We start from the raw sequence: 144,179 nt of genomic DNA, 5'->3' as shown, positions 1-144,179 counted from the left end.
TTAGATTAATAATAACCCCCTTAATATTCAAATAACAATTACATTTTTACATGTACATTCAATAACAAAAGTCCATTTATAGATTCAGTCTTTGGGGCAGCTTCCTGACCCTTTTGGGATAGCGCCTTTCCAGAGGTTCTTGTTCTTGGTGCAGAGGCGATTCTGACCCCTCTTCATCGGGTAGTTCATCGGGTTCCACTGCTACTGGGTCTGAAGTAGATGCTACCGGTATGTCAGGTTCATCCCCAGGTACTCGAGACATGGGGTTGATGCGTTCCTGTGACGCTGAAATCTGATCGACGTGGCGTCTCACAATGTTCTCCCCAACATCCACTGTGTACATTAATGGCCCCTGCCTTGTACATATCATTCCGGGTTGCCACTTCTCTGTTCGATAGTCATGGGCCAAGACTGGTTGCCCTACATTGAAGCTCCTTGTCGGCTTCTCATTGATGTGCTGGAATTGTTTGTCCTCAACATTTCTTCGCACATTTGGTCTGAGCAAGTCCAGACGAGATCTCAACCTTCGGTTAAAGAACACCATGGCCGGGGTCTGGTTGGTAACTGCATGTGTCGCGTTTCGGTAGGCTAATAAGAAATTGTCCATCTTATGCTGTAGTGGAATTTCCTCGTCGCACATGGCCTTTATCGCCTTCTTAAAGGTTTGTACGAACCTCTCAGCCAATCCATTGGTGGCTGGACGATATGGGGCGGATGTGTAATGCCTTACCCCATTCCTTTTCATGAATTTTTGGAACTCGTCGGACACAAACTGTAGTCCATTATCAGAGCAGATCTGCTCTGGCAAACCGTTTCTGGCAAATATGGTCCGTAGGACTGCAATTGTTTTCTCTGTAGTGGTTGAAGACATCTTTATCACCTCAGGCCACTTTGAATGAGCATCCACTGATATTAAGAACATTGAGTCCATGAATGGACCAGCAAAATCAATGTGCACCTGTTGCCATGGAGAGGAGGGCCACTCCCATGGGTGTAGAGGGGCATGTGGTGGTGCATTTTGGACCTTCTGGCATCCTAAGCAGCTCTTAGTTAGGTCTTTCATTTGTTGATCGATTCCCGGCCACCACACATAAGCCCTAGCAAGGCTTTTCATTTTCACTCCCCCCAGATGACCTTCATGTAGCTCATTTAGCACTCTCTCCCTTAACTTGGGTGGAATCACCACTCTGGATCCACACATCACTGTCCCCTGGCATACTGACAGCTGTTCTCTTCTGGATGAGAATGCTGGCAACAGTGAGTTGCCATGTATTGGCCATCCCCTCACCGTCAATTCATATACCCGTGACAGCGTCGGATCATTGCGGGTCTCCTTCTCTATATCCGCGTTTGTTACTGGCAATCGTTCAATTATCGACGAATAAAATATCTCGATAGGGTCCACTGCTGGTGCTTCCTCCACAGTAGGCAGTGGCGGGCGCGATAGCCCATCAGCGTTCCCATGCTGTTTCGTGCCTTTATATTCTATTTCATATTGATTCGCCCCTAGAAACAGGGACCATCTTTGTAACCGCTGTGCAGTCATTACTGGCACGCCCTTCTTAGGATTAAAGATGGAAACAAGTGGTTGGTGGTCAGTCAGCAAGGTGAACTTCTGCCCATGCAGATAGTGGTTGAATTTTTTTACTCCCCATACTAGGCTGAGGGCCTCCCTGTCAATCTGGGCGTAGTTGCGCTCGGCTGAGTTTAGTGACCGAGACGCAAAGGCTACTGGCCTCTCGAACCCGTCTGGGAATTTGTGCGACAGCACCGCTCCAATGCCGTAGGGTGATGCATCACATGCCAAACGAATTGGTAGTGCTGGGTTGAAATGGGCCAACACCTCTTTTGATGTGATCAATTCTTTACACTTCTGGAAAGCTCGTCTACGTTCGTCATCCCACTTCCATGGTACCCCTGTTTGCAGTAGGGTGTTCAGCAGGTGTAATACCGTAGACAAATTTGGTAAGAACTTGTGGTAATAGTTTACCAGCCCGAGGAACGACCTCAGTTGTGACACATTTTCCGGTGCTGGAGCCTTGACTACTGCCTCAATCTTGTCAAGGGACTTATGTAACCCCTCTTCATCGATGACGTGGCCGCAATACGAGATCTGTTTCTGCAAAAACTCACACTTGTGGTGATTAGCTCATAGCCCATACTCCTTTAATCTGGTGGGCACCTTCTCCAAGTTAGCGAGGTGATCACCGTCATTTTCGCCCGTGACCAAGATGTCGTCCAAATAACACTGGGTCCCTGGAATCCCTTGCAGGACCTGATCCATCGCCCTTTGCCAGATAGCCGGAGCCGAGGCTACTCCAAACACCAGCCGGTTGTATTGATAGAGACCTTTTTGAGTGTTGATCGTAAGGTAATGTTTCGAAGCTTCTTCTACCTCCATTTGCAAGTACGCCTGGGCTAGATCAATTTTGGTGAAGCGTTTACCACCAGATAGCGAGGCGAAAATATCCTCAACACATGGAAGCGGATATTGCACCGTGTGAAGGACTGGGTTCACTGTCACCTTAAAATCCCCACAGATGCGGACCTTCTTTGGTTCCCCAGGCATATTACTCAATGACCTCTTCATTACAGGAATGATGGGTGTAGCCCACTCGCTCCAGTCCACTTTGGACAGTACTCCTGAACGTTCCAACCCTTCCAGCTCTGCTTCAACAGCTGGTCTGATCGCATAAGGCACTGGTCTGGCCTTCAGAAACTTTGGGCTTGCATTTTCCTCTATTTTAGTTGTTGCTGTTATTCCTTTTAGTGTTCCTAGTCCCTCCTGGAACACTTCTTTTGCGTCAGTTAGCATTTTTGACAGTCGTCCAGGTGTGACGTCGTCATCCTTTTTGGCCTCCACCTTCAGTGCCTGTATGGAATGCCAATCTAATTGTATCTTCCGGATCCATTCACGTCCTAGCAGTGGTGGTCCTCCATTTGGCAATACATATATATCCATTTTAGGTATTTCCTGGCCTTTATATGTCACTTTCACCCTTATTTTTCCTTTGGGGTAGACTTTTTGCCCCATATACGTCTTCAAGACAATCTCTGTAGCTTTCAAAATTCTTGTTTACCGGCTTCTCTGGGGTTATTAGATTTCGCAGTAACCCATAAGTTTTTGCACCCATGGAATTTAACAGAACCAGTGCTTTATTAGCATCTGGCACTTCATTCGCCCTGCAGTACACCTCAATACGTTCCACCTATGTCGCCCAATCTTCGACTTCATTGTCGAACGTAGAGATACTGCCACTCTTCGGCATCCTTGGTTGTACGTTAACTATCACCAATGGCGCCTCCCGCGCTTCCCCTTCTTCTCCGCTAGCACAAAATGGCGTCTCCCGCGCTCTTCCTTCTTATCCGTGGCTCAATGGCGTCCCCCGCACTCTCCCTGCTTCTCCGCGGCTCAATGGCGTCTCCCACACTCTCCCTGCTTCTCCGCGGCTCAATGGCGCCTCCCGCGCTCTTCCTTCTTCTCCGCGGCTCAATGGCGTCTCCCCTTGCTTCGTCCCGTGGACCCTGATCAGCCCGTGACCCCTGGCTGTGCTCTGCGCGTTCTTCTTTTGATATTTTTCGATGCCGCTCAGTCTAGAACCCGGCTGTTTCTTACCCTCTCTCTCTCCGGTTGCTTTATTTTTCCTCGACGCCGCTCGGTGTTCAAACCCCGGCTGCGCCCTGCGCTCTTCACCCTCTGTCTTACCCCATCGACGCTGCTCGGCTCTCTCTCCGCCGTCGGTCGGCTCCAGCCGCTGCTGCTCGGGAAGGGTCTGCGCTGGACCTGTCATCAGTCTCTTACTGCTCGTTGTGGCTGGGGAACCAAGCCCGGCTCTCCACAGCCTCCCCAGCGAAGTTGGATCTCTGCCTGACTGCTGGGCGGTTGCTCGTGGTCGACGCCCATGTTCCTGGCCTCGACTATTTTTTTTTCTTTTATGTTGCAGGTAGATTCAAATCGACACTCGTCGCCACTGTTAGATCCGTGGTTCAGTGGATAAATAATCACATGGATGCTGTACATTAACAAATAACATGTCTTTACTGGGGGAGGGTAATCTCTAGACTGGGGTACAGAGGCATGCGCAAAGCTTATATACCGGTGTGGTCGCTGCCGGTACTACAGTATACAGGAGCTGTAAAAAGTAGCTCTGACTTAAAGGCACATACACTACAAGAAAGGTACAAAGGCAGGTTTGTGGTGAGGGTGGGGGGGTGGGGGGAAGAAAGATTTGAATGCAATACCATCAGCAGCTTGTAAGTGAGAAGAGATTGTGGGGTGAGGCAGAAGTAGGATGTGTAAAAGAGGATTAGGTATGAGCATACTGTTGTCTTCAATGGTTTCAGCCTCACTGATCATCACAGTCTCAGTTGCGGCCCCTCCAATAATATCCAGCACAGTCTCCTCCAGTTGGGTCAGTATATGTAGCCGTGCCTGTCCCCCGCCAGTTAGCTGTTGCTATCTCCTGTTATGTGCACCTTGGCCAGCAAGAGAACAGGGACGCGTGTCAGTTAGCGTGGTGCAATGTGTTTGGATGATTTGCCTGTCATGGATGAATAGCTCGCAGTGCGTGTGAGGTGTGAGATGTGGGTGTGAAGCTTGCAGCAGTGGTCAGTGTGTGAGGGTGAGGTGAAGCTATGAAAGTGATGTATCAGTCGTGATTGATAGAGATTGTTGGTAGGTGAGTGATGGGGGTGTGGTGCACTGAGCAGTGTGTGAGGCTAGTGGTGCAGTTGGTGGGAGATGGCATTTGAAGATTCATTCACTGGCTTTGACCACTCGTGTGAGGTCATTAAACTTCTCTTGGCACTGGATCCAGTTCCTCAGGGAAAGATTGGTGGCAGTGACAGCTTCAGCTATCTGCTCCCACTGCCTTCTGACTGAGTTTGGAGGGCCTCCTGGCCCCGTGTGGGTAGAGGACCTGTGTTCTCCATTCAAGCCCCCACACTAAGACCTCCAGTGCTACGCCTAAGAACCTAGGTGACCTTTCTCTGCCCTGTTGAGCCATAACAACAAGTACAATGAGGTGCTGAATCCAGAATGCACCTCCCCTTTAAGAAGTGCAGACTGCGTTTAAAACTGAAGGTTAGCTTTAAAAAGAGCTAACCTCCCAAGAACTTGGCCCCCTGCTGAACACTCAGTCACGCAACATCGCTCTCATCGCTGGGCAACATGCATCAATTATGTTAATTAGCAGGCAGCACGAATGCCTGCACAGCCTTCAACGGGATTGCGCATCACGATCCCCGTGCCTGTTTTCGGGCCTACTTCAATTATTAGCTCTAGGAGTCTATTGGCATCTATAATTAAATATCTAAAAGGACTTGTATTTGTTATGCAGCATCCAGCATAACAAGTTTCACGATCCAAGATATTGGGCCAGATTTTGTTGTGTCAGGGCACCTAACGGTGTCTGCTGTTAGTTAGACTTGCCCTTGCATGTTTAGGTTTTTACATTTTTTGCGTGGCAAGTTGTTGAAAATGCGAGCTGATTACAGCGCACCGAGGGAAACCGGACATCTGGGACCTGAGTGAACAGGGGAAGCAACTCTATATCTCCTTAACCATTCCGATTGAAGGATAGTGAAATTAGCAACGCAAGGACTGAGAAGGAAGTGTATATTAGAGTGGATTAATTCAATGTCAGATCGGGTACAGAAAGAGAAATAAAGGGAGGGAAGAAATAATTGATTACGAGAGAGAGAGAGAAAAAGACAGAAAGGAAAAGTTTAAAAAAATTCAAATTTGACATTTAAAAAATCTCCAACAGCAATTAAAACGTGAAGGAATGAGACTCCACACTTGTAAAAGTAAATTTTCAGTGCCAGAGAGGTTGACTGGCAGTAATTAACAGTTATCACGTCGTTAAAAAGGTACTTTGACTGAAATGGACAAGACTTACCTTTCTGTAGTGAGTTTAGTTAGTTTTTGTGAAGCTAATGGTGGAGCGGCGCATCTCCGACTGTGACTTTTAGATTTCCGTGTTTAACCGCGCAGCTGCCCTCACCTGAAGTTGCTGTAGCATTTGAGCTTAAATAACATAGAACACCATTAGCCTCACCGTTATTTTGACAGCAAATTATGTCCAATTATCATATCCTACAAGATTTTTAAAAGGAATATATTGAATTGAGTGTTGCATTCTGATACAGAGCACTGAAGATATACACAAAAAAATGGGACTGAAAAATAACATTAGGACAAAATCCTAAAGACATGCTTGTTTTTCAGTGACTGAATGCCGTGTCACATGGTATGCTAGATTAAATAAGGTTTGATTATTCGAGTCATTAAAATGACCCCAATTTAAATACAAAGTGAACAGCCAAGAGGAAACCATAGTATTCTGTAACAAATATAGTCCACAACAAAATACAGATAAAATGATCATTTATATAAATTTGCAGTTTAAATCAGGGTCTAGCAGGTTCAACTACTTAGAAAGTGTTGTTTTCCCATCCATGGTTATATTTAGCAGCCTGATGAATCCTTGACAGAACCAACAGCTGTGCAGCACAATGTGCTCTCTGCACTGTCGGCTTAGGTATTTAATCATCAACCAGCACTAGTCAAAACTTGTCTATTAGGAAAAAAGGTGCTTTCATTTGGTGTGTTGATTAATAGGTTGCTGTGTAAGCTCAGAGTAAAGTTCCAAAATAGAACTGGGATTATCAGAAAATGTTAGTAGCAGAAATCCAAAAGGCAACCTAACATGCAGTGGACATAATTGGCTGCTCTCAAATCTTATTCAGAGCATTTCGTTCAAAATGCTGCAAATTATATAATTCCGAGTTTAATGTAGCACATTGCCATTTGACAAGCAGCACAATAGAGAAATATATTATTGATATTTCAAACTTAAATTGCTATATACTTTGATCACTGACTGTATGAAGCTAATTAAAATATAAAAGATAAACTATTGCATTGACAGCTGAATTTATTTTATCATTTTAATTATGTAACTCAAATTAATCAACAGGCAGGGGCAGTAATCAAATCAAAGGATTTATTTTAGCATAAAGGACACAGCAGAAGATTTCCTTTGATCACTATGTGTTGATTTTTGTCTTCCTGTGTAAATCAGTTCTAATTTGGTTTGAACTTCTTTAACACCCACCGGAATCTCAAGTGCTGATAGCATTCAATTTTCTGGTCTAACCATATTTGCATAATTATTCACAACTCCTGGCGCAAACTCGGATGGGTCTAGAGCTGACACCAAAGGGGTGGGGATAATTAAAGGGACATGTCATAAGGAGGAGGACAAAAAATTAGAAAGCTTCTGGAAAGTATTAAAACACATCCCAACCTATCAGCAACCTTTGCCAAAGCTGAGAGGGCACTGGATTTAGAAGTGACAGGCCAAGATGAAGAGAAAGGGATCCCTTGGGGCCAGTATGAGTTTGCAGACAAGTAACATTGTAGCCTAGCAGCTGTCCTCTTCGAAGTCGAGATAGTGCTGCATTAGATGCTTGTAAAAAGGGTTTTTCCTCTGTGTCTCTACACAGCACCATCTCACAGGTCAGCACTGCAGCATGTCTGCAAGAAAGGGCAGACACATTTCAGTCAGAGTTGACCATTACTGTTCCTGCATGTTGCAGCGCTTTGCCACATGGTAGCTGAAGGAGCCCTTGCAACAGATGGCAGAGCACAGCATCGGCCTATCTACTGAGCCAGGCCCTGAAAAGGCAGATTAGCATACTAATTTCCGGGTAGGATTGCCAGAGCCCACAGAGACGGTTAGTGGCATCTTTGCAAGTGCGGCCTAACAGGCAACACTGGCTGATGATCACCCTGAAATACCTTCCTTCATGCAGTACCATCTAACGCATGGCATACTGTGATTGAATTAAATATTCAATTAAATATCAATAATAACTTTCACAAGGGAATTGGATAAATACTTGAAGTGGAAAAATTTGCAGGGCTATGGGGAAAGATCAGGGGTGTGGGGCTAATTGGATAGCTCTTTCAAAGAGCTGGCACAGGCACAATGGGATGAATGGCCTCCTTCTGTGTTGTATCAGTCTATGGGGGAAAAATTTGGTTGCTTTGCGCCTCCCGTTAGCGCCCTAAGAGGATGCTAACGGGGCGCAAAGCAACTAGCGCCCGGGCGTGGTGCTACCAATGCCTCCTGTAAAATTCAGCGGGAGGTTAGCAGTGGCAGTAACCGGTAGCGCCCTGCGGCGCTGTGCCGCCGGCGACAACATCATTGCAGTGCGCAGCATCCCGCTCGCGTCCCGCCGCGATCTTCGGGAGCGCTCCCTGACTTACCGCCGGACGCTATGTCCGACAGGGTCAGGGGGGCCTACCTGTGGCCGGGAAGGCGCTATTTAAAGGCGAGGTGCGGGGCGGCCATTTTTGTTGCTGGCCACTTGCCAGCACCTGCCTCCGCTCCCGTCCCCGGCTCCTTACCCGTCTCCCCCACGGAGTGCCGGCTGTGCTCCATGAGCTCGGCACTTCTCTTGAGTGCTGGGCTCTTTTGCCAGCAGTCCCGATCCCCGGGGGCCTAGCTGGGCCCCGGGTCGCGCTGCGCAAGGCCCCTCCCCTTTAAGAAGGGGAGGAAGGCCTGCAATACCGCGGCACGATGTGCAATATTCCCTCACAGCACCCCAAGAGGGAGGTGGGGCGTTACCACTCAATTTCCGTCGGAGGGGTGCTAATTTTTCTGGGGCGCTAAAAGTAGGCACTACTCAATTTTTAGCCCTATGATTATATCTGGGGAATTTTAACCTGGAGGGGCGAGTGGGTTTTCTCAATCACATCAGGATGGGTGGTGCTATGGCTGCCTTAGATTGGACCTCGGATCAGGACCAATATGACCAGCACCAGCAGCAGCAGCCTGCTCTTGAGAGACCTGTAGCTGGACAGCAGAGATGGGAGCAGCAGAGGGGTGCAGCTCACAGGAGGCATTACCCGCAACACAAGGTCTAAAAGCAGAGGCTGAGTTTCCTTAACATGTCTGAACAACAGTGTATCAGGAGGCTCAGGTTGTCAGGTGGTGGTAGACATCTACAGCCTGCTAGGAGAAGACCTGCTGATGCTGGACCTGGTGGTCATGTGTTACCAGTCAAAGTCACCACTGCCCTCAACTTTTTTGCCTCCGGATCCTTCCAGGGCTCTGCCAGAGACATTTACAGGACTCCCAGTCGGCAGTCAACAAATGCATAAGACAGGTGGCTAATGAATTGTTTGCCAGAGCTGGCAATTATGTGAACTTTGCCTGTGATGATGCCAGTCAGAATGAGCGGGCGCCACAGAGGTGTGAGAACAGGCCGGCAGCAGGCCAGGAGATTTTTCTGGGGACTGGAGACTGGAGAAGCACGTCTGCTTACCTTTTTGAAGAGGCTTCCAATGGTCCGTTTAAGGATCACCAGATAGGCCTCTCAATGCCTCGACAAATGGGACCGATATGCGCTGTACATGCATTACCCATTTCTCATTGACAGTTGCAATTGGTGTCCTACTACAGATGTAGCTAGGTCATTGAAAACTAATAACGGTGATATTGTCAATGAAAATAAGGAAATGGCAGACATGTTGAATAGTTACTTTGTGCTGGATTTTGTCAATGGGAAGCTTTTGGAGGCAGGACTGCTGCTTGCCGGCTTTCAATCCCGCCTCCATCAGCTTCTGGCCAACCAGTGGGATTTTCCCCTGATTGACCTTGTTAAGCCCACCCAGCGGGCTCAGCAGGCCAATTCAGGGGAAGTCACTGACAGAGCACGTCAACGTATGACGTGCCATCTGTCAAGATTTCTTGAAAGAAGAATTGTCAGTGTTTGACAGCTCTGTGAAGCTGTCAAACACTGACATTCTGTGTAGTTTGATGAGTCCTTGCAGAAATCACCTGGCTGTTGGTTCGGAGGATCCAGCAGCCAGTCTGTGAAATCTACAATGGAGATGTTGGGACTCCGGCTCCACAGCAGTTGAAGGCTGTAGGCAGAAACAAAGGTAAGTGAACATTTTCTAACACTTTACACTCACCTTACATACTTATCACTCCACACTTACACCCATCACTCACCTCAACATTGCACTTTCAGACCCCTCCGACCCCCGCAGACCTCCTATTCATCTCTTACACCCTGGCGGGGTTCCCCAAGGTCGGGAAGCCTGCACTTTGGATGGAAAAATGGGGCTAATCCTATTTTCTGCCTGTTAACTACCTGTTAACAGGCAGTTAATAGAATTGAAACCCTTTTCCGCCTCGAGGAGACGGGATCTGGGGCAGGATGGCTTCCCACCTCCTGGCAAGAGGGCACGGAGGCGGGTTGGGGGCGGGTTTGCCAGCCGCCCCCAAATTCTGCAACTTTACCAGCAGTCCCACCTCCATACCCGCCTCCTCGGGGCTGGCAAAATCCAGCCCTTTATGTAAGTATTGACAGTAGAGAAAGAGATCAGCATGCTGGAAATCCCAAGGAAACTAATATTGAATCAAGAACAGGGACTCAACAAAATTAACATAAGCAAAATAACAGTAATGTAAAAAATAATGGCACTAAAGAGTGTCAAATCCCCAGGGCCACATGGTTTCCATCCCAAAGTTTTAAGGGAAGTAGGTGAGCACATTGCAGATGCCCTAACTATAATCTTCCAAAGTTCTCTCGATTCAGGAACCGTTTCTTTAGATTGGAAAATTGCACGTCACTCCGCTATTTAAGAATGGTGAGAGCGGGAAACCAGGGAACTATAGACCAGTTAGCCTAACATCTGTTGTTGGGAAATTGCTAGAATCTATAATTAAGGATAGGGTAACTGAACACCTTACATTTTCAGTTGATCAGAGAGAGCCACATGGATTTGTAAAAGGTACGAACCTGATTGAATTTTTTGAAGAGATGACTAAGGTAGGGGACAGGGAATGTCTATGGATGTTATTTATATGGACTTCCAGAAGGCATTTAATAAAGTCCTTCATAAGAGACTGTTAACTAAAGTTAAAGCCCATAGAATTGAAGGCAAACTATTGACCTGGTTAGGAAACTGGCTGAGCGGCAGGAGACAGAGAGTAGGGATAATGGGTAGGTACTCAAATTGGCAGAGTGTGACTAGTGGTGTCCCACAGGGATCTGTGTTGGGGCCTCAACTATTCACTGTATTTATTAATGACGTAGATGATGGGATAGAAAACCACCTATCCAAATTTGCTGATGACACAAAGATAGGCGGCATTGTAAGCAGTGTAGATGGAAGCATAAAATTGCAAAGAGATATTGATAGATTTAGTGAATAGGCAAAACTGTGGCTAATGGATTTCAATGTAGGCAAATGTGAGGTCATCCACTTTGGACCTAAAATGGATAGAACAGGGTACTTTCTCAATGGTGAGACAATGGAGGTCCAAAGAGACTTGGGGGTTCAGGTACATAGATCATTAAAATATCATGAACAGGTACAGAAAATAATCAAAAAGGCTAATGGGATGCTGGCCTTTATATCTAGAGGACTAGAATACAAGGAGATAGATGTCATGCTTCACTTATACAAAGCCCTGGTTAGACCACACCTGGAGTACTGTGAGCAGTTCTGGGCACCACACCTTAGGAAGGAGATATTGGCCTTGGAGGGAGTGCAGTGTAGGTTTACCAGAATGATACCCGGACTTCAAGGGTTAAGTTACGAGGAGAGATTACACAAATTAGGGTTGTATTCCCTAGAATTTAGAAGGTTAAGGGGTGATCTGATCGAAGTTTTCAAGATATTAAGGGGAACAGATAGGGTAGATAGAAACTATTTCTGCTGGCTGGGGAGTCTAGGACTAGGGGGCATAGTCTAAAAATTAGAGCCAGACCTTTCAGGAGTGAAACTAAGAAACACTTCTACACACAAAAGATGGTAGAAGTTTGGAACTCTCTTCCCCAAATGACAATGGATGCTAGATCAATTGTTAATTTTAAATCTTGGATTGATAGATTTTTGTTAACCAAAGGGATATGGGGCAAAGGCGGGTATATGGAGTTAGGTCACAGATCAGCCATGATCTCACTGAATGGTGGAACAGGCTTGAGGGGCTAAATGGCCTACTCCTGTTCCTATGTAGAACTCTGATTTGCAGAACTAAACAGCTCCCCACCTGGTTTGGGCAAGCGTACTGGGTGCCCATTTAAAGACATATGTGAAAGTTGATTCTGGTGAGCAAATGGGTGTCAAGCTCTCCACTAGACATTCAACTGCTGGCCGCTCATTTTTCAGGCAAGAACAGGCATTTGAAAGTTGCTCCAGTGATACAACCCAATTTGTAAATGTTTCTGTAGTCCAAAGCGACAAAAGCCATACACAAGATGCCTCTCCTATCCATAAAATAAGGAAAACAAACTTACATAAAAGAAAATGGGAAACAAGTATTTGCCAGCGGAACTGTTACATAGACCTCCAGCAAATTAATGCCTCAAATGTAAACCTCCTAAGACTATTAGGATAGCAGATACTTAATCAGTAGCTAAATAAAATTAGCACCCAATACAATTTTATTTTTACGAAACTAGTTCCAGCTACCAATTCCAGGAGCCAATAAATAAAACTATGAAGGGACATAATTCTTGTCTTTCCTAATTTTAGTGAAAATGTGTACCGAGTAAAATGTCTCCAAAATTTTTTGCCATGTTATTGCCAACATGGCATTGCACATGAACAGAATGGACAAAAGCAAATGACACACTCTGTACATATGCTATTTTTGTTGAAGAGTGGGAGGCCAGTTGAATCATTCACATTGGGACAACATTTGCATTTTTAAAAATATTTCTGAGATGAGCCAATTTCGAACAATTCAGTTTGCAAATTTTAATCAGAACTAACTGCATCTCACAGCTGTGCAAAGCAAAATATGAGACTTATAGCCCACTGTTACTTTACTAAAGAAACTATTTAGCATCATTCATACTGCAGTTCCTGATCTGGGCAAGATCCCTGATCATGCTGTTATTGCAGCAGCAGAGGCTGAATGTGGACTGACAATGTCAGCATCTGGTGAATGAGTCAAACTTGGATTTTATTCAACCCAGGACCTAAATGCAGAATGTGAGGTAGAACTGATTCAAATACTGAAGTTAGCATGGACACACATTGCATCAAAACAGATTATTGCTTTTTTACATGCTATGCCATAAAAAATATAGACAATCAGCATAACTCCTTCCACTGAATAAAACATAGCAAAGATACAACAGTAGGAATCAAATACTGTTTACAATTGAAAATGATAATCTTGTTGGGAATATTCCTTGTTAAAAATATAGCATTTTACAAGAAATGGATACTCAATCCTGGGTCTACACCTTGTGAGCCCACACAATGCTTCACGCTGGATTTCTGCCTATATCCTGGGCTCTGCTCAAACCTAGATTGCAGATTAGCTCAAATTATAACCAAAATACTCCTGCCTTCCAGTCCTGCAGGAGGACAGAGATCCGGCTTGCTCTGAAATCAGAATCAAAAAGGCATTATTGAAGAGAAATATTTGTTGTATATTACTGAAATCAATTTCAGCTGAAATCACAAAACAGAAAAAGCTGGAAATAACTGAACAGGTCAGGTAGCATCTGTGGAGAAACAGAAGTCAAAACAGTTGATGATTCAGGGCTAAGACCTTTCCTCAGGACTAGAAGATATTACAGATGAACAGCATTTAACAGACGTAGGTTAACCTGTGCCTTACTTTTAAGCAGTGTAATTACTTAATAGTTGTGCTAATCCTACAACAGACCTTACTTGGACAAACCTGATCACATGACATTGGCATAAATGTTATGTTCGCCACAACACAAACAGTTCATTTTTGATAAACTACAGACCCTCCAATTTCTGGTTCTGTTTGTACAATAGATGTGAGTTTATTGAAAAGTTAGCACTTTTATGTGCCAATGCATATGATTGAATCCAGACCTTTTACCTGTGAGCTGAGTTGGGTGCAGTGGCGGGGATGGGGTGGGTGGCCCTCAGGAACCTCTCGGCAGTGCGCTGTCCACTTTGCCTTTAACTGAATTAGATCAATTGAGTTAGGCCTGCGGGTTCCCCGGCCAATTCAATGAAGCGAGTCTGATGATGTCATCAATGACGTGCCTTGAGCTCAGATATTTAAAGGGGCCTTCCACACATCACACTTGAAGGTTGTTGAAGGAGCATCACAGGTCTTTGGGAAAGATTTTCACTCTGAGGCTTGAGGGAACATGCAGTCCCAATGGCAGAAGGCAGCGCCCAGATTCTCCGACTCCTCCCGGGAAGTCCTGCTCCAGGGAATTCGAGCACGCAAGGACTTCCTGTTCCCTGGTATCTGGCGCAAGAGACCATGCATTGAGATCAAGAGGGCATGGTTGGAGATCGCCCAGGAGGTCAGCAGCAGGGGTGTTGTCAATTGCTCCTGGATACAATGCTGTAAAAGATTTAATGATCTCATGAGGTCAGGAAAGGTGAGTACAATGCCACATTCAACAACATCTTGATGTGCGTGTCACCCCAACCCCATCACTCTGCCTTCCCAAGCCTACTCCTGCACATCACTCCTCACACCAACCTACCTTGCAAGGTGCACCCATTCCTCACTGTCTATGCACCTACTCACAACCCCATCTGACTAACTACCACTGACACTCACCCTCATCCTAATGCAATCATAGGAAGTAACTCCACAGAAGGAGGCCATTTGGTAATGACATGCCACTCCCTCATAGTCACCCTCTATAGATGTAGCCCATCCATTCCTTACACTCATTCCATCACTCTCATTCACAATTCTCTTCTTTCCCTCCTTGCAGGAGAAGAGAGCGCAGAACATCCGGGAGAGGCAAAGAACCGGAGGTGGCCTCCAATTTACAGCACATTGACTCCAGCAGAGGAGGAGGCGTTACAAATAAGTCGAGTTGCAGAGCTGCTGGCGGTGCGAGGCGGAGAGAGAGGAACCTCCCAGAAACCTGGTGACAGAATTAAATATCATACAGCCACATGGCATACAATAGTCACTCAGGGTAACTTGATGTCAGGAGCCAGTGAAATATCATGATATGTATAATGGTAGCGTTACACATTCTTATCATAAGACTTCTAATTCATTTCTTTACTCTCCCACAGATCCATCAAGTGCCCCGCAGCCACCACCACCCCCCCCGCCCCGTCCCCCACCTGCCCCGTCCCCCACCTGCCACTGTCTAGCCGGAGGAGGAAGATGACTCCTCAGAGAAAGCTCCATTCTCTGAGGGTGCACCGTCACCAGACCCATGTGCACCCAGCACCAGCGCAGATATGCACACTTCGGTGGGTCCAGCGAGACATAGAGTAGTGTTGTCACCTGGTGTCTCACACATCACAAGTGAGCAAGAGCAGATGGTGGAGACAGGGACAGCAGTGGAGAGTCCTCGCCAGATGGCGCAGGACTCTCCCAGCTCTGCTCAGCTGGATGCAGATGCTGAGCCTCGGGGGCCGTCGACAAAGAGGAGCTGCAACAAATGCGCGAGGCTCTGGCAGCTTTTCCAGCCGCGATGTGTGTGATTGTCCAGAGAATGGAGGAGTCCATCTCCAACATGAGCAGCACCATATCGCAGGCAATGGTGACAATGTGCTCTTCCCTGGAAAGAATGGCCACCTGCATGGAGCAGCTAATGCGCCAGTCGAATGAGAACATGCTTGCTGTGAACAACAGATTGCAGAATCTCATTGACCTCATCTCGAGGAGGGATACCAACATAGACTTGGGCATTCATCGCCCCACTGATGTACAGCAAGGTGCTCGCTAGCTCCTTGCTAGCAGGGAAGTGCAGGTGCCCCATGAGAGGGACATGGAATTGGGGCCTCTACTCAAAGCGCTCCCACTTCTTCCCCGTTGCCTCCCCCTCAGTCAGAACCCCGCATGCTGCCTCGGATCCCGATGGCATAGTTGCAGGACGAGCAGTCTTTGGCGGGGCCCTCACAGACCCTAAAACCCAGAGGACATCCACCAAAAGTGTCTAAACAGTCACAGCAGGAAAATGAGCAGACTGCCTCGACCTCTGCTGAAGCCATAGGGGTTGCACTTCATAGAAGCACTTGCAAAAGAAAAATGACACAATCATAGATGAACAAGGGTATGCACATGGGTGTTTGCCAATGTTAGTGTTAAATTTCAGTTCTATTTATGATGCACATGAATTTATTTCTTTGCACTACTTTCCCATCTTGTCCATTTTTGCCTGCTACCTGGGAAGTGGTTTTGTCATTTGGAGTGAATGGTGAGACATTACTTAACCTTGAGAAATGGGTGTTTGGTTGACAGGAATGGTTTGCTCATTTTGGGACTGCTTTGTGGTGTTGGTGCGGTTGTGGTTGTGGTAGTGGGGGTGGGGGGGGTGTGGGGGTGGGGGTGGGGAGGAATTGGTACAGCATCTGGGAGCCATATGGGTGCACTGGTGCAACAAGTAAATTGGGCCATTATGAGGCCATCCGGGGCCTCCCAGGCAGCAATGTGGCCACTGCTGGTGCCATCTCCACCTTAGCTTCCTCTTCCTCCTTCTCCTCCTCTGAAGAGGTTGTGCACTCTGCGCCTTGCTCCTCATGCAGCTCCAATCCTCGCTGCTGTGCTATGTTGTGCAGCGCGCAGCATACGACGATAATTATCAAGACCCTGGCTGGTGTGTATGAAAGGCTCCTCCAGATCAGCCAAGGCATCTGAAGTGCATCTTCAACATGCCGATTGCTTGCTCTATGACACATCTGGTGGACTTGTGTTTATATCGCTCCTTGGCCTCATTGCTTGGCCTCCTCAAGGGCGTCATGAGCCACATGTTCAGTGGATAGTCCTTGTCTCCAAGCAGCCAGCTGGTAAGTCTGTTTGGAGGTGCGAAGAGCTGTGGGAGGGTGGACTGCCGCAGGACGAAAGAGTCATGGCAGCTCCCAGGGAAATTTACGCACACATGCACGATGATCTTTTTATGGTTGCAGACGAGCTGCACATTGAGGGAGTAGAAGCCCTTACGGTTCACGAACACTCCTGGGTGATCTGGGGGTGCCTTGATGACCACATGTATACAGTCGATGACGCCCTGTACCTGTGGAAAGCCAGCAAGAGCCGCAAAGCTGAGTGCCCGCTCCGTAACACTGGCTTCATCAGTGGCAAAGTGCATATAAGTGGCTGACTTGTGAAACTTGGCATTGGTCACCTGGGTGATGCAATTGTGGGTGGCCGACTGCGAGATCCTGCAAATGTCTCCTGCAGATCCCTGGAAGGAGCCTGAAGCAAAAAAGTTGAGGTCGGTGGTGACTTGGACAGCCACTGGTAAGGCATGTCCACCAGGTCCTTTGTGAAGCAGATCTTCTTCCAGCAAGCTACAAATGCCTGCGATGACCTGAAGTGATAGCCTGAGCCTCTTGGAGCACTGCTGCTCAGTCATGTTGAGGAAGCTCATCCTCTGTCTATATACCCTGTGTTGGGGGTTTCGCCTCCGGCGTGGTGCACCCCTGTGCTGATCCCCTCTCTCCCGTGGAGCATCAGGTCGGTGAGGAGAAGGCTGCTCATGTTGTTACTGCTGCTGCTGGTGTGGCTGGTGTTGTTGGTGCTGGGATTCATCTTGGTCTGAATCTGAGGTCAAGGTGAAACAGCATAAGCGACACCCGTGCTGATCTGATAGATGGCAGGTAAAGTGAAGATCAGAGACACAATCCTCCAATGTAGTGAGTGACTTAAAATATGGTGAGAGTGGCTTCTGAGATTGCAGAAATCACCTGCAAACTCCTGAAAGCAAAATCTCTGCAAAAATGGTGTCAGCAAGAGCCTTTCCCTTAAGCAAGGAAACAGGTGTAAGCTGTGTGTATTTATGTGCTTTTTCTCGCTGTCACTTAATGAATTAGCACAATGGCCACTGAGCTCCCGCCTTCCCTTCACAGGCGAGCTTACTGAGGTCCGTGATTGCCGTGTGCAACCAGTTAAAGTTGAAACCTTACGTTAAAAAGGCTGTTAAGGGCCTGTCAACGAGCCGTTAACTACCTCAATGAGGTTGCCCGCTTCTCCCAAGCAGGTCCATGTCGTGCTTCTAAACGCACCCAAGTTAAAGCCGGAATGACGGCGGGTTCCCGACGTGCTGTCAATTTCAGCGCTTTTAACCACCGACCCACTCGCTCAGCAATGTGAAAATTCCAGCCCATGTTACACAGTTGCCATCAGTGTATCCAACCTCTGACCTTTAAGCTAAGTTCTTCCTTACAATAGGCAGCAAGGCTCTAGGAAAGGGAGGGGACAGGAAGACAGCAGAGGACACGAAACCACACCAACCTGCAGAATGAGCTTCAAGTGCAGAACATAGATCTAGATCCAAGCATAACATTTAGAGGCGCTTTGTAATTTAGGATAATTAAATCCGACGGTATAAAGCCGCAGAACTAATAGTACAAGAGATACATTTTTAACCCAGGTCTTTTAGCAATCTGTTATTACTACAAGCCTACCAGCTAATTTTGCGACACTAGAACTACAAGAGGGTCTTAGTGTGATATATTATTTGTTTCCAGAGACTGCTCAGTTACACAGTCAGTCATTGTGTTGTCACCAAGCCTGCTTTGGTCTGCAACATAAATCACTTGTTCCCCCCAAAATCTAACTGAAATAAAATACAATTGTGACAGAAAAATAGAATACACATGATTCAATTTTTACACCTGTGTTCATTTGTATCAAAAAGTTGAGCATCCTTTAATGACACCAGCCAGTGACACTTTAACTTTGAGGCCTTATTTATGATTTAACTGTAAGTTTGCACTTGCTTTTAATATGCAATTACAGGATATATTCCAAAGTCATCTTTAGATCTTAGACTGGCCTGTATTGAAAACAGGAAGCTTGGATCTAGCTGGTTTAAATGCCTGACAGGATTTTTTTTTAACCAACTCCTGAAGCAATAGAAACTAATTAGAAGCATTGGACTGGTAATTCAATATTGTTTGACCACCTGAATACAATATGGTCAGCCCTCAGTACAAATGCACTTAAGATCACATTCAATTAGGGTGCTCCTGATCCTAATTGAATGTGACTGCCACAAGACTGCAGCATAAACAAGACACAGGAAATCTTTGGCTCTCAACTTTAGCAGCCATGTTTATAATAATTGAGCCTCTAAATGCAAAATTTAGTATTCATGGTCTCAATGCACTTCTCACAGCTTGTCAATTTTCAGTAAGTGCTCCAGTTGAGTAATAATTAGAAAAACATTTTTTTTGTAGTCAGAGAACATGATGGAAATGTTTCACTCTGATACCAATTAAGTATACCCAATTGCTCCACCCTCCTAAGCATATGATGCCTCGCAGTAAGATCAGTATTGGGTAAAGGTCTGAACAATTATTTGACTGTCCTGTCTCAACATGTAAATACAGTTTGAATAAGATGAATAGAAATTCTGTCCGCAAAGTTCAGCGCTGTAGTGCCCGTTGTCTTGGGTGCTAAGAGTGCCGCTCAAGTTCCAAAATGGTGTCCACGGTGCGTGCACTTCTGGTGTGATGTCATCTTGGTGAGGGTGCTAGTGTGCGCATGCGCTGGGTGTGTCCGCCGGAAGTATGCAGAGTAGGCAAATCGTGACGCCAGTGCTGCCATTTTAGAGCTCAATGCTCCAGCTAACGCCCTCTCTTAAACTCGCACAGTTGAACAGCATTCAGCAGCAGGAAGAGCCCCCCACCAGCGCTATTTAAAGGGATCATCACCTACTTACAGGTTAGTTGCTGATTGATTTCTACTGGCTGTTGCTGCAATTGTACAAGTGTTTGGTGTTTTCTAGAGTATTTACAGTTGTTAAAGTCTACAGGGAGTGGTGTGGGAAGTGCTGATGGACTTTGTCCTGATTTCAAGGCTTCTGCAGAAACCAGTTGCTACCAAACATGGGTACAATAATAGGAATTCCTCTTGGAATACAGCATGACCAGGAGGAGGAGGAGGAGGAGGAGATGGAGATGATGGAGATGACGGAGATGACTCAGCCTCCCCAGCTCTTTCGGGTAGAGAATTACACAGATTTATGACCCTCAGACAAGAAATTCCTCCTCATCTCCGTTTTAAATGGGCGACCCCTTATTCTGAAACTATACCCCCTAGTTCTAGATTTCCCCAATAGGGGAAACATCTGTAGTGTATGTACCCGTCTACCTTTAAGGAAACTATTGTATGTAACCGTTCACCTTTAAGAGAACTACTTTAGGTGTGGCACTACTTGTTTGGCTTCTGTATACTGTAATACTGACAGTGACCACACCAGTATATAAGCGTTGTGGTAGGATTCCTTGGGCAGATTCGCCCTGACCTTCGAATAGTAAAGTCCTGTTTGTTTGTTACTCCTGAAGTCTGTCGTTATTAACTGCACAACCCACAGACTTTACAGTGGCGACGAGTCCGATCGTACCCTGCGGCAAGACTACCAAAGCAACTAAAGAGCGTCGAAGAGAGGCAACCGCCCTCGTCGTTCTGCTGGGAGAAAACACGAGGCTGCAGCAATAGAAAGGAGGAAGACTTTAGCAACAAAAGCTTCCATCAGCAACAGGCACTGACTGTCCCTTCTGCCACGGTGCGGAGTGAGCCGATCAGCAGGAAGCAAGGCGGCCACGGAGACTGTGAGTAAGGGAAAGTGTAAAGAATATCCGGAGGATAAGGGCTGTGCACTCGACCACGGTCGAGGGGGAAAGGAGCCGGACGGAAAGTCGGGTCCAACGGCGTCGTGAGACAGCCAGACCGCGATCGGCGGGAAAGCCGGGCAGCGACCGAAACCACGAAGCGCTGAGACCGGGAGCGTAGGCGCGGGAAGAGAGAAACTCAGCCACAGCCGGGGAGGGAAGCACCGGACTGCGAGAGGGCTGGGAGGCGAATGGGAACTGAGCGTGCGGGAGAAACAGAGCCGACCAAGGGAGACTGCGCGAGAGCCAGTCCAGCGGCTGAACTGTTCTCCGCCAACGGGAGTACCCAGCGCCGGTAGAGCCGAGCGGGCGGGAGAGAGAGAGACAGAGCCGAGCAAGGGGAGAGAGACTGCGCGAGAGCCAGTCCAGCGGCTGAACTGTTCTCCGTCAACGGGGTGTACCCAGAGCCGGTAGAGCCGTGCGAGCGGGAGAGAGAGACAGAGCCGAGTAAGGGGAACTGTGCGAGAGCCAGCCCAGCGGCTGAACCTGTCCGCTGTGGGGAAAGCGTACCCCTCCCACCAGGGAAGAAACGCGGGAAGCCGCCATTAGGCGGAGAAGACGACAGACGCGGGAAACCGCCATTGAAGGGGCGGGGAGAGAAGGAAAGAGCGGGAAAAGCCGCCATCTTAGAAAAAAAATAATAATAATTTAAAGAAATACTTGTGTTGTTCCCAAGGAAAGGAAGATGCCTGAGCGTGGGGACATCAACGATTTTAATTCTGAGATAGAAGACTGGACCACGTACATGGAACGTATTGAGATACATTGTAAGGCTAATAAAATAGCAAAGGATGAAAAAGCTTTAACCTTACTTAACATAATGGGTGCGAAAACATTCGGGTTGTTGAAGCATCTTCTCTCACCAGCTAAACCGGCGGATCAGACTTTCGATGATATTGTAGCAGTGCTGAAGGATCACTTGAACCCCGCACCGTTGATGTTGGCTGAACGATTCAAATTCTATGCAAGAACGCAACGGAAAGACGAAAGCAACGCGGAATACTTGGTCGAACTGCGTAGGCTAGCGAAACACTGCCAGTTCGGAGGGAATCTGACAGAGGCACTGCGAGACAAGTTCGTATGCGGATTGTCCAAGGAAGGGACGCAAAAGTGACTACTCGAAGAGAACGATCTTCCACTGGATAAGGCTGTCCTTATCGCAGCATCAAACGAAGCCGCAGCGAAAGGAACTGCGGAAATGCAGCTAAAGACAGCGGCACTCAGGGTACAACAAATTACTTCGGGTACAACGAAATGCTATCGTTGTGGGAAGACAACACACGACCAGAACCAATGCTGGTTTAAAAAACAAGAATGTAGGAAATGTGGCAAGCTCGGTCACATGGCTAAGGTATGCCGGTCAGGAACGACGTACAACAATAATGAGTCACCACAAAAATGGTGCAGAAAGGTACAAGAGGTGACTAGGAAGAGTCTGAAGGAACAGAAGTCGGACTCACACTCCAACTGCAAAGGACTGGACAGTCTAAGAATTCACAATGTGAGTAATGAAGCTGACCGACAGACTATCTGGATCACGCTACAGATTGCCAAAGTCCAAGTAAAAATGGAAGTGGACACCGGATCGGCGTTGACGGTCATGAATAAGCATGACTATAAAAAGTTATTCAAGCATATTCCACTACGGGATACGGAACTAGTACTGCAGACATACACGGGGCACAAAGTATTCCCCATCGGAAAGATAGAAGTCAAGGTGAGATACAAGGCGAAAGATCACCACCGGTTGGACCTGTATGTGTTGCCTGAGGGAGGTCCACCACTTCTGGGATGGGAGTGGATCCGAAAAATAAAGATGGACTGGCATTCACTAAACACCATGACGGTGGATTCCGGAAAAGAGGATGTCAAACCTGAACGGTTGTCCAGAATATTGGATGAAGCTAAAGAGGTATTCCAGCAAGGACTGGGAACACTGCGAGGAATTAAAGCAAAGGTTAAGATTGCAGTACATGCAAGCCCAAAGTTTTTTAAGGCCAGATCGGTACCTTACGCAATACGACCAGCTGTGGAGGCAGAACTGGAAGAACTTGAACGATCAGGGGTCCTGTCAAAAGTGGACTGGAGTGAGTGGGCCACGCCCATTGTTCCCGTCATGAAGTCCTCACCAAGTAATAAGCCAGGGGGACCGGGGAAGGTCCGTATCTGCAGAGATTTCAAGATCACAGTGAATCCGGTGCTTCACACGGTACAATACCCGCTTCCGCGGATTGAAGATATCTTTGCTTCGTTGGCTGGAGGGAATCACTTCACCAAGATAGACCTGGCTCAGGCATATTTACAGATGGAGGTCGAGGAAGAGTCACGCCAGTACCTCACCATCAACACACACAGAGGCTTGTATCGCTATAATAGACTGGTCTTTGGGGTAGCTTCGGCGCCAGCAATTTGGCAGAGGGCCATGGAGCAGGTATTACAAGGAATTCCAAGCACGCAGTGCTACTTAGATGATATTCTGATCACGGGAAAAGACGAGGAAGAACACCTCACAAATTTGAAACTGGTACTCACCAGGTTGAAGGAGTATGGCCTTCGGGTTAATCGCAAGAAGTGTGAGTTCTTCCAAAAACGGATCTCATACTGCGGTCATGTCATTGACCGAGAGGGACTGCACAAGTCACCTGAAAAGATAGAAGCGGTCGTGAAGGCCCCCGCTCCAGGGAACGTATCACAGTTAAGATCATTCTTGGGGTTGATTAATTACTATCACAAGTTTCTGCCAAATTTATCCACGGTGCTGCATCCGCTGAATGCTCTGTTGCGGAAAGATAAACCATGAAAGTGGAGTGAGGAATGCAGAAAGGCTTTTCGCAGAAGCAAGGAGTTGATTACCTCTGAAGAAGTGTTGGCTCATTTCAACCCAACGTTACCCCTTCGTCTAGCTTGTGATGCTTCCCCGTACGGAATTGGAGCAATACTGTCGCACAGGCTACCAAATGGCTCGGAAAGGCCAGTGGCATTCGCGTCCCGATCGTTGACCCCCGCAGAGTGAAATTATGCTCAAATAGATAGGGAGGCCCTCAGTCTGGTGTGGGGCGTGAAGAAATTCAATCATTACCTGCAATGTAAGAAGTTCACATTACTGACGGACCACCAGCCGTTGGTGTCCATATTCAACCCAAACAAGGCCGTTTCCACCATGACAGCACAAAGGTTACAAAGGTGGTCCGTGTTACTTGGGGCACACCAATATGACATCGAATACAAAAGGTCCAAACAGCATGGAAATGCTGATGGGTTATCGCGCTTGCCATTACCGATGGTAGAAGAAGCGAGTACAGTGGACCCAGTAGAGATGTTCCACTCATCCATAGTGGAGTGTTTACCGATAACAAACTCAATGATTGAGAATGAGACAAGGAATGACCCGACTCTTTCACGAGTCTATGATTTAACGGTGGAGGGATGGCCAGCACAGAGCGAACCAACACTGCAAGCATTTTCACAGAGGAAAGAACAACTGTCAGTGTGTCGAGGAACCCTGATGTGTGGATCTAGAGTGGTGATTCCACCCAAACTCCAAAAGAAGGTGCTAAAGGAGCTGCACGAAGGACATCTGGGTGGAGTGAAGATGAAGAACCTAGCAAGAGCGTTTGTGTGGTGGCCAGGCATTGATGGAGACATCGAAGAGATCACTAAGAACTGCCTAGGATGTCAGAGGGTTCAGAACGCGCCACCACAGGCTCCTCTGCATCCATGGGAGTGGCCCTCATCTCCTTGGCAAAGAGTACACATCGACTTTGCTGGTCCATTTATGGACTCGATGTTTCTAATAGCGGTGGATGCCCACTCCAAGTGGCCGGAAGTAATTAAGATGACCACCACCACCACGGAAAAAACCATCACAGTGTTAAGGACTATGTTTGCTAGGAATGGCCTGCCGGAACAGATCTGTTCTGATAATGGACCGCAATTTGTGTCCGAAGAATTCAAGAAATTCTTAAAGAGCAATGGGGTTAAGCACTACACGTCAGCCCCATACCACCCCGCCTCCAATGGATTGGCTGAAAGGTTTGTCCAGACCTTCAAGAAGGCCATAAAGGCCATGGGTAATGAAGACATAAATCTACAACATAAGGTGGATAGCTTTTTGTTGGCCTACCGGAATGCAACACATGCGGTCACAAATCAAACTCCCGCCACGATGTTTTTTAATAGACGCCTAAGATGCCGGCTGGATTTACTCAAACCAAACGTCAGAAGGGACGTAGAGAACCGGCAATTCCAAGGCATGAATGAAAGGGCTACTAGATCTTTCCAGATCGGTCAACGAGTTTTGGCCCGGGACTACCGTACCGAGAAATGGCAGCCTGGAACTATTGGAAAAAGGCTAGGGCCGTTGATGTATACGGTGGACATTGGGGGCAATATAATAAGGCGCCATGTGGACCAGATCATAGGGTCCACCACAAATGGGCAACCGACTTCACCACCTTACCCGGGTAATGTTGAAACTGAGATACCCAGAACACCTACTTCCGATCTGGTAATACTGGAATCAGATGAACCTGACACTGTTTTTCAAGCCGAATCGACTTTGCCAGAAGCACATACTAGCCCGCCGGGAATGACGACACCACTGCGGCGTTATCCGGACAGAATCCGGAAACCTCCAGAAAGACTGAATCTATGAACTGTCTTACATAAGCTGTATATATGTTATAATGTATGTTTACTAAGGAATCAGTATGTTGTAAGCTAAAAAGGGAGGATTGTAGTGTATGTACCCGTCTACCTTTAAGGAAACTATTGTATGTAACCGTTCACCTTTAAGAGAACTACTTTAGGTGTGGCACTACTTGTTTGGCTTCTGTATACTGTAATACTGACAGTGACCACACCAGTATATAAGCGTTGTGGTAGGATTCCTTGGGCAGATTCGCCCTGACCTTCGAATAGTAAAGTCCTGTTTGTTTGTTACTCCTGAAGTCTGTGTCGTTATTAACTGCACAACCCACAGACTTTACAACATCCTCTCAGCATCTACCCTGTCGAGCCCCCTCAGAATCTTATATGTTTCCGTAAGATCACCTCTCATTCTTCTAAACCCCAATGAGTATAGGCCCAACCTGCTCAACCTATCCTCATAAGACAACCCCTTCATCTCAGGAATCAAGCTAGTGAACCTTCTCTGAACTGCCTCCAATGCAAGTATACCCTTCCTTAAATGAGACCAAAACTGTACGCAGTACTCCAGGTGTAGTCTCACCAATGCCCCGTACAGTTGTAGTAAAACTTCCCTACTTTTATACGCCATCCCCCTTGCAATAAAGGCCAATATTCCATTTGACTTCCTAATTACTTGCTGTGCCTGTATGCTAACTTTTTGTGTTTCATGTACGAGGACACCCAGATCCCTCTATACCGCAGCATTCTGTAGTCTCTCTCCATTTCAATAATAATTTGCTTTTTTATTCTTCCTGCCAAAGCGGATAACCTCACATTTTCTCACATTATACTCCATCTGCCAAATCTTTGTCCACTCACTTAACTTATCTATATCCCTTTGCAGACTCAAGGGCTCAATTTTGCCAGTGTGGGCGGGCTGGGGCATGTCAGGTGGCATTCGTGTCAGGATCCTGACTTCGAAGTGAAGTAGGGAAAAAGTGCAATTTTCCCCTAATTGGGCAATTGATTTCCAGCGTGTGGAAACTCCTGGCCCAGTGAGTCTTTTCATACAGAAAGTCGGCTCTGATGATGTCATCAATGCTGCTGGATTTAAGGCCTGCATGCAGCCTTGCTTTTCTGGAGACTGGAAACTTTATGGTGATTGTAGTAAGAACTTCATTGATTGACTATGTCCACCAGTAGGCCAAAGTGTGCTCCACGCTTCGATGAGCCCTCTCTCAAAGCTCTGGTGGAGGGAGCAAGATCGAATAAGGAGGTGCTCTTCCCTTCCTCAGGGAGAAAAAAGCTACCCCAGCAGACTAAAGCTGTGTGGCTGCAAGTTGCCCAGGAGGTCAAGTCCATATCGATGAGCCGCAGAACCTGGCTGCAATGCAGGAAGAGGTTTCATGACTTTCTCTGCACAGGAAAAGTGAGTATGACTTTCCCATCACCCTCAATCTGATCCCCATTGCCTCTCCTCACCAGCACTCTGCTTTGCTAACCTCTTCCTCCACATCTCACTTGACACTTACATCCCTGCACCCTTACCCATTGCTCTCTCTCTATGGTCACATTCACTTAACTATTCGACCATGCAGCCCTCACACTCTCTATCACTGTGATGCAACAACAAAAGCAACTTACAACACACAGGGAGGGGCCTTTGTCTCCTTCTAAGCATCTGCTATGCATTCTCTACACTCACTCCTTCATTCTCACTGAAACTCCACTTGTGTCCCTCATTGTAGGAAAAGAGAGCCCACAATAAGAGGGAAAGAGCCATGACAGGAGGAGGGCCACCCTCAGTAGTCCAGCTCACCACCTCGGAGGAGGCGGCCCTGGAAATTGCCGGGATCGAGGACGATTCCCAAGTGGGGGACGGACAACTGGGCGCATCACAGCAAGCTGGTGACAGAATAGTTTGGCATCTCTCTCATTGACATTGCATGAGTCGCTGATAATGATTCTGATGCTCTAACAGGTTGACTTATGATCATCTGCACTATTCAATGTGCAGGTAACCTTGACCTCACATCTCTAACTCGTTCCTTTACTCCCCCACAGGACCATCGAAAGCCCTCTGTCCCCACTGTCCAGGAGGAACAGCCTGAGCTTCCAGACTCCTCAAAGGAAGCTGCAACCTCTGAGGGCGCAGCATCAGCAGAATTCAGCGCACCCAGCACCAGCGCAGACTCTCACACCTCGGTGGGACCTTCGCGAGATAGAGTAGTGTTGGCACCTGGTGTATCACAGCTCACAAGTGAGCATCAGCAGATGGTGGAGACAGGGACAGCAGTGGAGAGTCCTCATCGGAGGGTGCAGGACTCTGCCAGCTCGGCTCAGCTGCATGTCGACCCTGTGCCTCCGGGTCCATCCAGAAGGAGAGCGGTGCTGGAACTCCAGGAACAGGTGCAGGAGTCTCTGGCAGGTTTTGTCTCCAGAGTCGCTGCGAGTGTGGAGCAAATGGAGGAGTCCATCGCAAACATGAGCAGAGCCTTTGTGGAGGCATTGGTGCACGAACGCATCACTGCGGAAAGGATGGCTACCTCCATGGAAAGGATGGCTACCTCCATGGTAAGGCTGGCTACCGTAGAGGAGAGTATGTCTACGGTAGAGGAGAGGATGGCTATGGCCATGGAGGAGCTTAGTCGCCAGGGTCTTGAAAACATGGTCATTGTTCAGAATAAAATGACATCTCTTGAGGAGCGATGGTCAGCTATTGAGCATACAAACCAGACCTTCACGGAAGTCCTCTGGAGTAGGACATCCAGAGCAGAAATGGGTCCTCATGGCCCCCCTGAAGTGCAGCAAGGTGCTGTCAAGCCACTTGCTAGTTCTGAAGTGGAGCTGACCCATGAGGGAGATGTTGGTGGCAGACAACAAGGAAGTGGGGGCTCCTCTCCAAGCGCTCACACGACCATGCCACTGCAAAGCCCTCGGTCAGAGCTCCAGCAGAGTCCTCACCCAGCTGAGATGGGCGTCTCAGCCCCTGCACAGCCGCAGGAGCAGCAGACTGTTGCCGAGCCCTCACAGGTTCACAACCCCAGAGGACGCCCGCCAAAGGCATCGAGACAGGAGCAGCAAGAAAGTGAGCAAGGGGCCTCCACATCTGCTGAAGCCACAGGGGAAGCACCACGTAGGAGCAGGCGTAAGAGGAAGATAAAGCACAAGTAGTCACAAGGGTAGTCACTTAGGTGCTGTGATGTATTGTATTTGGACCAGCCATCCTTGTCATGGTATCATAAACAGATTTGATGGCAAACTGTTGAGGTTGTGGCCTGTGTCATTTCGCAAATGGAACTTTCACATTGAGGGCTTAGGGCGACTTGCAATTTTCAGTATGGTTGTCAGAGTGATAGGAATCCACAGGTTCTTGTCCATTGTCGATGCTCTGGTAAGAAGGTGCGAGACAAAATTGTTTGATTGTGCAGGCTAAGCAAATCTGGCCAACATGAGTGCGACCCTTGCATCCCAGGCAGCAATGTGGTCACGCGTTGGCACCTTCTGGCCTGTGCACCTTCAGGTGGGTGAGCAGCAGCTTGGCGCTCCTGTTGTTGCTCCTGCTGTTGGTGCTGCTGGTTGTTCAGGGATCTGCTGCTGCGGCTGGTCTTCGTCCGAATGTGATGTCCAGAAGGAAAGGAAATAAATGGTTCCCATGCTTCTGCTATATACCTCAGTTGAGGAAGCACTCAGTCAAGGTGGGGAGAGGAGTTTCCCAGGAGGTCACACTGGAGATGGGTCTCAGGCTCCAAACTTCCACAACAATGAGTAGGCCGCTAAAAGTTTCCCCAGACCTGAGACAACAAAGTTCTGCCACCTGCAAATGATGGTTGCTGAAAACTCCTTTGTAATGGTGGAGCTGCAGCTGTTACTAAGCAATCCACTTGTGAGGCCGCCAGGACTAACTGGCATGTTCCAGAGGAGACGTGCAGGATGGGGGAAATGTCTAAAAATCAGAAAAGCCTCTCAAAATGGGATTATAGAGGAAATTAAGATGTGCGGGTTAGGTTGATTGGCCATGATAAAAATTGACCCTTAGTGTTAGGGGGGATTAAATACGTGGGGTTACGGGGTTACGGGGATAGGGCTTGGGTGGGATGGTTGTCGGTGTAGGGACCGGGTGCTAGGGTTTGGATGATCAGCCATGATTTTGTTGAATGGCGGAGCAGGCTCGAAGGGCCGAATGGCCTACTCCTGCTCCTATCTTCTATGTTTCTATGTTTCTATCCTGCCTCTTGGAGGCAGAATGGAAACATTGTTGGAAACCCCAATTCTGGGAAAATTGCTCGGAGGCGGGATCGGGCCCGCACGCCATTTTTTGCAATTTTACCACCTCACATGCCTCCAATCCTGCCTCCTCGTGCCTGGCAAAATCGAGCCCCTTGTGTCCTCCTCACAACTTACTTTCCCACCTATCTTTGTATCGTCAGCAAATTTGGCTACATTACACTCGGTCCCTTCATCCAAGTCATAAATATAGATTGTAAATAGTTGAGGTCCCAGCACTGATCCCTGTGGCACCCCACTAGTTACAGTTTGCCAACCTGAAAATGATCGATTTATTCCGACTCTGTTTTCTGCTAGTTAGCCAATCCTCTATCCAATCTAATATATTATCCCCAACGCCGTGAGCTCTTATCTTGTGCAGTAACCTTTTATGTGGCACCTTATCGAATGCTTTCTGGAAATCCAAATACACTACATCTACTTTATCCACCCTGCTCGTTACATCCTCGAAGAACGCTAGTAAATTTGTCAAACACTGTCAATGCTCTGTATCCTGGCAGCAGTCATGATGCCTTCGTTCTGCAACATTCCACTGTGCCATCTGCATTTGAGCCACCATGAAAAACCAAAGGGTGGCTACTAGGCGACAAGAGCTATTGTTGATCATATGGCTCATAATTCCAGTGTGCAACCCACACACATGTGGGCAACATGCATACAACAAAAGCCATGCTGTCACGCAAAATGTCATAGAGCACACCATTGACGTGCTGAAACAATGCTTCTGCTTCCTCTGGAGGAGCTCTGCAGTGCTCGGCAGAGCACGTGTCAAGATTCGTGGTGGTCTGCATGCTCACCATCATGAGAGCATAGCCCTTGCCACCAACTGTATGGCGAGCAGCTCAGGAGGAGAAGGAGGAGAAACAGGAGGTAGGAGGCAAACTAGACAGCCCCTTTCTGGCCGAGCTGTCCATGAGTGATTCACCTGATCGCGATACCAGTAAAGGCAATCCCAATTCCACATTCACCAACAGTCCCCCACCCTACCTTCCCTCTGTTAGTGACCATTACAACAATTAAAAAATAAATGCCAAGACAAAATAAACATTCCAAATCAAATTTATAAATCAAAACATGCCATATTGCATACAAACATAAACTAATCACCCTTGTGCATTCCCTTAATGCCTGTCTTCCGTGTGCCTTTTTCTGCCCTAGTGCGCCTACACAGTGCTACCCCAATGCGCCTATGCAGTGCTACCCCAATGCGCCTACGCAGTGCTACCCCAATGCGCCTACACAGTGCTACCCCAGTGCGCCTACGCAGTGCTACCCCAGTGCGCCTACGCAGTGCTACCCCAATGCGCCTACGCAGTGCTACCCCAATGGCTGCAGTATGGCTGGTGGAAGGCTACTGACTTTCAGTGGGTGAAACTGCAGGTGGCCTTGGGGGACGACCTCGAACAGCTCCAGGCCTAGAAGGCATGGCTTCGAACTGCAACAACTCGGCATGGGGCAGCAGCAGTCTGGGCTGGCTGGCTGACAGGCAACAGCAAGGGCAGTGGAGGAGTGGCAGTAGTGGGAGGACAAGTGCTGTCATCCTGAGAGAGAGGTTCTTGCTCCATGGAGCCACTGTCACTCCCCCGGGGCGGCGCCTCAGCAATCCTAGTAATATGTTGGAGAACAGATTGCTGGACTACTGTGACTCCCTGCAAGTCTCATTGAACACTGGTATCCGCAGCCATGATGGCAGCAGTGTGAGCTGCCACTGCAGCACCCAGATGTGTGCTGCAATGGAAGTTGCAACATCGGCCATCAGACACTGCATCATGGTTGGGTCCACATCAGTGTACCCTGTAATTTTTTTTTTGGGTGCTGGCCCATTCACGGATTCACGCATGCGCAAACTTTAACATGGGAAAAGCTGGTCCCAGGCTGCATGGGGCTGGCAGAGAGCTGTGCAACCGCATGGCTGGTCCACATGTGTGTGAACTGAGTTGGCCACCACTTCCACGCTGGAAAGGATGGGCTCCAAGCTATGCGCAAAGCCCTGTGTCGAGATGGTGCTGGACTCCTCCATTCTCCTTGACATTGTACACAGCCTTTCTTGCAGGCCTGCCAATGCACCAAGCATGTGATGCATTGAGCAGTGTGTGAGGCTAGTGGTGCAGTTGGTGGGATATGACATTTCAAGGTGAAGTCACTGACTAAGACCGCTCGTGTGAGGTCATTGAACTTTTTGCAGCATTGCATCCAGGTCCTCAGGGCTTGACTTCTGGCATTGACCGCCACGGCTATCTGCTCCCACTGCCTTCCCAGAGTTTGTCTGTAGCGCCTCCTGTGGATAGAGGACCTCTCTCCTCCTCTCCACCTCCTCCACCAATGCCTCCAGTGCAGCATCAGAGAACGCCCTGTCCCCGTTACGCCATAATTCACTCTTCTTCCTGCTCAGACTCGCTTTCACAAACAGTTCCAGCACCTGCTCCAGCCAGAATGCACCTCCCCTTTAAGAGGTGTAGGCTAGCTTTAAGTAGTGCTAGCCTTGCACAAATTTGGGCTCCCTGCTGAGGCGTGCAGCCACTCAACAGCACGGTTAGTGCTGGCTGCATGCAGCAATTGTGTAATCATGTAATCATGAAGTTGGCGTGTTGTCTGCATTGAAAGCAACAGGCACAGGTTAATCGTGCATCGCGATCCCCGCACCTGTTTTCGGGGGCTATCCAATTTAGCCCCCTCTATCTTCTTTATCCCATTTACATTAATTACCACCTTCTTGTTATCATGTTTATTCAAATATATTCTAATTAGTGTACATTAAATTGAAGCTGATTGGCATCAGTGATTTAGGTAAATCACCATGCCATTTGTGGTTCAAGATGCTTCTCTGCCCCAACCATATGGTCAAGTCACAGAAATGCTTCTTTGCCATCCTAAATGTATTCCTCTTCATCTCCTCAAATGTTATTCATCACTTTCTCCATGGTTTCCTGTAACACATTTGTCAACTGAAAGGTCTCATTTGTAGTGTTAGACTGTGACATTGGTCTGCTGCCTAGCATGCTGCTCCCGCCTGGCAACTGCTGCTGCTGCCCGCTGGGTTAAAATCTCCCGGGTCTCAGGCTGTGGAGATCCAAACAGTTTGCTGTCCGATTTAGCCCCTGCCCACATGACTCCCGCCTTCAGTTAAAATTGGCCCCTTATACATTCCCGTCTGAACAGACGTTAATTAGTTCAACTACACCAATGCTATTGTCTTTCAAAGGCCCATTTGCCAACATGTTGCTTCGTTTCTGAAAATTTACAATAAAACATATAAACAAATTTTTAAGTATTAAACTAACAAACTTTCTGAATCAGTGCATTACTGAGAGAAGAGGTTTCCAGCACTTCACTCTCAAGTCTGTACCATTGATTTCCTATGAGCACAGTTCAACCCAATGCTTTGTTTTCTTGTTAGTTCTGGTGGATTTCATAGAAACATAGAAGATAGGAGCAGGAGTAGGCCATTCGGCCCCTCGAACCTGCTCCGCCATTCAATGCGATCATGGCTGATCATCCAAATTCAGTACCCGGTCCCTGCTTTCTCCCCATATCCCTTGATCCCTTTAGCCTTAAGAAATATATCTAACTCCTTCTTGAATATATTTAATGAATTGGCCTCTACTGCCTTCTGTGGTAGAGAATTCCACAGGTTCACCACTCTCTGGGTGAAGAAATTCCTCCTCATTTCTGTCCTAAATGGCCTACCCCTTATCCTTAGACTGTGACCCCTGGTTCTGGACTCCCCGACCATCGGGAACATCCTTCCTGCATCAGTCTGTCCAGTCCTGTCAGAATTTTATAAGTTTCAATGAGATCCCCTCTCATTCTTCTAAACTCTGGCAAGTACAAGCCCAATCGACCCAATCTCTCCTCATACATCATTCCTGCCATCCCAGGTATCAGTCTGGTGAATCTTCGCTGTACTCCCTCCATGGCAAGAACATCCTTCCTCAGATAAGGTGACCAAAACTGCACACAATACTCAAGATGTGGTCTCACCAAGGCCCTGTACAACTGCAGCAAGACATCCTTGTTCCTGTACTCAAACCCTCTCGCTACGAAGGCCAACATACCATTTGCCTTCTTAACCGCCTGCTGCACCTGCATGCTTACCTTCAGCGACTGGTGCACAAGGACACCCAGGTCTCGTTGCACTTCCTCTTCTCCCAATCTATTGCCATTCAGATAATAATCTGCCTTCCTGCTTTTGCCACCAAAGTGGATAACCTCACATTTATCCACGTTATATTGCAAGCAGGATCATTGCTGACTGTTAGCTGAATTTCATTATTTGATTGGTTTTCACTGTGGTTAATCTGTTGTATTGGTATTTTCTTGTTTGTTTCAAGTGTTCCTTTATCTGGTTCAGTTTGAATCCTGCTGGTTGTCTGTTTGGTCTTGGTGACAATCGTTATTATTTTCTGTCTTTACCAAGTCTGATTAAGGTGTTATTTCTCATTAAATGACACCTTGTGTAGACCATGTGTGTCCTCTGGGATTCTGCAGACAGATTCCATTGTCACTTAGAATTTGGGGTGAATCACGTGCCGTGTGGTCTTAACATTTCTTCTGCTTGTACTTCTGCACTAGCTTCGTCCTAATGGTTTCAGAAGCATTTGAGTGAAGCAAGCTTTTGTTCATGGGCAAATTTGACCTCAGCCTGCAATTCATGGCAATTCCATGGAAGATTTATCTCACTCGAACAGTCTGCTCCTGTAAATCAGAAGATGCTTGTAAAAATCCTGACTGCTAAGTTTTGCTTTCTTGATTTTTGATTATCTGCACTAATCCTTCCACAAAGTGAGGGCTGGAAGTAGTTTGTCTGAACTCCTAATGCTGTTCAAATGTTGTGACTTCTGAGCTATGGACTATTATCTGAATAGACTTCACCGGGTACGGTAACAAGTGGTTATGTTACTGGGCTAGTAATCCAGTGACCTGGACTAATGATCCAGAGACGTGAGTTCAAATCCCATGACCATCAAATTATCGGATTGTCATAAAAACCGCTCTGGTTCACTAATATCCTTTAGGGAAGGAAATCAGCCGTCCTTATCTGGTCTGGCCTATATGTGACTCCAGACCCACAGCAATGTGGTTGACTCTTAACTGCCCTCTGAAATGGCCTAGCAAGCCACTCAGTTGTAACAAACCGCTACGAAACACAATAATAAAAATAAAACTGGACGGACCACCCGGCATCGACCTAGGCACCGGCTTCGGACACAACAACGGCACACCCAGCCCAGTCGACCCTGCAAAGTCCTCCTCACTAAGATCTAGGGACTTGTGTCAAAATTGGGAGAGCTGCCCCATAGATGAGTCAAGCAACAGCCTGACATCGGCATACTCACAGAATCATACCTTTCAGCCAATGTCCCAGACTCTTCCATCACCGGCAGGACAGACCCAGCAGAGGTGGCGGCACAGTGGTATACAGTCGGGAAGGAGTGGCCCTGGGAGTCCTCAACATTGACTCCGGACCCCATGACGTCTCATGGTTTCAGGTCAAGCATGGGCAAGGAAACCTCCTGCTGATTACCACCTACTGCTCTCCCTCAGCTGATGAATCAATACTCCTCCATGTTGAACACCACTTGGAAGAAGCACTGAGGGTAACAAGGACACAGAATGTACTCTGGGTGGGGGACTTCAATGTCCATCACCAAGAGTGGCTCATTAACACCACTACTGACCTAGCTGGCCAAGTCTTGAAGTACATAGCTGCCAGACTGTGCCTGCGGCAGGTGGTGAGAGAACCAACACGAGGGAAAAACCTACTTGACCTCGTCCTCACCAATCTATCTGTCACAGATGCATCTGCCCATGACAGCATTGGTAGCAGTGACCACCGCACAGTCCTTGTGGAGATGAAATCCTGTCTTCACACTGAGGACACCCTCCATCGTGTTGTGTGGCACTACCACCATGCTAAATGGAATAGATGCAGAACAGATCCAGCAGCTCAAAACTGGGCATTCTTAAGGCGCTGTGGGCCTTCAGCAGCAGCAGAATTGTATTCCACCACAATCTGTAACCTCATGGCCCGGCATATCCCTCACTCTTCCATTACCATCAAGCCAGGGGGCCAATCCTGGTTCAATGAGGAGTGCAGAAGACCATGCCAGGAGCAGCACTAAAAATGAGGTGGCAACCTGGGGAAGCTGCAACACAGGACTACATGCATGCTAAACAGTGAAAGCAGCACGCTATAGACAGAGCTAAGCGATCCCACAATCAACAGATCAGATCAAAGCTCTGCAGTCCTGCTACATCCAGTCGTGGGTGGTGGACCATTAAACAACTAATGGGAGGAGGAGGCCCCATGAATATCCCTGTCTTCAATGATGGCAAAGCCCAGCACGTGAGTGCAAAACACAAGGCTGAAGCATTTGCAACCATCTTCTGCCAGAAGTGCCAATTGGATGATCCATATCTGCCTCCTCCTGAGGTCCCCACCATCAGAGGCCAGTCTTCAGCCAATTTGATTCACTCCACGTGATATCAAGAAATGGCTGAACGCACTGGATACAGCAAATGATATGGGCCCCGACAACATCCTGGCTGTAGTGCTGAAGACTTGTGCTCCAGAACTAGCTGCGCCTCTAGCCAAGCTGTTCCAGTACAACACTGACATCTACCTAAGGATGTAGAAAACTCCCTTCCCATGCCCTAAACACAAAAAGCAAGACAAATCTTCCTTTTTCCTCAACCGAGGATTTCTCTCTACCATGGCTGACATGGCCCTCAATCGTGTTTGTTCCATTTCCCGCACTTCTGCTTGCACCCCTTCCCCTCCCTCTCAGAACCACGATAGGGTTCCCTTTGACCTCACCTTTCACCCCACCAGCCTCCACATTCAACGGATCATCCTTCGCTATTTCCGCCACCTTCAGCGTGATCCCACCACCAAACACATCTTCCCCTCCCCTCCCCTTTCAGCATTCCGAAGGGACTGCTCCTTCCGCGACACCCTGGTCCACTCAATCGCCCCCAACAACCCCTCCCCTTCCCACGGGACTTTCCCGTGCAGGCGCAGGAGATGCAACAACTGCCCTTTTACCTCCTCCCTTCCCACTGTCCAGGGCCCCAAACACTCCTGCCAGGTGAAACACGATTTACTTGTACTTCTTGCAATAATTTATTTATATAACGCCTATTACATGGTAAAACGACCCAAGGCGCTTCACAGGTGCGCTATCAAACAAAATTTGACACCGAGCCACAAAAGGAGATATTAGGGCAGATGAGAGTTAGGTTTTAAGGAACATCTTAAGGATGGAAAGAGAAGTAGAGAGGCAAAGAGTTTTAAGGAGGGAATTTCAGAGCTTAGGACCTTGGCAGCTGAATGCATGGCCACCAATGGTGGAGCGATTAAAATCGGGGATGCTCAAGAGGCCAAAATTAGAGGAGCGCAGATATCTCAGAGGTTGGTGGGGCTGAGCTGGCACAGGCACGATGGATCGAATGGCCTCCCTCTGCGCTGTATCATTCTATGATTCTATAAGTTCATGTGAGCCACCAATGCATACTTTAACGTTCAGTGCTTTATGAGCATAATTTAGTCACATGCTTTCAAACCTACAATTGGTTATCCTTCCATGGGAATGATCACAAACTCTACTTTATGTACTTTATATTTCTGCTTCACTGTTGCCTTGCATTGACCTTCCACTGGTATGCTAACTCTAGGATATTCCATTAACTTAACTTTGGCAAGAACCACTTTACTTTTTGTGTTCAGACTTTTAAAGATCATTTCAGGGAGGAGGTTTACTTCTTCTCCTGAATTTAGTTTGAAGTTAACTACAGTGTTATTGACATCTACATCCAGCGTCTATTTATCTCCTACACCATCCACAATCATATCTAAAAACAAGTTCTCAATGTAATAATTTCACTCTCAGTTGTGTCAATTCTTAATTTCTGACTCTGGCAAAGTGCTCAATATTACTGTCATCGTGACAATTTACCTATAAACAGAACATGACCTAGGCTGTGTCACCTTTATCCTGGAATCATTGGGGGGAAAATTCGTTAGCGACCATTTTGGGTTGCTAACATCACCTGGGCGCTAAATAAAGTGCCCAGCAAAAAATAGCACCGATGATCGCTAACTTCAGTTTAAGCGCCCCAAGAAGGAGGTGGAACGCTAATTCAAGTGCTCCACTTCCTTCTTAGAGTGCTAACCCCGAATACCGGGGCGGTGTGTTCTGCAGCGCTACGCACTGGGCCACGTAGCACAGCCACGTGGAAGGGCTCTTCCCCTCATTAAAGGGAAGGGCCCAAGCCCACAACTCTGCGGGGCTCTACTTAGACCACCGGGGAGCGGGGTGCTATGCCAGCAGCCCGGCACTCAAGAGGAGTGCTGAGCTGCCAGATCGCGGCACAGACCCCGCGTTCAAAGACGCAACGGGCTGCGACAAGTCGGCCGCTTTTTTTCCCCACCCGCCACCTCCCCTTTAATTAGCGCCCCACGAGCCCCCTGACGCTCTGTTCCTGCCCCCTGAATCGGTCGCAGTCATCGCTTGGCGCAGATTCAGGGGGCGCGAACCATTTTTGCAGGCAGGGCGAAAACGGGGCGCTGTGCACAGTGATGGCATCGCCTGCGCAGCGGAGCAGGCCGCTACCGGTTACCACCGTTGCTAAACTCCCGCTGGATTTAGCGGGAGTCGTTAGTGGTGCCGTGCCCAGGCGAAAAGTCATTTGCAAATGCACCGAATTTCTAGCCCATAGAATCATAGAATGGTTACAGCACAGAAGAAGACCGTTCGGCCTGTCGAGCCCGTGCCAGCTGTCTGCAAGAGCACTTCAGCTAGTCCCACTCGCCCGAGCTTTCCCCATAGCCCTGCAAATTTTTTTCCTTCCGGTACTTATCCAATTCCCTTTTAAAAGCTGTGATTGAGTCTGCCTCCACCATCCTTTCAGGCATTGTATTCCAGATCCTTGCTGAGTAAAAAAGTTTTTCCTCATGTAACCTTTGGTTGTTCTGCCAATCACCTTAAATCTGTATCCTTTGGTTCTCGACCCTTCTGCCAATGAGCTTGTTGAGTAAATTTAAACTGGGTCAGTTTGGATCAAATGATAATTATAGACAATACATAAAGTGTATTGATAGATTATATTCTGTAAACAATTTATCAGATTTGTATTTATCCTAAATAAAATTGAAGTAGTCCTGAAAAGAAGGACCTTTGCCCCTGTTGGAGAGGAAGGGGAGTGCACTACAGAGATTAAAAGAGGCCTATTTTCCCAGGCTGCCTACCTGTTCCATATGCCAGTGCTTTTTCAGGTTCAAAAAGCAGGAAGGAGAAGGTTTCTGTTTTGTGGGAACCTGACAGTAGGTGTGGAAAGTATATGAAGAGAGAATAAATGAGGATTGTGATTAGCAGAGAGAAAATAGAAAGTGGTGTGGAAACTCATGAAAATAAGTGACCAAACTTGTCGAATCTTGATTTTAAAATGTAACATATTTTGGTACAGCTCACACTGAAAAATATCTGCGACTGTATGTATTTAACTGTGTTGATGATTCATTTCATTCATTTTGATCATAAATCATTTCTCCAATGTTCACAGCTGTGCAAATGATTTACAAAGACAAGGAAGTGGGAATGAGGAAAAGAGAGAGAAGGGAGGGTGAGACAGAAGAAAAGAGATGGTGGGAGGAGGAGAGGGTTGATGGGACAGGGAGAAAAAGAATAGTTTGTCGTGCCAATGGATCCAATTGAGATTTTCCTTGCTTGTTTCCCCACCTTCAAATACTTCAGCAGAGCTGTAATCTGAAAAAAGACTTGCATTTATATAGCGCCTTTCATGACTGATGTAAGAAAAAGGAGTCTCACACATCAAGTAACTTTAAAGTAAGCTTTAAGCAACTTATAAACACACTATATACAAGAGAGGTCTTCACCATGCCTCTGGTAGAAGCCTCTTACAATACTGAATAGTTCAGTATTTATACCAGTCCAACAGGAAGTGACGTGTGACAGGAAGTGATGTATGTACCAAGTTCATAGTTCATAGTTCACAGTTCACAGTTCACAGTAAGTGATGACATAACTTCCCGGAAGTTATTATTATTATCACATTCTTCCCTCCTGCAGGATTAGAAGGCTGTGGTCTTCCTTTTGTTCCGCAGCCGCCGAACGAGGAAGAGTCGCACCCGTTTGGGTTCCCGTCGTAGAGGGTCGCTGGTCCGCTTACATGAGGTTGGCCATTGGTCAGAGTCTGTGTGGCCTGGATTACCCTGTGCAGGGTCGGGGAGATCATGGCTTCGTGTGCGAGCCCCAATAGGTTCAAAGTCGGTCTGCCTCTGTTCAGAGGGAGGTGCAGAGCTGGTCTGTGGCGGATCAGTACTTTCATGCGCGGTACTGGGAGGGTCGCAACTTTGAGTACGGGGTTCTACTGGCACCAAGCTAGTTGGTGTCCGATCAGGATCCTGGAGAGGGGTACCCGATAGGTCCCAAGAGTTTCCTGGTGAAATGCCATCACCCGATGTCCCACTAGGTCCTGGTGGGCAGGGAGCCAGATCCCTTAATGATACGGTAGATTCTCGGCCGTCGGAATATCGTATGTTGGCATAGGTGGGGTTGGCATCGGTTAGTTCGACCTCGTCTACGAGAGGGTCATTTTTAGACGTCCGAACGTATCTTCAGAGTAATACAGGTCCAGGAGTAGTTAGCCATGACGGGAGTGATGTCCCATGAGATGAGCGACGCTGGAATCCAAAGAACCGCTCATGAGGTGTAGTATTTGTGGCTGTAGAAAGCAGGGACCATATAGAGTGCAATGCATCCGGAAGCACTGCTTCCCATTGCTGGTCTGGTAGGCCCCGAGATCTTAAAGCGAGACGTACGGAATTCCAGATGATACCATTATACCTCTCTACCTGCCCATTTCCGATGGGATGGTATGGTGTTGTTTTGCTTGTAGCAATTCCCCGTTCTGAGAGGTAGTCCTTGAGTTCCCTTGACATAAAGGATGGACCCCGATCTGAGTGAATATAAGCCGGCATGCCACAGAGAGAAAATACCTGCTCAAGACAGCAGATTACTGTGGACGCCAGCATATTGGAGCAGGGGAAGGCAAACAGAAAACGTGAATATTCATCAATCATGGTGAGCAAATAAGTGTTCCGAGTTGAAGAGGGCACTGGGCCCTTAAAATCGATGCTAAGTCGTTGCATCGGTTGGGTTGCATGTATGAGTATACCATCTGAGGGGCGGAAGAACTGAGGTTTTAATTCCGCACAAAGCCGGCATTCTGAGCATATTTTCTTTACATCTCCAGTAGAAAAAGGGAGGTTCCGTGATCGTACGAAATGTAGCATGCTCATAACGCCAGGATGACACAATCCATTGTGGACATCCATGAGAGTAGAGGACGACATAGTGGAGCAGAATGCCCGTGTGAGGGTGTCCGGGGCCACATTCTCCTTGCCAGGCCGATAGTGAATGGTATAACCAAAAGAGGCCAGTTCCATCCTCCAAAGTTGTATTTTATTATTCTTAATTTTGGTTCGTTTTCGATTATCGAGCATGAAGGCGACTGATCGTTGGTCCGTGATTAATGTAATGTGCTGGCGAGCTAGAAAATGGTTCCACTTCCGTACTGCCTCTATGATGGCTGTGGCTTCCTTCTCAACCGGAGGATAATGTAGCTCGGCACCTTGTAAGGTCCTGGACATAAATGCTACAGGACGACCTTCCTGATTCAGAGTAGCTGAGATCGCCACCTCCGAGGCATCACATTCGACTATGAAAGGGAGATTCTCATCGATGGAGTGAAGAGCCGCTTTCTCCAACTGTTTTTTGAGAAGGTTAAAGGCTGCAACAGCTGCTGTTCCCAATGGAAATGATCTAGCATGCAGCAAGGGTTGGATTTTGTCCGAAAAATGAGGAATCCATTTAGCGTAGTATGCAAACAGACTGAGAGCCCGACGTAAAGAAGTCGGATTCTTAGGTGATGGGAGCTCTTGGATCGGGCGAAGTCTTTCTGGGTCTGGCTTAATGATACCATTGCCTACGCAGTAGCCAAGGATGTTGATGGTCGGTTGCGACTCAACAGATTTGGATTCATTCAAGGTTAAGTTACGGCGATGGAGGGCATCCTGAAATTTTTGGAGGTTGGCGTCGTGTTCCTGTTGATCATGACCTGCAATAGTAATGTTATCAAGATAGGGAAAAGCATCCCTTAGATTTTTCTGTTTAACCAGGCCATCCATTGCCCGTTGGAAGACAGCCACTCCATTAGTAACCCCGAATGGGAGGCGACGAAATTGGTACAGCCGTCCATTAGCCTCAAAGGCCGTGTACTGCTTATCTGAGACCTTCAAGGGTACCTGATGATAGGCACTTTTTAAGTCGTAAGTTGAGAACACTTTGTATTCGGCCAGTTTATTAACCATATCATCAATGCGTGGCAATGGGTAGGCGTCCAAGTTGGTATATTGATTGATGGTTTGCGAATAATCAATGCATAGTCATTGTTTGTGAGGTTTTAGAGGGTTCTTGACAATGACAACTTGAGCCCGCCAGGGCGATGAACATGGTTCGATGATATCCTCTGCTAGAAGTCGAGAGATTTCAGCCTCAATAAAAGATTGGTCTTCCTGATTAAAGCGCCGCGATTTCGTTATTATTGGTTTGCATCGAGGCGGAATACTGGCAAATAATGAGAGTTCATCCAGTGAAGCTGCTGATAATGCACAAAACGGTAATTTAGACGGTATATTAGAAATAGTAAGACCAGGTTTGGATCCGCCGAACTCAATAGTGAGTTTCTTATGCTGTTTCTGGAAATCCAGCCCTAAGAGGAGATCACTACATAAGTCCTTGAGTACCGAAAGTCGGGTGGAGGGATACATGCGACCATTAAGTGTCATATCAACAATACAAAAGCCGGAGATTCTGGTATTAAGTGATGACTGAGCCATCGCAATTGCCTGGTCCGATGGGAAGACATGTAGTTTCAACTTCGCAACAATCTGTTCCTTAATGAAACTATCAGTACTTCCTGAGTCAATTAAGGCATCTAAGGTATGCCCTTTAATTGAAACTTTTGTAGCTGCATGAGACAGGTTCTGTGGGCAAGCAGCTGTAATTGGTGTCGTTGCACAGAGAGTGGCTAAAACTCTCGGTGTGCTTCTTCGGGAGAGAGCTCGAGAGGAAGCTTGATAGATCCTAGCTGGAGCATCTTGATAGGCCCTAATTGGGGCAGTTCGGTAGGCCTTAGCTGGATTGGCCCTCATAGAGGCCCTTGATAGGCAAACTTTAGCAAAGTGTCCTTTTTTTTTGCAATAACTGCAGATTGCATTGTGAGCAGGGCAGGTTTTCCTAGGGTGAAAAGCATCTCCACAAAAGAAGCATTCCTTCCTAGATTGCCAAGAGGCTGCTAAAGTGGGGTCATCCTCCTCTTCTTCATCAGAATTATCAGAATTAGATTCCCCCATGATAGGGTTCACCTGAGACCGCTTGAATTGTCCGGTTGCAGTTACAGCAGCAGATCGAGATCTGGGCAGCTGATAGAGGTCTGCATTTCTCTTTGCCAAATCCAGAGAACAAGCTAGGTCAAAAGCTTTTTGTAGCTCAAGTGTTTTACTTTCTAGTAGACGCTGGCGTATAAATGGAGAGGCAATCCCGCAGATGAAAGCATCACGAATCATTTCTTCGCGGTACAGCTCAGCTGAGGCTGCCTGAAAGTTACAATCTATGCTGAGCCTGCGAAGTTCTTGAAGGAATTCGTTAATCGATTCCCCTGGCCCTTGTCGGGCTGTGGCCAGTAGATGTCTAGCATAGACCTCATTTGGAGTCTTGGCATACAGTTTCTTAAGTGCCCGAATCACCTCATCATAATTATCCCATTCATCAACATATTCAAACACTTTTGGGGTCACATAGTTGATTAGTATCCTCAGTCTAGTAGGAGCATCCGCTTTACATTCATCCAGAAAATTCTCAAAAGTACGATACCAATGCTTCCATACCCTGCCAGCTGCTGGTGTGTTCGGGTCCAAGTCCAGACGAATAGGTCTAAGGATTCTCTCCATGATGGGTGGTTCCCTGGATCCTTAACTCCGAGTTTGTCCGAAGGTCTAGTATTTGTGAGTGTAAATATTAAGTTGCTTAAATTGATGTAAGAAAAAGGAGTCTCACACATCAAGTAACTTTAAAGTAAGCTTTAAGCAACTTATAAACACACTATATACAAGAGAGGTCTTCACCATGCCTCTGGTAGAAGCCTCTTACAATACTGAATAGTTCAGTATTTATACCAGTCCAACAGGAAGTGACATATGACAGGAAGTGATGTATGTACCAAGTTCATAGTTCATAGTTCACAGTTCACAGTTCACAGGAAGTGATGACATAACTTCCCGGAAGTTATTATTATTATCACAGTGACCACCGGACATCTCAAAGCGCTTTACAGCCAATGAAGTACTTTTTGAAGTGTAGTCACTGTTGTAATGTAGGAAATCTGATGTAGAACAGGTGCCATTCTTGGAGTCAGTGGCAGCGCTTGGCTTGAATCCTGGACCAGAGCTGGTGACTTGTGAATTCCAAATGGATGGGCTAACACTTACAAGCCTCATATATTATTAATACACATACTATTTAATTTTCTCCAAAATGTTTCATTAGAATTACCATTGTTGCAAAGTGAAGGGAAGTGCAGAAGCAGCAATTGTAGCATTGGAGCAGCCAGGGGTTATTTTTGTCATCGTTAGGGCAATAAGGATTAGTGCAAATGTAAACTCCGCGCTTTCATAAATTCTGCATAAAAGCTTGGGGCCCAAAAGGAACCCTAAAAATTTTTTTAAAACTTACCTGCCTGGGCCTCATCTGCCCCACGATCCAGTCTCGGCAGGTTTGGCCTGACAGGAAAGCTGTCACTGTTCCCCCGCTAAGGCCTCCAGCTAAATTAGCAGATAGGGCCCCGATGACATTGTGGTGTACCGATCACAGAACGGACACAATCCGCTTTCCGGTCCGTAGACTATAAATCAGGCGTCATGCCTTTAAGAAGGATCACACCTTTAAGAAACTCGATCTGCAACATAGTTAAGCCCAGAGCGGGGGAGGAGTCGAAGCTGTGCACTGAGGAAAGACAGTTGTACTTTGTGTAGTCTCTGACTCCATTTTGTGTTCAGCATGCAGCCTCAACAATTAAACCTTTTCTGTTGAACCTCTCCGAGTTCAGTATTTTTTGCTAGGAGTATGTAGACTCCTACATTGGTGACCCCGACGCTCAGGACGACTCCTAAGCGTAACCATGGCTGACACAAACGCAGTTTCTGTGAAGCTGCCGGAGTTCTGGGAGAACCTGGCCACCGCCTGGTTCCTTCAAGCCGAATCGCAATTCTGACTCCGCAGCATCACCGCCGACACAACGATGTACGACTACCTCCTCGCCTCCCTGGGCAGCTCCACAATCACGAAAGTCTGGACAACACTACAAAACCCTCCGGAGGAAGGCAAGTATGCACATCTCAAGGCCGCGCTCATTAAAAAAATTCACAGCCTCCCAATTCGTGCGCAACTGCCACCTCCTCGACCTCCCGGGCCTCAGTGACTCCACGCCGTCAAACTTGCTCTCACACATGCTTGCTCTGACTGACAAGAAACCGCCCGGCTCCCTCTTCCGCACGCTCTTTATCCGCCAACTACCTCCCAGCATCCGCCCGGCGATCGTGGCGTCCAGCCTCACGGACCTCGAGGCCCTGGCCAACGAAGCCAATAAGCTCCTGTCTGCCAGCGCCAACCACGCCGTCACCCCCGACCTGGCCTCCGCAGCGTCGGCGCGCGCTCCACCCTCTATCGCGCAGCCACACAGCTCGGCCACGAGGCCCCCCAGGCCCCCACGTCCCCCATGCCCTCCGACCCAGGGCTACTGCTATTTCCATACCCGGTTCGGCGCATGGGCACGCCGCTGCAGCCATCCCTGCACGTTTCCAACCGCCCCCACACCTGCCTACACGATGGCCGTGGGGCAAGCAGGCGCGCTGCTGTACGTTACGGACAGCACCTCCGGACGCCATTTCCTATGCGACACGGGCGCGCAGCGCAGCATCATCCCCACGTCCACCCTCAAGATCCAGCGAGGCGGCCGCAGCCCTGCACATGGCTGCCGCCAACGGCACCAACATCCGGACGTACGGCACCCGCACCGTTACCATCGACCTCGCAGGCCGCCGCTACCACTGGGAGTTTATCACCGCCAAGGTGCTCTCCCCGCTCCTCGGTGCGGATTTCCTGTGCGCCCATGGCCTGTTGGTCGACATGCCTCGGCGCCGCCTCGCGGACATGAACACCATGTCACCTGTCCCGGGCACCATGGCCTCCCCCCAACCCGCCGAACTGGCGTGGCAGTGCCGCGCCCGCTCAACGGACGACTACTCAGCACTCCTGGCTGAGATCCCAGCCCTCACCAACCCGACCTTCTCCGTGAAGGTTGCTAAGCACGGGGTAGAACACTTCATCCCCACCACAGGTCCACCGGTGTATGCCCACGCCCGCAGGCTGGACCCGTCCAAGCTGGAGATCGCGTGGGCCGAGTTCGCCACAATGGAACTGTAGTGTATGTACCTTGAAGAAGGAACTATATTCTGCAGCCCCTGTATACTGCAGTACCAGTAGTGACCACCCCTGTATATAAGCCTGTGTAGTAACTTTGTATAGTAATTCCAGTTTTGTCTCCATTCAGTAAACACCTGTTATAACCAACTTCTGCAGTCAGTGTCTCAATTACACACGGACATTACATTGGCGACGAACAAATCTGAACTTACCTACAGTTCTGCACCACCTCACGGGGATCCATCCCTGAAGCGAAGTTATTAGAGGTCGAAGCCAGAAGGAAGAAATCCCAAAAAAAAAACAAACAGAAGAAACGGACGTCGACCGTGGGCAACCGCCCTCTGATTCATCGGATTCGAAGATTTGCAGGAGAGGCTGTCGAGAGCTGGGCTTGGTTATCCAGTCTATGGTGTTCCAGCTATGGGTTGGTGGCAGGTAGTACACTGATCCTTCCTGGGCTGTGGCGGGCTAGAGCTCGATCGGGTGGCTTTTCAACGGGGCCGAGCAGCGTTGTCGGGAAGAGGAGAGAGAGAGAGAGGGTGGAGCACACAGGGCGTGGCCGGTGCTACGAAGCCGGGCAGCGTACAGACCCGAGATGAGGGAGGGAAGTGTCCCATAGGGTCTGCTCTGAGGACGGGAACAGTAATTAAAATAAAAGAAAAAGAAACTAGAAGCGCAGAAAGCCGCGAGGAGCTGCAGTTTGCCACGGGGACCACGGAGAGCGGCGTTAGCAGCAGCGTGGGGAGAAGTGCGCGAAGACCATAGGGCGTCGCCATCAAGGCATAAAAACACCAGCAACAGCGCTGGCAGCAGCGGAAAAGGCAGAAAGCACGGGATGCGCCATCTTAATCCAGCGGGGAAGAAGGCAAAGCACAGGAGGCGTCATTTTGTTCAATCGGGGAAGAAGGCAAAGTGCGGGAGGCGCCATCTTAGATCTCCAAGATGCTGAAGACTGGCAATATCACTGCCTTCGATACTGCAATAGAAGACTGGACCACGTATGTGGAAAGAGTCGAAGTATATTGCAAGGCAAATGAAGTAGCTGATGAGAAAAAAGCATCGGTACTAGTAAACTTAATGGGCGCAAGAACGTACGGCCTATTGCGGAACCTGATCACTCCAGTCAAACCGATGGCGAAGAGTTTTAACAAAATTGTTGATATCCTACAGGAACACCTAAATCCTACACCGCTGCTGATAGCAGAAAGATTTAAATTCCACAAGAGAAATCAGCATAAAGATGAGAGCAATGCTGATTAGGTTACGGAACTACGCAAGCTATCAAAGCACTGCCAGTTCGGAGCAGGACTGGGAGATACCCTACGGGAAAAATTTGTCTGTGGACTCCTGAGTGAAGGAACCCAGAAGAGGTTACTCTCAGAGAAAGAGCTGACGCTAGATGAGGGTTTCAGCGTGGCAGTATCGTACGAAGCAGCAGCAAGGGGAGCTGCGGAAATACAGCAAAAGCCACAGGAATACGGCACCCATGAAATGACACGGGGATTTGAAAAATGTTATCGCTGTGGCAGAACAACCCATGACCAGAAGGACTGCTGGTCCAAGGACAAAACATGCAGGCAATGTGGAAAGATGGGACACATTGCACGAGTTTGCAGGTCCGGGAAGAAGACTAACGACAACAAAAAGACTACTAAGGAACAGTGCAGGAAAGTACAAAAGATGACGGACAGTAGTTCCAAAGACCAGAAGAGCGATAGTGAATCCGGGAACAAGAAACTAAGCTGTCTCAAACTACACAACGTAATCGCAAAAGAGGATCACCGAACCATTTGGGTCACCCTCACGATAGCAGGGTCCCAAGTCAAAATGGAATTGGATACAGGATCAGCCCTGACCGTCAAGAATCAACGAGACTACGAGCGGCTATTCTCACACATACCCTTGAAAGACACATCCATTGTCTTGAAGACATATACGGGGCAGAAAGTATACCCCAGAGGGAAAATAAGGGGGCCTGTCGAATACAACGGCAAGGAAATACAGAAATTGTATCTGTACATACTGCAAGATGGTGGACCACCGTTATTGGGATGTGAATGGATCAGAAAGATAAGTTTAGACTGGCACTCCATTCAGGCACTGACTGTGGCTGGTAAAAAGGATGACGACGTCACACCTGGACGATTGTCAAAAATCTTAGCTAACGCTAAAGAGGTATTTCAACAAGGACTGGGAACTCTTAAAGGCGTAACCACCTCGATAAAAATAGAAGAGAATGCAATTCCCAAGTTTTTCAAAGCAAGACCGGTACCGTATGCAATTCGCCCAGCCGTCGAGGCAGAGCTGGAGAATCTGGAGAATGCAGGCGTGTTATCTAAGGTAGACTGGAGCGAGTGGGCGACACCCATCGTTCCTGTCATGAAGAAAACGTTAAACAATAAGTCTGAGGAGCCAAGGAAGGTTCGCATTTGTGGGGACTTCAAGGTGAAGATGTGTGGGTTAGGTTGATTGGCTATGATAAATTGACCCTTAGTGTTAGGGGGGATTAAATACGTGGGGTTACGGGGATAGGGTGGGATATGTGTTGGTGTAGGGGTTACGGGGATCGGGTGGGATATGTGTCGGTGCAGGCTCGATGGGCCGAAAATGGCCTCTATCTGCACTGTGGGGTTTCTGTGATTTCTGTGATTTCTGTGGCTGTGAACCCAGTCCTTCACACAGTACAGTATCCTCTTCCGAGAATAGAAGATATTTTTGCCTCACTATCTGGAGGGAAACGTTTTACAAAAATTGACCTATCGCAAGCATATTTGCAGATGGAGGTTGAAGAATCCTCTAGGAAATATCTCACGATAAACACTCACAAAGGTCTTTACCAGTATAATCGACTGGTATTCGGAGTAGCATCAGCTCCGGCTATATGGCAAAGAGCGATGGAACAAGTCCTGCAAGCGATTCCGGGGACTCAGTGTTACTTGGACGACATCCTAGTGACAGGTGAAAATGACAGTGAACACCTTGCCAACCTAGAGCAGGTGCTCACTAGACTAAGAGAACATGGGCTACGAGCCAATCGCCCCAAGTGCGAGTTTTTTAAGAAACAAATATCATATTGTGGCCACGTGATTGATGAAGAGGGGTCACATAAGTCCCCTGACAAAATTGAAGCGGTAGTTAAGGCTCCAGCGCCTGAAAATGTGTCGCAACTGAGGTCATACCTCGGATTGGTGAATTACCACCATAAGTTTTTGCCGAATTTGTCCACAATTCTGCACCCACTGAACGCCCTGCTACAAACTGGAGTAGCATGGAAATGGAGCGATGAATGTAAGCGGGCCTTTCAGAAGTGTAAAGGTCTGATCACTTCAAGAGAAGTATTGGCTCACTACAACCCATCACTACCGATAAGACTGGCGTGTGATGCGTCTCCCTACGGCGTTGGAGTGGTACTGTCACGTAAATCCCTTGATGGTTCAGAGAGGCCGATAGCTTTTGTGTCATGCTTGTTAACTGCAGCCGAGCGTAACTACGCCCAAATTGACAGAGAGGCCCTCAGCCTGGTGTGGGGGGTGAAGAAGTTCAATCACTACCTGCACGGACAGAAATTTACTCTACTAACTGATCATCAACCTCTTGTCTCCATTTTCAACCCTAAGAAGGGCGTCCCGATAATGACAGCACAACGGCTACAGAGGTGGTCCCTTTTCCTAGGGGCACACCAATATGACATCAAGTACAAAGGAACTAAACAGCATGGGAATGCTGATGGATTGTCGCGCCTACCGTTGCCGACGGTGGAAGAAGCACCTGCAGTGGATCCTGTGGAGATATTCCACTCGACCATAGTCGAATGTCTACCTGTGATGAATGCAAACATAGAAAAGGAAACACAAAATGACCCGACACTCTCCAGGGTCTATGATTTAACGGTGAAGGGATGGCCAGCACATGGCAAACCACTGTTGCCAGCATTCTCACCGAGAAGAGAACAGCTGTCAGTGTGCCGAGGAACCTTGATGTGTGGATCCAGAGTAGTAATTCCACCCAAATTGAAGGATAGAGTGCTCAATGAGCTTCATGAGGGTCATCTGGGAGGGGTAAAAATGAAGAACTTAGCCAGAGCGTTTGTGTGGTGGCTGGGAATCAATAGAGAAATCGAAGAGATGACCAAGAGCTGTACAGGATGCCAGAAGGTCCAAAACGCCCCACCACAAGCCCCTCTACATCCATGGGAGTGGCCCTCATCCCCATGGCAAAGGGTACACATTGATTTTGCTGGTCCATTTATGGACTCGATGTTTTTAATTGCAGTGGATGCACAGTCAAAGTGGCCAGAGGTAATAAAAATGTCCTCAACCACCACAGAAAAAACTATCACAGTCTTACGAACCATATTCACCAGAAATGGGCTGCCTGAACAGATTTGCTCCGACAATGGACCACAGTTTGTGTCTGAAGAGTTCCGGAGGTTCTTAAAGAACAATGGTGTTAAGCATTACACATCTGCCCCATATCATCCAGCCACCAATGGATTGGCTGAGAGGTTCGTTCAATCATTCAAGAAGGCTATCAAGGCAATGTGTAATGAAGACATACCCCTACAACACAAGGTGGATAACTTCTTGTTTGCCTACTGGAATGCGACACATGCGGTTACCAACCAAACTGCAGCCATGATGTTCTTCAATCGAAGACTAAGATGCCGCTTGGATTTGGTTAAGCCAAACATCAGAAGAGATGTGGAGAACAGGCAGTTTCAGAATATGAATGAAAGGCCAACCAGGAGTTTCAAGATAGGTCAACCAGTTTTGGCCCGGGACTACCGCACAGAGAAATGGCAGCCAGGAACGATCTGCACATGGCAAGGACCTCTCATGTATACCGTGGACGTTGGAGAGAGCATTGTAAGACGCCATGCTGACCAGATTCTAGAGTCACTGGAAAACGTCAAATCTACACCACGATCCTATACACCTGGTGATGAAACCGAAGTACCAATTGCATCTACCTCAGAATCGGCGATATTGGAAGCAGACGAACCAAACAACGACATTGATCCCAAATCAACTTTGCCAGAAGAACCTGATACCCCAAAGAGGCGTTATCCAGACAGAATCAGGAAGCCTCCTCAAAGACTGAATTTATAATTGATTAACTTCAGCTAATGTATATAGCAACTGTAATTGTAAATATGTTATTTAATTATTAATCGAATGTTATGTACTGTTTAGCTAAAAGGGGAGGAATTCTAGTGTATGTACCTTGAAGAAGGAACTATATTCTGCAGCCCCTGTATACTGCAGTACCAGTAGTGACCACCCCTGTATATAAGCCTGTGCAGTAACTTTGTATCGTAGTTCCAGTTTTGTCTCCATTCAGTAAACACCTGTTATAACCAACTTCTGCAGTCCGTGTCTCAATTACACACGGACATTACAGGAACAGCTCGGCATCATCCGCCGCTCCAACAGCCCCTGGGCCTCCCCACTCCACATCGTCGCCAAACCCGACGGGGGATGGCGCCCCTGCGGGGACTACCGGCGCCTAAACGACGCCACCACGCCGGATCGGTACCCCATACTGCACATTCAAGACTTCTCGGCTAGACTGGCCGGCCGCTCAGTCTTCTCCAAAGTCGACCTGGTGCGCGGTTACCATCAGGTGCCAGTCCACCCCACGGACGTTCCCAAGACGGCCATAATCACCCCTTTTGGGCTATTCGAGTTCCTCCGAATGCCCTTCGGCCTCAAAAACGCGGCCCAGGCCTTCCTGCGGCTCATGGACTCGGTCCTCCGGGACCTGAAGTTCCTTTTTGTCTACCTGGATGACATCCTGGTAGCTAGTTCCTCCAAGCAGGAACACATCGAGCACCTCCGCACCCTGTTCCAGCGGCTCAGTGAGCACGGGCTCATCATCAGCCCAGCCAAGTGCCAATTCGGCCTCAGCAGGATCGAATTCCTCGGCCACCACATCATGCAGGACGGAGCCATTCCCCTGCCCGCCAAGGTGCAAGCTGTCCAGCAGTTCCCCCGGCCTACCACCATCAAAGGCCTCCAGGAGTTCTTGGGGATGATCAACTTTTACAACCGCTTCATTCCCGGAGCGGCTTCCCTCATGCGGCCCCTATACGAAGCCCTCCAGGGTAAGAAAGACAGAATGGCGATCGAGTGGTCGGTGGACATGTTGACTGCTTTCGACTCGACCAAAAAGGCACTCGTCGACGCCACCATGCTCGCTCACCCACAGCCCAACGCCAGGGTGGCCCTCACCACGGATGCCTCCGACCACGCGGTCGGCGCCGTGGACGAACAGTGGGTCGACGGGGCCTGGCAACCGCTGGCCTTTTTCAGCCGCCAACTGCGCCCCCCGGAGGCCAAATACAGTGCCTTTGACCGTGAGCTCCTCACACTGTACCTGGCAGTCCGCCATTTTGATTTCTTCTGGAGGGCCGCCCCTTCACCGCGCTTGTCGACCACAAACCCCTGACATTCGCGATGGCGAAATCTGCGGACCCGTGGTCAGCCAGGCAACAACGCCAGCTCGCTGCAGTGTCCGAATTCACCACGGACATCCGGCACGTCTCCGGTCGAGACAACGTGGTGGCCGACTGCCTATCCCGCCCCGCCGTCCACGGCGCCCACCTGGCAGTGGACTATGCTCAACTGGCAGCGGAGCAATGCACCGACCCCGATCTGCTCTCCGCGCACACTACCCTCCCAGGGCTGCGACTGACCGACGTCGCCTGCGGCCCGTCCGCCGTCACAGTCAAATGCGACACCTCCTTGGCGCAACCCCGCCCCATAGTCCCGGCGTCCTGGCGAAAACGGGTGTTCGACATCGTCCACGGCCTCTCACACCCCGGCACCCGCGCGTCCATTAGACTGGTGGCCAACCGATTTGTCTGGCACGGCCTGCGCAAAGATGTGTGCATCTGGGCCAGATCCTGCATAGCTTGCCAGCATGCCAAAATCCACCAGCACGTCAAAGCCCCACTCGAGGAGTTCACCGTGCCAGAAAGAAGGTTCGACCACATCCACATCGACCTCGTCAGCCCCCTGCCGCCATCACAAGGTCACACGCACCTGCTGACAATCGTGGACCGTACCACCCGCTGGCCCGAGGCCATTCCACTGACGTCCACCACCACCGCCGACATCGCGAGGGCGTTCATCGGTACCTGGGTCACTCGGTTCGGCGTCCCCTCCGACATGACATCGGATAGAGGCCCGCAGTTCACCTCTGATCCGTGGGCTGCCATCGCCCGAAACCTCGGGGTGGCCGTTCACCGCACCACGGCTTACCAACCCCAAGCCAATGGACTGTGCAAGCGTTTCCACAGGTCCATGAAGGCGTCCCTCCGCGCCAGCCTCGAGGACGAGGCTTGGATCGACCACCTCCCGTGGGTGCTACTCGGCCTACGCTCCGTGGTCAAGGAAGACCTGCAAGCCTCGGCAGCGGAACTCGTGTACGGCCAGCTGCTGCGTGTACCCGGAGAGTTCCTGCCCACCGCCACGACCCCCTGGTCGGCTGACCAGCAACGCCGCGCTTTCACCAACCGAGCACAACAGTTCGCTCCGGTACCCACCGGTCGGCACGGCGAACCAGCAACCCGCGTACCACCTAGCCTGCACATGGCCAAATTTGTTTTCATGCGCCATGACGCCCACCGAGGACCTCTACGGCCCCCATACGATGGACCCTACAAGGTACTCCAGACGGGGAACAAGTTCTTCCTCCTCGAAGTGGGCGGCAGAACTGACAAGGTGTCGGTCGACCGGCTCAAGCTGGCGCACCTAGAGCCTGATGAACCCGTTCAAGTGGGCCAACCCCCACCGCGGGGCAGACCGCCTAAGAGCCCGACACGTCCGACCGCCCCGCTCCCGACACCAGCCACCAAGAGCCGTTCCGGCCGTGCCATCAAGCCGCCACACCGGTTCGTAAACTCCCTACTAGCGGATTCTGGGGGGAGCTGTGTGGCGTACCGATCACAGAACGGACACAATCCGCTTTCCGGTCCGTAGACTATAAATCAGGCGTCATGCCTTTAAGAAACTCGATCTGCAACATAGTTAAGCCCAGAGCGGGGGAGGAGGAGTCGAAGCTGTGCACTGAGGAAAGACAGTTGTACTTTGTGTAGTCTCTGACTCCATTTTGTGTTCAGCATGCAGCCTCAACAATTAAACCTTTTCTGTTGAACCTCTCCGAGTTCAGTATTTTTTGCTAGGAGTACGTAGACTCCTACAACATCACCGAAGCCCGATCTGCATATTTAAAGAGGACCCTGCTGGCTTGGGTGTCACTGCCCTTGCTGATGCAATTTAAAATTTTAGGCGGTCAGATCGGGGCAAGAAAGTCCTTCACTCCATTTTAACTGGTGTCCGCCAGGTGAGGAGAGTTAAAATTCGGGGCCAGCGACTGCACTTTCTAAGAGATGTCATTAATTGACTCAAAATTAATTTCCTTCCAGATTAAAAATCTATAAACTGTGAAGTAAAGATCTAAAATTAACCAGAATTCCAATTTTGTTTCAGTGTGGCAGACTCCCCTAGAATTGCCTGTGCAGGAGAGAGGCAGCAATTGGAAGGCATGTGTTTAATTTTAAATGTGCTGCTTATGCTGCTGCATGCTCCTGATTACCATCCAGTGACAGCTGCTGGAGTTGTGCATGCATGGACATCAAGTGAGGACATGATCAGCCTGAGCTGACTTGCTACTACAGTTGAATAACCTAATCACAGTCGATGGCAACGCTCACAGAGGCCGAGATTGCCAGGGGAAGCATAACCCATAACCAAACAAGGAGTCTTTAGGATTAGAGGGAAGGTGAGGGAGAGAAACTTGGTGAGCAAATAAATAAAGTCTTCATTTTCCCCAATATGCCTAAGTGAATTCATCCATAACTGAATCACTTTACAATGTTCTATGTAGTTATTCTCAGAATGTGAGATATAAGCATGAATGTATTAGTTTAGAATATAATGAAACAGTCTGAACATTTACATTTTTTTGTAGAATTTTAAAGATCTTACCGGGTGGTAATAAATAATAAATAGTTGTTTTGGTGAAATAATAAGCGTCAAGTCCTTCAGGAGAAGCTGGGAAAACATTGGTGAGAAAAAAATTACTTTCAGACTTGGCATGCACGTATAGATGGTATGCACATCAAAGTAAATGGTTTTAATACTGTTTTTTGAGCAGCTAAGCAGCATAAATGGAACTGCTCCATGTAATCTGTCTGTGTGCATTCAGTTACTAAGTCCTGATAGATTCAGTCAATCTGCCAGCATCGATTTGATTACTCAACCTGGATTACAGCACTGGGACTCAGTACAAGTGAGACTTACACAGACACTGAAGTGCATGAAGCATAAGGAAATGGATGTACCACACACCAAACTGAGTGAGGCGTACAGGAATGGAAAGAACACAGATACTGAACCACGTCAAGCATACAGAAATGGATGCAGCACACAATGAACGGAATGAGTTATAAGTAAATCACACTGACCTGAGCCATAAGGAAATTGATGTAACTCAAAGTTAACAGGGTTAAGCACACAGAAATAGACATAACGCATGCTGAACTGAGTAAGGCATAAAGCAACGGGAACAAGATTCAGATTGAATTGGGTGAAGCATACGGAAATGGATGACAGGCACACACCTAAGTGATTGAGGCATATTAAAATACCAAAGACAATGAACTGAATAAACCATAATAAAAATGTGAGATGAAGACTCTCAAAAGCTATGAAAATTTCCTGGGAGACTGCCACCTCATCATGAAATCTTAATGGAAATCTATTGTAAGGGAAGTTAACTCTGTGAGGATCACAATGGAATTTCTGCATTAAAAAATCCACCACTATTAGATCTTTCCTTTTTAAAAAAAACTGCTAAATTAAGAAATGCCCTTTCACTGCAAAGTGTCCGAGCATCACAAACTATATGATAATTCCTACCTACTAATCAGCCATGATCTAATTGAATGGCGGAACAGGCTTGAGAGGCTGAATGGCCTACTCTGGTTCCAATGAGAAATATTAAAAGGTATGGGGAGCAAGCAGGAGAGTGAAATTAGACTAGAGGGAGTAAATGTTCACCTTGACCCACTAGGCGGTAATCTGACAGAACGGATCGCCAGCCCAGGGTGCAACCCGCCTGATTTTCATCCCATTGAATATTGAGCAAGTTCTACAAAGGGTGGGTAACCTGCTCCACAAGATTACTACTCAGGTGGTGAAGGTGACAATTTAACCTGAAGGCTGAAGCAGAGAAGAAACGCGGGCATAAATGTGTTGTGTCGAATGGGCTGTTCCTGCGCTTTAATATTCCACGATTCAATCCACGTATCCTTTAATATTACTCTTAATGTGTATATCCAGTTTGCTCTTAAAGGTTGTGGTTGACACAGCTTCAATAGTCTCTTCTGGTAATCTATTCCATGTTCTAATAATCACTGTGTGGAAAAAGCTTCTTCCAACCTCCCCCTTTATACTTCCAGTACAAAGTCTAAATATATGCCCCTTTGTTACCAACCAGTGGAAATAATGGTCCCGGTAATAACTGCGAGGCTCGTTCGGAGCGCTGGTCTGTATTTTGACGCAGCCACCTAATTATAATATTACTTCCGGATTTGGTGGTGAAGGCACGATAACGGGCGTGGTGCGGACTTGCATTGCGCAATCGCAACTGGTGTATTTAAAGGACCAATCAAGAGGTGGAATTTGGAGGATTTAGGAGTTTAGACAAAAAGAGGGTGAAGTTTCATCATGGATTCAGGACGGTCAAGGTCTGCGTCTCGATTTAACGATGCATGCACTGCTGGGAGCCGGAGAGAGATACTCTTCCCCAGCAACGGGAGGAAGAAACCAACTGTTGCAACAAAGGAGGCGTAGCTGGAGGTGGCCAATGAGGTCAGCAGCAGCAGCATTGTGCCATGCTCCTGGCTTCAGTGCAGGAAGCGCTTTAATGACCTAACCAGGTCAGGAATGGTGAGTACAGTTGCACATTCACTTACATCCTGTTGTGCTCATCACCCCACCCGCTCACCCTGCCTTGCCAAGCCTACTCCATCACATTACCCCTCACACCCACTTACCTTGCAGGCACACCCATTGTTCTCTTTCTATGCACTTCCTCACATCCCCATCTATCCATCCACCAATGCCACTCACCCTCATCCTTATGCAATTTAATGCCTCTCCCTGATAGTCACATTCACCAAATGCACTGTGCCCATCGGGTGAACACACATCATTACACTCACTCATAGGTCTGTTCTATCCCCCATTACAAGAGAAGAGAACACGGAACGCTAGGGGCGGGAGGTCGGGGGTGTAGGTGGGGAGAGGACCGGAGGCAGTCCTCCACAAATTTCCTAGTTGGCAGTTGCAGAGGACGAAGTGCTGGAGATCAGTGGTGTTTTGGCGTCACTGACCAATGGAGATGGAGCGATTGGGACCTCAGAGCTACCAGGTGACACAATTAAATATCAGTGACCCATGTGTCATACAACACTCAGCAGCGAGTCAAATATGATTATCTTCACAATGCAAAGTTGTAACATTCTTACCGTGCCAGTACTAATTCATATCTTTTCTCTCAACCAGGGCCTTCATGCGTACCACAGCAGTCAATGGAGCTCCCGGATGATGAATCCTCAGAGGAGCTGATTCCTTCTGAGGATGCACCATCACAGGTCTCATGCTTACCATGCACCAGTGCAGATATTCGCTCTTCGGTGGGTCCAGCTAGGCAGATAATTGGGATTTCTCCTGGTGACTCACAGAGCATAAGTGAGTAAGAGCCGACAGTGGTGCAGGGACAGCTGTAAAGAATCCATGTCCGAGGGTGCATACCCTCTCCTAGCTCTGCTCAGCTGGACACAGATGCTGTACCCCGGGGGCCATCGCTTAAAAGGATAATCATTGAAGGGCAGCAGAAAATCGTCAATGTACTGGCAGGCTTTCCAAGCACACTGTTCATGACTGCCGAGAGAATGGAAGAGTCCAGCTCAAGTATGAGTGGTTTGATATCGCAGGGCATTGCGAGGATGTCTTCTTCCACGGATAGAGTGGTCAGCTCCATGGAACATCAATCATGGCAATCAAATGAGTCCATGCAGGCCTTGAGCACGGCCGTGCAGACTCTGAATGCCAACATATCTGGCACCTTAAATAGGATGACAGACACCTTAATTTAATCTTGAGTCTCAGTGGGGGAATTTTAACCTGGAACGCGTGGGCTTGGGTGCGGGTGGGCGCGGCGGCACATCGCTGACATGTTGGGAAGCCAGCTCAAACCATTTGACTTCCATGTTTAACTTGGGCGTGTTAGGCTGGTTGCACGCAACATCCTCAGGAGAGGCAAGTTCCCTGTTAACATATGCTAATCACTCAATTGGAGCGATATTTCAACACACTTTTAAGTTTAACGTCACATCCACTTGTTTCCTGGGCTTCCTGAATATCGCCATTGAAAGCAATGCGAGAACACAACGGCAATTGAGGGGGTTGCTTAAAACTCATGGAAATACTGCAATAACTACTCCGTACTCACAGCTGCTTTCTTACCTACTAGTGGGAAAGGGTTTTGTAGTGTATGTAACTGTTCTACCTTTAAGAGAACTATTGTATGTAACCGTTCACCTTTAAGAGAACTATTTTAGGTGTGGCACTACTTTATCTTGGCTGCTGTATACTGTAATACTGACGGTGACCACACCGGTATATAAGTGCTGTGTCAGGATTTATTGGGCAGATTCGCCCTGACCTTCGAATAGTAAAGTCCTGTTAAAGTTACTCTTGTAGTCTCTGTATTAATTCGCCATAATACCTACAGACTTTACAGTGGCGGCGAGTTCGATCTTACCCTGCGGCAACAATACTTCCGAAGCAGTTAACGAGCGTCGAGAAGAGGCACCCGCCCTCGTCGTTCTGCTGAGAGAAAACTCGAGTCTGCAGAGCAAGGAAGAAGGAAGAATTCAGACACGAAGCCTTCCATCAGCAACAGGCACTGATTGTCCCTTCTGCCACGGTGGTGAGTGAGCCGATCAGCACGAGAAGCAAGTCGGCCACGGTGACTGTGAGTAAAGGGAAAATAAAAAAAATAAACGGAGGATAAGGGCGGTGAACTCGACCACGGTCGGGGGGAAGGAGCCGGACAGAAGTCGGGCCCAGAGGCGCTGAGACTGGGGCAGCGTGGAGCACGGAAGCCGCGGTACAAGCGGGCTGGGAGACGCAACGGCGTCGTGAGACAGCTAGACCGTGACCGGCGAAAAAGGCCGGGCAGCTACCGAGGCCACGAGGCGCTGCGACCGGGATCGTGAGGCGCGGGAAGATATAAAAATAAATAAACCGCGGGGAACTCAGCCGCAGCCGGGGAGGAAAGCACCGGACTGCGAGAGGGCTGGGAGACGCGATTGGAGTGAAAAAGGACGGGCAGCGACCGAGGCCACGAAGCGCTGCGACCGGGATCGTAAGGCGCGGGAAGATATAAAAATAAATAAATCACGGAGAACTCAGCCGCAGCCGGGGAGGAAAGCACCGGACTGCGAGAGGGCTGGGAGGCGCGATTGGAAGCCGCTGAGGGAGAGACAGAGCCCGAGCGAGCGGGAGAGACAGAGCGAGATCCAGCCAGCGGCTGAAACTGTTCGCCGTCAACGGGTTGTACCCAGCGCCGGTTGCCCTGCCGAGAAAAGGGAACAACAGAGCCCGAGCGAGGGAGACTGAGCGAGATCCAGCCCAGCGGCTGAAACTGTTCACCGTCAATGGGTTGTACCCAGCGCCGGTTACCCTGCCGAGAAAAGGGAACAAGGAACGCACTGAAGCTGACGCGCAGGCTGCGAACCCCGAAAGCCAGCGGTCGTCGCCTGAGGGAAAAGCTTACCCCTCCCGCCAGGGGAAGAAACGCAGGAAGCCGCCAGTAGGCGGGGAAGACAACAGAAGCGGGAAACCGCCATTTTGAAAGTGGGCGGGGGAAGAAGACAAGCACGGGAAACCGCCATTTTGAAAAAAAAAGTTAAAGAAAAATTTAGTGTTTGTTTCGCAGAAAGATAGTGAGAGATAGTGAAGATGCCTAAGCATGGTAACATCAACAACTTCGATTCCGAGGTGGAAGATTGGGCCACGTACGTAGAACGTATCGAGATATATTGTGAGGCCAATAAGATAGCAGATGATGATAAAGCTCTCACCTTATTAAACGCAATGGGGGCAAAGACATACGGGCTATTGAAGCATCTTCTATCACCAGCTAAACCGGCGGATCAGATTTTCGCTAATATTGTTGCTGTCCTGAAGGATCATTTGAACCCCACACCACTGATGTTGGCGGAACGATTCAAATTCTATGCGAGAACGCAAAGGAAAGAGGAAAGCAACGCGGAATACTTGGTCGAACTGCGTAGACTAGCGAAATACTGCCAGTTTGGGGAAAATCTGACAGAGGCATTGAGAGACAAGTTCGTGTGCGGGTTGTCGAAGGAAGGAACACAAAAGCGTCTGCTAGAAGAGAACGATCTCACACTTGATAAGGCTGTCCTTATTGCCGCATCACACGAAGCCGCAGCGAAAGGCACAGCGGAAATGCAGCTGAAGGCAGCGGTACTCAGTGTGGATCAAATTACTTCGGGTACATCGAAATGTTATCGCTGTGGGAAGACAACACACGACCAGAACCAATGCTGGTTTAAAAACCAGGAATGTAGAAAATGTGGCAAATTTGGTCACATAGCTAAGGTATGCCGGTCAGGAAAGAAGACCAACAACAACAACAAAAAGTCACCACAGGAAAAGTACAATAAGGTACACAAGGTGGCTGAGAAGAGTTCAGATGAACAGAATTCGGATTCAGACCCAACCGTTCAGGAACTGGGTAGTCTGAGAATTCACAATGTGAGTAAGGAAGCTGACCTGCAAACTATCTGGGTCATGCTAAAAATAGCCGGAGTCCAAGTGAAAATGGAATTGGACACAGGATCAGCCCTATCAGTCATAAATCGAAGGGATTACAACCGGCTATTCTCACACATACCCTTGAGAGATACCAAGATCGTATTGCAGACATACACGGGGCAGAAAGTATACCCCATGGGAAAGATAAAAGTCAAGGTGAGAGACAGGGGCAAAGAACACCAAGGAATGTATTTATATGTACTACCTGAGGGAGGTCCACCACTTCTGGGACGGGAGTGGATCTGGGAAATAAACATGGAATGGCACTATTTAAAAGCAATAATGAGTGAGAACTCGGTGAAGACAATCAGCTCAGACTCTGAAACGGATGACGATAAGACCAGCCCAGGTGCGAAAGACAAGTTTAAAATGGACTTGCTGACTAAGGTTGGAAAAACGAAGGAGTGCATAAATGCTTATGCTTCAGAGGAGAACAAAGTTTCAGAACAGAATTCCACTGAACAACAACAACATAGTTTGACAGAGAATTCTGAGTCTGTCCAGTTTACAGATATGCACAATTCTGAGGAACACCGGGCTCGAACTCAACTCCATTTCAAATTACAACAGCAATTAGAACAATTGAGTTGCCGTCTCGAACAAGAGATGAAAGCAATGAAAAAGTTCTGTGACACAGAGTGGGAGAACCTGGAAAGACAACAGAAACAGCTGATGGAGAAAAAGGAGCAGGAGCACACAAACCGTCGGGGCAAGGAGGCCAAACGAATCAAAGCTGATTCGGTTTCAGAAGGTGCGTGCTTTAATCTGGTGGAGCAAGAGGTTCAGCAACTGAAAGCGCTTGTTAGCGGATTGCAGGCAGAAAAGACTGATTTGGTCGCCATGAACTCCGAGCTCCTACTGAAGTTGGGTGCAGCATCACCGGACGATTCAAGTGGGGAAATTCGAATGGTGGAGGCTGCGGATGATGGCGAAGTAGAAACAGCAAAGGAGCCCCAGGGCAAGGTTATAAACAGCCCTGCAGCTACTGGGAGACGTATGAGGTCAGAAGAGTTAACGGTCAGCCAACTCTTTCATATGCTGAAGGACAAGACTCTGAAATGGGAACAAATTGAACACGAGTTTAAGGCCTAGAAATTCGGTGGGGTTAGTGCCCAATTAGAGGCGTTAGAGGGCCTTGCGCCAGAATTATAGCCACGATCGAAATTGCGTTGGGCCCTACCATCGGCGTTAGCCGGTAGCGCTGCGCCGGCACCGATGACGTCATCGGTGTGTGCAGCGTCCCGGTTGCCGTGGTAACGCGGCCGGACGCCCAAATTCAGTTGCGGCCGCCTCGCCCGTGGCAGCCGCAACCAACAATTGTTCAACGGGATGTTGCAGCACATAGCGCCGGCGCATTAAGGTGGAGCGGCGGCCGGCCGCTTTCCCGGCGGCCGCCTGCCCGCACCTCCCTCCCCGGACTCCTCCACCCCCCCCCCGCGGCACTGATGTGTGTGGCCCGCGAGCCCGGCACTTCTCCGAGGTGCCGGGCTCATTTGTCGGGCGAATCGACCGGTCAGCGGTCGGCTGCAGGCAGCTCCTCCTTAACAGAAGGAGGAGGCCTGCAGTACCCCAGCCTGCCGCACCGCATCGGGTGCCGCAGCGGGGGATTAGCGCCGCAAACCTGCATTCAGCGCCCATAGCGAGGCGCTGAAACCCTCCATTAGCGCCCGCAGCCATCTGGGCGCGGGGCAGCTGAATTTTTGGCGGGCGCAGCAGCAATTATCGCGGGCGCAAAATTTCGGGCGCAAAAGCCCTGGCGGAGGCAAACCTAATTTCTAGGCCTAAATCTTCAAAGGAGAGGGGTTTGGAGTTAACGGTCAGCCAACTCCTTCATATGCTGAAGGACAAGACTCTGAAATGGGAACAAATTGAACAGGAGTTTAAATCTTCAAAGGAGAGGGGTTTGGAGCTCCCAAAAGTTATTGAAATAGCTGAGGTTGCAACACAGACTGAGAAGATGGCAGCAGAGCAACCCTTGGATGCCAAAAGTACGCTGACTCACGTCAATGTTGAACAACAGAAGGTTGAAACAGCTGCTGCAGTAGAGGGATTGAATAGTCCGATCAACCAATCTCCGAATGAAGTTGAAGTATTGAAATCACAAATGACGTCATTAGTAAAAGACTTGCAGGAAGCCCAGAAAAAGCTGGATGAAGCTGAACGCCTGAAGAAGTCTCTTCAGGAAAGATGTCTGGATTTGGAACAAAAGCTGGCTAATGTCCAGCTGGGTATGGAGGAAATAGAAGACCCTCTCACTGGCCTAGCTCAAGATGACACCGAATATTACCATGACCTGTTGGACGACATCGAATATTACGATGACCTGTTCTGCCCAGCTTGTGATGAAAACTCTCAAAGTGCAGAAACCCTGAAGAATCACAAAAAGTCTAAGGAACATCGGGAGATGGTGGCGCTACTACGGAAAAAGGAGGACGAGAAGGAGGAACTGTGCATGCAGCTGGCAGCTGACAGTGGAGCCCAGAGAGTCTCCAAGAAGCAGAAAAGGAAAAGACGAAGCAGAAGATGATGATCATCTGGACCATCATCATCACTACTAGATCACGCACGGGGTCCCTTCGAACGGAGCCAAATCAGTTTGGAAGTAGAAAAACTTCCCAAGGTACTCAAGTTTTTACAAGCCAACAATGCTGGTTCAGAAGGACGGAAGTTCAAGCTGTTAAGTCCAGTGAAGGGCTATTGGATGAGTCACTCCAGCAACGTGAACCGACTACACCACAGGGAACTGCTACACCACTGAGGTGTTGTCAGGACCGAGTCAAGAAGCACGGAAGGCGCATCCACCGAGATTGAATCTGTGAACTGTTTTCTGCAGAGACTGAATCTACGAACTGTTTCCCGCAGAGACTGAATCTGTGAACTGTTTCCGCAGAGACTACATCTGTGAACTGTTTTAACATGAAGTTGGATATATGTTATGTTTAATGGGGAATAAGTATGTTGTAAGCTAAAAAGGGAGGATTGTAGTGTATGTAACTGTTCTACCTTTAAGAGAACTATTGTATGTAACCGTTCACCTTTAAGAGAACTATTTTAGGTGTGGCACTACTTTATCTTGGCTGCTGTATACTGTAATACCGACGGTGACCACACCGGTATATAAGTGCTGTGTCAGGATTTATTGGGCAGATTCGCCCTGACCTTCGAATAGTAAAGTCCTGTTAAAGTTACTCTTGTAGTCTGTGTATTAATTCGCCATAATACCTACAGACTTTACAGGTTTGTTCATGGTACTGTTGCTGACAGTTTACTTTCTACACTTTGGAGGTTGAATCACATCAGGATGGGTGGCGCCTTGGCTGCCTTAGATTGGACCTTGGACGAGGAGCAATATGACTAGCAGCAGCAGCCTGCTGTTGAGAGACCTGCAGCTGGACATCAGAGAGGGGAGCTGCAGAGAGGGGAGCAGCAGAGAGTTGCAGCTCACAGGAGGTACTACCCATGACACAGGGTGTACAGACAGAGGCTGAGTTACCTTGACATTTCAGAGCAGCAGTGCTTCCAGAGGCTCAGGATGTCACATCAAGTGGAGGCAGACACCTGAAGCCTCCTAGAAGAAGACCTGCTCCCTGCTGGATCTGGTGGCCATGCGTTACCAGTGACTGTTAAAGTGATGACCGCCCTCAACTTTTTTGCCTCCGGATCCTTCCAGAGCTCTGCCGGTGACATATCCAGAATCTCTCAGTCGGCGACCCACAAATGCATAACATTTTCAAAATTTTGCATACTGCTATTAGATCTGCCCTTAACCTTCACTGATCCAGTGAATACTCTTAGTAGAGTCATCCAGAGGGAGTTCCCTTCAATTCAGATTACCATAAAGTAACATTAATATCTATGCAGGAATATTTACAAGTGTTGCTCTGATTATGACTCTGTGACTATGTTGCTCCCTAGTTCCGCTGTGCTATTCTTTGTATAGTGAAGGAATGAGCCATATAACCTATTCAGAAAAATACACCATTCTATGAAAGAATTCTGGCCTTATTAAAACATGACAAACTGGGTCTGGAAATCTAGAAACCTAACGATGAAAAAGCTGTGATAGCATTCTGGCTATAGAGATAAGATAAGTTGTTGACACTGAATCAATAACCTTATTGAAACAGAAGGTTAAAGGCTCCTGAGAGTCTGAACCTTTGGGAACAAGACAATAGTTTACTCTGTACAAGGTGTTCTAATTTATACCTCATAAAGAAGCACATAAAAGTAACAAACATCTGCCTTCATAAAAATGATACCAAGTAAAGCGCACCTGCTGTTACACCATTTTTTATGATAAACTTAGAACACCTAGAGGAAAGACATGGTTCTGTAGTGCTACCAGCTGAGGTGACTAAGAACTGCAGGGGTCAGCAGAAAAAATGACTAGAGATAATTAGCTTACATCAGCAGAAAACCTTAAAGGGAATACCACTGGAAAAGGGTATAAATATTGAACTCTCAAATAGTCCATGCTGAGTTTGATGGTGGGATGGAGCTTGTTGATGTTATCGTGTAGTCTTTTCAGTGATTCTTCGCCATGGCAAGTTCCATCCCACCATCAAACTCACCATGGACTACTCCTCAGAATCGGTTTCATTCTTGGACACACGAATCTCCATCAAAGACGGACACCTCAGCACTTCACTCGACCGCAAGCCCACGGACAACCTCACGATGCTCCACTTCTCCAGCTTCCACCCTAACCATGTTAAAGAAGCCATCCCCTATGGACAAGCCCTGCGAATACACAGGATCTGCTCAGATGAGGAGGAACGTGATGGATACCTACAGACGCTGAAAGACGCCCTCGTAAGAACGGAATACGATGCTCGACTCGCCGATCGACAGTTCCAACGGGCCACAGCGAAAAATCGTATAGACCTCCTCAGAAGACAAACACGGGACACAACCAACAGAGTACCCTTCGTCGTCCAGTACTTCCCCGGAGCAGAGAAACTACGCCATGTTCTTCGCAGCCTTCAACATGTCATCGATGACGATGAACACCTTGCTAAGGCCATCCCCACGCCTCCACTACTCGCCTTCAAACAGCCGCCTAACCTCAAACAGACTATCGTTCGCAGCAAATTACCTAGCTTTCAGGAGAACAGTGACCACGACACCACACAACCCTGCCACAGCAACCTCTGCAAGACATGCCAGATCAGCAACACAGATACCATCATCACACGTGAGGACACCACCCACCAGGTACATGGTACATACTCATGTGACTCGGCCAACGTTGTCTACCTCATACGTTGCAGGAAAGGAAAGGATGCCCCGGAGCATGGTACATCGGCGAGACCATGCAGACACTGCGACAACGGATGAACGGACACCGCGAAACAATCGCCAGGCAGGAGTGTTCCCTCCCAGTCGGGGAACACTTCAGCAGTCAAGGACATTCAGCCTCCGATCTTCGGGTAAGCATTCTCCAAGACGGCCTTCGAGACACACGACAACGCAAAATCGTCGAGCAGAAACTGATAGCCGAGTTCCGCACCCATGAGGACGGCCTGAACCAGGATCTTGGGTTCATGTCACGCTACATGTAACCCCACCTGATGTAGGGTCATCCAGACTCGAGTTGTCATTGGCTTGTTCTCTCTACACAGATGCGGCCGGACCTGCTGTGATTTCCAGCAAAAAAAATGTTTTTTGTCTGTTTCTTTGTTTTTCACACAGACCCCAGCATCTGCAACATTTGACCCCTCATGACCCTACCTCATTGTTCTTTGATATAATGTTTTCCTGACTGACCTGTTTGGACACCATTCACACCGTTGATTGCTGTGATTATCTCTCTGCCGAGGTGTGATAAATGGCAGTTAGAAAGATTACCTGTAAACATCTGACATTATTCTCTGACTATATAAGCTGTGTCTTTATGCATCTCTCCACTTCACCTGATGAAGGAGCAGCGCTCCGAAAGCTTGTGACTTCAAATAAAGCTGTTGGACTATAACCTGGTGTTGTGTGACTTCTTACATTTGTCCACCCCAGTCCAACTCCGGCATGTCCACACCATCCCTGAGCTAGGGAAGAGGACCTCCCTGTGGGCCCTAACCCCATCCACCAATGTCTGCAGTGACGTCTCATCAAATTTGGCGGCAGCTCGGGCTCTGCCGCTGGCAGCAGCTGGTGCAGGCTCCTCTGCCATTCTGTACGACTGGTTGGGAAGCCTGCAGAGGTTGAAAAGCTTGCTGGACACTTTAAAAGCATCACGAATGATGGAAATGGACAATTAGCAAGGGTGCCCACACGTTGGAAATAAATTGGCCAATTGAGGGAAAATTGCGTGCAGCTGGCAGACCCATTTAGATTCGTGTCGGAACCCGACATTTGGGGAACCCGACAATTCCCCGCACCTTCGGGAAAATCGGCCCCATAATGTTGGCCTGCCAGTAAGAACTGGGCATAGGGAACAATCTCTGCATTGGATCAGGGAAAGCACTCTTAATATTGGGCCTTGGGCCTCATCTAAATTAGACAGGCAAGCTGCGGACACCTGCTGTGTGTCCTTAGGCACCTTGCCATCGAAGCGGATTTAAAATTTGGACTGCTGCATTGCCAGCAGCATCTTTGAGCGGGGCAAGGGGATCGGGAGGGGTTGAGTGGAGGTCACTTCGGGACTACAGTGGAGCAAGGAGGAGCACCTCCTTTTTAAAAAAAAGTTTTATTTTCAAAACTTACCTTTTTGGTGACAGCCTCCACTGGTCTTTTTAAGGACTGGTTAGGCCACATGTAGACTTTGTTATGCTGAAAGCAGCTGGTGCAGCACTGGCTGCGTTCAGGGAAGCCCAATTTTAGGAAGGGGTTCTTAAACAGCCATTAAGCCCCCTATTTACATATGTGAAGGGCCTAGCGCCTGTTTTAGTCATGGGCCCCGGATGCCTGTAGTTCAGCCTTTGCCAATATGATGGGCATGCCTGTAAAATGGGCGCAGTGCCAACACATTTCTAGGCCATTTTATCTGGACAGTATGCAGCCAGCCAAGTGTTAACGATGTGTCTTTCCTTCCCAGTGAAAAAGAGCAAAAAAAGTAAATCCCCACCCACACACAATAGAACAATGTGCCGACCTTTATGTGTTACACAAGCTTCAAAGGCCATTCTGCAGTGCAATAGTTCTTAGTACAGAAGTTAGAATTGATACACAAACCTTTAGCAGCATACCAATCATTGTAATAATGCTTTGTACCTTCAGCTAACATCTCTCAAAAAATCCTTACAGCTGCAGCTTGATAAGAATGTGTGATATGCTGATTTAATTCTTCCTGTTCTTCGTTTTCATTTAGGTAATTAATTATTTTAGCAATTCAGATGAAGGCATCTGTGTGAAATGGCAGGATATTACTTCCTGTAGCTAATTAAATAAATGCACAACTCACATAATTATCGCTCTTAATTATTTCTGCACGATAGCATGGATACCACTTTTGAGAGTGGTGCTTGCTTGAAGGATTTTACATTCTAATGAACTAACATTTCACAGATACATTATAGCTCTGATGGGATCTCAGTAGTTTGACAATTGAAAGATTTACTTGAAAAAGTGATATTGCTTTCAATGCAATTTGGTGAGTGGCTTTCAAGTCTAACGCTTCATTTCACAAATGATAAATTTGACAATCCATAGTTAAATATTAAAATGATGTCTGTATCTTATATCAATCCACCAAAGTCACATTTTCTAATGTACAAGGACAAATGCAAAAAATAATCACGACACCAACAAACATTGTGGATAGTGTTAAAGAGAAACTTTCCAAAAGAATTAGGCTACTACTATGACAGTTCATTTCTCATGCCATTGCTGGGTACAGTGGCTATAACAGGATACTCATTAATACATATTCCTAATCGCTGGGGGCTAAATTGTATCTGTACTATTCCTATCTGCACTGACAGCGATGTAAACTATCAATATGCACCACATTATAAAAAGTTTAAAATTTGAGTAATAGCACAGGGCCTATTTAGTTAGCCTCTAAGGCGAAGAATCGCATGTTGCCAATGCCTTGAATTTTTTCTAATGGTCCTTCAGATGCTGAGCGGGGTGACTGGGATTTTCCATTTTGCAGTCCAGCAGGTGATGAGCGCTATTGCTGCCTGTCACTCTTTTCAGAAGCTTTGATGGTTGGTGCTTTGTTGGTTTTATGTGCATTTGACAAATGCTCATTGAGGGAAGAGGCAAAGGTAGGTCATTTATCAATTAGATTGTACTAATTGATTTATACACCTGTACAGCCTATACGCTGCATTCTACAATAATAGGCAGAAGTAAACTCAACCTCGGGGGCTCTGCTGACATTCAGAAATGATACAAGCATCTCTCTCGTGGATATAATGTTATCAGTACAGTTTGATTGAATTATGGCGTTGCAGTTCAGCACCAGCTATTTATTATCTTTTATAGGTCAGGCCTATAAATCAGTTATTTCAGGAGCAAATAATTGCACATCCAATTTTTCTACCAGAAGATAGATATGGATGAGGAAGGCCATTCAGCCTATCCATCCAGAAAGGTCTTACAGTTCCTCTATTGTACCATCCAGGATTGTTTCCATAAGTCCATTCTACATGTTGATCGCTATTTGTGTGAAGAACTTTGTGTCCTTCCTTTAATCTCTGATCATTGCAGAATAGGCTATTCAAATTAATTTTCCCGGCTCGTGCAGTGGACGCTGATTCAATGAAGTGATTCAATGATTCCTTCAAGCGAGAGCTGGACCTGTTTCTGGCTGGGGCGGAGATCACCTCATACAAAAGGTAGGTACTGCGCCGAATTATCAGGACCAGAGTGATCTTCTGGACTAGTTTTGATTGCCTAAGATGGTCGGAGAGGAATTTTGCAGATTTTTCCCCCCAAATTTGCCTGGAATGTTATCTGGTTTGTCGTCTCTCCCAGGAGATCACATGGTTTTGGGTGGGGTGGAGTGTATATATTGTGATACACAAGGGATCAGAAGTTGTGTGGCACAGGCTGGATGGACCAGAAGGCCTTTAGCTGTCTGTCATTGTTCCTAAGTACTGTTAATGCTGTAAGTCCCAGTTGTCCAGCTTGATTGCTTTATGCAAGGAGAACCTTTGCTGGGCGGGAAACATAGAGCTTTGGGTTGGCTGCTCGATTTTCCTGTCCATTGCCTTCAATGTTGTCAGGATCAGCTGAGACAGGCAGAAGTGAGGAGTTTCTGAACCTGAAGAGACTAGCAATTTCTGCAGCTGGGAATGACTTTTTGCAGCGATTTTCCTTTTTATTTTAGCATTCTGCCTGCATGGATCTGGACTTGGTTCTGACGGCATCTGAGAGTGTGAGGCCGCTGGGAGATTTTGACTCACCTCCCCTCACCCACAGTGGGGGCTTCTCAGGAACAGGTGTTGCATTCCCTATGGGCAGTATGCTATTATCATGGAGGAGGAAGAAGGTCAGCTCAGGATGGTGCAAAGGAGAATCAGGCTACATTTAAGGAGGATTGATGCCCACCAGATATTACCCTGTCATACAATATATGGCAACACAGGTCATACGAGGACTTTAGTTAGTAGATGTGTATAAGAAGAATGTGTTTCACCAAAGAGGCAATAGGAGAGCTCTGCCATCTACTGCATGAGGACCTGAAGCCTGCTTCTGCCATAGCTGCTGTCTCTGTGGCTATGAAGGTAATGATCACTCTCAACTTTTATGACAGAGTTATTTTAGGCAGCAACAGAGGATTTATGTTACATAATCCAGGGTGCGGCACAGACATGTATCTGTCAGGCGACTGACACACTTTACAGGAGTGCTAGGGAATTCATCATCTTTGGCATCTGGTGCAGCAGAGGGATGGCGCCATCCAGTTTCGCAGGGTTGCTGGTTTTCCCAAGGTCCTGGATGAAATAGATTGCACCCATGTTGCATTGCAAGTACCTACAGAAAACCTCCCTTAACTTCCTCAACCGGAAGACCTTACACTTAAAGGATGCTACAAACTAAGAGCATTTCCCCCTTGAGATTAAGGAGAAGGAAGCTTGCGGCTTTGTGGTTCTTCACAGGGATGCCATGTCGCTAACTGGCACCGGCACCATGCCCTCAAATTTTCCATCTCCAATGGCAAGAGCAGCGTACCTCTCCATGAGCTCCATGGTCTGCTCTACAGAGGGCATGAGGTGTTTTAGGCATTGTGCACAATTTTCTCCTGTGACAAGATTGAGCAAATTAGGTGATGGTTAGAAAGCAAGGAGTGTGTGCCAAGTCGCATGGGAGAGCTGAACTAAGAAATGTGCTGGTATTGCCTTGTTAAAGTGGGGATGGGCAATAAATTCTGGCCTTGCCAACGATGCCCACACCCCAAGAATGAATTTTTAGAAAGGTTGTTTCAGGATTGTGCATGCAAGTAATTGCTGTTAGGGCAGATGGTTAACCTTACTGAAAGATCCCATGTTTAGTGTCCCCTTTAACCAGAGTACATTGTTTTGTACAGCTGTTATTTATGGAGGGTGAAGAGTTTGCTGATGTCCAAAGTTCCCAAGGGTGAAAAAGGAGAGTGGCCAGTGTCAAACCATCAATTTTTTTTGTGGAACTGGCCTGCCGTCCTGTGGGTGAGAGAGCTGGCACTCAGTGCCAGTGTCACCTCCCTCCAGATGGCATGAGCAACATTTTTGATAAGTGTCCTGCCACAGATAGCCAGTTCTCTTTCTCTCCAACATGGATGGACTGCACTAAATGTTAGTCCTTAGTGTTAGTTCTAGTGGGATGTTGAATAGCCTGAACTTTTGATTTGGATCCATCATACTGTTACAAAAAAATCTACTTTATCAATCACTTGACTACTTGGACAATTTCACAAATCCTTTAACAAGAAGTTTGCATGTTATGAATAAATGTTATTTTTAAATGAATATTAGTTCCATTCAAATTGAGTTAGATCCATGATCATCGTATTTATTAACAACTTAGATGATAGGATAGAAATCCATTGTAGGCAGTGTAGATGAAAGCATAAAATTACAAAGGGATACAGATTAAATGAATGGGCACAACTGTGGCAAATGGATTTCAATGTAGGGAAATGTGAAGAAGGTTCTGTTAAAGGAGTATGAGTAGCTAGGAGTCAAATTAAAAAACAGAACCTCAAGGGTAATAATCTCTGGGTTATTACCTGAGCCACGAACGAATTTGGCTAGGATAAATAAAATTAAAGAGTTAAATGCGTGGCTCAAAGACTGGTGTGGGAGAAATGGGTTTTGCTTCTTGGGACACTGGCACCAGTACTGGGACAGGAGGGAGCTGTTCCGTTGGGACGGACTCTGTTAAGTCTGTGTGTTCTAGTTGTAATTACTAACACAGACTACAAGATTAAAGTTCAACAGGTCTTTACTGGTTGGAGGTCAGGACTATACTAAATACAATATTACTGCACAGTGCTTATATACCGGTGGTCACCACCGGTATTATGTATACAGCAGCCAGAGAAAGTAGTACATCTCTTAAGGTGGAACAGGCTTAAGTTCTCTTAAGGTGGAACAGGTTACATACACCACAATCCTCCCTTTTTAGCTTAACAGTCATATCCCCATTTAACATAACATAATAACATATATACATATATAACTTCAGGTATAAACAGTTCAAAGGTTCAGTCTCTCAGGAGGCCTTCTGATTCGGTTTGGATAATGCCTTTCAGTGGTCTCTGATTCCTGTTGCTGAGGTGACTCCTCTAGTTGGTCTCCCATGCATTGGGTGTTATCATCATCATCAGGTACATTCCCTTCCGAGGTAGATGCTTCAGGTTCATTAACGTCTTCCACAGTTGTCTCTGTCGCAACCATGGGTTCGACCCTTGCTCTCGATTCTACCAGTTGATCCGCATGATGCCTTATCACATTGTTACCAATATCTACTGTGTACATCAGAGGTCCTTGTCTGGCCCGAATTGTTCCTGACTGCCATTTTTCGTTTCCATAGCCCCTTGCCAACACTGGCTGTCCTACGTCGAAACTTCGCGTGGTCTTGTTATTAATATGCCGGAACTGTTTGTTTTCCACTTCCCTCCGCACATTTGGTTTTAACAAGTCCAACCTGGACCGCAACCTCCTGTTATAAAACATCATGGCAGGACTTTGGTTAGTCACTGCATGAGCGGCGTTTCAATATGCCATTAGGAAATTGTCCACCTTGTGCTGTAGCGGAATCTGATCATCGTTCATGGCCTTAATTGCCTTTTTGAATGTTTGGACAAATCTCTCGGCCAACCCGTTTGTCGCCGGATGATATGGGGCAGAGGTATAATGTTTCACCCCATTCTTCTTTAAGAATTTTTGGAATTCTTCCGACACGAACTGTGGTCCGTTGTCCGAACAGATCTGTTCTGGCAATCCGTTCCTTGTGAATATTGTTCTTAACACCACAATTGTCTTTTCTGAAGTAGTGGTATTCATCTTGATCACTTCTGGCCATTTGGAATGTGCGTCCACCGCAATTAGGAACATGGAGTCCATGAATGGACCAGCAAGGTCAATATGTATGCGTTGCCATGGGGCTGAAGGCCATTCCCATGGGTGTAGTGGTGCGATCGGAGGTGCATTTTGCACTTTTTGGCACCCAGCGCAGCTTTTCGTCAACTCCTCTATCTGTTGGTCAATACCCGGCCACCATACATAAGCCCTAGCAAGACTTTTCATCTTAACTCCCCCCAGATGACCTTCATGCAGTTCTTTTAGAACTCTTTCCCTTAACTTGGGAGGAATAATCACTCTTGTACCGTACATCAAAGTACCATGGCAGACGGACAGCTGGTCTCGCCTTGCCGAGAATGCCGGTAACAGAGGATCACCACGTGTTGGCCATCCTTTCACTGTCACCTCGTAGACTCTGGACAGTGTCGGGTTGTTCCTGGTTTCTCTTTCAATACTTGCATTGGTGACTGGTAAACACTCGATGATGGTCGAATGAAATAACTCAACAGGGTCAACTTTCATCGTTTCTTCTTCTTCAGGTAGCGGCAGGTGCGACAGCCCATCAGCATTGCCATGCTGCTTCGTACCTTTGAATTCTATTTGATATTGATGTGCCCCTAGGAAAAGGGACCATCTCTGGAGACGCTGTGCTGTCATCACTGAAACACCCTTCTTAGGGTTAAAAATGGATACCAACGGCTGATGGTCTGTCAGAAGTGTGAGTTTTTGGCCCTGCAGGTAATGATTAAACTTCTTCACTCCCCATACAAGGCTAAGAGCCTCCCTATCGATCTGCGCATAGTTGCGCTCAGCGGAGGTCAATGATCTGGATGCAAACGCGACTGGCCTTTCCGTGCCATTTGGCAACTTGTGTGAGAGTACTGCCCCAATACCATATGGAGAAGCATCACAAGCCAACCGAATAGGCAGTGTCAGGTTGAAGTGAGCCAACACTTCCTCTGAGGTGATCAATTCTTTGCTTTTGCGAAATGCCTTCTTACAGTTTTCGCTCCATTCCCATGTAAAAGAGCGTTTAGCGGGTGCAGTACCATGGATAGATTTGGTAGAAATTTATGGTAATAGTTAATCAATCCTAGAAACGACCTCAACTGAGAGACATTATCCGGAGCGGGAGCTTTTACAACTGCCTCTATCTTGTCAGGAGACTTATGAAACCCCTCCCGGTCAATGACATGACCACAGTACGAGATCCGCTTCTGGAAGAACTCACATTTCTGCCGATTAACTCTAAGTCCATACTCTTTCAGTCTGTTGAGCACCAGTTCCAAGTTTGCGAGGTGTTCTTCATCACCATCACCTGTAATCAGAATATCATCCAGGTAACACTGTGTGCCTGGAATTCCCTGTAATACCTGCTCCATGGCCCTCTGCCAAATTGCTGGAGCCGATGCCACTCCAAAAACCAGCCTATTGTACCGGTACAAACCTCGATGCGTGTTGATCGTGAGGTATTGGCGTGACTCTTCTTCAACCTCCATCTGCAAGTACGCCTGCACCAGGTCTATCTTGGTGAAGTGTTTCCCGCCAGACAATGAAGCAAAAATATCCTCAATCCGCGGAAGCGGATACTGCACCGTGTGAAGCACCGGATTAACGGTGATTTTGAAATCTCCACAGATGCGAACCTTCCCTGGTTCTCCTGGCTTGTTGCTCGAAGGACGTTTCATAACGGGAACAATGGGCATAGCCCACTCACCCCAATCTACCTTAGACAGTACACCTGAACGTTCTAGCGCTTCCAGTTCCGCTTCTACAGTAGGTCGTATTGCATAGGGTACCGGTCTGGCTTTAAAAATTTTTGGATGTGCATGTTCATCAATCTTGATGTTTGCCGTAATTCCTCTCAGTGTTCCCAGTCCCTGCTGGAACACCTCTTTAGCATCATCCAATATTTTGGACAATCGTTTAGGTTTGACATCTGTTTCCCCGGAATCTACCGTTAGTGCCTTCAAGGAGTGCCAGTCCATATTCATTTTCCTAATCCACTCCCATCCCAGTAGTGGTGGACCTCCTTCAGGTAGCACATATAAGTCCATTACTTGGCTTTCTTCGCCCTTGTGGACCACTTTTACCTCTATCTTTCCGATGGGGTACACTCTTTGCCCCGTGTATGTTTTCAATATAATCTCCGTATCCCGTAGGGGAATATGTTGGAATAACCTTTTGTAATCTTTCTTATTCATGACCGTCAATGCTGATCCAGTGTCCAATTCCATCTTTACTTGGACTCCTGCTATCTGAAGGGTGACCCAAATTGTCTGGAGATCTGCATCCTTACCAACGTTGTGTACTCTTAAGCTACCCAGTTCATTACTGCTAGCGTCTGAATCTGACTTCTGTTCAGTCGAACAGTTCTTTGTCACCTTGTGTACCTTTATGTATTTTCCTTGCGGTGACTTTTTGTTGCTGGTCTTCTTTCCTGACCGGCATACTTTAGCTATGTGGCCAAGCCTGCCACACGTTCTGCATTCTTGGTTTTTAAACCAACACTGGTTCTGATCGTGCGTTGTCTTTCCACAATGATAACATTTTACAGTACTCAAACCCAATTTATTTGTACTGAGTTCCGGTGACCGTAGCTGCATTACTGCCGTGCCTCTCGCTGCGGCTTCGTGTGCTGCTGCCATAGTGACCGCTTTCTCAAGCGTCAGCTCATTCTCCTCGAGCAGTCGCTTTTGTGTATCTTCTTTTAATAAACCACACACAAATTTATCTCGTAGCGCCTCTGCCAGTCTCGTTCCAAACTGACAGCACTTTGCTAGCTTACGCAATTCCATTAAATATTCAGCATTGCTTTCATCCTTCAGCTGCCTTCTGCTGTAAAATTTAAATCGTTCCGCTAGCATCAGCGGCGTGGGGTTTAGATGATTTTTCAGGACAGTAACAATCTCCTCGAACGCCTTATCCGCCGGTTCATCTGGTGATAAAAGGTGTTTCAATTGCCCGTATGTCTTCGCACCCATTAAGTTTAATAATGTTAGTGCTTTCTCTTCATCTGGGATTTTATTTGCTTTACAATAATTTTGTATGCGTTCTACATACATGGCCCAATCTTCGATGTCGCTATCAAAGGTGTTAATGTTCCCATGTTTAGGCATCGTTGCAATTTAATTTATTTTAATTTTTATCCAAGATGGCAGCTTCCCGCTCTTGCCTTCATCCTCCGTCTACAAAATGGCGGTTTTCCCGCGCTTGGCGGTCTTCACCCGTCCCCCGACGCTGTCTCCGCTTCACCGCAGCTCTCGCGCCGTCAGTTGCCCCAGACGCTGCGCCTTTTTAGCCCGAATGCGGCCCGGCCCTTATCACCAGCCGCGATCGATGTCCCCGCGCTGCGCCTTTCGGCCCGAATGCGGCCCGGCCCTTATCTCCGGTCGCGATTGATCTCACCGCCCTTATTCCTCCGTCTTCCCTCCCCGTCTGTACAGCCAACGCGGCCGACTTTCTGGTCGCGTCGCTGCCCGGCTTACCCACCACCGAGGTAGAAAGAAGATAGCTGACAGCCGCTGATGGAGGCTTCGAGTTCAGGATGTCTTCTGCACTCTGGTTTCTCGATGTCTGCCGCGCGACGTGTCTTCCAGCAGGGTGATGAGGGTGGAAGCCTCTCTTCGACGTCCGTTCTGTGGACGAAGCCGCCATGGATATAAACTGCCGCAGGGTAAGAATCAGACTCGTCGCCACTGTTAAGTCTGTGTGTTCTAGTTGTAATTACTAACACAGACTACAAGATTAAAGTTCAACAGGTCTTTACTGGTTGGAGGTCAGGACTATACTAAATACAATATTACTACACAGTGCTTATATACCGGTGGCCACCACCGGTATTACGTATACAGCAGCCAGAGAAAGTAGTACATCTCTTAAGGTGGAACAGGCTTAAGTTCTCTTAAGGTGGAACAGGTTACATACACCACAGACTCCACTTGGCCAGTGCTGGGACTAGAGTCCTGGCGAATCATATAACTAGGGCTGTAGAGAGGGCTTTAAACTAATTAGTGGGGGGGGGAGGTTTCTAGAGAGCAAATAATAGAAATGACAACGGAGAAGGTCATAGACTTAGGTAGCAGTGGGGGAATTAAAAAACAGAACGTGTCAGGAAGGGACAGAAGGTATGGAGTAAAAGGTAAAGTAGTAAACGGGGAAAAAACAGGAACTAAGTGTCACAAAACATATTTGAAAGTTCTCTATCTGAATGCACGTAGCATTCGTAACAAAATGAATGAGTTAATGGCACAAATAACTACATATGGGTATGATCTTGTGGCCATTACAGAAACATGGCTGCAGGGTGACCATGACTGGGAATTAAACATACCAGGTTATTTAACAATCAGGAAGGACAGGCAGGAAGGGAGGGGAGGTGGGGTGGCTATGTTAATAAAGGAAGGAATCACTGTAATACAGAGAAATGATATTGGGTCAAAGGAGCAGGATAGTGAAACAGTTTGGTTGGAGATAAGGAATAATATAGGGAAAAAAACACTAGTGGGTGTAGTCTATAGGCCTCCGAACAGTTGCAACTCTGTTGGATGGAGTATTAATCAGGAAATAGTTGAGGCTTGTAATAAGGGAACAGCTATAATTATGGGGGATTTTAACTATCATATTAACTGGACAAATCAAATTGGGCAGAGCAGCCTTGAGGATGAGTTCATTGAGTGTATTAGGGATGGGTTTCTTGAGCAGTATGTAACTGAACCGACCAGGGGGCAAGCAACCTTAGATTTGGTCCTGTGTAATGAGATAGGATTAATTAAAAATGTCCTAGTAAAAGATCCCCTTGGAATGAGTGACCATAACATGGTTGAATTCCATATTCAATTAGAGGGTGAGAAGGTTGGATTTCAAACAAGCGTGCTGAGCTTGAATAAAGGAGACTATAAAGGTATGAGGGTGGAATTGATTAGAGTGGACTGGGAAAATAGATTAAAGGGTAAGACGGTACATGATCAGTGGTGTACATTTAAGGAGTTATTTTACAACTTCCAAAAAATATATTCCACTGAGGAAAAAAGGGTGTAAAAGAAAAGACAGCCATCCGTGGCTAAGTAAAGTAATTAAGGATAGTATCTGACTAAAAACAAGGGCATATAAGGTAGCCAAATCTAGTGGGAGGATAGAAGATTGGGAAGTCTTTAAAAGACAGCAAAAAATAACTAAAAGATTGATTAAGAAAGGGAAGATAGATTATGAAAGTAAATTAGCAAAAAATATAAAAACAGATAGCAAAAGTTTCTATAGTTATATAAAAAGAAAAAGGGTGGCTAAAGTAAATGTTGGTCCCTTAGAGGATGAGACCAGAAAATTAATGGTGGGAAACATGAAGATGGCAAAAACGCTGAACAAATATTTTGTATCAGTCTTTACGGTAGAGGACACTAAGAATATCCCAACACTGGACAAACAGGGGGCTCTAGGGGGGGAGGAGCTAAATACGATTAAAATCACTAAGGAAGTGGTACTTGGTAAAATAATGGGACTCAAGGTGAATAAATCCCCTGGACCTGATGGCTTACATCCTAGGGTCTTGAGGGAAGTGGCGGTAGGGATTGTGGATGCATTGGTAATAATTTTCCAAAACTCCCTGGACTCAGCAAAGACCCCGGCAGATTGGAAAACTGCTAATGTAACACCCTTATTTAAAAAGGGTAGTAGGCAGAAGGCTGGAAACTATAGACCTGTTAGCCTAACATCTGTGGTTGGTAAAATGTTAGAGTCCATTATTAAGGAGACAGTAACGGGACATTTGGATAAACATAATTTAATAGGACAAACTCAGCATGGTTTCATGAAGGGGAAGTCATGTTTGACAAATTTGCTTGAGTTCTTTGAGGAAGTAACATACAGGGTGGATAAAGGGGAACCAGTGGACGTAGTGTATTTAGACTTCCAAAAGGCATTTGACAAGGTGCCACACAAAAGATTATTGCTCAAGATAAAAAATCACAGGATTGGGGGTTATATTCTGGCATGGGTGGAGGGTTGGCTCTCTAAAAGAAAGCAGAGAGTTGGGATAAATGGTTCATTCTCAGACTGGCAATCAGTAACTAGTGGTGTTCCGCAGGGGTCAGTGCTGGGTCCCCAACTCTGTACAATCTATATTAACGATTTGGAGGAGGGGACCGAGTATAACATATCAAAGTTTGCAGATGATACAAAGATGGGAAGGAAAGTAGTGAGTGAGGAGGACATAAAAAACCTGCAAAGTGACATAGACAGGCTAAGTAAGTGGGCAGAGATTTGGCAGATGGAATACAATACTGGAAAGTGTGAGGTTATGCACTTTGGCAGGAAAAATCATAGAGCAAGTTATTATCTTAATGGCAAGAAACTGGAAAGTACTGTAGTACAAAGGGATCTGGGGGTCCTGGTGCACGAAACTCAAAAAGTTAGTATGCAGGTGCAGCAAATGATCAAGAAGGCCAATGGAATGTTGGCTTTTATTGCTAGGGGGATAGAGTATAAAAACAGGGAGGTATTGCTGCAGTTGTACAAGGTATTGGTGAGACCGCACCTGGAATATTGCATACAGTTTTGGTGTCCATACTTAAGAAAAGACATACTTGCTCTCGAGTCAGTACAAAGAAGGTTCACTCGGTTAATCCCGGGGATGAGGGGGTGGTCATATGAGGAGAGGTTGAGTAGATTGGGACTCTACTCATTGGAGTTCAGAAGAATGAGAGGCGATCTTATTGAAACATATAAGATTGTGAAGGGGCTTGATCGGGTGGATGCGGTAAGGATGTTCCCAATGATGGGTGAAACTAGAACTAGGGGGCATAATCTTAGAATAAGGGGCTGCTCTTTCAAAACTGAGATGAGGAGAAACTTCTCCACTCAGAGGGTGGTAGGTTTGTGGAATTTGCTGCCCCAGAAAGCTGTGGAAGCTACATCATTAAATAAATTTAAAACAGAAATAGATAGTTTCCTAGAAGTAAAGGGAATTAAGGGTTACGAGGAGCGGGCAGGAAATTGGACATGAGTCTAGGTTCGGAATGGTCATGGCCCTGTGGGTAGTGGAGCGGGCCCAGGGGCCGTGTAGCCTGGTTCTGCTCCTACTTCTTGTGTTCTAATTCTGTGTTAGATTTCAGGAGATGGTTTTATTCCTGTTCCTGGCTGGGGTGGAGATCGCCTTTACAGAAGGTAAGTACTGTAGAAAATATAGGGACAGAGTGATCTCCTGGACGAGTTTTGATCGCCTAGATGGGTCGGAGAGGAATTTCCCAGATTTTTTCTCCCAAATTGGCCATTGGGTTTTTTAACTGGTTTTTCGCCTCTCCCGGGAGATCACATGGGTTCGGGTGGGATGGAGAGTGATAGAAGATTGGAGGTTAGGATCAGATCAGCCATGATCTTATTGAATGGTAGAGCAGGCTCGAGGGGCCGATTGGCCTACTCCTGCTCCTATTTCTTATGTTCTTATATCATCCGCTTTGAACCTAAAAAGGATAGAACAGGGTACTTTCTAAATAGTGAAAAGCTAAAAACAGTGGAGGTCCAAAGAGACTTGGGGGTCAAGGTACATAGATCATTAAAATGTCATGAACAGATACAGAAAATAATCAAAAAGGCTAATGGAATGCTGTCCTTTATATCTAGAGGACTAGAATACAAGGGGGGTAGAAGTTATGCTGCAGCTCTACAAAACCCTGGTTAGACCCCACCTGGAGTACAGTGAGCAGTTCTGGGCACCACACCTTAGGAAGGATATATTGGCCTTGGCGGGAGTGCAGCGTAGGTTTACCAAAATGATACCCAGACTCCAGGGGTTAAATTACGAGATGAGATTACACAATTGTTAGGTTGTATTCCCTATAATTTAGAATGTTAGGGGGTGATTTGATCAAAGTTTTCAAGCTATTAAGGGGCACAGATAGGGTAGATAGAGAGAAACTATTTCTGCTGGTTGGGGAGTCTAGGACTAGGGGGCATAGTCTAAATATTAGAGCCAGACCTTTCAGGAGTGAAATTAGGGAACACTTCTACACACAAAGGGTGGTAGAAGTATGGACCTCTCTTCCACAAATGACAATTGATGCTAGATCAATTGTTAATTTTAAATCTGAGATCGATAGATTTTTATTAACCAAAGGTATTAAGGGATATGGGGCAAAAGCAGGTATATGGAGTTAAGTCGCCGATCAGCCATGATCTCATTGAATGATGGAACAGGCTCGAGGGGCTAAAGGGCCTACTCCTGTTCCCATGTTCCTATGATAAAGAATGGAGCAATTTACAGTTTTTATATGCAGTGTCAGCATCAAACACTCCCAGGGCAAGTATATACAGGGTAAAGCTCCCTCTGTGCCATCTCACCCACAAAGTCAGCAGCAAATGGTTACCAAACCAACAAAATATTTCCATTTCCTCAGAACTGCTCCCGCTGTTACTTCTCCGGAAGTGCATCGGAAAAATCATTTACATAAACAGGGTTTACGCCGGACTTCCGACAAGGTTACAGCGGGAGAGCGGGGAGCAGCTCCGAGGAAATTCCAGGCGCTCAGTAATCCCTTTGACTTCTCTTAAGTGAGACCAATTGTTTAGAGTTACGTAGTGCAGAATTATTGTTTGTTTTGTACTGTCGACTTTCATCCATTAGGACTGTGCTGAGACTGCACAAACTCCTATCACATGGGACCTGTAGAAATCAAATTCTGAAGGTTAGAATGTATTCAATCTTGGCACTCAGAACCTAAACTGTAAAGAAATGTAAAGACAGATTTAAAATGTGAAGGAATGTGATTGAATAAATTGAGAATATACAAGCAATTAATGAAGCTAAAATTTAAAAACCTGCAAAAGTTATACATTTTCAATAAATGAGTAAGTAACAAAGGATTTGCTCAATTAATTGGATACAGAAAACAAAAGTTCTTTCTAAATGGCTTGTTAGTGTTTGGGTTTAATTTGCTGAAAAGCTGACCAGGTTGGATTAAATTCCATTTTTATATTCAATAACCCATAACTTCAATTCAAGTGAGCCAAGTTGGAGCTGTTTAGACTAATGGCCGAATTCAGTTTGGCCGTATTCAGAAATGTAAGTGTCAGGATTCCCTTCTTATTAAAAAAGGGCTGTGCCCCTGCATAGAGAAATTACTTTGGGTTTTACGGTGCACACAACCTCAATTTTCACGACCATGTTTCAGATTTCCCCGGTTGCTGATTGTCAGGCAAGTGTGGAGTCGTTACTGCAATCGATTGTGAGGGAATTAAACTGATACACATATATGGAATGACACAAATCTCTCAAGCATTTTAGATTCATGATGGCATTAATTCATCTCTCTCACAGTTATCCTCATTAGGGTGTCCAAAGCAGCTTCCTTACTGAGATTATTAATACTTGGTGTATACATAAAAAGTGTTCAGAAAGCAGCAAAACGAGAAGGATGAATGAAGGATACTTATACTAATATTAATTATAGTTCTTTGTTTAATTTTAGAAGGTATGGAAAGTTATTCACTTTTTTCAATATTTTCAATTAATTTAAGATGATAGCAAGTGTAATATATATATGAAAAAATTATTTTAACATTTTATTTATTAAAGATTTTGTACAGGATATTTACAATGGCTGCTGCCTGAGGGTAGCTATGACAGAACATGTTACAAGGGGCAAAGTAAATATAATGCAGATCAACTTGATATAGACTTTGACACTCCTTATTCCTAAGAAAAACTAGAGACTTCCTATTGCAATGTAAATATACACAAAAAAATGGCTTGTAAAGTTTATTCTTATGTGTAATAATGTAAACCATGTGTTCAAGTGGGGCATGCTATACCAATTATAATTGATCGCATTGAGTCGGAAAGTTGTGTAAAGAAGACCACATACTGTACTCTTGACTTCTAAAAGCTCGTAAGAGATGTCACCATCTTGGGCTGAGATGTATTTCATGCAAAGCAACACAAGGTCACAGTGTGAAAAACGTGTATGTAACATCAGGAAGAAGCAGCATAACTTAGTAAATGGCTCTTATAGCAGGGGAAGGGGTTAAGGGCATGTGCAAAATCTGAACCTTTGGTCCATCCATCCAGCTTTAGCTATCTGTACAACACTAAAGGAAAAATATTGTTGCAAAATATGGGCTGTAACGATTTGTAACACCAAATTCTGGTTGGTCCCCTTGGAGGGCAAGACCAGATTTCTGATTGGTCCCCTTGGAAGATAAGAGACACCCAGTAGTTAATCTGGAATGTGTAATTAGATCCTGCCTACCTGAGTAATCGAGTACTTTGCAATGTGTAATATGATCCATTCATTGTGACAGCCAGCTCCAGAGCTCGACAGTGCTAACAATACTGCTTTCAGAGAACAGGAAGGGCTCACCCCTCCCGGGTTAGGAGCACTCACACTGCTGAGTTCAGATAGGAAGGGGTGACACCATGGAGAGATTTTAACATGAGGGGGAGAATTTTAAAATCTCCCCAATACAAAAGCAAAATACTGGGGATGCTGGAAATATGAAATAAAAACAGAAAGTGCTGAAAATGCTTAGCAGGTCAGGCAGCATCTGTGGAGAAACAGAATTAACATTTCAGGTCGATGACCTTTTGGCAGAATTGTTCTGACGAAAGGTCATCGACCTGAAACGTTATCTCTGTTTCTCTCACCACAAATGCTGCCTGACCTGCTGAGTATTTCCAGCACTTGCTGTTTTTATTTCAATGTTCCCCCTAATTCGTTTTGGGTGCGTGGTCCCTTTAATGGGCTATGCGGCACCACTAGACAGCTGCGTAGCCGTGCAACTTAGCGAGCACAGGGGTGATGGGTGAATGGGACGTGCTGTGTGTTAGGATACGTGCAGCAGAGTTTTGGATGAGATCAAGTTCACTGAGGGTGGAAGATGGGAAACTGCCCAGGAGAACATTGGAATAGTCAAATCTGGCAAATAGCATGTAAATGTAATGTTGTGCATGTTGTAGGACAGAATATGCTCTCATTTTTTAAAGTTCATTTATTTATTGCCCAACCCTAGTTGCCCTTGAGAGGGTGGCAGTGGGCTGCCTTCTTGAACCACTGTGGCATGGGGTGGGGAGCGGGGTGGTGCGCAGGGAGGGCGGGGTGGTGCGCAGGGAGGGCGGGGTGGTGCGCAGGGAGGAGCAGGCAAATGTGGTGCAGGTGTGAAGGGGGTGGGGATGGAAGAATGTCATCCAGGCCTAACAGAGGATGGGAGAACGTGATCTATCTTCTCATCTGGATCACGTTCTTGCTCTCATTTCCCCCCTGCCCCCCCTTTAGACCTGGATCATGTTCTTCCCCCCCTTCCCACTGTTCTCACTATGCTCACCACCCAACAAGTAGCTGACCTTCTCTCCCCGAACTCCTGACCTTCTCTCCCCCACCCCCCGAGTTCCTGACCTTCTCACCCTTCTCCGAGCCCCTCTCTCTCTGAGCTCCTCTCCTCCCCCTTCCCATCTCCTCTCTCTCTCCCCTCCGATCTTCTCTCTCTCTCCCCCTTCATTCCCCTCTGATCCTCTCTCTCTCCCCCTTCGACCCCCTCTCCTCCCTCCTCCTTCGATCCTCTCTCTCGCCCCCTCCGATCTCCTCTCCTCTCTCTTTTGCCTTTTGATCCCCTCTCTTCCGCCCCCCCCCCGACAACCAACCTGATCCCCTGACCTTCTCCGCACGCAGCCGAGGAACGTGTGGCGGTGCAGGCCGGAGCTGCGGCACCATTTGGTACTGTGCATGTGTGACCGGATCGAGTGCACATGCACGTTACCAAACGGGCATGCATGCGCAGAGAGAGTAAAAAATGCATTGCAAATAATCACTCCAAAATATGGCAAGGGTCAAGGCTCTTCCTCCTTCGGTGGCAGCCTGTTGCCTGCTGTCGTGTGCCACCTTCTCCAGTAAGAAAGAATGAAGTGTGTTAGTGAGAGTCTTCTGAGGTGTTTGGAGAATGTGGCCGTCATGGTAGAATAACTGACAGTCTCTGTGTGAGATGCGAGTTGTGGGTAAGTGAAGTTTGTCATAGTGCTTAGTGTGTGAACATGAGAAGCATGTTTAGTGAGGTGTGGTGCAGTGATTGCAGGACAGTGCAAGATAGTGGGGGAGGGCAGTGTTGCGAGTGCTGTGAGTGTTGTAATTAATCAGGGTGCAAGTGGTGCAGCTGTAATGAGAAAGTATTTTAGCAGTCTTCTTACCTTAACAACATTAGTTAAATCATTGACTTTTTTCCTGCATTGCAGCCATGTTCTTCGGGCAATGCTCCTGTTCATTGACGTCCTCAGCAATCTCATCCCATTGCTTCCTCAGTAGATGCCTGGAGGGCTTCCTGCCCCCTGGGTGAAATAGGCTGTCCCTCCCCCTCTCCACTGCCTGCACCCAGGCCTCCAGTGCAGCATCAGAGAGCTTGATGCTCACTCACTCCCTCCTTCAGCCATTTCTTCCAGAACTTGTAGTATAGTTTTTGTAGCTAGAATGCACCTCCCCTTTGCTGCCTTCAGTAGCATCCTGGGCTCCCAATATTGCCCAATGGGCATGCAGCCAATGAATAGTGCGGGTAGTGCTGACTGTACGCACGAGTCAACCTAATCAGCAGACAGCATCGATATTGCGTGCTGCCTACATTGGCACTAATTGGCATGGGTCATCTGGGTCACGCCCCACCCGTGTCCGTTTTCGAGCACATTCCGATTTCCAGGCCGTTCTGTTTTATTGGGTAAAAAGGGTTACTGGTGCAACTGGACACAAGTCTGGCCGCTTAGATAAGGTTTCTTCATTTGAAAATGAAATCTGCTTTTTGTGTTCTGACTTGCATTAATAATATATGGAGCTTCCAATCAGAAAGATTAATGTCTTTCATATTTTTTGTGAATCTGTTAAGCAGCTCCTCTGGAGAAGTAAATTACCTGCTGTGTTGTCTATATCATTACAAGTCTGCAGGTGCAGCTCTACAGAGACAAATGAGATCTTTCCGGCTTGAGTGCTTCGAGCTAAGTTCCTTTGAACAAGTTTAGTGCTCCAAAAAAAAAGTGTTTGCAAGAATTAGGTTTTGTCTGCATTTCCTGTGTGATTTAATTTTTATACACTGCTGCATTCTATTTGCTTCATCCTTGTCCCGCTTTGCAACAGCTGTAATGGTGTACAGGTAGCTAGCTACAAGCTGTGAGGATGGACCAAAGGTTCATGTTTTGCGTGTGCCCTCAACCCCTTCCCCTGCCATGAGGGCTGATGTGCCTCAATAATCCCGAGACTCGATGTTAGCGAAACAAAACAAGGCTTTTATTAACTTAGAAGATAACACGCAGTGGAGAGAGGTATCTTCCATCTGGAGCTCTGCAGTACTGGATATGAGGCCAGACTGAGCTGGCTTACATAGAGGCCAGGTATGGGCGGAGCCCTACACACAACACATTCCATACATTCCAATATACAATACAATGGTGAGGAGAAACCTGAAACCAACCACAGTCACAGGCAATACAATGGTGAGGGGAAACCTGAAACCAACCACAGTCACAGGCAGTGATGAATGGAATATTTCATCACATTCACCCCTTCTATAGATTTAGTCTGTTCGGGGGTTTGGTAGTCCTCTGCGACCGACGTGGCTGTTGTGGTGTCACGGGTGTCGGCTGGGTGTCCCCGGTGGCCTCCTGGGTCTCTGCCGGGGGTGCCGCCAGGGTTGTTGAAGGGGTAGTTGGTGGGGGTGCCGTTGGTCGATGTTCTTCCGGGGGTGATGAAAGAGTAGTGGGTGGGTAAGAGTTGCTGTGGTCGTTGTTGCTGCTATTGCCGTGGTTGTTGTCGTTACCGGGTGGGGCGACGTCTTTTATTGACACGGTGTCCTCCCTTCCGTCGGCGTGCCGGACATACGCGTATTGGGGGTTGGCGTGGAGTAGGTGCACTGGCTCCACGAGAGGGTCCGTCTTATGGCCCCTCACATGCCTTCGCACGAATACCGGACCTGGGGTGGAGAGCCATGACGGCATGGATACGCCTGAGGTGGATTTCCGGGGAAAGCTAAACATTCGTTCATGAGGCGTGGCATTAGTGGCAGTACACAATAGCGACCGTATCGAATGGAGCACATCTGAGAGGACTTCCTGCCAGCGGGAGATAGGGAGGCCCTTGGTCCTTAGAGCTAGAGTGACTGCTTTCCATACTGTTCCGTTCTCTCGCTCCACTTGACCGTTACCCCGGGGGTTGTAGCTGGTGGTACGGCTCGTGGCGATACCCCTGGACAGCATGTACTGGCGTAGCTCTTCACTCATGAAGGACGCCCCCCTATCCGTGTGGATGTAGCTCGGCATACCGAACAGGCAGAACAGGCTGTTGAGGCATTTAATGACCGTGGCGCTGGTCATGTCTGGGCAGGGGAAGGCGAATGGGAACCGGGAGTATTCGTCCACAATGTTCAGGAAGTAAACATTACGGTCGACGGACGGGAGGGGGCCCTTGAAATCTAAGCTGAGCCGCTCAAAGGGCCGTGTAGCTTTGATTAAGTGGGCTCTATCAGGGTGGTAGAACCGAGGCTTGCACTCAGCGCAAGTGCGGCAGTTCCTGGTCAGAGACCGAACTTCCTCAATCGAGTAGGGTAAGTTGCGGGACTTTATGAAGTGGAACAGCCGCGTGACCCCTGGGTGGCAGAGGTCGTTGTGGAGGGTCTGTAGCCGATCCCCGGTGGCGCTGGCACACATCCCTCGTGAGAGGGCATCTGGGGATTCGTTAAGGGCCCCTAGCCCGTAAATGATGTCATACTCGAAGGTGGAGAGCTCGATCCGCCACCTAAGAATCTTATCATTTTTGATCTTCCCCCTCTGTTTATTATTGAACATAAACGCTACCGACCGCTGGTCGGTAAGTAGGGTGAAGCGTTTGCCGGCTAGATAGTGGCGCCAGTGGCGCACTGCCTCCACGATGGCTTGGGCCTCCTTTTCCACGGAGGAGTGTCTGATCTCGGGCCCTTGGAGGGTCCTCGAGAAGAAAGCTACGGGCCGCCCCGCCTGGTTGAGGGTGGCCGCCAAGGCAAAGTCAGACGCATCACTTTCCACTTGAAATGGAGTGTTCTCGTCCACTGCCTGTAGCGTGGCCCACTCAATATCCTGCTTAATGCTTTTGAAGGTGGCGTGGGCCTCAGCAGAGAGCGGAAAAGAGGATGCTTTCAAGAGGGGGCGGGCTTTGTCGGAGTAGTTGGGGACCCATTGGGAATAATAAGAAAATAACCCCAGGCACCTTTTCAGGGCTTTGGGAGTGTTGGGCAGGGGCAGCTCCCGTAGGGGGCGCAATCGGTCGGGGTCTGGTCCGATTTCCCCATTCTCCACCACGCTGCCTAGTATGCAGAGGCGCGTGGTATTGAAAACGCACTTGTCCTTGTTGTAGGTGAGGTTGAGTTTTTGTGCGGTTTTCAGGAACCTCTCGAGGTTCGAGTCGTGATCCTGCTGGTTGTGACCGCAGATGGTGACGTTGTCGAGGTAGGGGAAGGTTGCCTGCAAGTGGTGGTCATCGACCATGCGATCCATCTCCCTCTGGAAGACCGAGACCCCATTCGTCACCCCAAAGGGGACTCTGAGGAATTGGTAGAGGCGTCCGTTCGCCTCGAAGGCGGTGTACGGGCGGTCCTCTGGTCTGATAGGGAGCTGGTGGCACGCTGACTTGAGGTCGATGGTGGAGAACACCCGGTATTGGGCGATTTGGTTCACCATTTCTGATATGCGGGGTAGCGGGTAGGCGTCTAGTTGGGTGTACCTGTTGATCGTTTGGCTATAGTCGATCACCATCCGTTTCTTCTCGCTACCCCTTACCACCACCACTTGGGCGCGCCACGGGCTATTGCTGCATTCAATAATGCGCTCTTTCAGGAGCCTGTCTACCTCGGTCGCGATAAACCGCCTGTCCTCCCAGCTGTACCTCCTGCTTTTGGTCGCTATTGGCCGGCAGTTAGGGGTAAGGTTCGCGAATAGCGAAGGCGGCTTTACCTTCAGGGTAGCCAGGCCGCACACTGTGAGGGGCGGCTGGGACCCACCGTACTTGAGCGTGATGCTTTGGTGGTTGCACTGGAAATCCAGGCCCAAGGTCACGCTCGCGCATAGATTCTTCATGATTAATACTTTAAAATTATCGTATACAGTCCCGTTAACGGACAATTGTACCGTGCAGTAACCCAGAATGGTCGATGTCTGGGTTTTATCAGCCATAGAGATGGTACCCCGAGTAGGGACCGCCTTTAGGGAGAGTTGTTGTGCCAGTTCAGGGTGGATAAAACTCTCCGTGCTTCCACTGTCAATTAAACATTGAACCCCGCACCCGTTTACCTCGATGTCCACCATTGATTTGGATAGCGGGTGGGGCCTGGTTTGGTCCACTGTGACCGATGCCACTGTAGGGCCCTGATCGAGACAAGATGGCGTCCACGCTGTCTGCTCACAAGATGGCGGACCCCACAAGGTCGGGCAAGATGGCGTCCAAGATGGCCGCTCCCACGGCGCATACGCGGCGGTGGCGGGTTTTGGTTTTCCGGCGGGGTTCCCTCTGCACACCTTCCCGAAGTGCCCCTTCTTACCGCACTTAAAGCAGGCGGTGCCTTTCGCCGGGCACAGGTTTCTGGTGTGCTTTGGCTGCCCGCAGAAGTAACAGTTGGGTCCCCGACGCGTCGCGGCTGTCGTAGGGCTTCTGGGGGGAGAGCGTGACCCCGACGGTGTCGGGCTGCCGGGCGGGGAAGATGCCTTCCAAGATGGCAGCGCCCTTGGTGCACACGTGGCGGCGTGGACGGCGCGGGCTGAAGAGTAGGCGTCCGAGTTTCTCTGGGCCACATCCAGGGATCGCGCGGTGTCCGCAGCCTGTTTCAGGTCCAATCCCGTTTTTTCCAGCAGTCTTTGCCGGATGTAAGTGGAGCTGAGGCCTGTGATAAAGGCATCGCGAACAAGCTCGTCAGTGTACACTGCGGCTTTTACATCTCGGCACTTGCAGTCTTTGCCAAGCATTTTCAGGGTGCCTAGGAACTCCTCCGCCGATTCCCCAGGTCGCTGTGCACGAGTGGCGAGCAGATGCCTAGCATACACCTCATTCGTAGGCTGCTGGTAATGCACCTTTAAGATGTCGCAGGCGGCCAGGTACGTGTCGGTGTCTTGGATGAGGGGGTAAACCCGGTGGCTTACCCAATTCCGCAGAATTCCGAGTTTCATACTCGCAGCGTCCGTAGCGTCTTTGACGGCTGCGGAATTGTCCAGGAAGAATTCCATACACATAAACCAGTGTCCGAAGCGTGCTGATGCGTCCGGAGCATGCTGATCCAAATCCAAACGTTCGGGTTTCAGGAGTTGATCCATTGTGTTGAAAAATAAGTTAATAAAATTGATGTGCCTCAATAATCCCGAGACTCGATGTTAGCGAAACAAAACAAGGCTTTTATTAACTTAGAAGATAACACGCAGTGGAGAGAGGTATCTTCCATCTGGAGCTCTGCAGTACTGGATATGAGGCCAGACTGAGCTGGCCTACATAGGGGCCAGGTATGGGCGGAGCCCTACACACAACACATTCCATACATTCCAATATACAATACAATGGTGAGGAGAAACCTGAAACCAACCACAGTCACAGGCAATACAATGGTGAGGGGAAACCTGAAACCAACCACAGTCACAGGCAGTGATGAATGGAATATTTCATCACAAGGGCGATTTCCAAATTAATGCTGTGTCCTGCTGAGGTTAACGCGCACATCTTTCACACTGTGGCATTGTGGTACTTTCTATCGAATGCCTTTCTTCACACGCAGGTGACTTCTCTTACTAGCTTTCAGAAGTCCAGGATAGAGTAGGCAGTCTTTTGTGTGGAGTCTATTCTCTCTAAAGGTTGAATTCCCCATTAACCCAGCATCCACTTATGATTCTGTCAAGCCTACAAGCAGCCTGGGACTTAAATGCTGGGTGTTGTGAAGCTGATTTTGACTTTCTCTTGTTTGTGTAATTACTGATCAATTTATCTTTCAGAGACTGCTGTTAAACCAGAACTCTGAGAAGAATGGTCTATCTCTCACAAATTGTGCTTTTCTTCACAACAATTATCTACAGAATTCAACCATGAACTATACAACATGGATCACGGTTGAATTTTGCAATGAATTGTTGTGAAGAACAGTACAATTTGTAATGTTGTTCTGCTGCTCTTCATGGTATGGCATTGATGTATTGTTCCTAGCGGGAAGAAGAATGTATACCATAAGACATAAAGTATTATACCTATTGCCCTTCAGGAAGCTGCATTCTCACCCTGCAGGGGTCAACTGGTGAACTCAGCAAGCCTCATTCACCAATCAGCTTCCTGTTCTGGTTTAGCCATTGAGAAACGGGCCAGTTACTCAGGGTAAACGGTTATAACACTCGCTTTATGCCAGAAAAATAATTCCCAACTGAAAACTATGCATTATTGAATGTAAAGCTCTGCAGATTTAGAATAAGTGGTGCTTAATGAGAATAAGATTAGGTTTATGTCACTGCAAGCACCCCTCTATTTCTATGCAGTAAATTTATTAATTTTTAATCTATGAGACTAAAATTAATGCGAGTCATTGTGAAGAATGTTTTGAAGATCATTCACTTGTAATACTTGGCCAGCCTCGTATATTGCAGTTAAATCACAAGCTTAGTGTACTCATTAAGACCACAGTGGTTCTCCATACTGATTGATCAGAGTAGCCCATGATAATATTGAATTAAAATTTCCTGAACAGTACTCAGCTGCTGTACAATTCATTTAAAGTGTCATGGACATGTGAAAAATGATTGACTAATCTGAAACTAAAGAACCAATGAAAATCTCAAAACAGACAAAAACTCTCTCTCTCCATATATATATACACATAATTATATTATATATCAAAATATAATTTAACCAGATACATTGCCCCACATATAAAAGTGTTATTTTATTATTTCTGTTACAGCAATACATGAGTACCAATCTGAACTGAATTGTAAATTTGAATTGACACAAGCACGGATGTGTCATGTTGGATTGTTGATTTTTATAACTGACATTAAATATGTGCAAAGTGATCAAATGCATATCCCAACTTAAGGTTCTCCGTCATCATAGGGAATGCCAGGCAACCCGATGAGATAAGGACCATTTTTTTTTAACCTCCATCAGTTAAAACATAGCTCTGCCAGCCAAAGGTCAGCAATACAAATGGGAGAGCATTGAATTCCTGCTAGTCTACTGGCTTTGATCTCTGCAAACTGAATCTTAGTTGTCTTGGGTTGTTGGACTGATTGATGTGTATACGTTCTCCGATTCCCAGCAATATAGCGCAGAAGGCTGTAGGTGATTGTACCCTACCAATGCAGCTGTGCAATCGCGGGTAGTCTGGTTGATAAAAAGCATGCAGGTTCTGCTTTATCCACCTGATCCCTCATAGTCAAGTGGCATATGTATTGCGGTACTGATTCAGAACTCCAATCTTTGTTCGTTGTGAGTGAGGGTGGTAGATGATCCTGTGGCAGTTATCTGGTTGTAGCAAGTTGAATTGCTAGGCTGAAGCAGCTAGATTGATAAACACTTGTTGGCGAAATTAATGGCAGTTTATTTTGAAAGTTTATTTGACTGAAGGAATATTCAGTGAAGCCACAGTGCAACTGACAGAGAGAAGCAAAACAACTTAGGTTCAAAAGCTAAGTTTTATTTTGATTGAATTGATTCAAAACCAATAACTTACAAATGTATCTGTACTGCTATCATTATACTCTTTAAAACCGCAGTGCTTATTTTAAGCTTAATGACATATCCACCCTAATCTGCTAAACAGTTCCTCCCCTCCTTCTGAGGTAACATACATTACTCATTAATAAATCATCTACCTCCCCAGATCCTCAACCATCATGCCCAGGATATATATTCTACGCATACGTCAAACATAATGGCCGCGATTTTACTTACCTCAGCGGGTCCATGGTGGGCGTCATTCGTGGCGGGTCCGACCCCGCTGCTGGCTCCATCCCACTGTCTGAAATGAATTTCCCAGGATTAGGCTTGTTAAGCCCGCCCAGCGTGTTTCCCGGCCAATTAGAGAAAGCGGGTCTGGTGACGTCATTTGATGACGTGTCATCAGTCGGTTTCCTTAAAGGGACCACGGCCAAATTTATTTTGACATTTGTGCTGTCAGTGTTCTACAGCATTGAGGTGCTGCAAACACTGACAAGCACTGCACAGAGGTGCGCGGCTGCACCCAGGCTCTCCCATGACTCCCTCCATATGCTTATGGAGGGAGTCACAGCATGCAGGGAGATTCTCTTCCCTTCCCATGGACATGAGACTTCCCCAGGAGATCAACACAGCCTGGTTGCGCATTGCAGAGGAGGGCACAAGCAGGGATGTGGTCAGGAGCACCTGGGTGCAGTGCCGCAAATGTTTCAATGATCTCAGTAGATCTTGAAATGTTAGTACAAAGCCACACTCAACTTCATCCTGCTGTGCCTCTCATCACATCCCCATCACTCTGCCTTCCCTACCTTACTCCTGCACATCCTTACTCACACCAACTTACCTTGCACCTCCACCCATCACTCGATCTACATTATCACTTCCCCATCTCACTAGCCATCCCTCACACTCACCCTCATCCTAGTGCAATCATACCAACTAACAACACACAAGGGTAGGCACTTGGGTGTTTTATGCAATGTTCATGTAAAGTTTCTGTTAATGTGGTGTCAAACATTAAAACCTTTATTTTCACCACTTTGCATTCTTGGACAGATTTGTGTGCCCCTTTGGAAGTCAGGTGAACTGGAGAAATGCATAAAGACACAGCTTATATAGTCAGAGAATCATGTCAGATGTTTACAGGTAATCTTTCCAACTGCCATTTATCACACCTCGGCAGAGAGATAATCACAGCAATCAAAGGTGTGAATGGTGTCCAAACAGGTCAGTCAGGAAAACATTACATCAAAGAACAATGAGGTGGGGTCACAAGGGGTCAAATATTGCAGATGCTGGGGTCTGTATGAAAAACAAAAAAAGACAAAAAACATTTTTTTTGCTGGAAATCACAGCAGGTCCGGCCGCATCTGTGTAGAGAGAGCAAGCCAATGTCGACTCGCGTCTGGATGACCCTGCATCAGGTGGGGTTACATGTAGCGTGACATGAACCCAAGATCTCGCTTGTGATTTCAAATAAAGCTGTTGGACTATAACCTGGTGTTGTGTGACTTCTTACATTTGTCCACCCCAGTCCAACTCCGGCATCTCCACACCTTTGGAAGTGGCTTAGTGAGTTGCAGTGAATGGTGAGACATAATGGTACCCCCCGCAATGGTGATGAGTGTGAAAGGAATGGCTTGGGCATTGTAGGGATGCTTTATGGTGTTGGTGTGGGGTGGTGCTAACCTGGCGCATCATGTGGCAGCCAGGGTGTACAGCATCAAGGGAAGTAAATCTGGCCATGGTGAGACCATCCTTGGTGTCCTGGGCAGCAATGTGATCGGGTGCTGATGCCCTGTGTCCTGTGCAGCGTCAGTTGATTGTGGAGAAGGTTGGTGGTATTGTTGTTGGTGCTGCTGGTGTGCCTAGTGCTGCTGGTGTTGGGGCTGATCGTGGTGGGATTCTGAGGACCAAGCTGAGAGAGTATAAAGGACACCCATGCTGATGGAATAGATAGCAGGTGAAGTAGAGATGACAGAAGCGATCTGTGAATGGTGAGAGTGGTAATGAGGTCAGGCTGGATGGAGACTTGTGTAAAGACTTGCAGCATGGTGAATCTGTTGTAGAAATGTAGTGAGGAAGAGTTTGTAGCTGAGGGAAGATATCTCTGTAAAGTGGGAGCTTTTACTGTACATTTGAAGCTGTCAACTCAACAACTGATTCAATGGCCACTGACCTCCTGCATGCACAAAATTTCACATTGGAAAAGTCAGTTCTGGACTGCGCAGGAACGGCAGACAGCCATGGATCCAGGCAGCTTAGAGGGAACATTGGTTGTAGGGCTGGGGGAGGTTACACAGATAGTGAGGGGTGAGGTCATGGAGGGATTTGAAAACAAGGATGAGAATTTCAAAATTTGAAGCTTTGTCGGACTGGGAGCCAATGTAGGTCAGCGAGCACAGGGGCGATGGGTGAATGGAACTTAACCCACCAGATAACACAACCCAGACAACACTTCCACCTTGCACCTTTCTAGGCTTAAAATTAAGCAATTATTAATGCATCAAATACTGAATTTTGTGCATTATTTCCAATCTATATATGAATAGGTATCAGATGAATAGTCAGAAATTGTATAGAAAATGGATGATTAGGCATTTTCTTATTCATTCCTTAATCCTTAAAAATAAACTGTCTCATGTCACAATGCTGGTGTTTGATTCCATAAATGAATTAACATACTGCTTTGTAATTTTTCAGAATTCAACAAAGCATGTCAGTTCTTGGTGTAACATTCACATATATTTGCATTTATTTATTCCGCTAAGCTGTACGGTTCAGCAATACCTCCTGGCCTTACTACTGCATATATTCTGAAGGTTTTTAGTGACATAGACATTATGCAATGTACTCACTGAAAAAATGACATTCATAAGAACATAAGAAATAGGAACAGGAGTAGGCCATTTGGCCCTTCGAGTTGTCTCCGCCATTCAATAAGATCATGGCTGATCTTCTACCTCAACTCCACTTTCCTGAACTATCCCCATATCCCTTGATTACCTTAATAATCAAAAATCTATCGATCTCTGTCTTGAATATACTCAATGACTGAGTCTCCACAGCCCTCTCGGGTAGAGAATTCCAAAGATTCACCACCTTCTGAGTGAAGAAATTTTCCTCATCTCAGTTCTAAATGGCTGACCCCTTATTCTGAGACTGTGACCCCCTGGTTCTAGACTCCCCAGCCAGGGGAAACATCCTCCCTGCATCTACCCTGCCAAGCCCTGTAAGAATTTTGTATGTTTCAATGAGATCACCTCTCATTCTTCTAAACTCTAGAGAATATAGGCCTAGTCTACTCAATCTCTCCGCATAACACAATCCCCCCATCCCAGGAACCAGTCTGGTGAACCATCGTTGCACTCCCTCTATGGAAAGTATATCCTTCCTTAGGTAAGGAAACCAAAACTGTACACAATGCTCCAGGTGTGGTCACACTATATAATTGCAGTAAGACGTCTTTACTCTTATACTCAAATCCTCTTGTAATAAAGGCCAACATAGCATTTGCTTTCCTAATTGCTTGCTGTGCCTGCATGTTAACTTTCAGTGATTCGTGTATAAGGACACCCAGGTCCCTCTGAACACCAACATTTCCCAATCTCACACCATTTAAAAATGTTTTCCTACCAAAGTGGATAACTTCACATTTCTCCACATTATATTCCATTTGCCATGTTCTTGCCCACTCACTTAGCCTGTCTATATCCTCTTGAAGCCTCCTTGCATCCTCCTCACAACTTACATTCCCACCCAGCTTTGTATCATCGGCAAACTTGGATATATTACATTTGGTCCCCTCATCCAAATCATTGATATAGATTGTGAATAGCTGAGGCCCAAGCACTGATCCTTGCGGTACCCCACTAGTTACAGCCTGCCAACCCGAAAATGACCCATTTATTCCTACTCTCTGTTTTCTGTCCATTAACCAATCCTCAATCCATGCAAGTATATTACCCCCAATCCCATGAGCCCTAATTTTGTTTAATAACCTCTTGTGTGGCACCTTATCGAATGCCTCCTGAAAATCCAAATACACCACATCCACTGGTTCCCCCTTATCTATTCTGCTAGTTACAACCTCAAAAAACTCTTAACAGATTTGTCAAACACGATTTCCCTTTCATAAATCTGTGTTGACTCTGCCCAATCCTATTATTATTTTCTAAGTGTCCTGTTACCACATCCTTAATAATAGATTCTAGCATTTTCCCTACTACTGATGTCAGGCAAACTGGTCTGTAGATCTCCGTTTTCTCTCTCCCTCCTTTCTTAAATAGTGGGATTACATTTGATACCTTCCAATCCACGGGAACCGTTCTGGAATCTATGGAATTTTGGAAAATGACAACCAATGCATACACTATGTCTAAGCCAACTCTTTCAAAACCCTAGGATGTAGGCCATCAGGTCCAGGGGATTTATTGGCTTTCAGTCCCATTAATTTTTCCAGTACTACTTCTTTACGAATACTAATGGCCCTGAAATTAGGATCGGGAGCTTGCCGCGCGTGCAAGCCCCCGATGTGCACTCACCCTGCGCGCCGACATCTGAAGCCCGGGCCTGCTCGCATTTCCTGTCACTGGCCCGGTTCAGATGTCGGCGCGATGTGCTTACCTGATCCAGCGGCGTAGTTAGTGCGATGTGCCGGCTGGGATCAGGTGAGCACTGTGCAGCCAATCAGGGGAGGGGAAACTCATTCATGAGTTTGACAGTAAGAGCTGTCAAACTCATGAAAAGTATGGGCTGCCAAAACACTACTTTAACTTTAAATAAAATTTTTAAAAACATCCCACTGATTATATTAACTCTAAATAAGTTTTAAAAAATGTTTTAAACAATTAGGCCTAGAAATTCAGTTGTTTGCGCCAGCCGCTAGCGCCTTAGGAGGAGGAGATGTGGGGCACTAGGCGGCTAGCGGCCGGGCGCAGCGCGATCTGCGCCTCTCCCCAACTTCAGTAAAGATTTAGCGGCGGCGCAAAGCCTTTGCGCGCGCTCAGCTGCGCGCGCAGATCCTGACGTCATTTCATCGTGCAACGCCCTTTGTGCGCCCCAAACCGGAAATTCAGTGGTGCCAGCCTATTGTGCGCCTGGCGCCCCTAGCGACTGGTAGAGGGGAACGGTTCCCAGTCGCTGCAGGGCGAGGGGGGTGCAAATTAAAGGGCACTCCTCCTGCAGTAGAAATGGCAGCCATTTTGCAACACTCCTTCTTTGTGAGAGACGGATCTTTGCAGAGAGACAAAGGTAGAGAGCTTTCTGGTTTGGCTCAACACTCGCACAGGTACTTGTGGCTTCAGGCCACAGCTTTGCACTTGTCTTTAACTTCAGAGCCATAGCATTGATTGGAAACATATAATGGGGGCTGCAATGGGTGCAAACGTTGGCCTTCTCCATAGTCCTGGGCCTTGTACAGATCAAGCAGCAGTGGTCAGGCCTTGCTTCAGGGCTGCAGTGTGCAGGGCGTGGCAGACAAACAAATCCACCCTCCCCCTTTAAGAGCTCACCGGCGCCAGAGTGTCTGGCGTCAATCAGCAACTCGCCGCACCTGCGCTGCGCCCGCCCTCGGGGGCATCGCCCCGGGCCGCCGGCTTAGCGCCTAATGATAGTCGTGCATCGCCTGTTTTAGCGCAGCAGCAACCTCTTGGGGCGATGCCACTGAATATCGGCGAAGGTGGCGCGAAGTTGCGCCGGGCGCAAACTTTAGCGGCCGCCCGGCTGTAGCGCCCCAAACGTGGCTATACTGAATTTCTAGGCCTTAATCAATTTTTTGTAAAAAATAAATTTTTAAAAAATAGGGTCTAAAACTAAACTTACCTTACTGTAAATTCTTTAAAAATAACAAACCTGTGGAAAAACATTTTCTACATTGTACTAAAAGCCCACTTACCTGTAAAACTAAGTACTTACGTCTGGCTTTTCCACGCGTAAAAACCGGAGGCCTTTACACTCGGGCAACTCTGAAAAAAAAAAGGAGTTTCACTGCGCACGCGCTGCCTGTGCAGTCGCGCGCGTACTGCCTCTTAACCCCTTGGGTCAGAGGACAGGAAATGCCGGTTTTCAGCACATGTGCTGTGCATGCTGAAAACCGGCAATTCCTCCGGGCACACGCGTGAGTACCCCGTCGTTACTCACGCGTTGTGCCCGGAATTACTGGGCCAATATCTTTCAGTTCCTCATTCTCTCATCCCTTGGTTGGCCACGATTTCCGGGAAGTTTTTTGCGTTTTCCTCTCTGAAGACAGACATAAAGTATTTGTTTAATTTCGCTGCCATTTCCTTATTCCCCATTATAATTTCTCCTGTCTCAGCCTGTAAGGGACCCACATTTACTTTCACTAATCTTTTCCTTTTTACATATCTATAGAAGCTTTTACAGTCTGTTTTTATGTCTCGCGCTAGTTTACTCTCATTATATTTTCCCTTTCTTTATCAATTTCTTGGTCCTCCTTTGCTGAATTATAAAATCCTCCCAATCCTCAGGCTTACTACTCTTTTTGGCAATATTATAAGCCTCTTCTTTTCATCTAATACTATCTTTAACTTCTCTTGTTAGCCACGGTTGAACCACTTTTCCTGTGGGGTTTTTGTGCCTTAAAGGAATGTACATTTGTTGTAAATTATGTATTAATTCTTTAAATGCTAGCCATTGCTCGTCCGCTGTCGTACCTTTTCCCAATCTACCTTAGCCAACTTGCTCCTCATACCTACATAGTTTGCATTGTTCAGATTTAAGACCCTAGTTTCGGATTTAATTAAATCACTTTCAAACTCAATATAAAATTCTATCATATTATGGACACTCTTTCCTAAAGGCCCCTTTACTACAAAGTTATTAATTAACCCTTTCTCGTAGCCTGTTCCCTCACATTAAGGGCTCGATAATAGCCCAGACCCGGGAAGAGGCTTGGGGCGTGGAGGAGGGGGGGGGGATTTGCGGGCAGGAAATCCAGAAGTAAGGGTTTCCCGCAGGTCCTGCCAAGTTTAAAGGCAGGACCTGTTTTAAATTGTCTTAACAGGTTTCCCGCTCAACAGCCAGTCAGATTCACAGGCTGGCTATCTGTCGGGCTGGAAAGCAGCTGAGGAGCAGATGGCAGGTAAATCCGACATTGCAGGGGTGGGGGGGAATCGGACGTTGCGGGAGCATTGTACAATGGTGGGGGAACAAACATCGCAGGTGGGATTGGCCGATTGTGGGATGTTTAAAAGGTAAGCTCGGTTGGCTGGGGCGGGGCACGCGGGGGGGGAACACTCCAGCTCCTCCTGGGCCACAAGCAGTGCAATAAAGGCACTTACCTCATGGATCTGGCCCTTCTCGCCACCCTTCATCTGCTGGGTTTCCCGAGTCCCACGAAACCCAGCCTGTAGAAGTTAAATATAAAACATTAGTTATAATGAAGGCACGTAGCATTCTTAAAATATTTTACTGACCAACCCGCCTCTTGTTAGCGGATTGGTCGCCCCCCCCACCCCCGTCCCGCCTCCATTAAAACCGAAAGTGGGTGGGCTGGAGGGGGGTTGGGATCGAACTTTCCATTTTTTATTTTTTAAACCTCCGCCCCAACCCGCCTCCTCCTCCACCCGCCCTCGGCGGTTAAAATGTTCTCCTGACACGCTAAACAGATCAGCAAAGGATAAAAATGTTAAGTGTTACTTCAAAATAATTGCATATTCTTTGGACTGGTCTTCTTTACAATAATAAGTCTGCTTATAAAATAAAAAAAATGAGGTGAGCAATTAAGAGTATAAGATAGACAATAAAGACAAAAAACAATGAAAACAGATGCAATAGGCAAGTACTTGCTTAGGGATCAGAACGAATAAAGTGCCAAAGGTTCCTCTCTTTAGTAATTTTAGTAAAAAGATGACATAAATATAGTCGTGTAATAACAGTGGAAAAGCACACAGACTCTTCATCCAAGTTTAGCACTTCTCGAAGGATTCTTCCTACTCCCGAGATTAGTGAGTGTAGGAAAATACACAATTTTTACTGTTGAGTCCTAGTTAAAGACCAACCATGACACATTTGGAATTACCTAACTGTGGAGGTTAATTGAAAAGTGTGCATTTTACTTCAGGCCAAAGCTGGTGTTGTTGAGCTTAATGAAGGAAAACCTTTGCTGCATCATCAAAGCACTGGCAAAAAGTGAAAAGTACAGTGGCATTTTCTGTCCCAGGATATGGGCTGAGCATCCATTCTGAGTATACTATACCGCAGGGTTGCCCAGGAGCACAGAGGGCAGAGTAGGCATATGACTTGTATCTCAATGTATGCTTCTTAAGGGAAGGAAGACACAAAGGCGGCAACATCCGGTTTATTTTTACTCCAACATATCGCAGTTCGCCGTCCATTGCTGCATCCGCAAGGTCACAGATGCTCTCTGACATGAATCAGTCATTCAGGAAAGAAAGACTTATGAAATAATACTGAACGGCCTACGGGTGGCGCTGTCCAGGGAGAGTATAAATGCTTGGGCATGGGCCCAGCTTGCGCAGGACATTCTTAACAGGAACTAATGAAGGACACAACTAGACCTCCATGTTGTAAAACAGTTGATTAAAGCTTTGTTTAATGCTTAGACCAAGTGCCTAGTAGTTTTTTTTACGTCACTCTCTGCAGAAGGAGAAGGGATTACATTTCCTTCCCCATGACCAGAGAGAAGCAGCAAGAGCGTGCATGTGGCTTTGCCAGGATAGCGGGCTTCCCCATGTTGCAGAGCGCCATTGATTGCACCCATGTGGCTTTGTGGGCACCGCATAACAATCCTGAGGTATTCTGTAACCACAAAGGCTACCACTCATAGAAACATAGAAACATAGAAGATAGGAGCAGGAGTAGGCCATTCGGCCCTTCGAGCCTGCTCCGCCATTCAATGAGATCATGGCTGATCATCCAAATTCAGTACCCTGACCCTGCCTTTTCCCCATATCCCTTGATCCCTTTAGCCTTAAGAAATATATCCAACTCTTTCTTGAATATATTTAATGAACTGGCTTCCACCGCCCTCTGTGGCAGAGAATTCCACAGGTTCACCACTCTCTGGGTGAAGAAATTCCTCCTCATTTCAGTCCTAAATGGCTTACCCCTTATCCTTAGACTATGACCCCTGGTTCTGGACTCCCCGGCCATCAGAAACATCCTTCCTGCATCTAGTCTGTCCAGGCCTGACAGAATTTTATAGGTTTCGATGAGATCCCCTCTCAATCTTCTAAACTCCAGTGAGTATAAGCCCAATTGACACAATCTCTCCTCATACGTCATTCCTGCCATCCCAGGTATCAGCCTGGTGAATCTTCGCTGCACTCCTTCCATGGCAAGAACGTCCTTCCTCAGGTAAGGTGACCAAAACTGCACACAATATTCAAGGTGCGGTCTCACCAAGGCCCTGTACAACTGTAGCAAGACATCCTTGTTCCTATACTCGAACCCTCTTGCTACGAAGGCCAACATACCATTTGCCTTCTTAACCGTCTGCTGCACCTGCATGCTTACCTTCAGCGACTGGTGCACAAGAACACCCAGGTCTCTTTGCACTTCCTCTTCTCCCAATCTATTGCCATTCAAATAATAATCTGCCTTCCTGTTTTTGCCACCAAAGTGGATAACCTCACATTTATCCACATTATGGTGCATTTGCCATGTTTCTGCCCAATCACCCAACCTATCCAAATCGTACTGGAGTTTCACGACATCCTCCTCACAGCATACCCTCCCACCCAGCTTTGTGTCGTCTGCAAATTTGGAGATATTACATCCAATCCCCTTGTCCAGATCATCCATTCGGTCTTTGAATGTTTGCCATTGCCTATCCACCGTCAACCCTTTGAGTGCCATTCCCCAATCAATCCTACCCAACTCGCTCCTCAGACCATCGTAGTTTCCTTTATTTAAATTGAGGACCCTAGTCTCTGAGTCAACTACTTCATTCTCCATCTTAATGAAGAATTCGATCGTATTATGATCGCTCCGACCCAAGGGGTCTCGTACAACAAGATTGCTAATTAATCCTTTCTCGTTACATAATACCCAGTCTAAGATGGCCTGATCTCTGGTTGGTTCTTTGACATATTGGTCCAGGAAACCATCCCGTAAACACTCCAGGAATTCCTCCTCCACAGTATTGTTACTAATTTGGTTGGCCCAATCTATATGTAGATTAAAGTCACCCATGATGACTGCTGCGCCCTTATTGCACGCTTCTTTAATTTCCCTTTTAATGCCATCCCCAACCTCCGCCTTACTGTTTGGAGGTCTATATACCACCCCCACTAACTTTTTTTCCCCTTAGTATTTCTGAATTCTACCCATACAGATTCCACATCATCAGAGCTAATATCCTTCATTACAATTGTGTTAATCCCTTCTTTAACCAGTAATGCTACCCCACCTCCCTTTCCTTTTTGCCTATCTTTCCTGAATATCGAATACCCCTGGATGTTGAGTTCCCAGTCTTGGCCATCCTTGAGCCACGTTTCTGTAATCCCAACCAAATCATATTCGCTTACCTCTATTTGCGCAGCCAATTCATCCACCTTATTACAAATGCTCCTCGCATTAAGACACAAAGCCTTCAGGCTTGTTTTTTTAACGCTCTTAGACCTATTAGAATTATTATTTACTGTGGCCATGTTTGATTTAAACCGTTGATTTCTCTGACTGCCACTTTTGTTTTTCTCCTTCCTATCTTTTGCTTTTATCCTTGTTTCCCTTTCCTCTGTCTCCCTGATCAGGTTCCCAACCCCCTGCCATTTTAGTTTAAACCCTCCCCCACAGCACTAGCAAACACTCTCCCTAGGACATCAGTTCCAGCCCTGCCCAGATGTAGACCGTCAGGTTTGAACTGGTCCCACCTCCCCCAGAACCGGTTCCAATGTCCCAGGAACTTGAATCCCTCCCCCTGGCACCATTCCTCTAGCCACATATTCATCTGAAGTATCCTTCTATTTCTACTCTGACTAGCACGTGGCACTGGTAGCAATCCTGAGATTACTACCTTTGAGGTCCTGTTTTTTAATTTATCTCCTAACTCCCTATATTCCGCTTTTAGGACCTCATCCCGCTTTTTACCTATATCGTTGGTGCCTATATGCACCATGACAACTGGCTGTTCACCCTCCCCTTCCAAGATGTTCTGCAGCCGCTCGGAGACATCCTTGACCCTTGCACCAGGGAGGCAACACACCATCCTGGAGTCTCGTTTGCGGCCACAGAAACGCCTATCTATTCCCCTTACAATAGAATCCCCTATTACTATAGCTCTACCCCTCTTTTTCCTCCCATTCTGTGCAGCAGAGCCACCCCTGGTGCCAGGAAGTTGGCTGCTGCTGCCTTCCTCTGATAAGCCATCCCCCCCAACAGTACTCAAAGTGGTGTATCTGTTGGAGAGGGGGATGGCCACAGGGGACCCCTGCACTACCTGCCTGCGCCTAGTACTCTGCCTGTTGGTCACCCGTTCCCGTTCTTCCTGTCCAACCTCTACCTGCGGTGTGTCCAACTCCATAAACGTGATATTCACGATATCCTGAGCATCGTGAACGCTCCAGTATGCATCCAATCGCAGCTCCAGTGCCGCAATGTGGTCTGTCAGTAGCTGCAGTTGGATGCACTTCCTGCGCATGTAGTTGTCAGGGACACAGGAAGTGTCCCTGAGTTCCCACATAGCGCAGGAGGAGCATACTACAGGGCTGGGCTGTCCTGCCATGACTTGCCCTTTAATTAATTAATTAAAATTAAATGAATCCCACCAATTTCACTTCAATTAAATGATATACTCAAAGGCCCTTGCTTAACAGTAGTCCCCGCTACACAACAAAGTGCTTAACAGTAGTCCCCGCCATACAACAGAGACCTGAGAAACCACAAAATTTAAGTTTAGAGAAATTTAGAAAGAAAATTCTCACCAACCAATCACTTACCTGCTTCTTGGTGACATCACACTTCGATTACTTTTTGCTTCCCTCTCCCGGAACCTGGATTGGTAAGCCGCCTCTGGTGCTCCCTCGCAGGTCCGCCGCCTCTCCGCTCTCTCGGGGCTCTGGGCCTCGCTGCTCACTGCCTCGGGGCTGCTCCTTATGTACCGCCGCCGCCTCTGGTGCTCCCTCACAGGTCCGCTGCCTCTCCGCTCTCTCGGGGCTCTGGGCCTCGCTGCTCGCTGCCTCGGGGCTGCTCCTTATGTACCGCCGCCGCCTCTGATGCTCCCTCGCAGGTCCGCCGCCTCTCCGCTCTCTCAGGGCTCTGGGCCTCGCTGCTCGCTGCCTTGGGGCTGCTCATTATGTACCGCCGCCACCTCTGGTGCTCCCTCACAGGTCCGCCGCCTCTCCGCTCTCTCGGGGCTCTGGGCCTCGCTGCTCACTGCCTCGGGGCTGCTCCTTATGTACCGCCGCCGCCTCTGGTGCTCCCTCGCAGGTCCGCCGCCTCTCCGCTCTCTCGGGGCTCTGTGTAGTTGGTGTGTGACCACACACAGTGAATCCTGACCACCAATGCCCACTATCCTGGCAGCAGCCATGGTGCCTTCATCCTGCACCAGACCGGTGTGCCAGATCTGTTCCAGCCACCACATCAAGCTCGCTGCTGGGAGATAAGGGTTATCTGCTCTCCACCTCCACAACCCCAACACTCATGCCCAGCACTCATATACTGAGAGCTATGCTGTCACCAGGAACATCATTGAGCAGACCATCGGAGTGCTCAAGCAACGGTTCCGCTGCCTTGACCGCTCGGGAGGAGCCCTCCAGTACTCGACTGAGCAGGTGTCCCTTTTCATCGTCATCTGCTGCACAACTTGGCTATGATGAGGGCGCAGCCATTGCCACGAGACATAGCAGCAGCACCTCAGGAGGAGGAAGAGGGAGACGAGGAGGACAAGGACGATGAGGAGGAGGAGGAGGAGGAGGAACAGGGGCATGAACAGCGGCGATGGAGGAAGCAGCCACTCAATCAGCCTTGTGGTAGGACTGTCCGTGACCGCCTCATCAGACTTCGGTTCCAATGAATTCGAGGCCACTTCCCGATTGCTCAGCACGTCCCCATAATTCCATCAATTTTTCATTCCATACCACACCCCAAGTCTGAAATGAGACACAGCACCAAATTGGCAACATTCCAATAATAAATTTATCCAAATTCTTTAGCACATTTATACAACAACAATATTAACTAATCACCCTTGTGCAAATCCTTACTTACCCTCTTTACAGTGCCTTTTCCTAATCTACTGCTCCTACGTAGTATCTTCCCAGTGGCTGCAGCAGGGCTGGTGGAAGGCTGCTGAGTGTCGGTGCCAGAGACTACAGATGGCCTTGCAGGATGCCCTCGACCAGCTCTGGGCCTGGAAGGCCTGGCTGTACACTGTGCCACCTCAGGATTGGCGCCGGCAGTCTGGGCTGACTGGATGACAGGCAGCCACAATTGCAATGGCAGGGTGGCAGTGGTGGGAGCAGGAATGCTGTCATCCTGAGAGAGGACAGCAGGTTCCTGCACTGACCCACTCCCACTCCCCCGGCGCAGCACCTCAGCATCCCTACCAATCTGCTGAAGCACAGATTGATGGCCTGCTGCGACACCGTGAGATCCCCGGTGGACTGTGGTGGACCCAGCGATGATGACAACACTAAAACATTGCGTGGCACCAGGCTGAGACTGCATGAGAGCAGTTTGAGATTCGATGCCACCAAGCATTGATTGCATGACAGCACTAAGATGTTGCGTAGCTTCCACCTGTGCTGCAATGGAAGCTGCCACATCTCCCATGACATGCGTCATGAGGTCTGGATCCGCAAGGTCTCTCTGGGAGTCCAGCATCCTCTGCAGACTGGAAATGATGGGCTCCATGGTGTGCGCAGAGCTCTGTGCAATGTGGGAGGCGGACTCCTCCACGCTCCTTACCATTGCCAAGAGGCTCTCGGGCACCCTTGCCATTGCACCTATCATCTCGGAGTGCATGCCCATGACCCTTCTTGTGAAAGCCTCCCCATCGAGGTCCTCATCAGGGTCCTATGCAGCAGAACTTGATCGTGAACTCACCCTCTGGGGAGCTGGTGCCTGAGCTACCCTTTCCCCCTGGCCTTGCTGCAGCCGGCTCACCCCCGGTGCATCACCCAGTGCAGATCCCTCTACTAAACTTAGCTCTAAAGATCGCGTAGTGCCAGTATCGGAGATGGTGCCTGCAGGTGAGAGATGCAGTGATGGGGTGCTTTCTTCCTCCTCCTCTTCTCCCACCTCACTCTCAGTGTGAGGCTCAGGGACAGGCTGGTCATCTGGTTGCTGATTCTCTGAAAGCATAAAGGCACAAGACTCACGTTTAGGAGACGGCAGGGGGGCAGGAATTGAGTAAGGAATGCAGACAATATAATGAACTGGAAAGTGGGAAAGGATTGTGGTGTGAGGGGGAAGTGCGATGAGAGAAGGAGAGGGGATGAACATACCGTTGCCCCCAAGGGGGTCGATGCCGCCGACGGCCACGGCGCCCACCACCTGCTGCCCAATGACTCTCATCACTTGCTCCTCAAGGTCTGTAAGCTGCTGGAGCGGCGCATCACACCCGCCTGTTCTCTGATGCTCCCTCCTATTGTGGGCTATCTTGGCCTGCAAGAGAAACGAATGTGTGTGAGTCAGAGTCCAGTTATGTACTTGAGAGATATGCGTGCCACAGTTGAATAGCTGTAATTGTAGGCAAGGCGTGAGATGTGGATGTGAGTTTGAGTAGGTGCAGATGCTTAGTGGGTGAGTGATGGGGGTGTGGTGGTTTGTGCAGTGTGTACAGACTGAGGTTCAGATGCTGGTATGTAGGACCTGTTGAAGCATGTACTCACCTTGACCACCCGAGTGAGGCCGCTGAATTTCTTCCGGCACTGTGTGAGGCTGTGTTCCACCACACTACTGGCCGAGACCTCCTGGGCTAACTTCCCTCCACATTGCCCTAAAGACCTGGGGCAATGGCCTCCTTCCAATGGCCAGGAACAGCACTGCCCTCCTTCGCTCCACTCCCGTGACCAATGCCTCCAATGCCTTGTCTGTGAAACGACGAGCCCTCTGCCTGGGAGTGGGAGCAGCCATCACGATCAGGGGATTGAGTTGTTTGCAGGTCGCCTTCACAATGCTGATAATGAACATCTGCATAATGAAGAAACCTTCCCTTTAAGAGCTGGAAGGAGCCATTGTGAATGATCATTACCGATTGCAATGCACCTGAAATTCATTATCGCTCTGCTGGTAGCGCCCCTGTAGCACCCTACTGAGATCCTGGAGCGCTAACAGCCAATTTACTGTAACCTAACAATCATTAGCGCCTGGCGCTAATTTTTCAAAATTTCAGTAGTTTGGGGCACTACTGAATTTCTAGCCAAAATATTTCAGCTGGAATATGAGGATTATAAACATTAAAATTAAAATCTGAAGTAATTTGTTTCACAGAATGTGGAAACTAAAAAGAATTACTCCCTGACATGAGACCTCACCTTGCTTCTTACCAGAATGGGCCACAAAATGACGAATTGGCAGGGACGGAAGCAATGGCAGTTGAATATGGGTCAAAATAATGGTTGTCCAGCTATGACGGGGTGGGTGGCTGGGAACAAGCTAGTAGCCAAACAGCGGGGCTGAGGAGCAGTGGCAGTGGAGGATGGACTGTGGAAGCGGCTGACCAGCAGGGGTGTGGAGGGTGGCTAAGGAAGAGCCAGCGGCTGAAGAGCAATGGCAGGAAGCAGTGGCGATCAATAATGGGATGGAAATAAAGGGGAAGGAATTCCACAACCAAACTTTGAAAAGGAAGAGTTGGGGCTGCTGGAGGAAGGTTGCAGCCAGCGGCCCAGTGGTGGGCCCAAGGCAGAGTTAGAAGTTGGGCTAGAGGTGAAAGGGAACTCACGTCGCCAGGAAAGAAAAGAAGCCAATGAAGCAGTAGTAAATTTCATTAATGTTAAAATCACATTCTCAGGAAGCACACGTTTCAAAACCATACATTCCTGCCATTTTATTAGTGGATCAAATAAACCAATAAAATGGTATTTAACCTGTTTTTTGACAAAGGAGGAAAGTATGACCCAAAGTGATGCTTTGCAAAGTAAAGTATTACAAGATGCCCTGAAATATATTATAGTGAAAAGGAATGTCTGCACTACATAGTGAACTGTGTTTGATGAAGTGTTCAGATTGCAAGGGAAGTTGGGAATCTTTTTGAAAAAAAGAATTAAGAGCTTTTGTTGAAAAGTAGATCATTCATATATGATATCATTAAATCACATTTCTGCTACAGCATGTGATTTATATCAAGAAAAGTTTTGTTATTTTTAGCAAATGAACTAATATTTTGTCTGCCCCCCATTAGCCCAAGTCATAAACTGTCCCTTTTGCTTTATTTTAATCCCTCTGATTCTCTATTCTTAATAATTCCCTAATTCAAGGCTCTGAGCTGTCTTCCATTCAATCCTTCATTGCTCCTTTTAGGTTAGAGGTATTAGATTTGTTGATATTCCTGCCAATTAGAACCCAAATTAATTGTCTCCCAAGTGAAGTCCCAGACATTTGTATGAATTCCCAACTGTGTTGTTGATTTATGGTCACATCTTTCCACACATGCTGTGCCAACTAGCACATTTATCCACTGTTGTTTACTGGATGGTCTCTCTTGGCACAGTTATATTAGAGATCCGGCTCCCAGTCCCACTGCTGTAGAAAACATTCTGTCTAGATTGCAAAGCAGTTTCTATAGCAGATGGGTAGGTTTCAAAACAACTGCATGTACGCATGTTCTTTTACAGTTGCTATTTGTGACTACTTGGTAGGTGCCAGTAAAGCTAGAGAAGGTCCATGGATTCCACGAATCTCAAATTGTTTTGTGTGCCTGTACGGGGACCAGTAGGATTGCTTCAGCTACAGGACCTTTGGCCACCTGCACTCAGCCTCTGCCACCACACCACTTTGGGTCACAGCACAACAGAGGCTGTCAGAAGCATAGATGAAAACCAACTAAATTGATTGTGCGCACCAGCACTGACGACAGTAACGCAGCTGCAATTAGATTGCGAATTTGCCATCAGTAACATTACCAAAAATGTCAAATTGCCAGCATAAATGTGGTATTCAATTTCCAATTATTCTCAGTTTAATTTGGCCATGTTAGCCTTTTCCATAGTGATACTCGTTTTCTCAAACTGATTTCCTCTGTTGTGATGCCTAATAAGAACAACGCTGATATCCTAAATCCACGGGTGGATGATTAGCAAGGCAAGTGATTTGTTATCGCTCAGATCTTCTCAGAAAATGGCGCGTTCACTGTTTCTGCAACCTTTTGTGCAAAATTGCAGTAATCATGCAGCAAATTCATGGGCTATCAAATCACCTGCCCCATTATTATTTCCCAAAAGCTTAACTCAACAAACCCAGAAGCAGATCTCGATCATCGTCTCCACACCTCCAACAAATGGGGGCAGTGTAATTCTCACCTTTATAGTCACAGCGTGAGTCCAACCTTACTTTCACCAGCATGCACGAGATCTTTATTGCTATTCAGTTGTAGCCTTTATGTTGTATTTTACATTTTATTGTGCAGTCTGTTATCATAACTTCCGAACTTTTTGTAATAGTTTCAATAAGAATATTTAAATAGGAAATAATTAGATTAAGTATTCGCTCTCTGGACAGCAAACTACCAAACTAGATTTATTCTTCCTTTTTTTTGCTTCCAATGATAAGCACTCCAAAACTAGAATTCAGTATTTATTCTGTTGTTGCCCTTTCTAATTTCAGTGGCATTTTTCTGTCAAGGTACAAAAGACTAGGGGCTAAAAATTGAGTAGCGCCCCAGAAAAATTAGCGTCCCTGCGCCGGAAATTGAGTGGTTGCGCCCCAAGAGGGAAGCGGGGCGCTACTGGGGGCACCCCGCATCCCTCTTGGGGCGCTGTGAGTCAATATTGCGCCTTGTGCAGTACGACCTGGGGCCCCGCTAGGCCCCCGGGGATCGGGAGTGCAGGCAAAAGAGCCCGGCACTCAAGAGAAGTGCCGGGCTCTTGGAGCGCAGCCAGCACTCCGCGGGGGGGGGGCGTTTCAGGAGGCCGGGGACAGGAGCGCAGGCAGGTGCTGGCAGGTGGCCAGCAACAAAAATGGCCGCCCCGCACCTCGCCTTTAAATTGCGCCTCCCTGGCCGCAGGTTCGCTCCCCTGACCCCGTCGGACATAGCGGTAGGTCAGGGGGCACTCCCGAAGATCGTGGCCGGGGCGTGAGCAGGGGGCTGCGCACACCAATGACATAATCGCCAGTGGCGCAACGCCGCAGAGCGCTACCAGTTAACGCCACCACTAACCTCCCGCTGAATTTTGCGGGAGGCGAGGGCAGTGCCGCGCCCGGGCGCTAGTTGGTTTGCGTCCCGTTAGCCCCCTCTTAAGGCGCTAACAGGAGGCGCAACCAACTGATTTTTTCCCCTAGGTGCTTGATGTGTCCATTGTTAATTTTATTTATCCTTCCTAGGATATTGGGAATATGAAGGGTGTTGATGGGTGAATGGTATTTTCTCATCCTTATTTTCCTAAAGGTGTGTGGTGAAATACCTAAAATAACTTCAGTCATGTAGATACAAATATGGTGAGAGTACTTTTGCCAGCACAGTTTTTCCTTTTTCAAATTGTTATTCCTAGGTTCTTTTTACTTGTTTCTCAAACCAAATTCGTATCATTGCCATTGGAAATTTAACAGAAATCATCTTCATCACTGGGATATCCCATTTAGCTGCATTGCAAGACAATCCCTCAGAGGTCTCTGTCCTATGTTAATGTTGGAACTTGTTAGATTTCCAATTCTGCAGCACTAGCCTTAATGGCCAAATTAAAGGTATATATTTATAAGACCCAAACTGCATTAATATATTTTAAAAACCAATTTTTAAGTGTTGTGAACCAATGGTGCGGTTTGAGAGTTGATGGCATTCATGCTGTGCAGTCTATGTGCCAATGCACATTTTTACCCATATTTGTCATATAATAGCATAATTTTGCAGCTGACCAAACAGATGTGATGCTTACAGCATTTTATAAATATCATGTATCAGTACAATCAGTGGAGAATTTAATGGCTTTTGTATTTGTGAGCTTCAGTGAAAATTACATTAGCAAGAAAATGATACTCTTATGAAAGAAAGAAAAAGCAAAAGCAAATGAAAAATAAATTATTACAAAGATCAACCTTCTAATAATCTATGTACCTTGATTGTGATACTTACAATTTTGTATTTTTAGTGCGTTTCCAGATTTTTGTCTTTGTTGAATATTCTAACCCATGCTTATAATGTAGTAAAAATACTCAAGTTATGGTGTTACCTAAAATGAAAGCAGAAAATGTTGGAAAGGTACTGTAGGTTAGCCAGTATTTGTTTTATTTCAGATTTCCAGTATTTACTGTTTTTATTTTATCTCTAGGGAAGGGAATATTTCCCTGTTATGGCCTGGGTGTAACAATTGAGGAAAAGCGGGTGGCTCCCTTACAGGCGTACGATCCAATCTGCCTGATTTTCCTTGGTGCTCTGATAGTCACCCACTTTTACATTGCAGGGTGTATTTCAGAGCAGGACACAAAGCAATTACACATACACGGTTGTTTCAAAGTCGTAATTGTGACTTTCACGTTCTGGCTGTGGAGCTGCCGAGACAGATGAAGAAGGTCCATGAATACAAGCAATGTGAAAACCACATTACTGGCTTGTGCGCGCAGGTAGTGTGTTCAGCTCAAATGCAGCCAGGAACATGGCAGCGTGCAGCACCTAGCACACCAGCGATTTATATTTTCCCCAGCTGCTGATGCAATTTTTGGCAGTGTGTGGAAAAAACCCACCATGGAGGTGGTGCTCCATGCCATCAGAAGCACTATCACTGCCTCCTTTATGTTACAGTGGCATCAGGGGTAGCAGCATGCAGCATTAGAACAGATGCTTGCAGCTCTCCGATGGATCACCCAATTTATCCATTGAGTATCTGAGCCATACAGGCCAGAATGTCCAAGTTCGATCCACCTGTTTGGGTTGATCAGGATTTGTGTGATATTAGAGGTGTTACATTTGACCCCAGTGCCTTGGGTTAAGGAACAGAAAATTGACCAGGATTCCAACTCCTGATTGCTATCCAGTGACGACCACCCAACCCCGCCCCCCCCCTGCCAACCACCACCACCCTCCCCACTGGAATTGTGCGTGTGTAGCTATCAGGTGCTAAATGAATCAAGTTCAACTGTGATGCGCACTGCAATTGAAAAGCTGGACCACACATGAATAAGGGCCATTTGGGCAAGATTATGGAGGGTAAATGACGCTTGTGGAATCGTACACTCATAAGGCGTCAACTCCTTCAGGAGAAGAGACAAGAGAAGACGAGAAAATTAGCTAGACAAAAAAAGAACAAATCTTAAACATTGTTTGGGACTTGTAGTCACACTTTAAGTGATCTTGGACTGTCACCTTTCTTTTCAAGCTAAAGATCATATCAGGAAGGCAAATCTGCAGTGATGCCAAAAGATATGTTTCAAAGTGACAACTAAACAAGTAATCACCTCCTCTCTGAGACCTTGCAGACAGAGACAAAAAAAATCCAGGCTCAGCGAGATGAAGTAAAGCTCTTTGGAAGTGGAGAAATAAAAGATTCATAGCTGTACCAAGTCTGTTGGTTACATAGAACAGTCTGTGTTGTAAGCAGACCGAAAAGGCTTTTAAAGCGGTGCAACATAAGAGGCCAGAATTCCACTAAATTATTCTACTCTACATTTGATCTATTATCAGATTAAAGAGGTCATGTCTTGTTAGAATACCATTTAACCTGCAGAGTTGCTGCTGATAGTTGGCTGCTTTCCTGCTGTACTGCTTTGATTACAGCCCTTCAGGCACTTTTACCATGAGTGCGCACTATCGATGGCAGACTTGCAATTCTCCCACTATTGTTGGCACTCAAATATAAAAGAGCCAACTTCTGGATTTCTGACCGAATTGCAGACTCAGGTTTTCTTGGGGCTTGCGAGCTGCCATTTTCAACCACACCCGCCTGGTGGGAAACTGACTGGATCAGATTGTCCACCTGTTTTTACACCCTACTTGCTTTTAATTTTCCATTGACTTGGTTAAAATGTCCCCCTCTTGTTTTGACTGGCTCCATGTCCATAGATAGTTCTGTGCCTTTACATGCTCACAAAAGGACTCCATTTTGTATCTTCATTCAAGCATACAGACCCAAAGAACCAGCAATATCGGATGCTGACGCAGCCTGGAAAGAGGTAGGTGGGGGGATTATGATTGCGGAGGTGATGAGCCCAGGGCAGCAGCGGTCCACGTTATTCTTGCATAGCCCGGAGGAGCACCGATTCAGACCAGCCCAGCGGAAGTCCCCAGGGAAAATGCCGGTGGAGTGGGAACGGGATGGTAACTCCACCACCTTAATTTTAACTCTGCTACCGGCAATTTCTGCTGGGTGGAGGGAGTAAAAATCGAACTCATTGCCCCTCGACCCACCTACGTTAAAACTGGAAGTGGACGGGTTCGAGGCGGGTTGGGCTCCTGTTTCAGATTTGTAACTTTTTAACCTCCCACCTGACCCAAACCCACCCATTTTTGGGGGTTAAAGTTACCCCCACAGGAGCTGATTTTCCTGACCATTTCCCCCTGGGGGAAACACCCATTTACTTGGGGCAAAGGTAGAGACAAGGTGGTGGTGATTTGTTATTTCAGGTACCCGCCCCCTTTATGTTGCTTCGGAACTTTTGGAGCTTCCCTGGGGTTGGGGAGGCGGAGCTGAACCTACACCTACAATCGGCACAGGCCAATCCCATTGATGCAAAGGAGACAGGGAGGGAGTTCCTGCCCCAATTTCCTGTTCCTGCAGCCAAGGGACAATTAGACAGAGGGTGCCTCATGAAGCTGGTGGAGGACTTGCACTGTGACCCCATCTTACGAGTCCAAGGGGGAGCCCCACAGCAAGCTTAAGAGGGTCAAAAAGGCTTCTCAACAGAATTTTTAGGCCTTGAACCAACAGTCTTGCAGACCTCTCAGTCCTGCAGCTACACTCCAATTTCTTCTCTGGTTTTCTCATCCTAGGCTCTACCAGGGCGTCAGCCTGCACTGCGGTTGCTCCCAGCAATGCCAGTGGCCCAGGAGAGAAAATGCAGGGACACCTCAGTCTGGATAGGCACAGCATACTTTGGTTGCACTGTTCCAGTCCAGTGCCAAGGCAGAGGGGATGAGGAAATTCAATCCCATTGTTATTTTCCTAATATGTGGGCACTAATCTCAGCTATTTCCACCTGTCTTATGAGCTCCAGATTCTTCATTGGGAGCAGCACTGCCTTTTAATAGCACGGTGACTTATTCACTAGCATTGGCTTTCAATGGAATTTAATCTACTGAAGATCAGCTTTATGTCCACTGTTGTTGGCATAGCTCTTGGTCAGAGATTGGTCTACACGTTCTATCTCTAGCTGCGATGCTGCCTGAGGAGGAACCAAACACACCCTGGTAATGGTTGGTCTGCATTGACTCTACCTCATCATCCTATAGTTCACTATAGAGCAGCCCTTCCCTGAGATTCCACATTAGCAGAGTTGCAGGCCCATTTTCCGACAGAGTCTTGCCTCCAGTCAGTAATGATTCAGGTCAGACTACAGTAAACTTCTGACTTAACAACTGTTATGACTGCATGATCATTGATATCAGAATGGCAGCTCAGGCGAGCTGTCTTTCAAACAGTTGAACGACAGAAGTTATTTGATTTTAAATTAATGTCTCAGAGTATAAATGAAAGCGTGAACAGATAACAAAAATTTCAGGCTGTAATACTAGCATACCACGAGGGAAATATATCTAAGTAAGTTCTGATTAAAGTGTAAATGAAACCTTTGGAAAGGGTGGAAACAGAGAACCTATTAAAATTAAGATTATGACTTGCAGAGGAAATGTCTTTTGTCCTCTGTGAGTATCAATACCACAGTCAGGTTATCAGAAAAATGAAGATTACATGCCAAGGCTTGGTACTAGTAACCTTTGCTTTAATTACTTCAAGAATGGCAAAAGAGCAGGAAGTGAATGCAATATATCACTGATGTTACTTTTGAAGGCAATCAAAGAAGGTCTGTAATGCAGCTCACACGCTACAGAGGGCTTTATTTGCCAGGTTGCCCTCAGCTAAGGGAGATTTTTGTTTCACTGAAGGCTACTCCTTTCAGATGAAATGCTGAGTGCGTGAGTTGTAAGATTCAAAGGCCTAGAAATTCACTGGCCTTAGCGCCGCTTTTGAGGCGCTAGAGGGCCTAGCGCCGAAGTTATGGCCAGTTTAGAAATTGACAGGGGCCCTAAATCGGCGTTAGGCCGGTAGCGCTGCGCCGGCACCGATGACGTCATCGGTGTGCGCAGCGTCCCGGTTGCCATGGTAACCCGCCCGAACTCGGAAATTGAGTTGCGGCCGCCTCGCCCGTGGCAGCCGCAAGCAACGTTCTGGCAGAGGTGCCTTACTGGACTTTGCGCCGGCGCATTAAAGGCCCCGCCGCGGCCGGCCGCTTTCCCGCCGGCCGCCTGGCCGCAGCTCCCTCCCCAGACTTCTCCCCCCCCCCCCCCCCCCCCGGGACAGATGCAAGCCCGGCACTTGTCCGAGGTGCCGGGCTCATTTTTACAATGATTTTCGCGGGCTGCGGCCGGGTGCAGGCAGCTCCTCCTTAAGGGAAGGAGGAGGCCTGCACTTCCCAAACCTGCCGCACCGCAGCGGGCGCCGCAGCGCCGGAATAGCGCTGCAATTCAGCGCGTAGCGCCAGTTTTCAGGCGCAAACAGCTTTCAGCAGCGCCGGCAGCCGTTTGGGCGCAAAACTAGTGAATTTTTGGCCCGCCCAGCGCGACTTAGCTCCGGCACTAACTTCCGGCGCTAAAGCCGTCGCTGCGCCAAAACCCAATTTCTAGGCCAAAGTGTTTTAAGGACTGTACTTACGCAGTCATCAAACCGTGTCCATGCTGTCTTCTTAGGGGCAATTTGAAGCTATTTTATGTGAAGTTTATCGTTTTAATATGCTCTTGAAAACTACTGCTCCAAGTTTTGTTTTTTAATAAGGGTACATATAACATCCTACTTAAGATTTTTTTAAATCTAAGGTTTGAATCATCCTTTTTGTGGACATGTTTTGGTGGTAACGGTGCATTAACTATACATGGTATTGCTTAACCTAAGAATCCTATTTTCTGCATTTGTGTATGATGATGTACAACTGACATTTAATTAACCCAAAAATCAGAGGACATTTTCAAACTGTCCAGAAATTATCATAGAATCATAGAAATTTACAGCACAGAAGGAGACCATTCGGCCCATCTTGTCTGTGCCGGCCGACGAAGAGCTATCCACCTTAATCCCACTTTCCAGCACTTGTCCGTAGCCCTGTAGGTTATGACACTTCAAGTGCATATCCAAGTACTTTTTAAATGTGATGAGGCTCTCTGCCTCTACCACCCTTTCAGGCAGTGAGTTCCAGACCCCCACCACCCTCTGGGTGAAAAATTTCTCCTCAAATCCCCTCTAAACTTCCGACCAATTACTTTAAATCTATGCCCCCTGGTTATTGACCCTTCTACTAAGGGAATTAGGCCTAGAAATTGAGTGGGCTTAGCGCCCATTTTGCGGCGCTAGAGGGCATTGCGCTGGACTTACAGCCGGTTTTGAAATTGACTAGGGCCCAACATCGGCGTTACACCGGTAGCGCTGCGCCGGCACCGATGACGTCATCGGTGTGCGCAGCGTCCCGGTTGCCGTGGTGACGGGCCCCAGCGCCGAAATTCAGTTGCGGCCGCCTCGCCCGTGGCAGCCGCAACTAAGACTCTGGCAACAGAGTCTTACACGACTTTGCGCCGGCGCATAAAGGTGGAGCGGCGGCCGGCCGCTTTCCCGCCGGCCGCCTGCCCGCACCTCCCTCCCCGGACTCCCCCACCCCCCCCCCGCAGAACAGATGCTTCTCGGCTGCGAGCCCGGCACTTCCCCGAGGTGCCGGGCTCATTTTTGTGGCGATTTAACCGGCCAGCGGGCGGGTGCAGGCAGCTCCTCCTTAACTGAAGGAGGAGGCCTGCACTTCCCGAGCCTGCCGCACCGCATCGGGCGCCGCAGCGCCGGAATAGCGCCGCAATGCGGCGCGTAGCGCCAGTTTTCAGGCGCAAACAGCCTTCAGTAGCGCCGGCAGCCGTTTGGGCGCGGCGCTACTGAATTTTTGGCGCGCACAGCGCGACTTAGCACCGGCGCTAAATTTCCGGCGTTAAGCCCCGGCGCAGCGCAAACTCAATTTCTAGGCCTTAGTTCCTTCCTATCCACTCTATCTAGGCCCCTCATAATTTTATACACCTCAATTAGGTCTCCCCTCAGCCTCCTCTGTTCCAAAGAAAACAACCCTAGCCTATCCAATCTAGCTAAAATTCTCCATTCCAGGCAACATCCTCGTAAATCTTCTCTGTACCCTCTCTATTGAAATCACATCTTTCCTGTAATACGGTGACCAGAACTGCACGCAGTACTCTAGCAGAGGCTCAACTAGCGTTTTATACAGTTCAAGCATAACCTCCCTTATCTTATATTCTATGCCTCAGCTAATAACGGCAAGTATCCCATATGCTTTCTTAACCACCTTATCTACCTGTCCTGCTACCTGCAGGGATCTGTGGACATGCACTCTCAGGTCCCTCTGTTCCTCTGCACTTCTCAGTGTCCTACCATTTAATGTGTACTCCCTTGCCGTGTTAGCCCTCCCCAATTGCATTACCTCGCACTTGTCCGAATTGAATTCCATTTGCCACTGTTCTGCCCACCTGACCAGTCCATTGATATCTTCCTGCAGTCTGCAGCTTTCTTCTTCATTATCCACCACACAGTCAATTTTTGTATCATCTGCAGACTTCTTATTCATACCCCCTACATTCAAGTCTAAATCATTGACATATATCACAAAAAGCAAGAGACCTAGTATTGAGCCCTGCAGAACCCCACTGGAAACAGCCTTACTGTCACAAAAACACCCATCGACCATAACCCTTTGCTTCCTATTTCTGAGCCAATTTTGGATCCAACTTGCCACTTTGCCTTGGATCCCATGGGCTTTTACTTTCGTGACCAGTCTGCCATGTGGGGCCTTAACAAAAGCCTTGCTAAAATCCATATAGACTACATCAAATGCACAACCCTCATCGACCCTCCTTGTTACCTTCTCAAAAAATTCAATCAAGTTAGTCAGACATGACCTCCCCTTAACAAATCTATGCTGACTGTCCTTGATTAATCCGTGTCTTTCTAAATAAAGATTTATCCTGTCCCTCAGAATTTTTTCCAATATTTTCCCACCACCGAGGTTAGACTGACTGGCCTGTAATTACTTGGTCTATCCCTTTCTCCCTTTTTAAACAATGGTGTCATGTCCTTAGCCTTATAAGATGCCATACTGTATTACATAAGAAAATTCAAAGCAGGAAAAGACCATTCAGTTCATCAAGCCTGCTCCAACCAGTGCCCATGCTGCTAACATGCACAATAGGGCTATCACAGCTAGTGACAGCACTAGTCAGCTGCACATGGGGGCCCGTATTTTCCGATCAGAGGCTTCCTGCGGGCGGAGGCCTTGGAAATGATGCTAATTGGTTGCAATGCCTTTGAGCCTTTTAAATGCTTTCAAAATTTTTGATTCCCTATTTTGACATGTCCCTTTAATTGCCCCCGTCCCTTTCAATTTAATTTATGCACACTCCCACTATGGGTGTGACCCCTATATTTTCCCAAGTCTGCACCTGCATCTGTGAATAATTATGCAAGTAGATTGACAAAAGAATTTTGAGTGCTTTTAGCTCCTTACCACTCTGGCAGGTTTAGCACTAGTTCTTAATCTTTTAAACCTGATGTGTGGCCCAACGTGTCAAGTGAGGACACATCAGAACCTTATATAGTCCGTTATATTCATATTTAGATCATAAACTAGGAATTTAGCCTGTACTTGTGGTCATGTAAGACAACATTTGGAGTCGTCATCGATCAGATGAGAGAGGCAGAGACAATTTGCTCAAATTTGGTCAAAATATGCACAATCGTATTTTGTGCATTATGTAAAATCTATATGCTCATCAAATTATACCATTCTGCTTCACAGGTCACATTACATATATATGGAGGAGCACAGATATTGCAGAGGGTTCTCGGGCTGGCGGAGGTTACAGATATAGGGAGGGCCGAGGCCGTGGAGGGATTTGAAAACAAGGATGAGAATTTTAAAAATCTCATCTGGCAGTAATACTGAAACCCACTTCAATTGTGGTTGATAGTAAATGTTAAATGCACAGTGTTTTAATAGAAGAAGTGTACAGGTTCGTTTCATTGGGGGTCATTTTAACTTTTGGCGATGGTGTAAAATGAGTAATATATCGACCACCCTGTTTAACTTAACCTAAGTCAATGGAAAGTACAGTCGGAGCGGGTGTATCATGGGCGGCTGGTCCGTTTTATGCCATCACTGAAAGTTAAAACTCCCCCTTTGAATCCTTTATGCTCCCTAATGATATGTGCAATCTGTGTTTTAGGAATACCTTTTCCTCTTTTAAAAAATGTGAATAATACCCATTTTTCTTAGTTGCAGGAATGCAGGATTTTGATCATGCACATCCAGAGAATGCAGTTTTATGAGTGAAGTAAAACTAGAGCACATTATGATGCAGCTGCAATAAAGATACTTTAATGCTTCTCAAGCAGCTAATGAGCCATAATGTTAATGTCAAAGAGTTTGTTAATGTGCCTATGGAAAATGCATTTTTTGTGGATAATGGGTTGACAACAACTGTAAAAAGATTGCTTTACTAAACATACCCACATGTCCTGGAAGCTTCTGGGGGAAGGAATTAATTTTCTGGGCCCTTTGGGTTGCTTGAATATGCAAATCAGGGTTGTAATTCTTGTTTTAGGACCTAAATGCAAAATTGGTCACCAACTGGCCGGAGCATGCTGGTTCTGAGTCTTCAGCAGCTTAAAGAGACCGCTCATAAAATGGTAAGTAATTTTTTTTTCAGTTTCATATCTGCGGAGGAGCCAGGAGGAGCATGACCACTTTAATACTGCGGGCCACTCCCAGCCTGGCCTCTTCCCCTCCACGTTGCTGCTCCCTCTTTCCCAGGACCTACCTGCAGGCCGCAAGGTCATCAGAGTCAGCCAATATTTCTAAGGCCCCAACCAGTGAGCTGCATCAAGGCGCCCAATTGGCGCCTACAGCTTGCTAGTCTCGTGCGAATGAGGCCTGAGGCCTCGGGCCAACATCTTGGGACACACAGCACGATCACACCTTTCCAGCCAGCAGCTGGCAAGACTCCAACTCCTGCCTCCTGATTACCGAGAAATGTGAGCTGTTTTGGTGGAAGAGCGTGACTCCCATGTGTCGCTGAAAAAGTGAACAAGGTGTCAACTACTCAGAAGATTTGGCTGGAGGATCAGAAATTCCTGGATTTAAACAGGAGGCTAAAGATAGGGCAGGAATATTATTATAATAAAGTAGCAGTACAGGACAAATATGTATACATGAAGGAAATTAGATGTTGTTAAAGTAATATATCACAAATACAACATTAGGGAAATGTTAAGAAGAATGCTGCAAGTAAGGTGGTTGCATGTAGTGGTCTGTTGCAAGTTGCATTATACCTAATGTGCCGGGAAACAGAACGTACTGCACAAAGGAATTTCCATGGGCCAAATCCCACTGTTTCAATCTCATGCAATTGCAGTGCACAGTGTAGAACAGGTGCTGGTGTGGCATGAAGCAACATGCGCTATATATAAAAAAAACTGGAATTTACGCCAGGATTCACCCGATCTCCCAGCAGAACTTTTGCAGGACGTTGGCGGAAACTCCATAGAAACAACATAAATGGATGTTTATGCAGCTTTCCTCTTTTAAAAAATGAGAATAATAGGCAAGGTTGTTGCTGATCTTCCACTGAAATTATGATGGGCGATGGGAGAAGGCCACAGAAATTCTACCCCCTCCCCGATAGTTGATTGGGTTTGAGAGTCAATGGGACTGTGGAGATTGGGAGGGATTCAGAATTACTTCTTACTATGTTTGAAATTTTACAAAGAATTTTGTTAATACTGACAGACTTTCTAAAGGTACCAGGACTCAACTTAATTGCTGTGAGTCCATTTAAGATTTCATTTCATTTGGGGTAACACATTTTACAAAAAGAACTGCAACAAAGAGCTTCGATTAAAAGAAGGAATGAAAGACTTGCTTTCTATGTACAAAACATGGAGACATTTTGTAATTTTATTTTGCAGAAAATGATAATCTGGACAGCAAGCAGTGAAGGGCAGTTTAATTTTAGTGGCAACCTCTACTCTCACTCGCCCATGATAAGTTTTCTTGCATCTGCGTACTTGGCGTGCTGTGCCTTGGTTTTGCACTTCTGTCTGCTGTAGATGTTGTCTACAGATCTGGCGATGGGATTTGAATGCTGCACATTAAAATGTCAGCCTTGGCTCAGTGGTAGCACTCTCACCCCTGAGTCAGTGGGTCGTGGTTTCTAAGCCCCACTCTAGAGACTTGAGTACATAATCCAGGCTGACATTTCAGTACAGTACCAAGGCAGTGCTGCACTGTCTTTCAGATGAGATGTTAAACTGAACCCTGTTTGTCTTCTCAGGTGGACATAAAAAAATCCCACACGATACTATTCGGAGAAGAGCAGGAGAGTTCTCCCGATGTCCTAGCCAATATTTGTCCATCAATGGACATCAGTAAAACAGATTATTTGTTTATTTATCTCATTGCTGTTTGTGGGGCCTTGCTGTGTGCAAATTGACTGCTGCGTTTCCTACAACAGTAACAACACTTCAAAAGTACTTCATTGGCTGTAAAGGGCTTTGGGATGTCCTGAGGTTGTGACAACAAAGTGGTTCTAATTGCTATGACTGGCACTATACCAACAATAAGAAAAATGGCTGTAAAATACATTTTAACACTGGCTGATCTATTCCTGTTAGCGAACTAAAATTAAATATTTTATTGTTTTTCCCTTTTGATATATTGCCTGAAATGAACTTCAATTCAAAATGTTTTTTCCTTTCATAATAAATTTACATGAACTGATCAAAGAGGCCTCACTTGCATTAAATCAAATCAACAACAACAACTTGGCCTAGAAATTGAGTTGACGCCACGCCAGGGCTTTAGCGCCGGAAATTTAGCGCCGGCGCTAATTCCCTTGCGCGCGCCAAAAATTCAGTAGCACCGCGCCCAGATGGCTGCCGGCGCTACTGGCGGGCGTGAGTGCCTCCCAATGGGCGCTGAGTGCCGCATTGCGGCGCTAATCCAGCGCTGCGGCACCCGATGCGGTGCGGCAGGCTGGGGAAGTGCAGGCCTCCTCCTCCCGTTAAGGAGGCGCTGCCTTCACCCGATCGCTGGCCGTTTGATTTTTTCAAAAATGAGCTCGGCACCTCGGACAAGTGCCGGGCTTGCAGGCCAGACGCATCTGTTCCGCGGGGGGGGGTGGTGGAGGAGTCCGGGGAGGGAGGCGCGGGCAGGCGGCCGGCGGGAAAGCGGCCGGCCGCCGCGCGACCTTAATGCGCCGGCGCTAACTTGTGTAAGACTCGGTTGCCAGAGTCTTAGTTGCGGCTGCCACGGGCGAGGCGGCCGCAACTGAATTTCGGCGTTCGGGCGCGTTGCCACGGCAACCGGGACGCTGCGCACACCGATGACGTCATCGGTGCCGGCGCAGCGCAACCGGCTAACGCCGATGGCAGCGCCAAAGTGAATTTCAGAAACGGCTATCATTGCGGCGCTAGGCCCTCTAGCGCCGCAAAATGGGCGCTAACCCTACTGAATTTTCAGCCCCTTGTATTTACATAGCACCTTTAATGTAGTAAAAGGTCCCAAGGGGCTTCACAGGAGTATTATAAGACAAAAAATTTAACACGAGCCACTTAAGGAGAAATTAGGGCAGATGATCAAAAGCTTGGTCAAAGAGGTAGAATTTAAGGAGCGTCTTAAAGGAGGAAAGAGAGGTAGCGAAGCAGAGAGGTTTAGGGAGAGAATTCCAGAGCTTAGGGCCTAGGCAACAGAAGGCACAGCCACCAATGGTTGAGCGATTATAATCAGGAATGCTCAAGAGGGCAGAATTAGAGGAGCGCAGATATCTCAGGGGGGTTGTGGGGCTGGAGGAGATTACAGAGATAGGAAGGGGCAAGGCCATGGAGGGATTTGAAAACAAGGATGAAAATTTTGAACTCGAGGCTTAACCCGGAGCCAATGTAGGTCACCGAGCATGGATGATGGGTGAATGGGACTTGGTGTGAGTTAGAACACGGGCAGCTGAGTTTTGGATGACCTCAAGTTTACGTAGGGTAGAACATGGGAGGCCAGTCAGGAGTGCATTGGAATAGTCAAGTCTAAAGGTAGCAAAGGCATGGATTAGGGTTTCAGCAGCGGATGAGCTGAGGCAAGGCTGGAGATGGGTGATGTTACAGAGGTGGAAGTAGGCAGTCTTAGTTATGCTGCAGATATGTGGTCGGAAGCTCATTTCAGGGTCAACTATGACACCAAGGTTGTGAACAGTGTGGTTCAGCCTCAGCCAGATGTTAGGGAGAGGGATGGAGTCAGTAGCTAGGGAACGGAGTTTGCGGTAGGGGCTGAAAACAATGGCTTCGGTCTTCCCAATATTTAATTGGAGAAAATTTCTGCTCATCCAGAACTGGATGTCAGACATGCAGTCTAACAATTTAGAGACCGTGAAGGGGTCGAGAGAAGTGTTGGTGAGGTAGAGCTGGGTGTCGTCAGTGTACATGTGGAAACTGACGTTGTGTTTTCAGATGATGTCACCAAGGAGCAGCATATAGATGAGAAATAGGAGGGGGCCAAGGATAGATCCTTGGGGGACATCAGAGGTAACGATGCAGGAGCGGGAAGAGAAGCCATTACAGGCGATTCTCTGGCTACGATTAGATAGACAAGAATGGAAGCAGGCGAGTGCAGTCCCACCCAGCTGGACGACGGTGGAGAGGCGTTGGAGGAGGATGGCGTGGTCAACTGTGTCAAAGGCTGCGGACAGGTCAAGAAGGACGAGGAGGGATAGTTTAACTTTTGTCACAGTCACAAAGGATTATACTTGTAACTTTGATGAGAGCCGTTTCGGTACTGTGGCAGGGCGGAAACCTGATTGGAGGGATTCAAACATGGAGTTGTGGGAAAGATGGGCATGGATTCAGGAGGCGACAACACATTCAAGGACTTTGGAGAGGAAAGGGAGGTTGGAAATGGGGTGGTAGTTTGCAAGGATGGAAGGGTCAAGGATTTTTTTTTGAGGAGAGGGGTGATGACGGCAGATTTGAGGGAAAGGTGGACAGTACCTAAGGAGAAAGAACCGTTAAAAATGTCAACTAACATGGGAGCCAGAAAAGGAAGTCACATCATTGGGCGGGAAATTCGGTTACGCCCCATTTGGGGGCGGTAACCAAGTTAAGGCTGGACATTTAGTGCCTGGCCGCTAAATTCGGCTTACCACCCCGCACAGAAGTGGAGCACAATCTCGGGTGCTCCACTTCCTGGTGGGGCAGTAACTGAGGCAATGTCGGGGCTTGATCGGCAGCCCAGCACCGAGACGGCGGCTAGGGCCATGCCACGACCCACCACGGAGGGCCGACCCGGAGGTCAGCCAAAAAAAAACAGCGGCGCGGGTTGTGGCCGCACCTCCCCTTTAAGTACCGCCCAGTGAGCGGAGGTCAGCCCAGTTTGCGACCTGCGATGCTGGCGCTGTCATTGCCCGCGGAAGCCTTGCGGGGTGCAGCCGAATTTCTGCCATGGGGCAGTAAGGGGGTGCCGCCTGGCACTAAGGGGTCGTGGTGCACGGTGATGATGTCAGCGCCAGCGGCGCGGCGGCCTGGAGCGTTACTGGCGGGGGCGCGCCGCTATCTGGTAGTGCCTCAGCAACACCCTGCCGAATTTCTAGGGAGGCGCTTCTCTGGTCCCCCGCGGGCACTAAGCCCTTTGTGCCCCATTAGCGCCCCCCGGAGGCACTAGCGACTAAAGGAGCCAAATTTCTAAGGCCCTCACCCTCCATTAGGGGACTTCAGGGTCATTACTTCCTGGGTCCCACCACCACCTTCTACATGGTGATCCTGGGAAGCAGCTGTAACATAGGAAACACTAACACTAATAAAATCTGCTGGGAGCCAGAGCCCTTCTCCACATTGGCTGCCCTTTCTCTGCATGTAATGAGTGGAGAAAGGGCAGCCAGACAGAGTCCCAACAGGAGCAAGGGCAGGTAATTAAGGTCCAGTGGTTTAACAGTGGTAGACCTCCCCACCAGTTTTTCCCCCTTTTCCCCCACTATATGGAAAGGCACATTTTGGGAGCTGTGACTTAGGCTGTGTCACTGTACAGTGAGAATTGAGTCTCTTAAAACTTGCAGGTCAGATTTGGCAGGAATGTCATTGGCTTGTGCACAAACCAGTTGCTTCCAGACATGGGTGGCTGAGTAGAGCTTCCTCTTGGCATTGACCATGACTGGGAGAATGAGCAGAGGCCATGCAGAGCAGGACAAGCTGCTAGAAGAGGGAGGGGGAGGAGGGGGAGAAGAGCTCTCAGCAGGAGGGCATATCCGCAGAGCGTCTTTAGGAAGCAGATCTGTTGGAGAACAGATTGCTGGAATGCTGTGGCGCCCTGATATTTCAGTATAGCTCTACCATTTGTGCATTGTATTTGCAAGAAACTGATTCACTTACTGGGTACTAATAACCTATGCAGCACACTAAAGACAAATGTGGCTTATACCAGGAGCAAAAGAAAGCCCAAGGACTTTGGGGCCATTTTCCAACTTGCAGGCACTAAGACATTTGGCAGTTACGGTGTGTGGGAGGTTGGGGGTTCCTCCGTTTAACCACCTGAAAATTAGCAATCCTGAAGAAGATAATCAAGGAAATTACAGGACCTGCCTTTCATTGAATCCCCTCCCCAAAAAATTTCCACCTGAATTTTCCCTCAGCCCCATTAGGAGAGAACTTCTTTGGCCACTGCATCCTCATCTGGCTCATACAGATTATACCAAGCAAGTAGGATCTCCCCCCTACTGTCCAATTCTACCTCCGGCAACCAATGCCTCAAGGAAAGAGGGGGGACTGGGGCCTGCTTGTGGTGAGCCAGAGGTGCTCCAGACCTGAAGGCCACCTGAAGGCTACATTAGCTATGTAAGCTGTTCATCTGACTTTAAAAATGACAAAGTTTCACACAATGGCTAGAGGAACACACACAAATAGGAAAAATGTGAGTCTAAAAAAAGCAATTTTCAAACTTTCAGTTTGAGGAATCATTGCCACAATCCCAGGGATCAATTGCAAATACTGACACAGTCTTGACTTCCAAAGAAAGTGTCAGCTACCCAGAACGAAACAATGCTATTATCATTTAAGGAGACAAGAAATCTGATGACAGGCAGACAAGCGTCTGATTACCTCATAAACCTCCTGGGTCTGGAGCTCCAGTTAGTAAATATATAATATAAAAAGCAAGTTTGCAACAGCCTGCAGGTATTATTAGAGGAGCGAATCTGCTTGCACCACTGTTTTTGGGTAGGGTATTTGTTGCCAGCTGTGTCAGGGAGTCTGAGGAATAGAGGAGTTTTGTAAAGTAGTTACCTATTACATAAATTGGTTGTTACAGATTATCACAGCAGAACAATGTCCATCTTGAGTGTTTACAGAAAGATAAATTAGCATTTCTTGTTGACGAGTTGCTTTGTTCTTTGAGTATAAGTAAACAAAGAAAACATGTATTTATGCAGTATATTATTCTTGCTTTATAAATTTAAACATTTGGCATGTCATTATATTAATGCATGTAATAACTTATCTCTTATGCTTGTATGGCATATTGACAGCATCTGAATATATAAATATTTGTTTTAGTCAGATTTTTTTTTAAGAGTGGCATAGTGCTATTTGGAACAAAGTTCTTGCACACTGAAGAATAGGTCTTGCAGAACAGTAGCATTATTGTATATTACAGGCAGCTTTCATTTCAAAACGGAGCTATAAATCTAGTAGTTTGATTGTCTAGGAACCGATTTTAACTCTGGCTGGGTTTTGGGTGGGTGGGTGGCTCCACAAATGAGGCCCGGGCTATTTTAACTTCGGGCCTCATCCGGATCTTGCTGGCTGACTGACTTCCCGCCTGAAATGGGTCAGAGAAAGAAATACAGCAAAGAGTTTCTATTCATTTCAATTGCTTGATTTGCTTGATTTAACAACAGGTTCAGTGTCCTTTGAGATGACATTAGCTGTGGTGTAAGATCACGTAACAGGGTGGGCCACAAGAAGGCTGTCATCATCCATCCCATTTATTTCAATCTGTTTCTGTATCTGGGTAATTGAGCAAAGCACAATATACCTTTTAGCAGATTTAACTAAAGAGTGCCAGAGAGCAAGCACAAATCTGGGCCAGAAAAAAATAACAGAACCAATTTGAAATTGTTCAGTTCAACTTGTCCAAATTATACAAATGACAGTAAAACCTATCTTTGGGTTCCTCTACAGTTGGATCACCAGCTGACACTGGCTGGTGCAAGTGCCTTGCACGCTTTGCCCTGCACTGTTCTAAAATGGCAAATGTCATAAGATGTTGATTTTCATATTGAAAGGGCCTACTGCCTGACTCAGGTGGGCAGTCTGGTCGCCCAGCAGTATGCCAGGGAAGTGATTGGGGGGAACAGTGCGGTAAGTCATTCCCACCATCTTTGGGGCATTCCTGCCCCATTTCCGTCAGTCAGGAGGCTTCACAATCTCCCCCTTTGTGTGTTTATTACTGGCAAAAATAGATTTCCAAATGGGAATCCTCCAAGCACCATGCTCAGAAGGAATGAAGAGAGGCCTGGCAGGTCAGGCTCCCGGCCCCCCGCCCCCCGAAAGTGCTCCATGCCCTTCCACTAACAGCGCTGCAGACAGAGGAGAACGGAACTTGCTTTGACGGAAGCAGTTCTGGTGGAAGCTCCTCTTCCCAAAGGCAGCCGTGCAAGCAGACCCTGGTGACGTCACTAAGATTTGTGCATGCCTGGAAAGCTGTTGTCCTGGCTGGTTGTTCAAAAATCCCACATACAACATGTCATGCTTTATATGGTACTGCATGGAAGAAGGCCTATTGGAATAATTCCTTTATCTTTTTAAATAACAGATTCAAAAGCTAGAGACAGTAAGTGATATGTCTGACAATTAATTACATTTATTATTGTTTCAAAACATTCACCTTAAGACTACATACAGAGCAAGACACGCAATCCTACATCTAGAACGATACATGTAAAGATCTTCTCAGGGACCGTGAGTGTGCCAATCCAGGCCTGTTTCCGTAGCTCTGTTTGAAGCTAGCTAAAGTACTGACAGAGTGAAGCTTTGTTTCTCTTTTATATCATTTTAAAAAACAAGCTTCCAGTGACCAATTCTTTCCTGATTGGTCGCAGCCACCAAGATGCCACCAATGAATTCTGCAAGCCCTACCTAACAAAGACCTGGGGACCTGGGTCAGCAGACAGGCAGATGCAGGGAGGTGCCATCTGTTGCAAGTACACCTGTGGCTACCATGCAGCACAGGGCTGGCACGTGCAGTGACAGTAGTCAACAGCGGCACCTCCTTGCACGCATGCTGCAATGCTGACCTAGGCAAAGATAACTTGGAGTGGGTATAGAGGCCAACTGTCCTCACAAGCAGCTCATGCAGCACCATCTTTACTTTAGCAGCAATCGCTAAAGGAGGGCCAGGTGCTGTGCTGCTCTGTCATTTATCTGCAGACTTGCCTACACTTAGGGATTCCTTTCTCTTCATTCTGACGTCCACTTCTTAATCTACTGCCCCTTCAGCCTTGAAAAAAAGCTTCTGGTGGGTGAGATGCCTTTTGAGATTCCCCAAAACGCTTTCAGAAATGTTGTCCCCCAATTGTGACCTTTTAAAATTTGACTTGGACCCAATTTTCCTCTCCCACACTAGTGTGCTCCCTAGACCGTCAGAGTCTGCGGTTGGTGCTGTGAATAATTATTGAAATGAACTCACACCAGAAAATTGAGAGCGACTTGCCCTTGACCTTTCAGGTAGGATTTGCACCAGTTATTAATGACTTAGGACTGGTTTACACCAGCAGACAAAAAACAGCTCCTTTATGTTCCTACACACTAATAAATTGTAAAGATACATGTTTACATGTTAAACATGTTAGAATGCATTCATGAGTGCTGAATTGACGTTTGATTACTTTGTTTACAGTACACACCAATTAATTGGAATCTTTAACTGGATATCCATTCAAACAGAAGCACCAATTGATTTCCTTGCATTCACATTATTTACTAACCTTAAATAATACAGGACTGTTCCCATTAGTGTGCTTAAACATTCAGGTGATTTTTCATATAGCAAAGCTTGTAAGAACCATTTCTTGTTTCAGGAATTTTTTTTTTAAACACCATTTGAGTAACATTGTGGTTCTTGGTTTTTCAGCAAACTGCTCAGTTAAATGTTAAACCTGTTTGTGGTCATCCCAGAAATGCGTTCGCTCCTGTGCCCAGATGGAATAAATATTCGCGCACACATCAAAAAATGAAGCTCTATACAAGCTTTCTTCTATTATCTTCCATTGGGAAAGGGCAATAACTGAATATCATGTAATTGCAACACTGTGATGCAATTACACTGAAAAAATGACAGCTACCATTTTACCAAATGACTTTTTATCCACACTGCAGCACACTCAGCTGTCATATGACTCAAAATTAGATGGTGGTGCCTGAAGCACTGAGTTCTATTCTTATAGTGTATTGCCTAAACTCTATTTCAATTAGTGGCAAAATGATTTTGCCTTTCACATTAATCTAATAGGGTGCTGTTAAACATTGTTCTGGCAGTCCTGTGCTGCCATTGCTGGTGCTTGTCAATTCTTTCTGGAGCTAAGGATTACAAGGCGGTACGTCAGAAAGAATGGAGCTCTCAGCTATTAGGATGCGCATATAGGGGTGATGTGTATTGCATTATTCCATTGTTATTTCATCTCCTGTCCAAACTAAATAACCCATCTTGTCTTTATTCTTCACCTTGCTCATATGTTCCTGCTACTAAACAATTTGAGGAACTATGAAATTAAATTATCAAGGAGCATAAAATAAAATAGGAAAATATTCTACAGGCACATAAATATAAAAGGAAAGTCGGGATGGGAATAAGGCCAGTAAGGGATGGACAGAGTAAAATCACAAGCAGCGATAGCGAAATGGCAGAAATATTAAATAATTACTTATTATTTACCAGGGAGACAGATCAGGTGGACATGACATCGGAAGATGTGATTAGAAATGATATATAACCGCATTTAAAATAAAAAGGAGAAATATTAAATAAACTAATCAAACTCAAAGAGGATAAACTCCCTAGTCCAGATGTATTGCATCCGCACATTTTCAAATAATCTAGAGAAGAGATAGCAGAGGCATTATTACACATATTTAATGATTCATTAGAAAAAGGTGTAGTGTCAGAGGACTGGCGGGTAGCTAACGTAATACCTATATTTAAGAAATGAGATAGAACATGTTCAGGGAACTATAGACCAGTTAGCTTAACATCGGTGGTAGGAACAATAATGGAATCCCTATTAAAGAAGAAAATAGAACATCTAGAAACCAAAAATACAATAATGAATAGTCAGCATGGATTTCAAAAGGGAAAGTCTTGTTTGACCAACCTCATTGAATTCTTTGAAGAGGTAACAGAGAGAGTAGACATGGGTAATTCAGTAGCTGTAATTTATCTAGATTTACAAAAGGCCTTCGATAAGGTGCCACATAATAGACTAATAAATAAGGTCAGAGAATGCAGAGTCAGGGGACAAGTAGCAGAATGGATAGTTAGCTGACTGCAAGACAGAAAGCAGAGAGTAGGGATAAAGGGTAGCTATTCAGAGTGGCAGAAGATGGAAAGTGGGGTCCCACAAGAATCATTGCTGGAACCACTGTTGTTCACAATTTATATTGAAGACTTAGGGGGAAAAATTCAGTATCGCCCCTTTTGGGGCGCCATTATCGGCCGTGCGCAAAGTTTAGTGCCTGGCGCTAATTATCGCCTCTGATGGCAAACTTGGCTTTTATCGCCCCTGGAGATGATTGGAGCGCTAAATCAGGCACTTCATACCTGTCTTAAGGTGCAAAGGCCGAGGAGCGAGGTGCTACCTCAGAGCGCTGGTGAAGCAAGGAAGGGCAAATCAAAACTAACCTGCATAGTGCTGCTCAGTACCCAAAACTCCTTCACACAGCGTTGAATCTCTCCAGAAGTCTCTCTCTCTCTCTCTCTCTCTTGCAGAATGCGTGGTGCAAAAATGTCACCAACAAAAAAAAGCAGGAAGCGGTCGCCTTTAAATAGCACTCCCCCAGTCCCTTCCTGACTGCAAAATGCTCCCCTCAACCTGTCATTGCTAGCAGCAGGCGGTAAGGCAGGGGGCGCCACTCAATATCTGGTCTGGGGCACTACCGGGGCGTTGTGCACTTGACTGACATCACAATCTGCCAGCGCAGGAGATCGTGGCGGTAGTGTTTAGCGCCGCCGCAAAATGTCTAGTTAATTTTGCGAGCGGCGCAAACATTGCCGCGCCCGGGCGCTAGTTGCTTTGCGCCCCATTAGCGCCCTCTTAAGGCGCTAACGGGAGGCGCAAACAACTGAATTTTCCCCCCTAGGAATTTGGAATCAACCACATAATTTCTAAATTAGCAGATGACACCAAATTGGGGGGGGGGATAATTAATACTGAGGAGGACTGCAACAAATTACAAGAAGACATTAATAAACTTGCAGAATGGGCATATAATTGGCAAATGAATTTCAACATGGCTAAGTGTGAGGAATGCATTTGGTAAGAAAAATAAGGAGATCACATATTACTTGGAAAATAAGAATCTAAATGGGGTAGAGAAGCAAGGCGATCTTGAAGTATAAATACACAAATCACTAAAAGTAGCGACACAGGTTAAGAAGGCCATAAAAAGCAAACCAAGCACCAGGGCTTATTTCTAGAGGGATAGAATTGAAAAGTAGAGAAGTTATGCTAAACTTGTTTCGAACCTTGGTTAGACCACATTTGGAGCACTGTGTACAGTTCTGGTCACCATATTATAAAAAGGATATACAGGCACTGGAGAGGGTGCAAAAAAGATTTACAAAGATGGTACCAGAAATGCGAGGTTGTACCTATCAGGAAAGGATGAACAGGCTGGGTCTCTTCTCTCTTGAAAAGAGAAGGCGGAAGGGTGACCTAATAGAGGTCTTTAAAATTATGAAAGGTTTTGATAGAGTAGACAGAGAGAGAGAGAGAGAGAGAGTGTTTCCACTTATGGGGCAGAGACCATCAATATAAGATAGTCACCAAGAAATCAAATAGGGAATCCAGAAGAAACGTCTTTAGACAGAGAGTGGTGAGAATGTGGAACTCACTACCACAGGGAGTGGTTGAGGCAAATAGTATAGATGCATTTAAGGGGAGGCTAGACAAGTATATGATGGAGAAGGGAATGGAGGGTTATGCTGATAGAGTTAGATGAGGAAAGATGGGAAGAGGCTCGAGTGGAGCATAAACACCAGTATGGATTGGTTGGGATGAATGGCCTGTTTGTGTGCTGTATATTCTATGTAATTCTATGTAATTTGATTTATTTCTGATAGAATTCTCCGATCATATATTATAGCAGGCACTTAGAAAATCTTAATATGATTAGGCAGAGTCAACATAGTTTTATGAAAAGGAAATCGTGTTTAACAAATTTATTCGCGCTTTCTGAGGATGTAACTAGCAGGGTAGATAAAGGGGAACCAGTGGCTGTAGTATATTTGGATTTCCAAAAGATTTCGATAAGGTGCCACATAAAAGGTTGTTACGCAATATAAGGGCTCATGGCGTTGGGGGTAATATATTAGCACAGATAGAGGATTGGTTAATGGGCAGAAAACAGAGAGTAGGGATAAACAGGTCATTTTCCGGTTGGCAGGCTGTAACTAGTGGGGTGCCGCAAGGATCAGTGCTTGGGCCTCAGCTATTTACAATTTATATTAATGACTTAGATGACGGGACCAAGCGCAATGTATCCATGTTTAGTGACAATACAAAGCTAGGTGGGAAAGTAAGCTGTGAGGAGGACACAAAGAACCTGCAAAGGGATATAGACAGGTTAAGTGAGTGGGCAATAAGGTGGCAGATGGAGTATAATGTGGGGAAATGTGAGATTATTCAATTTGTTAGGAAGAATAGAAAAACAGAATATTTTTTAAATGGTGAGACACTATTAAATGTTAGTGTTCACTAAGATTTAGGTACAGGAAACACAGAAAGCTAGCATGCAGGTACAGCAAGCAATTAGGAAGGCAAATGGCATGTTGGCCTTTATTGCAAGGGGGTTGGAGTATAAGAGTAAGGAAGTCTTGCTACAATTGTACAGGGCCTTGGTGAGACCACACCTGGAGTACTGTGCACAGTTTCTGTCTCCTTATCTGAGAAAGGACATACATGCCTTATGTTAGATCCGTGGTTCAGTGGATAAATAATTACACGGATGCTGTACATAAACAAATAACAGGTCTTTACTGGAGGAGGGTAATCTCTAGACTGGGGTACAGGGGCATGCGCACAGCTTATATACCGGTGTGGTCACTGCCGGTACTACAGTATACAGGAGCTGTAAAAAGTAGTTCTGACTTAAAGCACATACACTACACCTTAGAGGCGGTGCAACGAAGGTTCACTAGATTGATCCCTGGGATGAGAGGGTTGTCCTATGAGGAGAGATTGAGTAGATTGGGCCTATACTCTCTGGAGTTTAGAAGAATGAGAGGTGATCTCATTGAAACATATAAGATTCTGAGGGGGATTGACAGGGTAGATGCTGAGAGGTTGTTTCCCCTGGCTGGAGAGTCTAGAACTAGGGGCATAGTCTCAGGATAAGGGGTCGGCCATTTAAGACTGAGGGTTGTGAATCATTGGAATTCTCTACCCCAAAGGACTGTGGATGCTGAGTCACTGAATATATTCAAGGCTGAGATAGATAGATTTTTGGACTCTAGAAGAATCAAGGGATATTTGGATAGGGTGGGAAAGTGGAGTTGAGGTCGAAGATCAGCCATGATCTTATTGGATGGCGGAGCAGGTTCAAGGGGCCATATGCCCTAGTCCTGCTACTAATTCTTATATTCTTATGTTCTGATGTAACATTATTGATCACAATAGAATCCAAGGAGTTGATGTTAAACCTGCCAGTCTGGTGGAAACAAGGCTGGTGTTCAGCTAGTGATGAGGAGGTTACCTGCTTGACCCGTTTGCACCATTTCCCATTTTAACCTGCTGGGTTCAGCAGGTGGATGAGGTGCCTGCCTAAAATAGGTGGGCCTCATAAATTTATGCAAATCGGGGTTACTATTATGTCCAAAGGACCTGGATTGCATTTCAGCTGGGGGAGAAACCACTGCAGTTTTCCTGCTTTCCCCCCAGACTGAAGCAGCTCTGCAGCAGGTTTGCAGGCAGAAGTGGCCCTCCAAGGTAAGTGTGTTTTTTCATTGTAGGGCCAGGAGAAGCAAGGGTGCGGCCTCCCTGACCTGGACACCCACCCTTCACTCATCCAATACCTTCCTGAAACCACTCCCCACAACTTACCCACTCGGCGGCAAGCCTTCCCTAAGTGCTGGCCAGTGGCCTCAGGCTGCCCAAACTTCTCTCCCATCCACTGGTGATCTGCCACGTTCTGCCCATTTAAATACCCCAGGCCTCAAACTTAGGCCAGTGAGTACATTTCACACTCACCCTGCCCCCCCTATATCAGGATATAAGGTCTACAGGAAAGATAGGAAAAATGGTAGAATGGGAGGAGTATCCTTACTGATTAAGGATAAAATGATAAGAGAGGATACAACAAGAGGTAAGCAGGCAGTGGAGTCTTTATGGGTAGAATTAAGAAATAGGAAAGGATTTAATACTGTATTTGGAGTTATGTATAGGCTCCCTGCTGTGAAGTGCTAGATTGTATAAATGCAGAGATTAGACAAGCGTGTAGCAAAGGCAGAGTGGTTTTAATGAGGGATTTTAACTTTCATATAGATTGGGATAGGCAGACTAGCACATGTCAGGAAGGTAGTGAATTTCTTGAGTGTGTCCGGGATAGTTTTCCGCAACAATATGTCCTAGAACCAACAAGGGGGCAGGTAATATTGGATTTAGTAATGAGTAATGAGCCAGATTTAGTTAACAATCTAACGGTGCGTGAACATTTATCTAATAGCAATCATAACATGATCGAGTTCAACATAGTGTTTGAAAGGGAGAAACGTGAAACACCTACAAAGATTCTAGATTTAGGTAAAGTCGACTTCAATGTGATGAGACAGAGACTGTCCATAGTAAACTGGTCAAATCTGTTAATGGGTAAAATGATAGAAGATCAGTGGGAGGTGTTCAAAAAAGAATTTAATGTGATACAGAACCAACTTATGCCCCTAAGGGGCAACATAAAACCAAAAGAAAAAGCATACAAAAATGCAAAAAATAGCACAGATCCTGGCAAACAGGAAAAATACAAAGAACAGCAAAGGGTGACAAAACAGATTGTAAGAGCTACAAAAAGGGAGTATGAAAAGAAACTTGCAAGGAATATCAAAGGCAACACAATTTTTTTTACAATTATATTAGGAAAGAAAGGGTGGTCCGGAGCAATGTGGGCCCCTTAAAAACTAATATCGGTGATATTGTCAATGATAATAAGGAAATGGCGGACATGTTGAATAATTACATTGCATTAGTATTTACAGTAGAAGAAGAGAATAGCATGCCAGAAATCCCAAAGAAACTAATATTGAATCAGGGACAGGGACTCAACAAAATTACCGTAAGCAAAATAACAATAATGAAGGAAATAATGGCACTAAAGAGTGAAATATACCCAGGACCAGATGGTTTCCATCCCAGGGTTTTAAAGGAAGTAGGTGAGTACATTGCAGATGCCTTAACTATAATCTTCCAAAGTTCTCTCGATTCAGGAACCGTCCCTTTAGATTGGAAAACTGCGCATGTCACTTCACCATTTAAGAATGGTGAGAGAGGGAAACCAGGGAATTATAGACCAGTTAGCCTAACATCTGTTGTCAGTAAATCGCTAGAGTCTATAATTAAGGAAAGGGTGACTGAACATCTTAATTTTTTTAGCTGATCAGAGAGAGCCAGCATGGATTTGTAAAAGCTAGGTCATGCCTGACGAACCTGATTGAATTATTTGAAGAGGTGACTAAAGTAGTGGACAGGGGAATGTCTATGGATGTTATTTAAACGGACTTCCAAAAGGCATTTGATAAAGTCCTTCATAAGAGACTGTTAATAAAGGTTGAAGCCCATGGAATTGAAGGCAAATTATTGACCTGGTTAGGAAATTGGCTAAGCAGCAGGAGACAGAGAGTAGGGATAATGGGCAGGTACTCAAATTGGCAGGATGTGACTAGTGGTGTCCCGCAGGGATCTGTGTTGGGGCCTCAACTCTTCACTCTATTTATTTACAACTTAGATGATGGGATAGAAAGCCACATATCCAAATTTGCCGATGACACAAAGCTAGGCAGCATTGTAGGCAGTGTAGATGAAAGCATAAAATTACAAAGGGATATTGATTGATTAAGCGAATGGGCAAAACTGTGGCAAATGGATTTCAATGTAAGCAAATGTGAGATCATCCACTTTAGACCTTAATAGGATAGAACAGGGTACCTTCTAAATGGTGAAAAACTAAAAACAGTGGAGGTCCAAGGAGACTTGGGGGTCCAGGTACATAGGGGGAAAAATTTGGTGGCGCCCCCTTTGAGGTGCTAACTTCCTTAGCGTCCCTGCGCTGTAAATTCAGTGGTAGCACCACAAAGAGGAGGCGGGGTGTTACTGGAAGCGCTCCTCCTCCTTCCTAGGGTGATACCAGTGAATATCGTGGCACAACAATGCAACAGTGCCACGCGCGTCGGCACGTAGCACTGTGGTATTGCAGGCCTCCCTCCCCTGATTAAAGAGGAGGGGCCTAGTGCTGCGTGCAGCGGGGCCCTGCTGGACCACCGGGAAGCGGGGTCTCGGGAAAGCAGAGGAGTGCCGGGCTGAGCGATCGCGGCCGGCACTCCGAATAAAAGAGGGGAAGGGGGCAGGTGCTGGCAGGTGGCCAGAAAAGAAATGGCTGCCTGACACCTGTCCCTTTAAATACCACCGCCGCAGCTGCAAAAATGCCACCCTGACCTTGTCAGACATATCATCCGGCAATAGGTCAGGGAGAGCAGCCGAAGTTTGTGGCTGGAGTGCGAGCAGGGCACTGCGCACAGCGATGACATCATCGCTGGAGGCACAGTGCCGCGGGGCGCTGCCGGCTACCACCACCGCTAACCTCCCACTGAATTTCATGGGAGGCATAAGTAGCACCGTGCCCGGGCGCAAAGCAACCCAATTTTTCCCCCATAGATCATTAAAATGTCATGAACAGATGCAGAAAATAATCAAAATGGCTAATGGAATTCTGGCCTTTACATCTAGAGGATTAAAATACAAGGGGGTAAAAGTTATGCTGCAGCTATACAAAGCCTTGGTTAGACCACAGCTGGAGTATTGTGAGCAGTTCTGGGCACCGCACCTTAGGAAGGATATATTGGCCTTGAAGAAAGTGCAGCGTAGGTTTACCAGAATGATACCCGGACTCCAGGGGTTAAATTACAAGGCGAGATTACACAAATTAGGGTTGCATTCCTTGGAATTTAGAAGGTTAGGTGTGATTTGATCGAAGTTTTCAAGATATTAAGGGGAACAGACAGGGTAGATAGAGAGAAACTATTTACGCTGGCTGGGGAGTCTAGGACTAGGGGCCATAGTCTAAAAATTAGAGCCAGACCTTTCAGGAGTGAAATTAGGAAACACTTCTACACACAAAGGATGGGAGAAGTTTGGAACTCTCTTCCGCAAACGGTAATTGATGCTAGATCAATTGTTAATTTTAAATCTGGGATTGATAGATTTTTATTAACCAAAGGTATCAAGGGATATGGGGCAAAGGCAGGTATATGGAGTTAAGTCGCAGATCAGCCATGATCTCATTGAATGATGGAACAGGCTTGAGGGGCTGAATGGCCTATTCCTGTTTCTGTGTACCTATGTTCCCTCGTCCTCGCCTATCCGAAATCCGCTGGGGGTTAAAAATCAACCCCTAAATGTTGTATCATATGTCTGCAGATTGCTGTACCTTAATTTTCGTAACAACTTAGAAAATGTTTTGCTATTTTTGTTTTATTTTGCATTTTCTTTCCCATTTGAGGTTTGCATGCACCATTACGATAGCAAAATACTGCAGATGCTGGAATCCGAAATAACAACAGAAAATGCTGGAAAAACTAAGCAGGCCAGGCAACATCTGTGGAGAGAATTCCCCTCTACCGTGGTTGACACGGCCCTCGACCGTGTCCGTTCTATCTCCTGCACTTCTGCCCTCACCCCTGCCCCTCCCTCCCGGAACCATGATAGGGTTTCCCTTGTCCTCACTTTTCACCCCACCAGCCTCCACATTCAACGGATCATCCTCCGCCATTTCCGCCACCTCCAAAGTGATCCCACCACCAAACGCATCTTCCCCTCCCCTCCCCTTTCAGCATTCCGTAGGGACCGCTCCCTCCGAGACACCCTAGTCCACTCCTCTATCACCCCCAGCACCCCTTCCCCTTCGCCCGGCACCTTCCCGTGCAAGCACAGGAGATGCAACACCTGCCCTTATACCTCCCCCCTTCCCACTGTCCAGGGCCCCAAACACGTCTTCCAGGTGAAACAGCGATTTACAGGAAACTTTCTGGTATCCGGCACGGACAGGACCGACGTGTTGCCGGTTCATCAACAATTCCGGATAACCGAACGCTATAGTAAAAGATACGGAGCTCAGAGCTCTGTATAAAGCAAAAAAGCTTCAAAACAATCGGCACAAGTTGCAAGCGTCTCTGTAGCTTAGCAACAGCTTCAGCTACACCCTTGCACAGCAACAAATCAATTAAAAAAAGTAACTAAAAGTAAAAAAAGTTACCTGAACCGACTCCTGAATTTTGCCGGTGGGTAGAGCGTTCCGGTTATTTAGGGGCCGGTTAATCGAAAGTTTCCTGTACTTGTACTTCTTGCAATCTAGTATACTGTATTCGCTGCTCACGATGTGGTCCCCTCTACATTGGGGAGACCAAACGCAGATTGGGTGACCGCTTTGCGGAACACCTCCGTTCAGTCCGTAAGGATGACCCCGAGCTTCCGGTCACCTGTCATTTTAATTCACCGCCCCATTCCCACTCAGACCTCACTGTACTCGGGCTCTTGCATTGTTCGACGGAAGCTCAGCATAAGCTCGAGGAACAGCACCTCATCTTCCGATTAGGCACTTTATAGCCTTCCGGACTCAATATCGAGTTCAACAATTTCAGATCATAACTTCGGCCCCCATTACATTTTTACTTATTTTTTATCCACACCTTTGTTTTGGCCTTTCCCCCCCTCCACTTTTTTTTTCTCTCTCACATGGCAGCTGTCTCCCATTCTGCCAGCGCATTTCACATCTAATCTAGAGCCGTTTTTTGTCTCCACTAGTCCTATCACCATCTCGTCTCGTTTTGAATACCTCTTAATGTCTCTTCACTTCCCTTTTGTTCTCTCCCAGCCTGGCCTTTCAATCTATTTCATCTCCTGTGCTTTTTCAGTCTTTCAAAGGGTTTGACCCGAAACGTTGACTCTATTTTCTCTCCACGGATGTTGCCTGGCCTGCTGAGTTTTTCCAGCATTTTCTGTTGTTATTTTGCATGCACCATTACCAGTTTATGGATTTACGGAATAGCGATATGCTCCAACGCTACTGCTGGTTGTGCCACATGAACTGGCTCTCAGGTGGTGCATGAGAGAAGCCCCAGGTTTAGCCTTTCATTTCTACCCCTCCATGTGGTCATATTTCTTTCTCTCTACTTGCCACCTTATCTAGTGCACGCTCTGGTCATTTCCAACTTAAAACACCAGTTGGGGTCCTAGCACCCTGATTTGCAAATTGAAATTTTATCACATTGCTGATGACATTGGCAATTACTTTAATACTGTACCTCACACCTCTCACCCAGTCAAAACCTTCAAAATGGTTGTTCCAGGAATTCACATGGCTAGCCCTGCCCTGTTGGAGCCCAGCATAAGACCTTTCTTTGGGAACTTTCCTTCCGCTACCCCCAGCAATGTTCATAGCTTGATGCCCTAGAGGGCAGCCGAGGCGATATGGAAAGGAAAGGTAGGAAGTGAGACTCAAGCTGTCGCCCTTTCTGTTGTGTCACTGAAGGCATCTCACTCAATTTATTTTTTTCATTTTACTTGTTTCTTTACTCTTACACTTGTTATTTTTCTGTTTCAATGGTTTTCTCACATTTGATTTGTTTTTCCACTTGTTATTTCTCTCTCTGTTTATTTTCTCCCTTGGCCTTTAGTTGTTTTTCTCATAACTTCTGTTCTTTATTGTGTTCATTTTTTTTCTTCTTGTTCTGAGTTTTTAACTCTGTCCATGGTCTTTCCTGTCCAGTACTTAAACCCTCATTTTCACAAGCAGTCCTGACTTAAAATGCAGTTACTTTACATTTAATAGTTCATCTAAATATTTGCAATTCATGAATGAGAATGTGCAGGTATTTATGCTGCAAATATAATAGTTTCATGGTTCAGCCTTGGGCCATCCAAAGTATTCTTTTGGACCTGACTCTCAAATACGAGTATCCTCCAATTGCTTTTGTTCGGGGAATCACCCAACATTGCGGTCAGATTTTCAGGTGTGCCAGGAAACAAAGTCAATTTTCTGGTCTTTCATTTCCAATTTTTTGAGCATTAAAATTTTTTTTTACCCTCACTGAGACCCCCTAGCCTCCCCCACCGCATCCCCCCCCTCCACCAACCGCATCCCCCCCCACCATCCCCCACCACCATGAAAGCTTATTTTGTACATAGAAATTTCAGTTACTGAGAAAAAATGGTGGATGAATTGTTTTAGAAACCACTTTGAGTGCTTTGCGGGGAAAATACAATACAGCACCACATAATGGTGTGACATTGAGCTATGACAGGCAGATCATAAAAATAACATTGAAACCCCTCTTAGAGCACCACCTGCTGGCATCAAAGGGAAACATAGCAGCCAAATGTGGACACTAACATGAGAACCATCATAGGAAATGTTTACACAGCAGTTTCAGTGTAGTGTATGATCAACATAAGAATTTTAATGTATTACTAGCAGTTATGTTTGACCATAATTTCTTAGCTTTGAAAATTTGCTTCAGATTTCTGGCCTCCAAATTGCAATAAAAGTGGTTTCAAATATAACTAATGTGATGTTTTTAATTAATAATATATATGTACTTATTTGAAATTAAGTTGCTATTGTAGATCAGGTGTTTGCAATTATTCCTCTGAAGCAAAGTGGTGTATTTGGTTGTGAATCATGTTGCCCAATTGTTGTATAATTAAATTGAACATATATTTATTGGGGTAGATTCTCAACCTGCTGCTTGGGCGTCAATCTAGTGTTGCGGATCAGCAGCCCATTATGGAAACACCCCCATTTCCATTGATATCAGTGGAAATGAAAATAAGGCAGTCTCTAAAATTGGTGGCCAATTCCCAACACCAATATTACAAGTTGAAAGTCTACCCCATTGAGTCTGCATGCCAGACTCCGTACATATGCCAGTAGTATGGCGAATGAAACTTGCCATGCAGCGCATCGTTTTGTATGTGGTTAGTGCACTCTTGGGAAGATTCAAGTAACAGGCATTGCTAACACAAAGCAAACTTACAGGATCAACGAAAGGCAAACATTGTGAAAAATACTAGCGAAACCACAAGGGAACTGGACTGGACCAGAACAGAAAAGCCTGAGAGGAATACGAAAGAATACAAATAGGGTTGAGTGATAAGTTGAAAGGAAGGAAAGAAAAAAATATAAATAAAGAAAACATAAAACTTCATAGTTTTCCTAAGGAAAAGAAAGAAAGACTTGCATTTCCACAGTGCCTTTCATGACCACTGGACGTCCCAACGCGCTTTACAGCCAATGAAGTTCTTTTTGAAGTATAGCCACTGTTGTAATGTAAGAAATGCAGCAGCCAATTTGCACACAGCAAGGTCTCACAAACAGCAATGTACTTTTTGTTCTTGAAGTCAGCTAGAATGTATTTTCTGTTGGCAGGGAAATTTCTTACTACCTTGGCGATTATTGGCTGTCTTCATTTTTTAACTGTGATGCAAAAAAATTCACTTGTGACAACTGAAGTGTGATGCTTAAATCTAAAAATTTATATTAGCAAATGTCCCAGTTAGCAATGTTCATGGGCAGTCTGGAGTCTGGAGCATGTATTGATTTGTATGTGGGTTCAATGATGACACATTGATGAAAGAGAATGTCTTTTAATCTAAAGTTTGTTCAACTATGTTAACAGCATTACAGGAGACACCATGTTGAGATCCATCTAAAATGAAACTAAAACTAAACTGCTTCTCTCACATGCCCTCTGCTGGTCAGGCATAAATAATCAAACAGGCAAATATGCTGGTAAGGCATCATAATCAAACAGGCAAATACCATCACTATTTGCTGATATCATTACATCTCCCTTTCTTAAAACAAAATTATTTTACTTTTATCTAACAACATGTTTTCTTTGTATTACTCTGCATTTTAACTGTAACACTTAATTAACTTACATTATCATTATCATTATCAAGGTTTTTTAACCTTGTTTTGTGTGTTCACATGAAATATGTAAATACACTAGAACTTGAAGAAAGAATAAGATAACATTACTTCCTTCTATAACAAGAGTCCTTAAACTTGCTCAATGAGTCTCTCAGGAGGCTTCACGTGTCTTGAGGATTTTCTGATTGATTGTCCTTGAATCTGAGTTGTTGCTTCAGATGATGATTTCTCAGCTGTGTGATCCGGTTGTTCAACAGTATCAGTCTTTTGACCTGCTGTGTGATC

This window comes from Somniosus microcephalus, chromosome 16, assembly GCF_052327205.1.
Source record: "Somniosus microcephalus isolate GS21.2 chromosome 16, FLI_Smic_1.0, whole genome shotgun sequence".
In the NCBI taxonomy this organism is placed as follows: domain Eukaryota; kingdom Metazoa; phylum Chordata; class Chondrichthyes; order Squaliformes; family Somniosidae; genus Somniosus; species Somniosus microcephalus.
This window is presented reverse-complemented; position numbering follows the sequence as displayed.